The 144,179-nt window shown below is 36.7% G+C and overlaps 2 protein-coding genes across 2 annotated transcripts; one reads left to right on the top strand and one right to left on the bottom strand.

Moving 5' to 3' along the window:
- The first annotated feature begins 56,619 nt into the window (after positions 1 to 56,619).
- Positions 56,620 to 129,951, top strand: LOC149837459 (uncharacterized). Its single transcript, XM_090007386.1, has 6 exons — positions 56,620 to 56,824; positions 56,993 to 57,151; positions 57,234 to 57,314; positions 94,010 to 94,133; positions 94,244 to 94,287; positions 129,526 to 129,951. The coding sequence occupies exons 1-6, from the start codon at positions 56,697 to 56,699 to the stop codon at positions 129,533 to 129,535; spliced, it is 546 nt and encodes a 181-aa protein (XP_089863512.1). The 5' UTR covers positions 56,620 to 56,696; the 3' UTR covers positions 129,536 to 129,951.
- A 567-nt stretch (positions 129,952 to 130,518) lies between these two features.
- LOC149837458 (xyloglucan glycosyltransferase 4-like) lies at positions 130,519 to 134,955 on the bottom strand. Its single transcript, XM_090008042.1, has 6 exons — positions 134,882 to 134,955; positions 133,070 to 133,820; positions 132,184 to 132,492; positions 131,808 to 132,098; positions 131,595 to 131,708; positions 130,519 to 131,500 (listed from the first exon to the last, which is right to left on the bottom strand). Exons 1-6 carry the CDS (start codon positions 134,953 to 134,955, stop codon positions 130,865 to 130,867), a joined length of 2,175 nt encoding a protein of 724 aa, XP_089864168.1. The 3' UTR covers positions 130,519 to 130,864.
- Positions 134,956 to 144,179: the final 9,224 nt, after the last annotated feature.

The raw sequence follows: 144,179 nt of genomic DNA, 5'->3' as shown, positions 1-144,179 counted from the left end.
ACAGAATAGTGCATTGGTTCTACTGTTCTAAGTCCAATGTTTGTTTGAATCGTACTCAAATGTTGTGTTTCAATTGTTCGTTGTTTGATGACGATATATGAACAACTTGGACGTATGACCCGATCCATCTACCATTTTACATGTTCTAACAAATTTATTATGTTTTTTTGTTCGAATATGGATCCAATTATGAAGTTATATCTAAAATCATGATTTTTTTGCTATGAATATAGATTTTTGCCCCAAATATAATTTTTTGCATTGAATATAGACTTTGAATGATATTTTTGCCCTAAATATGGATTTTGCTCCAAATAAGGATCAAATTGTATTTCTGTAAATTAAATTATGTGAATTAGGCACCATATAGAGACAAATCCAAGAGCTTCCATACACTTTGATCCTCAATAACCATGGGATGCATAATTCAGCACCAGAAAAGAAAAAAAAAGAGCAAAAAGCAACAATACAATGGCCTTCCAAAAATATCAGATTGTTTAGGAGAAGAGAATAACAAATCCCGGAGATATCATGAACCGAGCAAGTTTAAAATGAAGGATTATGAAAATGAATAATTTTCCATTAATCAAATGAAGGATAAAATCTATACAATTGGCCATGATCAACTTCTCAATAACTTGAGAGCAGATAGTTGGTCTGTATAACTTCTCAATAAGGATAAACAGCATGCAAGACGGGCACCTCAGAATCTGAAATCCCCCCAGTAGCACCAATGGCTAAATCAAAGATCTTGAATCTCCTCTCACGGCAACCTGCCCTTGGCCACTTGAGTGCATTAGGAACGCCTTCACATGGGGAAAAACTACCACCAGACACCATAATATAGGCCTTCTTTCCAACTGTTGATCTAAATTTCTCCAGAAGAGGTGCCAATGCTCTCACTTCATTGACAGAATGAGCATAGAACAGGGCATCTATTTTCTGAGGATACATAGCAGCCCACTGGGTTATGTAACCAGTTGAGAGAGCACGCCACCATTGATCATCACGGACTTGGACTATATCCTTAAAAATTACAGTGGTCTCAGAAATATAAGCAAGTCTGTGTTCACTGTCTCCCCATGTCTCCTTGTCTTTAGAATCAACTGGTAAGACAAATGAGCCTGCATTCTTGTACTTTTGGAGTTGGTAGCTGCAAGATTGAAACACAAACAATACGTGAGCTGAGTAGCTATTGGACAGACATCATGGCCAAATTGAAAAACAAATACAAAGGGTGAAAATATACTTGTTTTTACAGATAAAGCTATAGGTTTTTAACTTCAGATGAATTTAAAGCACAAGGACAGGCTCTGGGTTGAGAAGAATCCCTGGCAAGGGCAAGAATGTAATGGAGTCATGTAGTTTATGAATCTGAATTGGTAGAACATAAAATGCATAATATGTGTTAAGAGGTATAATTGCTACTTTACAGAGTATGTGCAATTGAATATAAGTTGAAATCAATATTTACATCTAGTAATTCAACCACAGTTTGGAAATCAAATTTTATACATTGACATACAAGTTAAAGATTGATTACAGTCAGCCTCATACCTGAGATAAAGATCTTCACCAGTCATGAAAGTGAAGGGTGTTTCAATAAACAGAGTCTTCACAAGATCGAAAGACAGAAACCATGAGCTAGACAAAAAATTCACCTGAACATTCCGGTCCACAGTGATTCCGTAAGCTGGATCTGACAAATAAAGTCCAGCTTCATTTGAACGGAGCTTTCTATAACTGGGAAAGGTGTAATCCTTCTGACTGAATAGCAATATCCTCCCAATACTGCCCAGAACAAAAATTTTATACTTATATGTTCCTACAACGTGTGACAAAATCTCGAGCATCTTCTTGCCCGGAATCATGTCATCATCAAGAATAATTTTGGTCTGTAGTTTGGGATGGTTTGGTTTTTTTTTTTTTTTTTTTTTTTGGGGGGGGGGGGGGGGGGAGGGGGGGGGGTTAGAGAGAGAAGGGTTGATGGTGGTGGTCGGCGATGGATGGTGATGGACAGAGATAGAGGGCACAGAGAGAGCTCGACTGAGAGAGAGGGGGGAGATCAGGAGCATGCGATTGAGGTGATCGGCGATGGTGGTTGTGCGAGATAGAGGGCACAGAGAGGGGGGAGGTCAAACGAAAATTACATAGAATGGTGGCTGCAGAATGCGTCTTCCGAGCATTTTCAAAGAGCGCCGGCAGCGACATCTCCTCTATCTTTGGTTCCCTTGTTGTGTTGTCGAAGGGACGCCCCCTCTTGGGGCCAGAGGCAATGGTGCCACCACCCGCCGCTCCAGTGGAGCCCTTGCACAGAGAGAGCACACAGAGAGAGGCAGATCGACGAGCGCGGCGTGCCCGTCAATGCATTTTTTTTCGTTCCTTGCTTTCCTGTTCGTTTTGTAATAGAGGGGAGGGAAACGAAAATTACATCAGCAGACGTGTGGAACGTCGTCCGCCGCGTCCAACGTTTGTTGAAAATCACAGTTCCCAGCCAGATTTCTATCTGAATCTCGCTGAGAATAGCATATCAAATGTACCCTTATGGGCAACCCTGTATTAGGCATCCGGCAGATGACCGTGCGTACATCCATGCATGTGGGAGGTTTGAGGCAGGTTCGGGTCGGATTTAGTTAGACCCATCTTTAAAATGAGTCAAAAAGTGATGCTTAAACCCGATCTTCATCTAGGATGGGTATGGGTCTGAATATAACTAAAACTGTAGATTTTAAGTACTTTTTTACTATTTTTATCTTTTTATATTCTATATGTTTTCTTTTTTCCAATAATTTCATGATTTTTTGAAAGAAAAAAAAGTTTCAATATATCGTAATTTTTTCCTCACCAAGAAAACTCGGATATCGAGAGTTCTGCGTACTTTGGTCTCTCTCTCTCTCTCTCTCTCTCTCTCTCTCTCTGGCAGCTCGAGCACATGGAGGACACTTATGGGCAACCCTGTATTAGGCACCCGGCGGATGACTATGCGAGCGTCCATGCATGTGGGCGGTTCGAGGCAGGTTCGGGTCGGATTTAGTTAGACCCATCTTTAAAATGAGTCGAAAAGTGATGCATAAACCCGATCTTACTTCATTTAGGTTTGGGTATGAGTCTGAATATAACTAAAATTGTAGATTTATATGGGCAAATGGATTCGGGTATAAATCAGATTAAATATAAGAATTTTAAAATACTCATTTTTTTGAACGGGTCGAAAAAATGAACACATTTCACAATCCAATTTGATTTGGTTTGATTTTGGCTCTAGGTATGAGTGAGGCATAACAAAATTCTAAAATGAAACGAACGTTACTTGAAACGGATTTGGGCCGAATACAAACCGGTCCAGGTTTATATTTTCTTATCCAATGCCCGATCCGTTTTCTGAGATGAATCTAAATTTTAGCGACCAAAACCCACAGGTCTATCAAGATTGAATAGGATCAGGTTTAATCAGGTTGAGACATTGGTTCAGGTGTGGTACACCTGACCCAGTTACATCTCTAGGTGCATGACATGTAGTTGTACATGGACTTCAAACATTGTGGTTCTTGATTGGACTGGACCCCGACATTTTGGTTGGATCAGGATTCAAACTTGAGTTATTCTTGCCAGGTAGGGATGCCGATGGTTCGGATTTGGATAGGATATTGGACTAGATTGGAACTTGTTTAGATGCAATGCATATAACATCTGATTACTAATTGGATTTGGTTTAGAGTTGTACATCTCATTACATGTTTGTCTGATTCTCATGGCTGCTAGATGGTCAGTCAAGGTTTGATTCTCATGTGCCCCTTTTGCACAAGCCAATTTATAGCATAGGCCCTGGAGAAAGGGTCCAAGCCTCGGAGTTTTACACAGCCTGCACGACGACCATAGGTATGGTAGGCAAAGCTAGCATGACCTGGTCTTCATGCTGGGTGTTGTTTCTTTGGGTTATAAATTCAAAAAAAAAAACTAATCAAGTTCTGATTTGAAAATAATTTTTTCATCTAAGTCTGACTCCAAATCCAATTAAGTTGTATTCCATTATAATCTAATTTAGTAATGTTGCACTGCACCTACTCCGAACTCACAAAAAATTGAGTTAATTTTTTTTAACAAAGCATAGAGCCGAAAATCAAACATTTATTTTTTTCAAATGTTTTATATAATCTTTTGCAAATATTTTCTAGCATTATCAAAAGAAAAAACTTTTTAACAAAATTTCATTCTATTAATGTATAAATGAACTGATTACGAAATTCAGGGGTGAACTATCATTGAATCTCTATAAAATTACATTCAAGTACAAGTCTGATGAAAACTCAAAATACAAAGTACTCTTAGGAAAAGAAGGGTCCATGATTCAGCTCCAAAATACTCCAGTTATGCACATATATCACCGCCAAGCCCGCCTACTCATGGGTGCCTTAAAAAAAATAAGCAGAGGTGAGACAAATCCCAGTAGGTAACACAACCACCCGGCTTTGCAATAGCGAACATGGGATAGGTCACCAAGCCAAACTGGACTCCAACTAAGTCCATAGCTAACAACGAGTCTCAAACCCTGACTTTCTATGGGATTTGACTTGACAATATCTTTAACTCGAGAGGTCACTCAAATAACTGTGCAAAACTTAAATGCATGCATGTATATACTATTTATTTATTTATTTTTTCATTTAGGTTCATCTTTTGCTCTTTACCAATGCACATCACAATTTTCTTAGGTTCTCACTTTCATTATTATCTTTATGAGGGCACCACTACCTTGAGTTGCTATAGGCTAATCAGTCTATATAAGGGTATACATTCATCATGAGAGATTTAAATATTTTATTTTAAACCCCATAAGAACTCGGCTCGCCAACACCAAGGTATAAAATCCTTCGTCAAGGATTTTCTTTTCTTGAAAAAGTCATAGTGTACTACCGCTAGCATACGTAGTTGGACATCAAACAACAAAATGAAGTATGTGTCTCCTAAGACACAGTGGTCGGAGACTGGTCCATGCTAGTGACCAAAGCAGAGCCCACAATAGTAACATGTCATCGCCAGCTGAGAAGGAGTCCATCGGTAACTCGGCACAATCCCACGGGGTTGGTGCAAGCTCGCTCTCAAAGCGAGTAAAGAGTCACTCAAGGTGACAAGTTATCTCATCTTTCAGGGCGTAACCAAATATGCATATCTTGTTTATACTAATTTTAATTCATTATCAATTCTTTTAATTTCTCAATGTACCCTTGAGGTACTCATGATCTTGCCTAGCAAAACACACTAAATTTCTAATTTCAAGAGAAAAAACATTTATCAACACTAATGCAAATACCTTTTTGCACTCCCAATGAGCTTTTATTGTGTCTACCAGTACGCTCTCACTTGAGAAAATCATTTCCTAATGTCTACACTATGAAAAATCAAATTTGGAAACATTCGTAAATCCCAAGTTTATGAAACTCAATCCTCAAACATGACCACTAGGGCTCATCTATATGTTAAACCACTAGTTTCCTAGATTAACTAGCAAGGTTCAACTTTTCTTCTTTATTTTCTGTAATATTTTTTTAAAGTTTAATCCATTTTTCATGTTTTTAGAACAACTAAATATATAGTTTTTAGTTTTCTCTCTTTTTCCTCTTTTTTTTTTAAACTAACCACATGAGTTGTATACATTCTCAATTCAATATTTACATAATATGCATATGAAATGAATTATTTCAAGTATGCATATTTCTTTTTCTTTTTAAAAATATCATATTATCCAACACACACACACACACACACACACACACACACACACACACACATATATATATATATATATATATATATATATATATATATATATATATATATATATATATATATATATATATATATATATATATATATATCAGGGTTTCAAAACAGATCAATTGAATGTCAAATAAGAAACTTTTCTTGAGAGATTTCAGAACCTACTAGTGAGAAGGTAAAACATATTTTTTTTCTTTTTGACATTACTAACATCCCAATTGAATAAGCTAATAAGAATTTTTATTTTCTTATAATGCACATGAGAAAAGTGACAAACTAATTATAGCAAAAAATTATTTCAAATGTACATGAGTATGGACTATTCATACATGACAAAAATTTTTTTTATACATGTATCTACATAAACATGAGTATATGTTGAATAAGAATGCATATAGCTGGTTGTTCAAGCAAATTTGATATGCATATGAACAAGGTTATTCGCATTTGACAATGTAAGACTTGCAATTTTTCAGTAAAAAATCTGAATAAAACTAAGCGGTATTTTATGTAAATTTATCGTATTAACCCAGAATACGAAATAAACGAATTTCGCAGAGCCAATTATACTTAGGACGTATTGTAAACACCCTAAATTTTTCAGGTCTATTATGGACATCCCTCTTTTCACAGACACCAACCTTGTAGTACAGTATAGGAGTTTAATTCCAAGGTTTATTCTAGTTTCGGTGTCATTTCACCTATTTTTGTCAGTAAAATTACTATTTTACCCCTAGGTCACTTTAGATCCTTATCGATTAGGTTCAACCAAGCTTATTTTAAGTTTAGAAGAGTTAGAATGTCAGTCATTTCTAGCTCACCTGAGCTCACGATGAGTAGATCCTATTCATTTCTGATCATTTCAGCTAAAATTGATTCATTTTCCATGAAATGAGCTCAATTCTAGCTCGAATTCTACCCAATTGTCTTTGAGTCAGTCAATTTCAGTCGATACTATTTCCATGTATCTAACTTGAGTTTATCAGGAGTTCAAGTGGTCCAGTTCCAATTCAAAGTCGCTTCCCACATTCTTGGAATCCACTTAAGCTCATTTCAACTAAAATTGAGCTAACCCCAGTCAGCCTAGCTAGTGTCTAAGTTTTGAATTTAGTTCACCTTAGTATAAATGACCTTCATTTTAGCTTAAATTCAGAACATTCTTGTCACTTACTTTATTCTACAGTGAAATTCTCATCATTTCATTGAGAATTGTGTTTATTCTCAATCATTTGGTCGAGGAATCTAGTTGAGTCAGTGTCTTTTTAGTTCATCTGAGTTTAAAAACCCTAGAACCCAGTTCAATCCAGTTTAGTCTAGTGTCACTCTTCACCCTACAAGGAGAAAATCATTTCTCGGTCATTTTTATTCAGAACATCAATTCTGTCAATTTCCAATCTAAACTCGGACCAATTCCTTCAACTAATATTTTATCTATATCCAAGGTCCAATTCATATTTCAATTCAAACATTGGATCCAATACCGGATCTAATATTCAATTTCTATTCTGAACCTGGATCCTTTTACTCAATTCATTTTATTATCTATATCCAATATCCAATATCGAATTTACTTTCTGAACCTGGATTATCTCATCAGATATCCAGGATCCAATCATTTGTCATTTTGAATCCATTCTTTAATTTTATATCTAGGATCCACATCTTGATCTAGATTCGATTTCTAATTATATCTTTGATCCAAGATCAAGCTTATTCTTTTCATCATCCGGGATCCATTTAAAATGTTTTTATCCTCGATCCCAGATATTTTCATCATTTTCAAACATGGATCAAGCTCATGGTTCGAGATCCAGATCCATTTATTACTTTAAAACTTTAGATCCAGATCCAAATTCAAACTTTCTTCTAATTTCAAACCTGGGTTCAAAACTTATCTTTTAAATCAAAACCCAATGCTTTACATTTGATGCTTTAAAATGTACTTTTCAAAAAAATAATCGTTCAATGTGTAAGACCTAGATCCGGATCCGATTTTTTATTTCAACTTTTATCAAACTTGAATTTCAAAACGAATCTTAGATCCAATTCACTCCAGAAGCGACCCACATAGGTGGCATCATTTTTTAATCATCCCTTTCATTTTGTTTTTCTAATTTTGTTTCAGAATTCCAGTTGATTTAGGACTCTATTCTTGTTTTTAACTTTTATCTTTATTTTCATTTGTTTTTAACCCTTTTAAAAAACCTTTATTTATTATTTTAAAAAATCAAATATGGGGCCCACCAAGATGGTGCCACATTTGGAGTTTTCAAAATCCATTTAGGCTTCTTTAGAGTCTTAATTAGTTTGAAAAGTCAAAATAAAACTTAATTAGAATTCAATTAGGAAAATCCCCCCCCCCCTTTTAGTTTCCTAATTAGGTGCCAATTAGGTTATTTAGTTCTTCTAGATCCCTATCTTCTTCTCCCAAATTTTATTATAAAAGAAGCATAGGGGTGGGGGGGGGGCGTCCAGTCCATTTCATGCTCTCTTCCTCCTCTCATGAACAATTTCAACCTCTCCTCAAGCCTTCTTCCTTCAAGCCCCCAAGGTATAGCTTCTTCCCCTTCGTTTATTTTAATTTTTTATGGCTTTCTTTTATTGTCGCCCTCTCTTTTTCTTTCTTTATTCCTCTTTTTAATGTGATTCTCGTGTGATAGCATCCATAACCAATTTAGTTACAGGTGGCTTTCTTTTGTATTTTTGATGCTTGGATATCAATTTTATTTCAGCCACATGAAAGAAGGTGATTCAATCTTTCATAGATTGAATCCCTCTTTTGATTGGCTATATCAAAGTAAATCTCATGTTATTTTTGTTTTCTGTATTTTTTTTATTTTATATGCATATTAGATGTAGATTTATATTATTTCACCCATGAAAATAAAAAAAATATTGCATTTATGCTCTCTTTTACATTTTATGCATGTTAGACCAAGTTCTTGAATTTTCTTTAACCGTCCTACATGTTAACAGTTCTTGAATCTTGATTTTGGTTGCGCGTTAACAACGTTATTTTATGTGTGTGTTTTCATCATTTTGATCTAAAATTTTTATAAGGGTTATATCCATATATTTGCATGAATCTGACAAAATTTCATGATTTTTGGGCATCTGATGACCCATTTATAAAACCAAGAATCGAAACCTATTTTCTGCACCATCAAAACGTTATACAAAATCAAGAGCAACTTGCTAGAGTATATATCTCTAACCAGAGATTATATTTCAGATACATAAAAAGTGGCATCTTTTTCTGCATATCTAGTTTATTCTATATGATTTTTGTGATTTTTGACGATCTTTTACTATTTTATTTTCACCCGACAACAGAACCTATTTTTCTTGAATCGTCAAACATGGTTCAGATCTTGGATCATCTTGCCAGAGCGATATCTCTCTGACCGGAGATTGCATTTTTGATCCATAAAAAGTGACCAATTTGTCTGTATGTCTAGTTTCTATGGTGTAATTTTTGGGATTTTTGAATGTTGATTACTATTTTCTTGAAACCCGAAATCAGAATCTACTTTTCTTGAATTGTCAAGCACGATTCAGATCTTGGACCATTTTGCCAGAGTGATATCTCCCTAACCAGAGATAATCTCTTTGATCCGTAAAAAGTGATCTATTTGTTTACATATCTAGTTTCTTCTGTGTGATTTTGGTAATTTTTGAAAGTCATTTGCTATTCTATTTTAACCCAAAACAAGGGTCTATCTTTCTTGAATTATTAGGCATTGGCCAAAATCAAGTGTATCTTGCCGGAAATGTATCTCCCTAATCGGAGATCATTTTTTGAATCTGTAAAAAGGAGTCTCTATGTCATTATGTCTAGTTTATCTCTATAAAATTTCATAAATTTTTATATTTTTTTATATTTCGTTCTGATCTGAAATCGTGATAGATACAGAATAGCTTATTCAATAGCCTATTTTCTTTTTTTATTTAATATTTATTTCTTGAATAATCATAAAAATTCATTTTTTGATTGTATACTATTTTTAGGGTTGTTAACAATGTCCATGTCAGTTTTCATGATTTTTAAAATTCATTTGATATCTCGTTTATTTGTTTCTCAAAAAGTGGATTCCCGAAGAGTCCTGTTTTGCTGAAATACAAGCAAATTTAATCTTTTTTATTTATTTCATTATTTTCATAAATTGTTTTCATGATTTCAGACTTTGATCATTTCAAGGTGCTCTACTTGATTTGGCATCATTTCGATTCTGTTTGGTCTTTGGATTTAGCATATTTCAAAGATCTTTTCTGAAAAACCCTAATTTTAACACTGTTTTACAAATAATATCAATTTTTAAGGGTTTTTTGGTCTTTTTGCCCTCAATTCTGAATTTCTAATTTGATGATCAGTTTATTTTCATAATTTACTAAATCATGCATGTTTATTTAGTATATTTGAAATTTTTATTTTATGAATACATAAGAAAAGGCTTATTACGGACAAATATCCCTCAATTTCCAAATATTGTTAGATAAATCCCGAAAAGCCTATATTTTTTTACTAACATGTTTGTTGATTTTATAGAAAGCTCAAGATTATATTTTCTTTATTTTTCTTTTTTCTTTCTTTATTTTATTTAATTATTCAATATAAATTGTAATCAAAAGCCAAAAATAGTAGAAATTTTCTTTTCTGCATAGATTAGGGTTTGCATATAGTTTATTTTCAATATTTACTGTTATGGTTGATGATTCATATATATATTTCAAATTCTATAATGGTCAACACGAATGGCACATGCACCTTCTTCTAAGAAGTCAATAAACTCAGTAGAGTTTGTATTTGTGGTCATAGTCAGAATATGAACGAAACTTAGATTTATTAATTTTTTTTAAGTTACAAACAACTTATACTCTTAGGATATCTTAAAAAATTATTGCATATTTTCAACACTTTTATTTCAAAAGCCTCATTTTAGGATTTAATGGGATATATTCAATACATATTCGTGGCCACAATAAGTAATATGTAACAAATTTTTTTTGTTCAAATTCTATAAGGCACAAAACCCCCTTTTATACAAAATAAATTTCTGAAATAGAGGAGGATTTCTCAATGATTTTTCTCAAATCTTTTTCCGAAAAGAGTTTTTATAAAATAACATTTATGCACCTCTTAGAATAAGGTTGCATCATTTAGACTAAGGTCACACACCCCGTCCTTCTTTCGAAAAATCAATTTTCTCAAAATATATCCTTTTCAAAAGTATTTTTCAACAATTCCAAGCATACATCATGTTTTTAATTAATATTTTTCAAAAAACATAACAGATGTATGATTCTTTGTGTATTCTAGGACTTAGAATGTTTTTTCAGATAGTTAAGCAAGCAAGGCACAATATTTAATCCTTGGTTTGATTACCCCTGGTTATGGTGCCAGGAACGGTTAAACCTCGTACTGACAGGTGAGTCACATTCTCTCTCAATTTTCCCATATTTTCAAAATGGAGGTGAGTTTTTCTTAAATTTTTTTAAAATGTCAGTTGACTTGCAAAAGTAAAATTTTGCATGATAACAGGTTTGGCAATCGTGATGGGACTTGTCATCGTCTGATTGACCCTATGCTTTGCCTTATTTGATTGTCTGAGTTATTATTCTCTAATGTCAACTTTTTTTACTTGTAAACCTAGGAGCCTAGAATCTAACACAGCTAACATGATGCATGTTGACTTAGGCATGGTTTGGTAGGACCGATTGAGGAGGTCTATTCATGCTCACTTAGACCTAGGTTAAATACAACCCTCATCAATTTAGGCATTGAATGAAAAACCTTGTACGCAAGTGTATGCTTCTTATGTTTTTCAAAATTCTATCTCTTTAGGTCTTAGAGCTCTCTGATTTCTTGCATGTTGAATCATATTTACAAAATATCCCCTACCTATATTGTCCCAGTCACCACATTGCTAGGCTTTCTTCCTGAACCATAGTTTGGGACAAAGCCTCACAACTGAGCCACTTATTTGGGATAATAACCTTCTTGCCATGTACCGAGGGTCATAGTCCAAAGTATATCGGTAGACGCTCAAGGATGTTGAAAAACCATAACCTTAGAACCAAAGATATATTTTATGCCACGTACATTGAGCCTTGGCTCAAGTATATAGACATAGCATGATTGGACACAAATGATCTGAACCTTAGAGTCAGATTAGGGTCCTATGAGCCTTTTTAAAAATGTTTGCATGATAGAGTCAACTTTTAGGGAGTATTGTATGTGCATCCTTGTTTGTGCATCTCTGTTATAATGTGAATGTGATTTCACAAATCTTGTTTTTTATATTTTCTCACATTCTTTCAGAATAATTTTCTAGAACCCTGGAAGTCTTTTAAAAAATTCTTTTATTTTCCAAAAATCTAGGTGTCCTTTTTTCCTTCCTCCAAATCTCAAATTCTTCAATCCAATTTGGTCTTGCCTGCTATTTTCTTTAAAAATCGTGTGTCTTTCTCAAATTTTGTCAATATTCTAATCTTCTCTATTTTCCAGTTTATTTCAATGGCATCCAACAACATCGATATTGTCTTTCCTGAGGGTTATATCACATACGCGATGAGGCAAGGTCTCCTTGAACATCGGATCCTGAGCACCGGTCTTTTCCTTCTCCGGTGGTACTATTCTTGGCTCACCAAATTTTTTCGTATGTTCTCGAACCATCTGAGCAACTGCGGATCGGAATTGGCATCAGCAGTGGGCAAGCCGATCATCAACGACAATTTTATTCAAGCTCTGGCAGAGCGGTGGAATCCGTGCACCTGCACCTTCTGGTTTTCATGGGGAGAGATGACACTGCTTCTGAACGAATTTTCAGATATCATGGGTCTACCCGAGCCACCTGGTCAACTAGATGATCCTCTAGAGCAACAATTTTTTATCATTGTCAAAGGACTTGATCTCCGAGATGCTTTGGCTTGGATGACAGGACGCAGATCTTGGCCACTGATTGAAGCATATGAAAACCAACACGTTGATTTGTTTGATCTCTACCGTCAGTATGGGGCATATGAAGATGTCGTCACTTTGTCTAGAGAAGCTCAAGAGAGAATACAACATGCTATGATCATGTGCACCGTAGGATTGGCCTTCTTCCAGGACGGCCAGAAACTATGTGGACATAAGAACTGTTCAACTTTTACGAAGGTGGGGAAGTCAGCAGACCAACCACCTCTTTATCGCCATGGCCACCTTAGCCTTCTTGTATTGTGGTTTGACCCGCTTTACACTCATAGATGCAGTCTTAGTAGAAGGGTGCATGTATGCTTTGTCATCATGGTTTCTCCAGCATGTGCCGACAAGAGCCAGCTCCTTAAGATATAATGGCAAAGAGCCAGAGCCTACTCCTCAGTATTGAGCCTTGATCGAGAGTCTTCATGAAGAGAAAATCATTTGGGACTACTTCAACTAACATGAGTCACATCCTTGCTACACCTACTCGCATGGCAAGCACTATAAGCTACTCGGACCTTTCTTCTATGTTTACTTTTAGCCTGAGGGATGCGTCAGGCAGTTCTCACAGAGGCAGAAGCATGTCGACGCTCGATTATTGTCAGACATCATGTCAAAGTTTGATCTGAAGTCTTCTTAGTGGTCCAGAGCATACCATTCTGCCAAATATAATTGGGCTCATTTCTCTCTCTTTCTATTTTTCTCAATCTTAAAGTATCAAACGATTATCTGGAGTGGTGAAAAATTGTCTGACCACCCTCTTTTTGTCCATTATCTTATCAATCATTTTCCTTCAACAATTTCTATTTCATAGTTGACAACCCCGCCTAGGTAACAAGACTCATTTTAGTTGTTTATTTCTTTTACAAGAGTAACAACACAATTGTCACAATTTCAGTGATGACTGGTAATAGGATACCTTTTTCAAATTATCGACCTAACTCTAAATTCTCATCCATCATTTTCCTCCTTTTTTCTTAAAAATTTTCCATCATTCTAAACTGTCCAATTTATTCTATAGAAAGCATTGGCGTTCTCGAGTGGTTCAGACGAGATCAGGAAAGAAAACTACACCACCTCAATATCTCAACTAGAGTAGCAGTGAGCAAGAAATGAATTCTCCAAGATCTGCTAGAGAACGGGGTCAGACAAGCAAGGATGACATCGATCCTGCCATATATCAGTTATTCCAAAAAAATGATGGCTAAAATAATGTTTGAGCAAGCTAAAGAAAGTTTTAGAAAGGTTCTCGACAAGAAAAAGGCATTTGTCACCTTCTCCATAAACACCATTGGCAACAACAACAACAGTATCATGGGAGGTTCTAAGCCCGACAGAAGCAACAATGAAGGCAAAAGAGAAAACACATTCAAGCAAGATTATAAGCCTTTCTAGTCGAGCTTTCACCAGAAATCGAAGACTCAATAAAAGCTGAAGTGCGACAACTAGAGTTTTGACCATGAATTTACTTTCCTGGATCAGCCGCGTGAAGAAACTCTTGAGTACATGGTAGCCCAAGAGATGATTAAGCTCCCAAAAGTTGTTGATCCTTCTGTCATTAGGGAAAGATTTAAGGATCAATTTTGTAAGTTCCATTGGGAAACGGGACATGACACCGAGCAATGCTTCGTCTTCAAGAATATCGTTTAATACAACATCGACAAGAATTTCCTTGTTGAAGACGAAAAAGAGGACCAACCGACCGTCTTGACCAAGCCTTTTCAATCCAACTCCCAGTAGAAAGCAAGCACTCGACAGAAGCTAAAGTGCGACGGTTGGGGTTATGATCACCAATTTACTTCTTTAAACCAGTCTCTCGAGAAAATTCTTGAATACATGTTGTCTAAAGAAATGATGAAACTTCCAAAGTTGGCTAATCCTCCTGTCACCCTGGGAAAATGGAAGGATCAATTCTACAAGTTTCACCGAGCAATGAGGCACGATACTGAATGTTGCTTCGGCTTTAAGAATATTGTACAAGATTGCATCAACAAAAAGCTTCTTATAGAAGAAGATGAGGAGAATCAACTAGCTATCTTGTCGACACCTTTCTCGGCCACTCAAAAGAATGATGATGCCAATGCTCCCTCATTTCTTTAGTTTTGCTTTTATCATTTTGAAGGGACGATATAGTCCCAGTTCTTTTCTTGATTTGTCATCCTTTCTCCAATATATCAATAAATCATTAATTTTCCTCATAGTTCAGTGCCATCTTCTTTATTCATTATTACTCTTTGTCCTGTTGCAATATGTCTTTTATGGGGAGCGGTCTTTTTTTTAATTTTTTTTCAGAATGCCTCCCAAATCAATCAAGAAGCTCGTTGTCAAATCTCAATCTTTCCCCTGTTATCTTCATAGAGCGTTCTTCAATGTCAATTATCCTCCTTTTATCCAACATCTTCTTCCCTTGTTATAATAGGGCATTTTTTGTCATGAAAATTTGTTTTCATTTCAAACGTCATGCATGCAGGCAGGATCAAACAAAATCTTTTATCATCAATTCCCATCAATTTTCATTCATTTCTTACCCATTTAAAATAAGGGATAATTCTGAGACCCCGGTAGTTATCTATGACAATCGTGAAGGTAAAATCGAAAATTCTCATCACGATCATCAAACATTTTCAAAGCACCGATCTTTTTCAAATTTGACCTTTTGGTCGAGTCTTTCTATCAAAAACCATTTTCACCGGTTCCTTTCAAATCAACTCTCGGGTTGAGCCTCTTTTTAAAACTATTTTCACCGGCTCTTTTCAAATTTAACCTTCGGACCGATCCTTTTTACCAAAAGCAATCCCATTTCAAAATTTAATCCTCAGGACCATCCATTTTTCATCAAGACTATTTCAAATTCATTCTTCAGACCGAGTCTTTTCTAAAACCAATTTTCAAACTAGACTCTTTTCAAAATCATGTTTTCAAACCAGTCTTTTCAAACTCAACTTTAGGGTTGAACCTCTTATCAAAATTTAGCTTTCGATGAAGGTCTTTCAAATTAAACTTTTGGGTTGATCTCTTACAAACTTTTGAGTCAATTCAACCTTCAGGTTGACCTTTATCAAAATCATTTTATTATCAAAACTCGATCTTTGGGCCCATCTTTCCAAGATTCAACCTACGAGTTGACCTTTTTTATCAATGTCCATTCAACCTGCGAGTTGATCTTTTTATCTATGCCCATCTTCTAGAATTCAATCATCGAGTTGAAAATTTACCAACCTTCGGGTTACAATCTTGTCAATGCCCGATCATTTTACAATCCAACCCTCAGATTGCAATTTTTGCCAATGACGGTCTTTCAATATTTGACCCTCGGGTTGAACTCATTTTCAAATTGGCCAAATATTTCAAATATCAATCAATTTTTTTCTTGCGAAGGACCCTTTTTTTAGGGAGAGTTCGAGGTAGCTCATTCCTTTCACATACAATCAATTTCCGTTCACAAGAACCCTTTTTCAAAGCGAGTTTGAAGGGACTCATTTCTTTGTGAACTGTTTGCAAAACAACAACCATTTTTTCACAAAGAACCCTTTTTCTAGAGAGAGTTTCAATGAAAGTTTATTTTTTTTGTGGCCCCCAATTTCTCATTTTGGCCTCCCTATCATAGAGGACCCTTTTTTCAGGAAGAGTGTAATGGACTCGCTCCTCTATGATTATCTATCGACCTTACTCATCGGCTGCCTTTCTATAAGAGAAGCCTAAGACTAGGAAGTTTTGACAAAAACTTAATTTCTCTTAGAAAGTTTCATTTTGCAAACACCTCCCCTTTAGGGAGGAGAAGAGTATTTTTCACTCATTTAGGTCAAGGATCAAGCCCGAGTCTCTCTTTTGGAGAAAAGAGAGTAGAATTTAGTCATGGATTTATCAATCTGATATCAAGCAATTCTTTCATAAAAGGACTACAGGTTTTTTGCCAATTTGCTACAAAAAATATTCATTGATTTCAAAAAGTTTATTCAATGCACAAGGATTCACTTCAAACTACCTCTAGTATTATTTCCAAAAGAGTGAAGCTTATGTGAGATAAGAAGAAAAATTCAAACTTTTTCTATTGGTCAACCAAAAGGATGAAGGAAAGATCCTCGATATGGCCAGTAGAGAAAAATCCAATGATGGTGAAAAACCAGAAGTGAATTGATATTGATCATAGCTATGCCACATTCTTAAAGATAATTCTTCTAGTAATAAGGCAGTGGAAATATCTCACGCGATAAAAGAATCCACTCAATTCCCTCAATCATGCAAGCATAATTAATTACTTGCAAAAGGAAACTCTCGATTATCACCAAGTTGAAGGTTGATAGATGAGTTTAGACCTCTGGAGAGAAAGAAAACCCAGATCAACTCCAAGTTGAAGGAGGATGCGACATGTGCTTCTTGAGAAAGTTTAGATCATCGCCAAGTTGAAGGTTGATGCGATGATACTCCTGACAAACCCTAAAAAGTATTTCCTTTATACTATCAAGAAAAAGATTTTCAATCAAAGAGGCAATTTTATGACAAGAATCTAATCCCTGGGGACAAGGACGACTCTGATCATCTCTGAGTTGAAAGATAATGTGACACACTCTTTTGAAAATTAGAACATCACCAAGTTGAAGGCTGATGTGATGAACTTCTCGCCAAACCCCAAGAGAGCTAAATTTTATGTCTAAAAGAGTGTAAAAAGATCATCATGGGTAAACCCCATATATCAAGCTGCCAAGAATCATCTTTATTTATGTGAAATTCTTTTATCAATATCTTTTCATCCAATTGCTTTTATGAAACTAAAAACATTTCATCTCTTTTCATATCAAGGAAATGATAGCTTCCTTGAAGAAACTAAACAACAACAAATTTGAACTTGATTATTGATTATACGGAGTTAGCCAATTAAAGGTAATACTCTAGGTAGAAAAAGGGAATATTTTTTGCACATATGTGCACATTTTAATCATTTTGAATCAAGTACAATCTTATTAACAATATTTTCTGGCTATCCTGATATGAAGCGAGAACTTGATGTCCATTTTAATATATCCTGGCGTTGTTTTATCTCTCGTTAGGACTTGATAACTTGGGTTTTCAAGATCCTTTTCTTCTTTTTTATTTGAGCGCTTGGGCTCTCAAATTTGCACATTTCCTTATTATCCCCACTGTCTCACTAGAGACAGTTATTTTCAGATCCAAAGTTGAGCTTGTTTTTCTCGCAAAAGGCCATTTTCAAAAGTTATTTAGTCTCAGTCATGAGACACCTCATTTCAATCCCTTTTCTAAAGCTTTAGGGATCCCCATTTTCCTTACCTTTTGCACCCCCTCCCGGATTCTTTGTGCAAAATTTGATAGTTCCATCGTGGTTTCTTCATTTGAAGATTCTATTCCCGTTTAGGTTAAGGGCTAAACCTGAGCCTCATTTCATGAGGTATATCCATACCCATTCAGCTTAAGGGTTACACCTGAGTCTCATTTCATGAGGTGCATTTATCCATACCCGTTCAGGTAAGGGTTAAGTTTGAGCCTCATTCCATGAGGTGCATTTATCCATACCCGTTCAGGTAAGGGTTAAGCCTGAGCTTCATTCCATGAGGTGCATTTTTTCATACCCGTTCAGGTAAGGGTTAAGCATGAGCCTCATTCCATGAGGTGAATCTTCTTCCCATTCAAGATAAGGTACTAAACATCAACCTCATTTTATGAGGGCTCAAAAATCAATTCTTCAACACTCAGTTTAGATCTTCTAACTGAGGCATTTTGTTATTCTAAATTTGGCGTGTTTTTCATTGTCACTAAGCTCAGTTTTCAACCGGTTTAGTAGGAAGAAGGGGCATTTGTAAACACCCCAAATTTTCTAGGTCCATTCCAAATACCCTCCTTTTTACAGATGCCAACCCTGTAATACAGTATAGGAGTTTAACCCCTAGGTTTATTCCAGTTTAGGTGTCATTTCACCTATTTTTGTCAATAAAATTATCAATTTACCCCTAGGTCACCTTAGATTCTTATCGGTTAGGTTCAACCAAAATCATTTTAAGTTCAGAAGAGTTAGAATGTCAGTCATTTCTAGCTCACTTGAGCTCACGATGAGTAGATCCTAAATTTTTTTGATCATTTTAGCTAAAAATGATTTATTTCCCATGAAATGAGCTCAATTCTAGCTCAAATTCTACCCAATTATCTCTGAGTCAGTCAATTCCACTCGATCCTATTTCTATGTGTCTAACTTGAGCTTATTAGGAAATTAAGTGGTTCAGTTCTAGTTTAAAGTTGGTTCCCATATTCTTGGAATCCACTTTAGCTCACTTCAGCTTATTTTAGCTAAAATTGAGCTAACTCCAGTCAGCCTAGCTAGTGTCTAAGCTTCGATTTTAGTTCACCTCAGTATAAATGACCTTCATTTCAGCTCAAATTCATCACATTCTCGTCACTCATTTCATTCTATAGTTAAATTCTTATCATTTTACTCATAATTATGTTCATTCTCAATCATTTCATCTATGAATCTAGTTGAGTCAGTGTCTTTATAGTTCATCTGAGTTTAGAAACCCTAGAACTCAGTTCAATCCCGTTTAAACCAGTTCAGTCTAGTGTCACTCTTCACCCTGCAGGGTGAAAATCATTTCTCGGTCATTTTTATTCAGAACATCAATTCTGTCAATTTCCAATCTAGACTTGGACCAATTCCTTCAACCAATATTTTATCTATATCTGAGGTCCAATTCACATTTCAATTTGAATATTAGATCCAATACCGAATTTGATATCCAATTTCTATTCCAGACCTGGATCTTTTTACTTAATTCATTCTATTATCTATATTCAATATCCAATTTGCTTTCTGAACCTGGATTATCTCATCAGATATCCAGTATCCAATCATTTGTCATTTTGGATCCATTCTTCAATTTTATATCTAGGATCCATATCTTGATCCAGATCCAATTTCTAATTCTATCTTTGATCCAAGAACCAGGTTATTCTTTTTATCATCCAGGATCTATTTTAAATGTTTTTATCCTCGGTCCAAGATTCTTTCATCATTTTTAAACATGGATCAAGCTCATGGTTCGAGATCCAGATCCATTTATTACTTCAAAACTTTAGATCTAGATTTGAATTCAAACTTTCTTTTGATGTCAAACCTGGGTTCAAAACTGATATTTTAAATCAAAACCCAGTGCTTTACATTTGATGCTTTGAAATGTTCTTTTCAGAAAAATATCTTCAATGTGTTAGACCTGGATTCGGATCAGATTTTTGATTTGGACTTTTATCAAACTTGAATTTAAAACAGATCTTAGATCCAATTCACTCCAGAATGGACCCACCTAGGTGGCATCATTTTTTAATCAGCACTTTCATTTTGTTTTTCTAATTTTGTTTCAGAATTCCAGTTGATTTAGGACTCTATTATTGTTTTTAACTTTTAGCTTTATTTTCATTTATTTTTAACTCTTCTAAAAAGCCTTTATTTATTGTTTTAAAAAACCAAATGTGGGGCCCACCTAGGTGGCACCACATTTGGAGTTTTTCAAATTCGTTTAGGCTTCTTTAGAGTCTTAATTAGTTTAAAAAGTCAAAAAGTCAAAATAAAACTTAATTAAGATTCAATTTGGAAAATCCACCCCCCCCACCCCCCTCCTTTAGTTTCCTAATTAGGTGCCAATTAGGTTAATTAGTTCTTCTAGATCCCTATCTTCTCTTTCCAAATTTTTTTATAAAATGAGCATAGGGGAGGGACGTCCAGCCCATCTCATGCTCTCTTCCTCCTCTCTTGAACAGATCCAACCTCTCCTCAAGCCTTCTTCCTTCAATCCCCCAAGGTATAGCTTCTTCCCCTTTCTTTGTTTATTTTAATTTTTTATAACTTTCTTTTATTGTTGCCCCCTCTTTTTCTTTCTTTATTCCTCTTTTTAATGTGATTCTCGTGTGATAGCATCCATGACCAATTCAGTTACAGGTAAACCCTTGCTTTTCATGGCTTTCTTTCATATTTTTGATGCTTGGATATCGATTTTATTTCAGCCACACAAAAGAAGGTGATTCGATCTTCCATAGATCGAATCCCTCTTTTGATCAACTATATCAAAGTAAATCCCAACTATTTTTGTTTTCTATATTTTTCTTTATTTTATATGCATATTAGATGTATATTTATATTATTTCATCCATGAAAATAAAAAAATTATTACATCTATGCTCTCTTTTATGTTTTATGCATGTTAGATCAAGTTCTTGAATTTTCTTTAACAGTCCAGCACGAATCTTGATTCTGGCCGCGTCTTAATAGTGTTATTTTATGTATATTTTTTTATCATTTTGATCTAAAATTTTTATCAAGGTTATATCCATATATTTGCTTAAATCTGGCAAAATTTTATGATTTTTGGGCATATGATGACCCATTTATAAAACCAAGAACTGAAACTTGTTTTCTGCACTGTCAAAACGCTATGCAGAATCAGGAGCCACTAGCTGGAGTCATATCTCTCTAACCGAAGATCGTATTTTAGATCTGTAAAGAGTGACATATTTATCTGTGTCTCTAGTTTATTCTGTGTGATTTTTGTGATTTTTTATAGTCATTTACTATTTTATTTTCACCCGAAAATAAAACCTATTTTTCTTGAATTGTCAGACACGGTTAAGATCTTAGATCATCTTGCCGGAGCAATATCTCTCTAACCGAAGATTGTAATTTCGATCTGTAAAATATGACAGATCTGTCTATATGTATAGTTTTGGTGGTATGATTTTTGACATATTTGACCATCATTTATTATTTTGTTGAAACCCGAAATCAAAATATTCTTTTCTTGAATCGTCAGGCACAGTTCAAATCTTGAACCATCTTGTCAGAGTGATATCTCCTTAACCGAAGATGATATCTCCAATCTCTAAAAAGCGGTCTCTTTGCTTACATGTATAGTTTCTTATGTGTGATTGTGGTGATTTTTTTAAGTCATTTACTATTTTATTTTAACCCAAAACTGGGCTTTGTCTTTCTTAAATCATTAGGCATTGGCCAGAATCAAGTGCATCTTGTCAGAATTGTATCTCCCTAACTAGAGATCATTTTTTGAATCTGTAAAAAGGAGTCTCTTTGTCATCATGTCTAGTTTATCTTTGTAAAATTTCATAAATTTTTATTTCTATTTCATATTTCATTCTGATCTGAGACCATGATAGGTACAAAATAGCATGTTCAATAGCCTATTTTCTTTTTTTTATTTAATATTTATTTCTTGAATAATTATAAAAATTTATTTTTTGATTGTATACTATTTTTAGGATAGTTAACAGTGTTCATGTCAATTTTTATGATTTTTAGAAGACATTTGATATCTCATTTAATTATTTCTCAAAAACTGGATTCCCGTAGAGTTCTGTTTTACTGAAGTATAAGCAAATTTAATCTTTTTCGTTTATTGCATTATTTTCATGAATTGTTTTCATGATTTCATACTTTCATCATATTTTTTATCATGTCAGGGTGCTCCACCCGATTTGACATCATTTTGAATCTGTTTGGTCTTTAGATTAAGCATATTTTAAAGTTCTTTTCTCAAAAACCTTGATTTTAACACTATTTTACAATTAATATCAATTTTCAAGGGTATTTTGGTCTTTTGACCTTTTTTCTAAATTTCTAATTTTATGATCAGTTTATTTTCATAGCTTATTAAATCATGCATGTTTATTTAGTTTATTTGAAAATTTTATTTTATGAATGCTTGAGAAAAAGCTTATTAGAGACAAATATCTCTCAATTTCCAAATATTATTGGATAAATCCCAAAAAGCCTATATTTTTCTACTAACATATTTGTTGATTTTGTAGGAAAGCTCAAGATTGTATTTTCCTTATTTTTCTTTTTTCTTTCTTTATTTTATTTAATTATTCAATATAAATTATAATCAAAAGCCAAAAATAGTAAAAAATTTCTTTTCTGCGTAGATTAGGGTTGCATTTGTATATAGTTTATTTTTAATATTAACTGTTATGGTTGATGATTCATATGCATATTTCAAATTATACAATGGTCAACACGAATGACACGTGCATCTTCTTCTAAGAAGTCAATAAACTCAGCGGAGTTCATATTTATGGTCATAATCAGAATATGAACGAAACTCAGATTTATTAATTTTTTTTAAGTTACAAATTGTCTACACTCTTAGGCTATCTTCAAAAATCATTACATATTTCAAAGACTTTTATTTCAAAACCCACCTTTTAGGATTTAATGGGATATATTCAATACATATTCGTGGCCATAGTTAGGAATATGTAGTGAATTTATTTCATTCAAATTCTATAAGACACAAAAACCCCTTTTATACAAAATAAATTTCTGAAATAGAGGAAGATTTCTCAATAATTTTTCTCAAATCTTTTTCCAAAAAGAGTTTTGATAAAATAACTTTCATGCACCACTTAGACTAAGGTTGCATCATTTAGACTAAGGCCACCTGCCGAGTCGTTCTTCAGAAAAATTATTTTTCTTAAAATATATCATTTTCAAAAGTATTTTTCAACAATTTCAAGCATGCATTTTACTTTTGCGAGTCAAACTGACCTTTTGAAAAAGTTTAGAAAATAACTCGCCTTGGTTTTAAAATGCAGGATAATTCCGAAGAATGGGATTCGCCTGTCGATACGAGATTCAACCATTTTTGGCACTATAACCAGGGGTAATTAAACCAAGGATCAACCATGTGCTTTGCTTTGCTCAACTTGTCTAAATTGATGTTCTATTTCCTAAATGCACAAAGAATCAGGCATGTGCTATGACTTTCAAAAAAATGCAGATTTGAAAACATGATGTTTGCTTAGAATAATTGAAATGCTTGGAATAAAGAACTCTTTGAGAATTGCATTTGGAAAAAAATTTTGAAGAAAAGGAAAATTGATTTCTGAAAAAATCTTTATGTTTTGAGAAAATTGATTCTGAAGAAAACTTTGAAGATTTTGAGAAAATCAATTTCTGAGATAGAATTGGAAAATATATCAAAAGGGATGGGCATGTGGCCCTGTGAAATCTTTTTATGATGTAATCTAACTTAGATGAATGAATAAATGCAATTTGAGAAAATATTTTTTGAAGAAATTTTGAGAAATCATTGATAAAAGAATTTTTGTGCCTTATAGAATTTAGATGAAATAAACTCAATACATATCCCTGACTATGGCCATGAATATATATTGAATAATATCTCATTTAGTTCTAAAAGGAGAAAATACTTAGATTTTTTTTGAAAATATGTTATGATTTCTGAAAATGCCTAAGAGTGTAGGCCATTTGTGGCTTAGAAAAAGATAATAAATATGTGTTTTGTTCGTATTCTGACTATGACCATAAATACGAAACCCACCAAGTTTATCAACTTCTTAGAAGCTAGTGCATGTGTCATTCGTGTAGACCATGGTGGATTTGAATATGCATGAATCATCATCCATCACACATTAACATCATTGGAAAAAAATAAATGATATGCAATGCAACCCTATTCTAAGCGGGAAATTAAATTCTTATTCCAAAGTTTATAATTTACATCAATAATAAATTGAAATAAAGAAAATGCAGGCTTGAGTATCTTTGCAAAACTAGCAAACTTGTTAGTGAAGATATGTCGGCTTTTCAGGATTTATCTAGCAATATCTGGAAATTGCTGGATTTATCCGGATATAAGTCTTTTTCCATATTTTTCTGAGATAAACATAATAAAAGATGATATAAAATTAAATAAATAATAAAAATAAGTAACTTTGAAATTCATTTTTTTGAGAAAAATAACCAAAATGCCCCTGAAAACAAGACTATGGTCTTGAAATCAGGGTTTTTAGAAAAAAAATTTGTAAAACTTTTGATTTAAGGATCAAACTTATTCAAATAAACACCAAATCGGGTATGAAGCACCATAGCATGATTATAAACATGATCAAATCATAAAAATATGAAACTTTTCCAAAAAAATCGAAATATCATGAAAATTTTATTTTTTGCCCGTGTTTCAGTTGAATCGAGACTCTACGGGCATCCTGTTTTGTGATTTAATCAAATAGAGCCTCAAATGAATTTCAAAATTCAAAAAAATTGACATGGACACTTCTAATAACCCTAAAATTAAAATAAAATTGAAAAATAGAATTTTTTATATTATTTTGATATGAAAATTAAAATAAAACATGAAATACACAATTTTGCCTGCAGGCACGTACCTATCACAGTGTTAGACCTGACTAAGGTATCAAACCACCGTAGAAATTCTTACAATTTTACAGAAAGACAATAGACAAATAAACAAAAAATTCTCTTTTACAGATCAGAAAAATCATCTTCGGTTAGGGAGATATCATTCCGGCAATATATGCTTGACTCTGTCTTATACGTAATGAGAAATAAATAGGTCTGGTTTTGGGTGCAGAAAAATATAACAAACTATGTTAAAAAATTTATAAAATTTTAGCAAATGACAGTAAACAACATATTAAGATACTCTTTTTTATGGATCATCGACCGGATCTCTGGTGAGGGAGATACGATCTACACAAGCTGATCTAGAGTTTAGACAATGCATAACGGGCTCTGTAAAACTGATTCTGATTTCTGACAAAGTAAAAATAGCCAACAGATATATAAAAATCTAAAAATTTTAAAAGAACTATTATAAAAGATAACAAACATGCTGCAACTTACGGATCATTGATCAAATCTTTGATGAGGGAGATATCGCCTTGGCAAGTCATTCCCAAATCCACATAGCGATTTTACGGTTCGAAAAGCATAGTTCGGTTTTAGATTTTTTTGATAGGGTTACAGAACCCAAAATAATCTAATTTTTTTATAAAAAATCACTGACATATGCATGGTTCTTTCCTAAAAAAGTCATATTTTTTTGACAAAAAATCAAACATGAAATAATGTTGTTCTTGTGTGCTCGAGATCGAGATCCACAAATTATCGATAAAGCATTAATAAATCTAATCTAAACATGAAAAATAAAAATAAAATATGTAAATAACACAACAAAATTGGATTCGATGCTTTAATGGGTAAAACAAACATAAGCATGATAAAATAATAAAAAAAATTAGGAAAATTATGGTTGGAATTCGATTTAGCCTCTAAAAGAGGGATTTGACCATCGAACAGTCGAATCTCGATCTTTTTTTAGCGTTTAGCATAACGTACCCATCAACAACGATTTCATTGGAGCAAAAACATGTAGATCACCCTCACGCAACATTAAATAACTTTATTGAATCATCCTCATGGGTTTTGAATGAAAATGAGGCTCAAATCCAATATCAAAGGGGCGGCAAGGGCAAAAATACTCTAAAACAAACAATAAAATTAATAAAAAAAAAGCATGAAATAAAATAAATAAAACTTACCTTGGTGTAGCTGCAGCAATGGAGGAAGGAAGGTTGCTGAAGGAGAGAGCGAGGCATAGAACAAGAAAACAATGAGAGAGAGAGAGAGCATGCATGGGTCGACCCCCCGTATGCCCCTTTTAATAGTTTTTTTTTGGATTTGGTTTAAGAAGAGTTTTAATTTTTTTTGGACTCTTCTTAATGGTTTTGGATAAACCATATGAGGGGCGATTTTTCTAAAGTCTCCTAACCTAATTAAAATCCTAATTGCTATCCTAATTGAGTCTTAATTGTGTAAAATAAGCCTCAAATGTGGTGCCACCCTCCGTGGGCCCACATTTGGTTTTTAAAACCTTACGTTTTTAAAGCTTTAAAAACCTAAGTTAAAATCCAAAGTAAAAATGAAATCTTAAAATCAATTTTGACTCTTCTAGTTTCCTAACCTAATTAGAACGCTGACTAACCCTAAGCTAACCCCAACTCTTTCAAATATGGCATCACCTAGAGTGGGCCCCACTTGATTTTTCAGAAATGATTTTAAAACTTTAAAATGCAAGTTTTCAAAAAGAGGTTTAAAATAAAATTGAAAGTTTTGAGTCTATCAGAGTTTTGAATAGATAGAGACTCCTCCAGATGTGGCGCCAACTGAGTGGGCCCCATATCAGGGTTTTGAAAAAAAAGTTGAAATAAAGACTAGAGAGGGTTTTAAAACAGAGTTAAAATCATCAGATGACAATCAGAGGTTTTGAAAATAGAGTCATAAATGAACTGAAACTCTAGACTAGAGTTCTAAACCAACTAAAAGTCTGACATTTAGGTTTTTGAAAGTCGAACAAAGAAGTTTTTGAAGGATTTTCTCAAAACTAGTAAAAATAAATCAGAAAATACAGTCAGGGTTAGAGTCTTAAATCAACCAAAACTCTGAAATAGAATCCTGAATCAATTGAGACTCTGCAAATGAACTAAATTTTGAAGGATGAATGAAAAGGTTTTCAAAACAAGTAGAATTGAAAGTATAAATAAGATTCAGAATAGAGTCCTAACCTGATTAAGACTCTGAGATAGAGTCCTTAAATTTTAAAATCTTTATTTTTGGTTTTTTTGAAAGACAAACAAAGAGATTTTGAAAGATCTTCTAAGAAATTAGTGAAAATAAACAAAATACGAAACCATGGTCAGAGTCCAAATCAATTGAGACTCTATGATAGAGTCCCAAAATTTTAAAACTCTGTGATGAAATCATAACAATTTTGAAATTTGGTTTTCGAAAAGATATATGAAGAGATTTTTAAAAGATTTTCTCAAAATTGAAGTTAAGGTTAGAGTCCTAATCTAACTAAAATTCTTGAACAGAGTCCTGATCCGACTAAAACTCTAAAATTTTGACTTCTTTCAAAAGATTTTAAAAGATTTTCATGAAAATAGGTGAAAATACAGGTGAAAGATAGAGTCCTGATCTAACTGAAACTTTGTGATAGAGTCCTAGTCTGACTGAAACTCTAAATATTTGAGCTAAACCGAAAGATTTTCTCGAAAATAGATAAAAATAGAAGTGAAAAGTAGAGTTCTGATCTGACAGAAACTCTGAAAAAGAGTCCTAATCCGACTAGGACTCTGAGATTTTGGCCAAAATGAAAGAACTGAACAAGGGGTCGGATTACTTCTGGTTTAAAACAGAAATGAAATTTTGAAAAGGTTTAAAAAGGTGAAAAGACAGAGTCCTCGTTCAACTAAAACTCTGAAATTTGAGAAATTTTAGAAATAAAGAGATCCAGAATCGACACCACCTAGATGGGTCTCATCTGAGAATTGAAATCAGTTAAAATTGAGTTTAAAATGAATTCAGATCATTTTTTAAAAAAAAATATTTTGAAATATAAGATTCCGGTGGTTGAAAAATGGCACAATATTGATCTAAAACCCAGGTTTTGAAATTGATCTTGAAAGAAAAGTTTTAAAACATAAATCTGTTTTGAATATTTTGAAAAACAGGAGTGTTGGATCTCGATAATGAGATGCAATGCCATACAATGTAATGAAATGACATGGAATGGCATGAAATGATGTGAGATGATTACAAAATGATATGAAATGAGATGCAAAAGGTAAACCCTAGATAAGGGATTTGAAATCCTGAACCTCTGGCAGAAACAAAGAATTAAACATTTATGTTCAAAGGCAAAGATTGATGATTGAAATTGGGCCACAATATAGAGTAAATCTTGATTGTAGGATGAAATATTCAGATTTTGATGTAAAACTTGGGCTTTAAATAGCCCTGGCTCGGGTGTCAACCAGCTGGTTCTCTGAAGGCTTCAGAGGGCAGGCCTCAGTAGCAAGAGAAAAGGGTTGGTGAATGAAGGTGAAAAATTTGAGGTGTTTACAGACGCCCCTCTTTGCTACTAAGTCAGTTGAAAGTCGAGCTTAGTGGCAAAGAAACACACCAAACTTGGGCTATAAAAAGGCCCCAGTTAGAAGAATCTGACTGGGTGTGAAAGAATTTGCTCGGGTGATAGTGGTAGATATGGGATGGAGAATGAAGAAGAAAATTCACCTCATCGGAATGAGGCTTAGGCTTAGCCCTTAACCTGGATGGGACAAAAAATACCGTGTAGAAGAACAAGGTTTAGACTTGACCCTTGACCTGAATGAGGAAAATAGAATGGAGAAGAAAATTCACCTCATCGAAATGAGGCTCAGGCTTAGCCCTTAACCTGAGTAGGAAAAATAGAATGGAGAGGAAAATTCACCTCATCAGAATGAGGCTCAGACTTAGCTCTTAACCTTGATTGGATGAAAAATACTTCGTGGAAGAATGAGGTTCAGGCTTGACCCTTAATCTGAACAGAGAAAATAGAATAGAGAGAAAAATTCACCTTATTGGAATGAGGCTGAGGCTTGACCCTTGACCTGAATGGGGAAAAATACCCCATGGAAGAACAAAGAGTTGTAAAGAAGGCAATGAAGATGGGGTTTCCTAAAAGGTTTGGAAAAGGGAGTTGATCTTGGGTGCCTCACGACTGAGGCTAAATAGCTTTTGAAAAATGGTTTTTTTGCAGAAGATGGTTCAGATTTAACCCTTATCCTGAGAGGGAAAAAAATACCTCGTGGAAGAACGAGGTTCAGGTTTTGACCCTTGACCTAAACGGAAAAATGAAATTCTCGAAAGGAAAAACCATGACGGAACCTTCGAATTTTACACAATAAATCTGAGAGGGGTTTGCAAAAGGATGAAAATGGGGGACCCTAAAGCTTAAAAAGGGGTTGATCTTGGGCATCTCATTGTTGAGACTGAATGACTTTTAAAACTGACAACCTTTTGCAAAAATAATTCAGGTTTAACCCTTACCCTGAACGGGAACTGACTATGGTGGGATAGTGGGAAACACAGGAAAGTGTGTGAATCTGAGAGCCCAGGCGCTCAGATCAAAACAAGAAGGGAAGGATCTTGAAAACTCGTGTTATCAAGTCCTAAAGAGGGATAATAACAACGCCAGTATATATCAATGTGGACGTCAAGCTCTCACTTCATGTCGGGATAACTTAAAAATATTGTCAATAAGAAAAAATTTGTAGTTGATTGAAAATAATTAAAATGTAAGCATATTTGTTTGAAAGAAATTCCCTCTTCTACCTAGAGTATTACTTTCAACTGGGCTAACTTCGTAGAATCTAGAATCAAAATCAAATTTATTGTTGTTGAGTTTCTTCAAGGAAGCTATCCATTTTCTTGATATGAAAAGAAAGGAATTTGTTCTCAGTATCATGAAAGTAATTAATGAAAAGATATTCATAAAAGAATTTCACATAAATAAAGATAATTCTTAGTAGTTTTGGCAGTTTGATATCTAGGGTGATTGTGATGAAATGATCTTTTTTGCACTCTTTTGAGACATAGAAAATGAGCTTTTTTGAGATTTGGCGAGAATTTCATCGCAACAGCCTTCAACTCGGCTATGTTCTAATTTTTCCTGGAAGGATACGTCACATACTCCTTCAACTTGGAGATGATTTGAGTCTTCTTTAGTCTCAAAAATTATATTGATAATATTGTATCTTTTAATTAAAATCTATTGATGATCTTTTACTCTTTTGAGACATGAAAAGTAAGCTCTCTTGGGATTTGGCAAGAATTTCATCCCATCAACCTTCAACTTGGTGATGTTCTGATTTTCCCAGGAAGGGCATGTCACACACTCCTTCAACTTGGAGATGATCTGAGTCTTCTTTAGTCCCAAGAACTATATTGATAAAATTGTCTCATTGGATCAAAAAACTCTTTATGATAACAGTGATCAAGTATCTTTTAGGGATTGGCGGGAGGTTCATCGCATCAACCTTCAACTTGACGATGATTTAAACTTTTCTTGGAAGGACACGTCACATACTCCTTTAACTTGGAGATTATCTGAGTCTTCTTTGGCCCCAGGGGTCTGCCTCATCCACCAGTCTTCAACTTGACGATGATTGAGAGATCCCTTTTGCGGATAGTTGATTGTAGCTTGATTGATTGAAGAGATATTGATATTGAGTGAACTTTTTTATATCGCCCAAGATATTTTCACTGCCTTATTACTAGAAGAATGATCTTTAAAAATGTGCCATAGCTATGATCAATATCAATTCATTTATGACTTTTCAACATCATTGAATTTTTTCTTTCTAGTCATATCGAGGATTTTTCTTCATCCTTTTAGTTGACCAACAGAAAAAGCTTAAAGTTTTTTCTTTCTTCTCAAAAGCTTTGTCCTTTTGGAAGGAATACTAAAGGTAATATGAGGTAGAATTTTGTGTAATAAAGATTTTGAGATCAACAACTATTTTAGATAGCAAATTGGCAAATTATTCTTGAAATCCTTGGTGAAAGAAATCGCTTGAGGTCTAAATGATACATCCGTGGCTAAATTCTCCTCTCCTTTCCCTAAAGAAGAGACTTAGGCTTGACCCTTACCTGAATGGGTAATAAAAAATACTCCTCTTTTTCCAGAAGAGAAGGTGTTTGCAAAATAAACTTTCGAAGAGAAATTAAGTTTTCGTCAAAACTCTCTAACTTTAGGCTTCTCTTATAGAAATGTGGCTGATAATAAAGATCGAGAAAAATATCATAGATGAGTGAGTCCATCGCACTCTACCTGGAAAAGGGTCCTTGATGACGGGATGACCTAACAAAAAATATTGGGGGGTCACAAGGAGAACGAGCTTCCGTCGAAGCTCCCCCTGAAAAAAGGGTTCCTAGTGGGATGAAAAAGATTGCCTTGCAAACTGTTTGCGAAACACGAGTCCCTTCAAACTCTCCCTAGAAAAGGGGTTCAGCGAACAAACAATAATTGCATGTGAAAGAAACGAGCTCCCTTGAACTCTCCTTGGAAAAAGGGTCCCTCACAAGAAAAAAGATTGATAATTGATTTTGCGCTAATTGAGAACAAGTTCGACACGAAGGGTTGAATCTTGAACGACCATGATTGGCGGTCGCAACCCGAAGGTTGAAAAATAATAACTTTGATATAATTGATAACCCGAAGGTTTGCTTGATAAAAACTGGTGACCCGAAGGTCGATCTGACAAAATTGATAAAATGGGCGACCCCGAGGTCTGATTGATAAAAATTTGATCGATAGAAATTTATTGATAAAATTGATTGATAAAAATTGATCGATAAAAATTGATTGAAAAAAATTGATCAATCTGAAGGTCAGAAAATGATTGGTTTTGATAAAATTGGTAACTTGAAGGCTTGCTTGATAAAATTGGTAACCCGAAGGTCAGTTTGATAGATTTGAGTGACCCAAAGGTCTTATAAAGATTGATTGGCTCGCAGGTTTGAAGATTGGCATTGAGCCTGAACCCTAATATGAGACTAGTGTTCATACTGAATTTTGGAATAATGACTAATATGAAAACCAGATTTTGAAAAAGTACCAGTACAAACATTGGATTTTGAAAAAGTACCAGTACAAACACTGGATTTTGAAAAAGTATCATCACGAATGCTAGATTTTGAAAAAGTACCAGCACAAACACTAGATTTTGAAAAAGTATCAGCACGAATACTGGATTTTGAAAAAGTACCAGCACGAACATTGAATTTTGAAAAAGCACCAGCACGAACACTAGATTTTGAAAAAGTACCAGCACGAACATTGGATTTTGAAAAAGTACTAGTACGAATACTGAATTTTAAAAAAGTATGAGCACAAACACTGGATTTTAAAAAAGTATCAGCATGAACACTGGATTTTGAAAAAAGTACCAGCACAAACATTGGATTTTGAAAAAGTACCAGCACAAACACTGAATTTTGAAAAAATACCAACGGAGAGCTGGATTTGGAAGGAAAGTTCGAGTTGAAACTCGAGTCTTCAAAAAAAGACTAGACAAATTGGATTTAAAAGAAGATTCTAGTCGGAACTCGGATCTTCTAGACCAAATCTTGAATTTAAAAGAAGGTTCGAGTAGAGACTCGAATTTTTAAAGGAAAACTAGACGAATTTGATTTGGAAGAAGGTTTGAGTCGAAACTCGGATTTTCTAGACTAATTTTTAAATTTGAAGGAAAGAAAATTAGATGAATTGGATTTGAAAGAATGTTTGAGTTGGAACTCAAATTTTCTAGACCAATTTAAATTTGAAGATTGACTTGAAAGTTGAATTTTGAAAGCTCGATCAGTGTGAAGATTGAATCTTGAGATAGTTCGACCAGTGAAAACCGGATTTAGGAAGTTCGACCAATGAAAACTGGATTTAGGAGTTTGACCAGTAAGAACTCGATTTAGAAAAAGGCTCAACCTGAATGTTGATTTTGACAAGATTGGCAAAAAATGGTTTTGATAAAAGACTCGACCCGAAGGTCAAATTTAGAAAAGATTGGTGTTTTGAAAGTGCTTGGTGATTGTGATGGGAGATTTTTAGTCTTCACCCTCACGATGACTTGGACAACTGTCGGGAGTCTCAAGATTATCCCTTATCCTGAATGGGTAGTATGAATTTGATGCAAATGGATGCAAAATGCTGATGAATATAAATAGATGAAAATGAATGATGGAAGATTTTGTTTGATCTTGCCTGCATACAGGGTATTCCAAATAAAAGACAAGTTCTCATAACGAAAGATGCCCTAGTGTAGTCTGCGAGAAAGATGTTCAGATGAAAGAATAATTGATCATTATTGAAGGAAATTCATTGAAGAATATAAAAGATAGAATAGAAGTTCTTAAGTATAAAATTTCTTCAGATGTGATAAGATCAGGTAATTCTACCCCATCTGCATTAATCAGACGATATGAATTACGTGGTAATGCTTCTTTTACCACGTAGGGACCTTCTCAGTTTGGTGACCATTTGCCAAGTGGGCGGTGCTTGAGATGAGGCGTCGACCTAAGGACCATATCATTAACTCAAAATCTTTTTTCAATGACTGATTTGGCATATTGTCTGGCTATCCTCTGGTAATAAGATTGAGTATGCTCTGCCACCTTGAGTCTTCTCTCATCGAGTAGATCAAGTTGTATCAACCTCTATTGCTGATACTGATCGAGTGGTAGCTCTAGCAGTGATGTGAATTTGAGAGCAGGTTTCTGAACATGAAGAGGTAGTACCACCTCGGTTCTATAAACAAGCTTTGAAAGAGTGGCATTGGTTGGGGTTCGAATGGTGGTTCGATATGCCTAAAGTGCATCATGAATTTTCTCGTGCCAATCACGACCCATCTCAATGGTCCTTTCCAAGACATGAATCAGGATTTTATTAGTGGCTTTCGCTAGGCCATTCCCTTGAGGATAGTAGGGAGCTGGAAAATGATGATGAATTCTGAATTTTGAACAAAAGATCTTCGTTCTCTTGTTCTTGAAATGAGTGTCATTATCTGAAACGATATCATGTGGTATGCCAAAACGGCAAAGGATATTCTTATGGATGAATGAGACCACATGCCGACCTTTCACTATACGCAAAGTAATACTCAACCCATTTGGTGAAATATTCTGTTACAGCAAGAAAATACTTATGACCATTGGAAGCAGAAAGAGTAATTGGGCCTACAATGTCAAAATCTCACATAGAGAATGACCATGGAGATACAACATATTATAAATATGTGGCTGGCACATGAATAAAATGTGCATGCATCTGACATTGGACACACTTCTTTACAAAATGATAGCAGTCTTGTTGCATGGTTTTTCAATAATACCCTGCTCGAATGATCTGCTTAACAAGAGTTTGGTAACCAATGTGGCCACCACAAATGCCTTCATGTGCTTCTCGAATGATTTCTTTGGCTTCTTCTTCATCCAAGCATCTGAATTACTCAGCACTGAACCCACGATGATAAAGGACATCAGTAAGAATAAAATATCGGGCAGACATATGTTGAATCGCTCGTTGCTCCTTCCTTGACAATTCTGGTGGAAGCTCACCAGTTTCGATAAAATTCTTGATATCTTGGTACCAAGGTTTCTTCTTTTGCTCTGTCTGGTTTATTTGCATAACTAGAATGAAAGCAGGTTGATCAAGTCTATCAATTTTGAAAGAATGACAAGATTCAACATCCTTGAAGGTCATAATAGAACCTAGGCTAGCCAAGTCGTCAACTATTTGGTTGAATTTTCTTTTGATATGATAAAGTTGGAATTCATTGAAGCTGTTGATGAGGGCTAGAACAATCTTCTGGTAAGGAAGTAGCTTCTGATCTTTCACCTGCCATTCAACTTTGACATGGCTGATGACGAGCAATGAATCGCCAAAGGTATGCACTCTCTTGACATTGAAGTCTTGCAGAATTCTCAGACCTTGTATTAAAGCTTTATATTCGGCCATGTTATGAGTGCATTGAAAATCAAGTTTGAGTGAAAAAGGAATCATCTTCTTCTCAGGCATGATCAATAAGACTTCAATCCTTATGCCAGCCATATTCTTGGAGCCATCGAAGAATAAACTCCAAACTAGAGATGTCTGAATATTATGGATATGCTCATCATGAAAATCATCCTCGACTTTTACATCTTCTGCCAAAGAAAAATCGGCTAGCTGGTCGACGATGACCTGGCCTTTAATTGACTTTTGGGAGATATACTCTAAGTCATATTCATTAACAGAACTTATCACTTGGTGATCCATCCACTGAGAAATGGTTGTTGAAGAATATACTTGAGTAGATTAAGCCTTGATAGAATCTTGACTTCTGATGCCAATAAGTAGTGACGCAATTTCTGACACATCCAGACCAGTGCTAGGCATGTTTTCTCTATTTGAGAATATTTCTTCTCAAAGTCATTGAAGGTCTTGCTCACATAGTAGATGGCATGCTCGATACAACTACCTTCTTCATACTGCGCCAAAAATTCACCACAAGCGGTTTGATTAACTGAGACATATAACAAAAGAGACTTTTCCAATTCTGGCGGCTTCAGAACAAGTAGATTGAGGAGATATCTTTTTGATGCGCTCGAACGACTGCTGACACTCTGGTCTCCATTCGAACTTCACTCCTTTTCTGAGTAAATGGTTGAAAGGTTCACACCTCATGGCCAAATTAGATATAAATCTTTTGATTGATTGTATATGTCCCTGAAGACTATGCAACTCTTTGAGGTTGGTCGGAGGTGGCATATCGATGATAGCCTTTGTCTTAGCGGAATCTACTTCTATCCCTCTTTTGCTGACCATGAAACCAAGCAGCTTGTTTGACTCTACACCGAAAACACATTTATGAGGATTGAGTCTTAACTTGAATAAAATGAATCATTTGAAGACTTGATCAAGAGCTTGAATATGTTTTCTTTTTCCTTGGACTTAACCAGAATATCATCGACATATGCATTTGGTCATGGAAAATGACAGTCATATCATGCTAATAGGTTGTTTCTGCATTCTTAAGCCCAAATAGCATGACTGTGTAACAAAAGGTGCTCCAAGGCATGGTAAAGGATGTCTTAGACAGGTCCTGAGTAGCCAGCTTGATTTGACTATATCCAGAATATCCATCCATAAAGGAGAACATGGCATGACCTTCCGTGCTATCGATTAGAAGGTAGATATTGGGAAGTGGATAATCATCCTTTAGAGTAACTTTATTGAGATCTCAGAAGTCGATACAAATTCGAACTTTACCATTTTTCTTAGGAACTGCTATGATATTTGCTAGCCAATCTGGATAGTCTATTGCTTCAATGAATCCAGTTTTAAGTAAATCCTCAAGTCCTTCCTTGACTTGTTGCTCAATTTGTGGATCCATTTTCCTCAACTTCTGCTTAATCGGTTTGACATCTGGCTTCAGAATGAGGTGATGCTCAACCAATTTGGGATGTAAACCCGACATATCCTCGTAAGTCCATGCGAACACTTCTTGATATTGATTAAAAAAATCAATGAGCCTTTTTTCTCATCAGCGCTCAGACTCGTGCCGATTTTGAGAATCTTTGGGCAATTTTTTGAACCAATATTAAAATCTTCGGTCGGATCCTGAACTAGGGATGATGGCTCGTCTTCCTTCTGAATCGCTACGAATTCTGTCAATTCTTGAAGAGATGAATCAAACTCTGCAGATTCTTCTAATTGCTTTGTTGTCTTATTGTCCTCTACTCTTGCCTTGACCCGATGGATCTTTGCAGGCTTTGAAACGATTGAAGGATTGATGATGCATTTCTTTATTGATTTGAAAGACATTCTAAAATTCTAAAAAAAGAATAGTATTTAGCAAAATTTGCCTATTATAAGACTGATCACACAAAATAGAGGGAACAATAATAATGAATTTCAAAGATAAATCAAGAGAGAAGAGAAGGATGACATCTAGACAAATGAGGAAAATCGATAGCTTTATTAAAGACTTGAATGAAATGATAATAATAAAGGAAATAAAATGAAATGGGACATCGTCCCTATAGAATGCATAAATCAAAGGAATAAAGTGAAAAAGAATGATGGTAGATGCTTTCAATGAGTCCCCTTGACGAAGATAGTATTCTTATGAGATATCTTGCCCGCAAATCTTAGTCCTTCTCTGCACGAATGATGGTCAGAGATTACTGGTTCTAACCGACCGTCTCCATTCTTGCTTAAGTCCTTGAAAGGTTGATAGTCGTACTTCAGTAAAAGATCAAATCCCTTTTTGGCTTTTACAAACTGCAAGAACAAAGGATGGTCTCTGAAAGTGCTATAATCAAGATGACCTCCGATCTTAAAAAATGTGATCCTTGCCATCGGACCATCGTTGTGGTATGCTCTATCGATTGTGCTTCCTCTAGCTTCAATATTTTGAGACTTTCGCTGAGGATGACCTCATCACTTTCCCTAATGCTAGGGATATCTGTTGTGTAGGTTGGTCTGAAAATCATTGGTTGTGTCAGCCTCTCTTTTAAATCTTCCCCCAAGATTGTGGTGATCATGTTGCCTTTAGACCATTTAATGCATTGATGAAGGGTAGACGATACTGTATTTGCATTATGAATCCATGTTCATTCCAATAAAAGATTATATGTCGGAGGCACATTAACGACATGGAATAGGACCATATGGACAAAATAGTTGATAAAGATCTCAAGGAAAATCTTTCCTTTGCTATTTGTCCATGATTATCAAATCCATAAATAGTGATGGGATCAGGGAGGTATTCTTCTTCCTTCAATCTCAAAGTCTTAGCAGTCATCTCTGAATAAATATTGAATTTACTGCCTTCATCAACGAGCATATAGAGTACGGTCATTCCTCTGGTTTTGACTATGATGTACAAGGCGTTGTTGTGGAATGCATGAGGCTTTGGCAGGTGCTCGTCTGAAAAAGTGATTGGAGCGTTGGTCATGACCTGGTTAATGATCTGTGCCATGTCTTTCGAAGTTGTGCTTGGTTTCACTTTGATCTTCTGTAACAAATCATCTAAGACCTGCTGATGCTTGGAAGAGGCATGCGCTAATTCAATAATTGATACATTCGAGAGGGTTGTGATCGATTTTTGGACCAGTTTAGTGCTTTCACCAGCTGCTTTGCTCTTATCTTGAGCAACCTTTATGAAACACTTAGAAAACCCTGGAATTCTTCTTGCAACTTCAGGGGATGCTCTAGCGGCTCTCTTGAGACATTCATCTTACTGAAAGTTGAGATGAGGTCCATCTTCTGGGCATTGGATTGTGCCTGATGTAACACCTATACTTGATGTTGGACACAGATATCCTCACCTGAGCACGGCTGAATATGATCTTGGGGCTGAAATGACTGATCAGATATCATTGTTGCAAAATGTTGAAGAAATGATTGATTTAAAATAGCCATTTTTTCATTGTCACCACCTTCTACCAAAAGGTTCTTGTCAATGTAGTCGTGAATTATATTTTTTAGAACAAAATAATTCTCAGTATCATGTCCCACTGTCCGGTGAAACTTGCAAAATCTGTCTTTCATTTTTCCCATGACAACAGACGGGTCAACTACCTTTGGGAGCTTGATCATTTCACTTGTAAGCATATACTCAAGCACAGTCTCGAGTGATTGGTCCAAAAGAGTGAATTTGCAATTATAGCTCTACCCTTCATGCTTCACCTTTTGTTGCGACTTCGGCTCTTATTCAATAGCTGGCAGAGGCAGTTTGCTATTCTATGGGAATGACTTACCCTTCTGCTCATTCTTGTTAGGATTTGAGTCTGCATAACTGAATGATTTTCCCTCACTCTTACGTTGATTCTTGTAACGGCCCGCATCAGTGGAGTAAGTGAAATGATCCTTCTTCTTTGACTCTTGCTAACTGCTCTTCTAGGCGAGGGTGATGCCCTCATTGTAACGCCCCAGAATCCCAACTTGGAAAAAAACCTTTGGATTTTTAGGGTAAATTTGTTTTTTTTTAATGCATTGCGCAAGCGGAGAAACCACAAGGGAAAAAAAGTGAAAACTCTGGGCGGGTTACAGAGGAAACAATAGGGAGAAACATTTAGCCAAGGTAAGGCATCTCTAGAAACAAATCACGAGATATGTAGAAGTAGATAAAACTATGTATCTCTAAAATAAGTGAGTTCGACTCACGAGGTGGGGCCATCACCCACACAAAATGCACCAAGGAGTTGCAACATTCACGAAGTCTCATAAGACCATTATAACCATACAAAGTGCCTCAAGTCCCCTTTATACTTACGGGACGAAACAAATGTTCAGGTGAATTGCGTGTCATAAATGAACATATTCAAAATCATTCTATCATTTATTATATGCAAGGGAAAAACTCAGTAAATGCTAAGACACTTGAATACTTTGTTTTATTCTTCTATGTTGGAGGTTTAGTGTACAAGTGAAGAGCATTCATTCGTACACTTGCTTTCGTGCTAGAATGTACAACAATGCACGTGTTATGAGTTAATTCATCATAATACTACAACACTTACACATATGATGATATGCTTCAATGGATAATTTATGACATGCCAAGGTGCAAACGAAGTGCAATAAGGATAATGCCACATTTGCATAAATTCGAGCAAGATGTTATGATTTAACAAGGCGATAAGTTTCTCATTTGTGCAATAATCTTTTATCATGAAGATGGCATTTGCAATGACCATGTATAGTGCATATATTCTATCTCGCAAAAATGTGTACGAGAGTGTGAAACCACGCTACTCGAATATACATGTTACCCTCCATTTACGTAGATATATTGCTTGATATTCGCGCACCTCATTCCACAAAGCTACAAGTCAATATTAATAGGGATTGACAGAGCAGCGAAGATTTTCTGCCCAAATCACATGCAAATCGGTTCCCATGAGTGGGGAAAAAACCCTAGCGAGATAAGTGCGGGTCTGGTCCAGATCAGACCCGCCTGCTCTCGACCCACGGTGCCATGGGGCACAACTCATAGCAGGACCCAGTTGGGCGGCACTGCTGAACCGAAAGGGTGCAGCATCCCTAGCTGCAAGGAGTCAGCAACTAGCTTATTGCAGGGGCCGAACCACCTGGACCAAGTGGGTTTGGTCTGAGGGAAAGACCACATGTGTGGGTCGCTGCCACCAAGGATAGCCTAGGTCTGAACCGATTGGTCCAGACCCATGCTAGGCATGCTCAGACCTGAGCAAGGTCTGGACCGAGTGTCTAGACCCAAATGTGGCCCAACCACCACTGAAAGGAGAGGTGCAGGCCCACTTGCCTGCACTCGGTTGCAGCCTACCTGCTGCAACCTGGTTGCAGCAGGCCCAAAGAACGCCAACCTTAGCTTTGCAAAAGGGGTGAAATGCCCTTAACCGAACCCAGTTCGGCCAAGGGCCTTTGACAGGTCTAGACGAGATTCAGTCTAGACCGTGTCAGGTCCAAAGAGAAGAGGCCCACAACCATCTGAGTTGGGAGCTCGGCTGTGGGATTGCGCAAGTCCAAAGAAAAAAAGAAAAAGGGAGGCACCCCAGAATGACTTGCTTGTGGTCGGCCTGGAGTCTCCCATGTTGGACACATCCAGCTGCCTGGACTGGCCCCAACCAAACAGAAAGGGGGCCAGGACGTCCACGGCCAGACAAAACAGAAGAAGATGGTGCTAGACCATCTTGGCTCGGCTTCGGCTAACCCAGGCCAGCAACACCTGGACCCAAGAAGGACTGGTCGACTGGGTAAGGTTGCTGGGCATAGGTCTAGTCCATGGTCTCCTTGCCAACCGAACAACCCCATGGTAGCCCAGATTCGCTGCCATAGTCGGGTAGGACCGTAGGCTACCATGAGACAAGCCATAAAAGAAGGAAAATAAAACAAAAACAAGGGAAAACGCAAGGAAATAAAAACGGTTCCATGCTACCCCACACTTGAAAATACTTAAAGGGGGAAAATGATAAGTAAGACGTACAAAAACAAGGAAAGACATGGGAGCTTGCTGCATGAAAATCACAAACATGTAAATATGAAAGCGGTAGCTCACCTCTGAAGGCTTCAAAACGTCAAAGAGAGCCTCCTCTTGCTTGGGCGTGTAGGGTGGAGTCCACATAGTACCCAATCCTACACACTAGCAAGGAGGAGTAGGGGAGCTCGACAATGGGGATGGAGGAAGAGCAAGAGAGGAGAGAGGGGAGAGCAAGAGAGGAGAGAGGGGAGAGCAAGAGAGGAGTCAAAATCTCTCAGCCTTCTCTCTCCTCCTTTCTTTAAAAACATAAATACTTTAGGGTTTTGGGATGTAGGGATAGGATGCATTGAGGAAAGATGAAGGGCTGGGGTGGCTCACGCCCCCCCATAGTCGCCCAACAAGCCAACCAAATTCCTCTTTTCAAAAATTTTAAAAAGCATTTCAAAATGCCATTCAAAAGGGTTTCTAAATGCCATTAAAGCTTGGGAAATTTGCAAGGGGAGCCCCAAGTTGCCGCCTTTTTTTAGCCTCTAGAAGTGCACCATTTAGGCTGCACTTAAGTTCTTACAAAAATGTCATGGACTGCCGCCCACTTGGCCAACCCATGGCCGACATTTCAAAAGAAAGCTGGAATATTACCTCCCTGTCACCGCCCAGACTGGTCAACCCCTTGACCAGCTGGTCCTCATGGCCACCACCGTCCATATTGGAAGTCGCCTAATGGGTCTGGGTCGCCCTAGGTCAGACCCAACCCAACACAATATTTAAAAGAAAAATACAATGCTATTTAATTCCTTAAATAAAAAGATAAATTTACCATGACATAGTATCATTTTAAAATTCCCAATCACTATATAATTTTTAAAGCTTCTTTGAAGAATTTTCCATCGTTTACGAGAATTGCTCTCGTTATGACTCATATACTATCAATATGCAATTTCCAGTAATTCACATGCACTGACGAGGTTTTTTCGTCATTTGGGTCTCAAATTCAGGAATAAACTAAATACATATATTATGAATTTACCCTTAAATTTTCAGAAGTTAATTCATCCAGAATTGTACTCATATCACTTCGTATATTTCACTTATGCGATTTCAGACCTCGCTCATTATGAATCAAAATTCAAAGCATAATTCAAATTATATCTAATTATGTGTGCGAAAACCTCGTAAATATACAGAAGTATACACCTCATAATCACATAAACATTGAATTCTTCAGAAAAAATCGTGGGTCTTACACTCATACACTCCAATTTTTCATGCCTAGTTTGAGCCATTCGGCTTGCTCTGTCAATTCAATAAAGGTTCTTGATGGAGAGGTAGAAATTAGGCATGGTTCTTACCTAAAAAAATCATATTTTTTGACAGAAAATCGAACATGAAATAACATTGTTCCCACGTGCCTAGGATCGTGATCCACAGATTATCGATAAAGCATTAATAAATCTAATCTAAACATGAAAAATAATGAAGAAATATGTAAATAACACAACGAAATTGGATTTGATGCTTGAATGAGTAAAACAAACATAAGCATGATAAAATAATGAAAAAAAATCAGAGAAAAAATGGTTGAAATTTGATTTAGCCTCTAAAAGAGGGATTCGACCATCGAACGAACGAATCTCGATCTTTTCTGGGCGTTTAGCATAACGCACCCATCAACAATGATTTCAGTGGAGCAAAAACGTGTAGATCACCATCATGCAACATTAGATCACTTTCTTGAATCATCCTCATGAGTTTTGAATGAAAACGAGGCTCAAATCTAATACCAAAGAGGCGGCAAGGGTTAAAATACTCTAAAACAAATAATAAAATTAATAAAAAAAGCATGAAATAAAATAAATAAAACTTACCTTGGTGTTGCTGCAACAATGGAGGAAGGAAGGCAGAGAGAGAGAGAGATCAAGAAAGCAATGAGAGAGAGAGCATGCATGGGTCCCCCCTATGCCCCTTTTTATAGATTTTTTTTGGATTTGATTTAAGAAGAGTTTTAATTTTTCTGGACTCTTCTTAATGGTTTTGGATAAACCACATGGGGGGAGAATTTTCTAAAGTCTTCTAACCTAATTAAAACCCTAATTGCTATCCTAATTGTATAAAATAAGCCTCAAATGTGTTGCCACCCCCTGTGGGCTCACATTTGGTTTTTAAAATCCTACGTTTTGAAAGCTTTAAAAACCTAAGTTAAAATCCAAAGTAAAAAAAAAAATTTAAATCAATTTTGACTCTTCTAGTTTCCTAACATAATTAGAACACTGACTAACCCTAAGCTAACTTTAACTCTTTTAAATGTGCCACCACCCAGAGTGGGCCACACTTGATTTTTCAAAAAACGATTTTAAAACTTGAAAATACAGGTTTTGAAAAAGAGGTTTAAAATGAAATTGGTTTTGAAATTGAAAGTTTTAAGTCCATCAGAGTTCTGAATGGATTGAGACTCCTCTAGATGTGGCGCCAACTGAGTGGGCCCCATATCAGGGTTTTGAAAAAAAAGTTGAAATAAAGACTAGAGAGGGTTTTAAAACAGAGTTAAAATCATCAGATGACAATCAGAGGTTTTGAAAATAGAGTCATAAATGAACTGAAACTCTAGACTAGAGTTCTAAACCAACTAAAAGTCTGACATTTAGGTTTTTGAAAGTCGAACAAAGAAGTTTTTGAAGGATTTTCTCAAAACTAGTAAAAATAAATCAGAAAATACAGTCAGGGTTAGAGTCTTAAATCAACCAAAACTCTGAAATAGAATCCTGAATCAATTGAGACTCTGCAAATGAACTAAATTTTGAAGGACGAATGAAAAGGTTTTCAAAACAAGTGAAATTGAAAGTGGAAATAGGATTCAAAATAGAGTCCTAACCTAATTAAGACTCTATGACAGAGTCCTGAAATTTTAAAACTCTTTATTTATGGTTTTTTTGAAAGACAAACAAAGAGATTTTGAAAGATCTCAGAAATTGGTGAAAATGAATAAAATACAAAACCAGGGTCAGAGTCCTAATCAACTGAGAGTCTATGATAGAGTCCCAGAATTTTGAAACTCTATGATGAAATCATAACAATTTTAAAATTTGGTTTTCAAAAAAATAAATGAAGAGATTTTTGAAAGATTCTCTCAAAATTGAAGTCAGGGTTAGAATCCTAATCCAACTGAAATTCTGGAATAAAGTCTTGATCTAACTAAAACTCTAAAATTTTGACTTCTTTCGAAAGATTTTAAAAGATTTTCATGAAAATAGGTAAAAATAGAGGTGAAAGATAGAGTCCTGATATGACTGAAACTCTATGATAGAGTCCTAGTCCGACAGAAACTGTGAAAGTTTGGGCCAAAACAAAAGATTTTGAAAGGTTTTGTAAAAAATAGATAAAAATAGAAGTGAAAGGTAGAGTTCTGATCTGACAAAAACTCTAAAAAACAGTCCTAATCTGACTGGGACTTCGAGATTTTGGCCAAAATGAGAGGACTGAACAAGGGGTAGGACTACTTCTGGTTTAAAACAGAAATGAAATTTTGAAAAGGTTTAAAAAGCTGAAAAGACAGAGTCCTAGTTCAAATAAAACTCTGAAATTTGAGAAATTTTAGAAATGAAGAGATTCAGAATCGACACCACCTAGATGGGTCTAATCTGAGAATTGAAATCAGTTAAAATTGAGTTTAAAATGAATCCAAATCATTTTCTAATGAAAATATTTTGAAATATAAGATCTTAGTGGTTGACAAATGGCACAATATTGATCTAAAACCCAGGTTTTGAAATTGATCTCGAAAGAAAAGTTTTAAAACAAGAATCTAGATTAAATATTTTGAAAAAAGGAGTGATGGATCTCGATAATGAGATGCAATGTAATGAAATGACATGGAATGACATGGAATGACATGGAATGGCATGAAATGATGTGAGATGATTACAAAATGATATGAAATGAGATGCAAAAGGTAAACCCTGGATAAGGGATTTGAAATCCTAGACCCCTGGCATAAACAAAGAATTGAACATTTTTGTTCGAAGGCAAAGATTGATGATTGAAATTGGGCCAAAATAGAGAGAAAATCTTGATTGTAGGATGAAATATTTGGATTTTGATGTAAAACTTGGGATTTGAATAGCCCTGGCTCGGATGTCGACCAGCTGATTCTCTGAAGGCTTCAGAGGGCAGTTCCCAGTAGCAAGAAGAAAGGGTTGGTGAATGAAGGTGAAAAAATTGGGGTGTTTACACATGTTTTCAATCAATATTTTCCAAAAAACATAGCACATGTATGATTTTTTGTGCATTCTAGGACTTAGATTAATTTTTTAGATAGTTATGCAAGCAAGGCATAATATTCGATCCTTGGTTTGATTACCCCTAGTTATGGTACCAAGAACAGTTGAACCTTGTACTGACAGGTGAGTCTCATTCTCTCTTAATTTCCCCATATTTTTAAAACGGAGCCAAGTTTTTCTTAATTTTTTGTAAAAGGTCAGTTGACAGAAGTAAAATTTTGCATGATAACACATATATGAAAGGGCTATTCACATTTGACAATGTAAGACCTACAAATTTCAGTAAAAAATATAAATAAAACTAAGAGGTATTTTATGTAAATTTATCGTATTAACCCAGAATGTGAAATGAACGAATTTCGCAGAGCCAATTATACTTAGGACATACATATCCTCAGGGATATATACTCAAACAGTCAAAGAGTTGCAACTCACTTCATTGACAAAATTAGAGAATTTTGCAGAGCCAATCCACTTCGTCTCGTCGAGATGAAGAAAATAATGTACTCACTTTTTTTGGAGAAAAATATTGATGAAACCCCAAAAATACCCAAGCCTCACAAAAATATCTAGTAGGCCCCACATAAATATCTTACAAAAATATTGTGTAGGCCCCACTTAAATATCTCATGAAAATACCAAGTGGGCCTCACATTGATATAGATGTTATTATGTTACTTTGCCCTTAAGTTTGAATCGTGAATCAGGCAGACTAATTGGATTATAACCAAACCACATAGATCCAAGATCCTTAAAATTTTCTATAAAATAGAAGAAGACCCCTCCTCTCTCTCTCCACTTTCTCTCTTTAGACTCTCTCTCCTCTCTCTTGGTTCTAGCCTAGACCAAGCCCACTTGTAGTGAGCTTGGAACTACCCAGCTTAGCCTAAGTCGAGTTGGGTCAAGTCAACTTGACCTATAAAGTTAGCATTTTTCACTCTTCCTTTATTTTGGTCTTGGCCTCGGTCAAGCCCACTTGATCTAGATTAAGCCTACTTGAGATGAGCTTAGATCCACCTGACCTAGACTGAACCTAGTTGAGTCAAGACCGCTTGACCTTGACTGCTTAAGCTCATCTACCTTTTCCTTGACTAGGTCCAACCCATCTGACCTAACTTAGCCCACTTGAGATAGGTTCAAACTCTGTTGGACCTAAACTAGGTCCAATTTATTTTTTACCTAAACCTCATCTTTTCGCCATGCCGACAAGTTCTACAAGAGATGCTCTTTGGTTGTAATCATACCAAACATAAGGACATGCTGGCCATGACCTAGGAGCACCTTAAATGTTATGCCACCGCCACCAAATCTTAGTAGGTTTGCACGTTGTCCTCTCTCTTTCAAGTTATTTGGTGAAATAACTGTCGTGCACGGTAGTATTTTCTTTTCCATATACCTTTCTAAAATAATATTTTTTTATAGTCATTGGTTTATGCTCTCTAGGGCATCGCAAGCTTGCTTCGGTGTTCACGCACTTACCCTTGGGACTATTGCTTGATATTTACGGTAAACTAAGTGTCATAGGGTCTTAGTCCTTAGATTATGCCCTTTAGGGCACCACAAGCTTGCTTCGGTGTCCACGCGCATATCCTTACGACTAATTCTCTATTTACTATATATATGTAAAAATATACATATACTTTATTTTATACAATTTACTTAGCCCAATACGTAGTTTCATTCACCGGGCCTTGCTTACGCACTTTACCTTATCGTCGTACTATTATGTGCATAGGCTTCTACTTTACGTCTTTTACTTAGCCTGATACGTGGTTTCATTCATCAGGCCTTGCTTATGCACTTTACTTTTTTGTCAGTGCACAGGTTTTTGCTTTATGCAATTTACTTAGCCCGGTATGTAGTTTCATTCATCGGACCTTGCTTACGCACTTTAATTTACTATCGTGTTGTTATATGCACAAACTCCTGCTTTTACTAAATATAATTATGCTATAATAAGTATACAAATAGTGACTGATCTCTATCGCCAAAGTGATTCTAAATGCCTTGCCTCGCTCAAAATATTGTGTGGTGAAAAAACCCTATTAAAAAGGTTTCAGATTTGCGTAAAACCGCTTTTACATGAACATCAAAGTCACCAGCATATAACCTAACTAAGGGATAGGTTTTCAATAAACCATGGAAGATACAAAGTATGTACATATCCAAAAATGAATGTAGCAATTTTTTCGTTAAACAGGAAAGATGCTGCCAAAATTTCTGACAAGATGCTCTCTGAGCTTAAAAGAGTGTAATTTTTTTGTTAAAAAGGGGAGATGCTGCCAAATTTTCTAACTAGATGCCCTTCAGATAAAAAGGAACGTTGCACTTTTTCGTCCAATAGAGGAGGTGCTACTAAAATTTTTGACAAATTATCCACCTAAGCTAGTATGAATGGCACAATGATGCCTCTGTTGTTGGAACCTAGCCTGAATGGCTCGTTCCATTTTGCCTTCAAGGGCACTGTACTTGTAAGGGCTGATGCACCAAAGTAGTCGTTATGCCTTGTTAGGCTAGTGCTCAATGCGGCTAAATACGCCAAGCAGTTGATCCAAAGTGATCCTTGTCTATGCATGCCCCTGTGAAACATTATACTACAATAACACTTGTAAGCGATGTTGTGTCAGAGTTGATTGTCCACCCACAATGGGTGTAGCGCTTCAGGTGTAAACACCCCTCAGGCTCTACTTGCTCAAACAAAATAGGCCACAGATATTAACTTAGACAAAGAAGTGACTTCCTTCGTTATCCTTTTTGACATGGAACTCGAACACTTTAACTTGTGTCTGAGCCTAGCTACTAGGGAATACGAAGAGATCAAACAACTAAACGTATGCTATTTTTCACTTTTTGAGCTCTTATTTTCAATGTTTATTCATTTGCTTAGTTTTTAAAAATAAAACCATGCACATTAATACTTATGATTAAAAATAAACTTTAACATGCATCTATCACCGTTTCTTCGAAATCCACATAAATAACCATGTTTTTCTAGATTAGTGTAAAAAAAATTTTTTGTGGGGCTTAAAAATTCTCTAAAACATTAAAATATATAAAACATTCATATAAGGTCAAACTCATTACTTAAAAGCCCAATTTTTATGAGTTTTCATCAATGTGCAAGTACAAAGACAGAAAAAGATTTGAGTGTGCAAACTATATCCTCTCCCATGCTTGAATGACATTGTCCTCAGTAGCACTCCCCCATGCTTGCATGAAACTATATGAATGCACATGAGAAACATAAGAAGTAGGAGGAAAGTAATAGAAGTCACCTGATCCACACTATAGAATCTTAGTTGATACTGCTCTATACTGGCTCTACAATGATTCCACCCCTCTTAATGCTCACAACTCATAAAAATGCACAAAATGCAATGCATGCATGATCTAACATTCATGCTCATGAACAAAGAAAATGACAGAAAAATAGTATAACTATTAATATCACAACACTAATATGGGTTGCCTCCCATAGAGCGCTAAATTTTACATCTTCAGCCAAACGAATCTTTGGTGACCCTTCATCATCCATGAAATCAATGAATGCGAAGTCATGCTCAATCGGAAGGTCTGAGGAAACTGGTTTCATCTATGACCCTACCCACAACATTTCCTCTAACTCTACCCCTCTATGCTCTGCAATGGCTCTCTAGCATGCTAAGAACGAGAATAGTCTCCACGTGAAGACTATTCTCGCAAGATGGCAAGCTATAAACCAATTTTTTATTTGTACAATCATCCAACAACGGATCAGATTGCTTTCATTTAACGTCCATCACATGAAAGCATTTGTCATTTCCTATTACTCTCATGGCAACATAAAAAATGTTTATTCATAGGCACTTATTGCCAAAAGAAGCATTCATCTCACCCAGTACAATAATTAATACGAGCATTGGTAGTGGCCAAAAATGGTCTGCTAAGAATGATGAGGGTCATAACAGAGTTGGCCTGCTTTTGATGAGACTCTTTGAGGTGCAGGCCATGGTGCATGGGTTCTTTACCCCTCGGGTTGACAACAAACTGACTTAGAAGGCTTCTTCTGCTCACGGCCTCAGCCAACTATCCCATCTGGGATTCTAGCTTCGCTATCAACTGCGTGTGAGAATTGAGGTTTGCCTTGATGTCAGAGAAGGCCTCGAGAAGCTTCTCCTGAAAAGATTTAATCGATGTTGGCTCCTGAGGAGGGGCCTATGGGAATGTGGACCGCGGGTAACCGTATGGGGGGTTACCCGGTCTGTGCTTTGTTTGGGAAGGCAGATGAAGTGTGGCTTGTGGATTGCTCAATGCAAAGTTGGGGTGATTTTTCCATCTTGGGTTATAGGTGGGTGCATATGGTTCGTGCATCGGTCTGACAAAACCTTGGGCATCACTCACTTTTGAACGAATTCAGGATAGAGTGGAGCTACCGAAAAGTCTGAAACATAGTGTGCAGGGCTAGCGCATAGCTCACACACTTTTTCTATGTAATTCAATAAAGTTGGGTTGGCCAATAATTGATCAACTGGTCCACTTTGATTTGCAATTCATGTTCGGACTCAACTTCATAAATTCCTCTCTTTTTAGGACCACTAAGAACAAATATGGTCCTATCAATTCTTGAGAACAGGGCATGGTGTATAACATTTTCACTCAATGTTTTGAACAAGGCCCATGCCTCATCTTCGTTCTTAGCATGAATGTTCTCCCACACGAATAATCAACCATCTGCCTGTCCTTCTCGGTCAGGTCATCATAAAAGTATTGTACTAGTTACCAATAGGGCACCTGGTGGTGGGGGCACTTTTGAAGATCTTTCATCCTCTCTTAAGTCTCATGGAATTATTCTCACTCAATCTGAGAAAAGTTGGTGATGACTTTTTGAAACTAGTTCATCTTACCAACTAGGAAGTATTTCTTGTTGCATGCATTCTCAAGTGGTAATTTGAACTGTGTCTAAGGCCTTCAGTCCGTGCTTGGCTTTGTCCTTGAGGGAGAACGGGAACAATGTTCATCTCAACGCATCATCCCCAAAGGTGTTGATCCATACCATAGAGTAGGACTCGAGGAATTTATCGAGATGACGATAGGGGTCTTTGTTGCTAGGGCCATAAAAGGATGGTAACGTTTGGATTATACTGGATTTGATCTCAAATTGATTGGCTCCTATAATGGGTCTAATGATGTAGGAGGTAGGAGTATACTCAGTGTGAATAAAATACTCTTAGAGGGGATGGGTCAACTATTGATTCTCAGCTATGGGGTCGGATCGACAGACTCTTCTAATGATAGACTCGGGGTCCTCTACTAATTCAGCAAGCTCGAGGTTAAGTGAGTGTCACCCTTGTATATACCTGAGGGTAGACCAGTGTAGCAACCGTTCTAAAGAAATGTTGGGTAGAGTGGCGCTGCCAAGCAGTCTGAAACATAGTGTGTAGGGCTAGCGCATAACTCACACTTTTCCTATATGACTCAATGAAGATGAGTTGACCAATAATTGATCAACTGGTCCACTTTGATTTGTAATTCATGTTCGGACCCAACTTTATAAATTCCTCCCTTTTTAGGACCACTAAGAACAAATGTGGTCTTATCAATTCTCGAGAACAGGGCATGGTGTATAGTATTTTTACTTAACATTTCGAACAGGACTTGTGCCTTGTCCTCATTCTTGAGCATGAATGTGCCCCCACATGAAGAATCAACCATCTGCCTGTCCTTCTCGGTCAGACCATCGTAAAAGTACTGCACTAGTTACCAACAAGGCACCTGGTGGTGGGGGCACTTTTGAAGAAGATCTTTCATCCTCTCCCAAGTCTCATGGAATTTTTCTCCCTCAATATGAGAAAAATTGGTGATGGCTTTTTGAAACTACTTCGTCTTACCAATTAGAAAGTATTTCTTAAAAAATTCTCACTACATGTGTTCCCAAGTGGTAATTTAAACCATGTCTAAGGACTTCAGCCAGTGCTTGGCTTTATCCTTGAGGGAGAACAGGAGCGACGTTAATCTCAATGCGTCATCCCCAAAGTTGTTGATCCACACCATATAGTAGATCTTGAGGAATTTATAGAGATAACGGTAAGGGTCTTTGTTGTTAAGGTCATAAAAAGATGGTAACATTTGGATTATACTAGATTTGATCTCAAACTGATTGGCTCCTACAATGGGTCTAGCGATGCAGAAGGTGGGAGTATACTCAGTGGGAATGAAATATTCCCGGAGAAGATGGGTCAACTGCTGATCCTCAACCATGGGGTCAGATCGACGGGCTCTCCTAATGATAGACTCAAGGTCCTCTACTAACCCAGCAAGCTTAGGGTCAAGTGAGCGTCACCCTTGTATACACCTGAGGGTAGACCAGTGTAGCAACCGTCTTAAAGAAATATGTTCTACCTAAACCTAGCATGCACACGTGATCAACCATATAAACCACGAAGCAGTCAAAATAATCGAAATAAATAAAGCAGGAAACATGCACCACTCACTTGCGCCCAAACAAATATTTTGCAGAAAAGTAAACTATAAGCATAATACCAATCGTGCACAATCACCTCCTAAGGGGAAACCTAATAGGTGGGTCGTGCAGGAAAAATAAACTGATCTCTAGGGCTGACAAGCAACGTGGTTCTAAAAATCCTAAATACAAAAGCAAACTAGCAATTCTAGTTAATGAACAGGGAAAGTAAGTTAGCAATCCTAAATATTATGCAGAAAAGAAACTAACAATCCTAAGTAAAATGAGAACACACAAGAGGCAATAAAGTGAATACTCGTATTTCAATCATTGTTTCCCGGCAATGGTGCCAAAAATGTAGTGTAAATTTTAAGAAATAGATTTTTAAAACAATATTTTTAATAGAAACAATGTGAAAGCCATACACCAAATACTAAAAACCGGCTCGCACAAGTGGTGGAGTCTAGGTCGATCTCAGAGAACGGGAGAAACACTTTGTATTCCACAAAAGCTAAACTACTCTTTATTGTCAAAACAAAATGAATTAATTAAATAACTAAACTAAGAGTATGTCCCTTTGTGGAGGGCTTACAAAAATAAATAAATGGTTTTATTACAAACCCAATAAATTAAATAATAAAATAAAATAAAGCATAATCTAAAAATAAAAGAAAAGGTCTTTAGTGCTTGAGTTTCTAGTCTTTTCTTATCATCTCCTGCTTCCCTCTTGTTATTGCTATAATCTTTCCTTTCATTGGAGTGTTGCTTGGTTTCTTGAAGGGCCTTTTGAGATGACCTTTTCGGGACTTCAGAGGGCTCTTCGAAAGTACTTTTGATGGTTCACCACACAATCAACCACTTTCCTGCAAAATACAAACGCTAAACATGAACAAAACAATGAAAAACTAGACAAAAATTGAAGGTTAGTTTAAAGAAAAACCACAAAAACAAGAATATGACTATTACTAACAAACTAACTTAACATGTAACAAACATGAACTAACATGAACAAACTAAACACTAAATAACAAAATAGTAAAACTAACTAACTAATAATCAAGAACTAATTTATACCAAATTACAACTAACTAATTCTTGAAACACACTAAAATCGTGGATCTAAACTAGCTAAATGAATACTTAATGAAATCTAATTGAATATGCAATAAAATAAACAAAGCACTAATTCTAATTCAAGAAAACATGGACTTAAAAAGAACAAACTAACTTTAATAACCTAATGAAATTTGACTAAGTATCAAATGACTAAACTAATTTTAATTGACAGCAAACACGAATATGAATGGACTATGTAAACTATAAGACAAAACCAAACAAATTAATTCTGAATTAAACAAAGGCTAACAATTATATTGCTAACTTAACAACTAGGAATAATGAACTAACTACGTTATCTAATGTAACCCTTGGACAATGAATTAAAATGAACAAGACTCAACAACTATGAATTAATTAATTACGCAAGGCAAAAGAAATCGAATCTGACTTAAAACTAAAACTAAAACTAAAACTAAAACTAAATACATGAATCAATTGAAAACTAACTAACTAAATGAACATGGAAACTAACTTTTAAGCTGCAGCACTACGTTTGGGGTTAGTTTTAACCTTCCCTTAATTTGTTATATACATGTTTAATTTGATTTTTGAAGTAAGCTATTTTGTTGGCTAATATTTACTCAATGCTTTGAGGTTTGAATCATGTTGTTACTTATTAACAAATGAACAGAATTTGACTACCCACCATGGGCAGCTCAGTAAACCAAGCTGACTCTGCCACCATGAGTTAGGTCTGGGTTAGGGTTTTAGGCTCTCGCCCATTAGCTATTGTCACAAATACGGGCCCATTATATAATAGGCGGGGCTTGAGTTGGCTTAAAGGCTATTGGGTCTATTTGGTAGGTCTAAGTTTTCTAATTAGTTTTTCTTTTTTCAAGTTACATTTCATAGTGGTTGAAACCATACGGAGGATTGAACAAACTGTACTATGTTGCATAATTACAAAGGGTTAGAATTCTATATCATATTTAAAATAGTTTGAATCATAATTATCTAATGGGTTAGGAGGATGGAAAAGTGTAGTGAGGAACTTGCTTCCCATTTATAGGAAGCACACTTCATATATTATTATAGGAAGTATGCTTCCAACTCACTTCTTAAATCACTTCCCGCAACTACTACGTTTTTTCTTTGGATTCCTATCACTTTGCACTAACTTCCCTCTTATTGTTCCCTCGCTTTCCCCTTGTTTGCTGTGTTTTTTCACGTTAACATTTATTCTTTTTTATTTCCCTTTGTTTCACACTCGCTTCTCCCTTGATTCCCATTCATTTCTCTCGTGTTTCCTTTCTCACTTCTATAATTACTCCCAAAACAAATCCAACTTCATACTACTTTTTAAAAAAGGGCAGCTGCTTCAAGCATCACTTCCATTATCTATTTCGCTTTTTGCTAACCTATGGTTTGAATGGTTGATATTAACTTAAGCACTCTTTTGATTTAATTATTGTTTACAAACATAAATAGAAAAAAAATTGTAAGAAAAAGAAAAAGCTGTTTTTTGGGCTTTCCTTATCCGATAGGGGCAACTCCTACCTTGCCACAAGGTACAAGCTAGTTGTACCTCTCAGGGGGGAGGCAGACCTCAAGGGATTTATCAATTGGAGGCCTGCCAATGTCAGTTCATTAAGGGTTTTTTTCCCGAAGCATGTCATATGTTTCCCCCCGAAGATGCACTATAGCAAACGTTCCATGTTCGGGGGTCTGAATGAATGTCACGTATATAAGCATATGAAACTCGTATCCTTATATGTGTCAACAACAGAGTCCGACGCGATTGCAAAGACTTAAGTACCCTTTCTCACCATGAAACGATGATTCTAGAAAAGGATAAAAATATCCTCCATCCAGAAAAGGGAGGATGATCTTAACTCTTTAAAGTCCAAACGTTCTATTTTTGCCCTAAGCAATAAATTTCTCTTTCGTAGCAGAAGCTCCTCATAATGTTTCGCCCTAAACATTCTGGATCACCATTTGACAACACATCATCTGCTGTAACAGGAACTCCCTTTAACGACACAGCCTTTTGCCACCAGAGCACCCTTTATTGTCGTCTACTATCGTCGGAGCACCCTTTGTTGTCGGAGCACTCTGTGCCGTCGAAGCACTCTTTGTCGTCGTCTGCTCGTGAGAAATAGTTGAACTACCAAAGAAATCAATATTTTGTCTATTATTTATCTTGATACGAGGGTGTAAGCGTCGAACTGAGTAGATAGAGAATAGTGATTTACAACAGAGATAATGGTGGCAACGTCGAACTGAGTAGACAAAGAGTAGTGATTTACAACAGAGATCAGATCAGAGAGTAGTGATTTATAGTAGAAATTAGATCAAAGAGAAGCAATTTACAGCAGAGATCAGATCAGAGAGTAACGATTTACAATAGAAATTAGATCAGAGAATAGCGATTTATAGTAGAAATCATATTAGAGAGTATCAATTTATAATAGAGATCAAATCAGAGAGTAGCGATTTACAATATAAATCAGATTAGAGAGTAGCGATTTATAGTAGAAATCAGACTAGAGAGTAATGATTTATAACAAAGATCATATTTGATTTCTACTATAAATCGCTACCCTCTGATCTATACTGTAAATCGCTACTTTCTGATCTGATCTCTACTGTAAATTTTTACTCTCTAATATGATTTCTACTGTAAATCGCTACTCTCTGATCTGATCTCTACTGTAAATCGCTACTTTCTGATCTGATGTTTATTGTAAATCACTACTCTCTGATTTGATTTCTACTGTAAATAGTTACTCTCTGATCTGATTTCTACTGTAAATTGTTACTCTCTGATATGATTTCTACTGTAAATTGTTACTCTCTGATATGATATCTGTTACAAATCGTTGCTCTCCGTTTACTCAGCTTGACGCTGCCACCATTATCTCTATTGTAAATCGCTATTCACTATCTACTCAGTTCGATGCTTGCACCTTGGTATCATGATGAACAATAAATAGAATGTTGATTCCTCTAGTAATTCAACTATTTCTCATGAGCAGACGACGATAAAAGGTGCTCTGGCGATAAAGGGTGCTCCGACGACAGTAGACAATGACAAATGATGCATCATCAAAGAGAACTCCTGTTACAGCAGATGGTGCACTGTCAAAGGGTGATCCGCTGACAACATAGGAGTTTACTGCTTAGGGCGAAAATGAAACGTTTGAACTTTTTGAAGAGTTAAAGATCATCCTTCTTTTTTTAGATGAACATTTTTGTCTTTTTCTCGAACCATCATTTCATGACAAGAATGGCAGGAAGTGGTATTTAAGTCTTTGCATCCACACTGGATTCCAACACTAAGTGATGCCGATACACATGGGGATACGAGCCCCACATGCTTATATACGTGACGCTCATTCAGACCCCCGAACACACATTGTAGCAAACCCTGCGTCTTCGAGGGAGAACACACAACACCTCCTATTTTTTCCCTTAACCTAGCAAAAAAAAGTAAGTGATTGGTGACCTACTTGATACCCAACCTGTGTGATCTGTTGGCCTATTGGGCCAATGGGTTGCCTTTTAGACTCAACCTCATTAGAATCAGGTCAAAACCTAATTCATTAATAGAGAGTCCGGATAAGGTGCAATCACATGGCATAAAATTTGTGCATTAAGCACCTGGTTGCCCTGCATCAGCTTTAGCCCCACAACTGAGAGGCCCTGCCCAAGATGGAGGGTGGTCAGGTGCTTAATGCACAGTTTTTTGTGCAATCAATTGCAACTGAACTTTTCACATTATTAGATGGATGGGACCACTTCCAGGATGAGTCGCGCTCAAAACCCACCCAATGTCTTGTACACATACACGTCCGTGTCTTTGTGACCTACACCGGGCGTTCTAACAAAAATAAATTTAACCTACAAACTTTTCTTTATATTACAAAAAAAAACTAGCATGTATTACCATGAAACGCTGGCTAGGAAGCGACCGTAGCGTGAAACGTATTCTCGTTCCCTCTTTGCATCGGCCAAAGATCGACGAACGAGCATGGAACCAAGCACCATCAACGACGATTTAGCAGTGGGATGCGTCCTCTCCATTAGAACGACTCTCGGAGACGAAATCCAGGGGCAAATTATCACCTTCGATCGATCATCCAACATTCTGGCCATTCATATCCTTCAATTTCTAGCAATTTCTTGTTCTGAATCGCCCTCCTTTCCGTGTTTCCCTTTGCGGGTATCTCGAAAACGTCGGTTTTTGCATTGTTAGGAGCAACCATGCTGCGAAAAACACGCTTTTCCTCTCTCCTCTGTTGGTTTCCTTAACGGTTTTGCAGCACAGGAGGGCTCCAAGAGCGGCCCTCGTCAGAACATTCGGTTGTTGAAGGCGAACTTCATCAAGGACTTCACTCTTTTGGGCCAATCCGAAGACCCACTGGATGTGAAGAAATGCTTCCTTGATCTTAACGTTCTTCGAGCTAGAGAAGAAACTGCTATCAGGTGGGCTTTTTTCTTCTCTTTTCGATTGGGGGAGAGTGTTTCTGCATCGGGTTTGTTTGATTGTTTGTTTGGTTTGTGGCAGACAAGCACAGATTGAAGCGGAGAGGATCGGCGTCGGGGTCACGGCTGAGGCTCAAGGCATTTTTGATGCTTTGTCTAAAACGTATGCTCATGACCAAAAATTGTGTTTTGCTTAGTAATGCATAGACTCGGCCGTTTAATAGCTTACATGCAGTCTTTTCCTCTCTCTGTTTGTTTTTTTTTTTGTTTCGAAAAGGAATAGACAAGTAATTTGAATGGTCCAAAAAAGATGCATAATATGATTTGTGCACCTTGTTTGACCTTTTGGATGCCTTATTTCTTCATGGTATGTATCAACTCATTTATGTTTAAGGAAACATGAATTTTGCAGAACATGGTGCGAATTGTTTCACCGTTTTATTGCTTTGCTACATGTATTCTTATTGCTAATTATTTGGTTTGAGTTCCTGAACTCATGTTCAGTATGTTGGAGCCACCAACATTTTTATTCCTCGTAAGTGTTTGCTTTCATTTTATTTGTTCAAATTTCTTTTGCAAATGCTTTAACTGTATGGAAGGAGTGGCTGAAACTATTGGCCTATATTAACCTATGTTGGGAAAGACATATTGTGTGCATCAAGGAACTAAAACCATCGCTTGGTAGAGAGAGAGAGAGAGTAAAAGGAGAGGGAGTGAGTGTACCTGTAAATCCCATATTACTTTTGTATTTTGTGGAGTTCTTTCTAAATGCATTTGAATCTTCTCCAAATTAAATTATCTGCCAGTGAAGGGTAAATGGTTGAATGTTCCATCAAGTTGCCATCTTAACCATCTTTTGGCTTCTACTCGCAATTACTGTTTTATTATAATGCAATCTTTGACATAGAAACTCTATATCTCTCATCACGGGATTGGTACTTTGTTGTTGTTCTTGTTGTTGTTGTTCTCTTTTTTGTTCTTGTTTAGGTCTAAACTTCCATTAATCCTGTATGAACTTTGAACTGCTCAATATTTTTTCTCTTGCCTTTACTTGCTTTTATGGACTTGAGAGTAAGTTATGAATTTTGTAACCAAAAGAAAATGTACACGGACATCAGATCAAAACTTATTCACAATCTCTTCCATTGGTTATGAATTGATAGAATGAGTCTTGAGAAATTGTTCTGATAAACAAAATATTCAATTACTCCACACTCCAAGAGGCAAAAATCCATAGGTGTTTCACTGTTTCCTTTGTGGAAGCTAAATATAGACTAGATGGTGCACAACTATAATAATCTTATGAAACAAGTTTTTATGAAGATTATGTTTGTATAAGAGATGGATAAAAGCAACCCTTCTTTGAAGGAAAACATGAGAATTTTGGTGGAGGAAATAAATAAAGTGGGTTCTAGTAAGTGATGAAGGTTGGAAATTGGATTAGTCAATTGCTCTTTTCAGTTACAATCTATTCATTGCATCTACTGATTATGAGGCCATGGTGGATGAATATCTCGATGAAATGCACTAGTTGCTTTGAGTTTGAAGATGTTCTAATGATTTCAGGATCTAGGTTGCACTTGGTTAAAATTACCGTAAATCTTATTTAGGAGCTTGTGTTGCCCAGTTCTCAAAGTCAAGGTTTGTTAACATATCTAGGCTCTTTTCTGAGCCACTTGCCATTGTGGACCAAATGAGGGTAAAACCAATATAGTTGATGACTAGAGTTTTGGACCTTCTAATGACACATGTCGATGGGCTCCTTCTATTGTCAAATGAATTAGCTTAAAAAAGGTTCAATGTCTTTGCACAAGCTATAGATCTTCTCTAGAAATACAACCATGCATTTTTTTGGGGGGAACTTTTCGCTGCAAAAAGGTTCAATGTCTTTGCACATCAGCTGGAGATCTTGTTGAGGTCCTCCAACTATGCATATACTTTTTACCTTTTACGTTGCTTGATCTCTAACACCATGTCTCTAAGCTTCATATACATTTTTTATGCCCTTGTCCTTAGTTTTGTAGTACTTCACCTGATTACCGACACCGTGTTTCTAACTTCATATACGTTTTTATGCCCTTGATACTTAGTTTTTTAGTTTGTCTTTTTGCTTTCTAAATTTTGCCATCAATTATGAACATTTCGATTTTCAACTCGGATTGTTTGTGTCATGGGCATAGAATTTTTTGTAAACCCGCGATGCGGCAGACTACCTAGTTTGGCTAGCCTAACGGCCAAAGGCTGCGCACCAACACTTTTTCATGTACCGAATCACTTCATTGGCCCTGCGCACCACCTCGTGCGCAGCTGCCTAGCGGAAGCTGATCAAGCGCATCTCTAAATGTGTATTTTATCTGGTTCATGCACTTCGTGCATAGCCGTTCCATACCAGCTATCACTTTCGAAAAGGGCACATACTTGCCTTAGCCTTGCGTGCTATGAAGCGTATTGCGACTCCATGCACACGCTACAACAAAACCTCCCCACTGAAGGACCAAGACCTTGCGGCCCTCAGTCCGAAGACCAGTTGATGATTGAACACCATAGCGAAGAGCACCACCCAGACTCATTCGTCGGCACCTAGTCATTCACGCGTCTAGCCCCGAGTCACCATACTCGGTTGGAATCACCTAAGTGATTCCTGAGAGAATTAGCCCTAACCCACACACACCCCATACATCCAAACGCTATGCGTGGAAAACTCCTTCAAGTCAAGAGGTCCTTAACCAAATCTCCAAAGGCAACATCTTCTGATCCGCTAGCACTGTTTAACCAAACTGTGCCGCCACACACCGACACATAACGACGATATTGTTGCATATCATGTGTCATGCTATCACCGCACGTCATTGATCAAGCCAATATATACCACACGTTCCTACACTCGATACTTTTTCCATTCAGTAGAGCTCTGCATTGCACATGCCCCATTTCGAAGGCTCGGTCCAGGACATTCTCCTCCACCCAAACCATCGTCGTCCTCAACAATGCCTGTGTAAGTAAGAGCACAACCTTAACTGATATGCCAGTTTTCTTTTGCCCTTATTTTTGGTCTACTTCTTTTCTTCACCCTACTTAACTTGTTCTCGCTTCCATCCGCCATTGCCTTAACCTTTAACACACCAAGTCCCATTCTTTAACGTGTCTCTAATCACTTAGACAACAGTCTTCCGCTCTATCAACATCGAGCATTCTTCGCTCATGGGACCTCAATATAGTCTTATACACAAGCGTGTCATCTTTGCCTGCACGACAAACTTGGGTGCCTTTCGACCCCAACAAGGGCAATTTCAAGCCATTCATGGTCCTCGCAGAGAAGGACGACCACCAACGCATGTCGTAAGGATATCAACTTCCTTAAGGCACCAACTTGCGGTTTTCTAACGGTCTAAACTAGTCCTCAAATAGGGAACACCTACTTGCGTATCACCCCAAAGCTGTCATTCAAAGTGTCTTCTTGGGCACTCGTCCATACAAGGGGCAACATGGCCCAACGCTACAACTCTCATCCGGAGCTAGCACACTGCAACTCTCATCCGGAGGCAACAAAACATTTCCGTAGGAACCAAATCGACGAGCCACGAACAATAACTTTTTCCGTACACACAATCCATAGAGGAGTTGCCAACTCAAGGGATCAAAACAATGAGCATTCTGCTCAAGATGGACACTCTTCTAACCCACAATCTTGGGAGAGAATATAGAAGTTTAATTGAGTCTCCCATACCCAAATGTGCAAATCCATCTAGCTGAATCTAACGTGCATTCTCTGCATGCACAAGGCAAACGCCACGCTCCACCTTTGAGCCTAACGCACAATTGGTAGGAATCTTTGGCTTATCTGCATTCCCTTAACCAACTTAACAACAACTTTACAATTCTGCTTACTATCGACAAGATGACCCATACCACCCTGGCAACATCTTGCTTTTGTGCTCGGTCAACAACACTTCAGCTGCGCAAATTTGCGTAACCAGGATAAACCATCACTGTCCTCTTCAGTGTTGCACTCAACGAACAACAAAGTCTCCGTGAATCTTTCTGCTCTGATGCCAATTTGTCACGGACATAGAATTTTTCGCAAATCTGCGACACACCAGACTGCCCAGGGTATAAACTTGAATATCTTGAGAAGGGTTTTCAATTAAATTATCATTATTAGGAAGCAATTCTAAAACATTGCTATCTTGATCATTTTCCAAAGAAATGTTATTATCATGATTTAAGTTACAATCATTTGGTTCATGAGAACCAATATCTTTCCTTGGCAAGAGATCAAACAAGAATCATAGTCTACTTCTTTGTTTCTTTCTTTATCAAAGCCACTTTCTTTTTCTAAGAAAGTCACATCCTTAAACACATAAAGTTTGTTGTTTTTAACATCAAAACAACGATAACCCTTTTGTTTATCACCATATCCCATAAAGACACACTCAATTGCTTTTGAAGGTAGCTTATCATTTTTATGAGAGAGAACAAAGCACTTACCAAAAAATACACAATCTTTTGAAAACAGACATCATTTTGAACAATTTCAAATGGAGAAATATTTTGTAGTGAGGAAGAAGTCATTCTATTTATTAAATATGTTGAAGTCAAAATGGCTTCGGCCCAAAATTTCTTAGGAATATTCTTGCAAATAAGGTTTTAGCAGTTTCCGTGATATGTCGATGTTTTCTTTCCACCAACCCATTTTGTTGAGGAGTTTTAGGGCAAGATCTTTGATGATAAATTTCATTTTTCTTTAAATAACTTTGAAATTCTTTTGACATATATTCTCCCCCCGAGTCGGACTTAAAAGAATAGAGATATCATTTTGAAATTGATTTTTAACTATTATATGAAATTCTTCAAAGAAAGAGAAAACATCCGATTTTAAATTAAAGAAGTAGATCCATTTATATCTTGTGGAGTCATCAATGAAAAAATATAATAAGAATATCCACCCTTTGATATGACCGGAGAGGGTTCCCATACATCCGAATGCACCAACTCAAAATGTCGTTTGAAAATAAAAGTTCTAGGAGGAAAAGGTATAGATTTCATTTTTTTCAAATATCTGTTTCATTCTAAGTCTCTATAAATGGGAAAAAATTCATCTTGGAGAAATTATGATGTCCAAGTCTCTTATGCCATGCCATATTTCAATATCCTTTTCTTGGACATAGTTACAAAATGACTTAGAAGGAATAGACAAAAATTCATGTAGTGAATATCTTCTCTCCTATGGCCTTGCCCAATCCGCTTCTTGAACCAAAAATCCTGCATAGAGTATTATAATTTTCAAGAATTTTACAAAACCTCCTATTATAAAAAGTAATTTCTGAAAACCTATTAAAGAAAACAAAATTTTTCTAAAAAACACACGTGGGTCCAAACTTGTTTATTTTTTTTCTTTAATTGAGATCAAATGCAACCCTGCAGGACAATGCACAAACATCAGTTAAACACAGGTAGTTAATGCTAATTTCGCACAATATCATGCATACAAACTGTATAAATCATTAATAAATTATGCATGCTCAAATTCCTCCATGCTTATCGTTTGTTAGTCCTCGATCCAACTTACCCTTAACAAAAGCAAAGCAAAACATGCAAATTAATAACCTAAATGCGAACTTATTATGAAACATCTAACTCACTTTTGTAGGAATCACAGTTGCATTTAACATATGCAACAAGCCCTTTAAACCCCTGGGTTACTCCAGCGAACTAGTAAGGTCTCGTGAGGGTTTGCAGTGATGTTACTCACAAACATCTCTATCATGTATACATAAGAATTCTTTTTAAAAAGCATTAGGCAATTAAGAAATTTGTCTAAACAAATATTTCATGCAATTACATTTTCACAACATATTTAGAGTTCTAACATGCCGCCCCAAAAGAAAAACTTTTTCTTTCACTTTTCTAAAATTTACAATTATCTATGATTTTTCCTCAGAAAATCAAGTACAATCATGCTATTGCCCATTCATCATCACTTGTATGTTTTCTGTATAGTTTTTTATAACTATTTCTAAGTAATAATTTTTCATTAAGCTCTTGTTCTTTTTTCTTTTTCGATTTTTCACACTTTCTCTCTCTCTTTTTAGTTGAGCACTATATCAATTTTCAGGTTTTTATGACTCGTGTAATGAGTTTTGGGTCAGTGACTCCCAGGCCAGACGACCTTAGCGCACCGATACAGAGTATCGCTCAGACTTAATTGCTCGAGTCACTAGACCTTAGACTTTATAGTTACGTATAGTACTCTTCATGTCACGTGCAATGTCTACATCTCTTAGGCTCTCTACTAAATCCATATAACGGGCTTTCGGGTCGGTGGCTCTCAAACCAAATGGCTTTAGGGCACCATGTGTAAACATCCCTTAAGCTCTACTTGCTCGAACCAAATAGGCTATAGATATCAACTAGACAAAAAAATGATTTTCTTTATTGTCCTTTTCAACATGGGAAGCAAACACTTCAGCCAAGAATAAGATGGCCTAGCTACTAGGGAACAATCAAGACATCAAATAACTAAACGTATGCTCTTTTTCTTTTGAAGTTGTTATTTCTTTATATTTTTCATTTGCTTAGTTTTTCAAAAATAAAGCTGTGCATATTCATATTTGTGATTCAAAACAAACTCTAACATTCATATACAATCTTTTATTTGAAATCCACATAAATAACCACTCTTTTTAGTTTAGTTTCAAAAAAAAAATTTAGACGGGGTTTAAAAATTCTTTAAAATGTCAGAACATTCATATATATTTAAAAACTTATTTCTCAATGCCTAATCTTATGAGTTTTTATCAGAACAGATACATAGACAGAAAAAAAAATTGGGTGTGCATACTATACCCTCTGATAAAATGTGTGTTTTGATGCCATCGGATCTGGATCAGATCCGGATCCATGCATCTATCTTTCTTAGACTGTTTTATTTATGTAATGACATTTCTATTAATTGTATCTATTTTAAACCCATTGATTTATTTGTTCATAATAAGAGGATTAGGGCATGCCATCTTATTCTTGGCTGCCATTTTTTAGCATCTCTCTCTCGTTCTTTGACAGTTAAATGCAATCTGTGAAATTTTTTTACATGGTATCAGAGCAGGACTTCGAATATAGGTTGTTTTGCTTCGAATATTCTAATATGAAAACTGGTTCTAATATTCCCTAATCCGATAAATTTCTGTTTTCGTTATCTCCAATTTTTATTTCCTGAAATCTTAATTAATTATTGTTAATCTTGGTTTCGATATTTACTTCGATTGTTTCATACATTTTTAGTCGGTATTTATGTATTAGCAGCATTATATAGTGTTTTGCTCGTCTGTTGCAGGAATCAGACTAAGTCTAGAATAGTGCCACTATTTAAAAAAAAAGTGGCACGTTTTATATTATATCCTGCATCTTACCTAATCTGTTTTGTTGTGCTGCCACATATTTATTCCTGACTAAAATTTATTCCCTTTCTTTTCTTGTTCTCTTCTTTATCCTTTCATATATTTTAAATGGATTCCTCTACCTATACTGGCCTCTCTTCGAACTTTTTGAGTTAGCTTGTTTCCGAGAAACTTAATCATTCTAATTTTCTGACCTGAAAGAGACAAATTGTTCCTTTTATAAGGTGTCAAGATATGTTTGGGCATCTGGATGGATCAATTTCAGTCCCACCACAGTTCATTCCACAGGAATCAAAGGATGATAAAGGAGATGCTCTGATTATTTATGTTTCAAATCCTGAATTCACAACATGGATGAAGCGCGATCTGGCATTGGTTGCATATATTACTTGCACCCTATCTCAGGAAGTGTTGATATCAATTCCAGATGATTGTACTGCTAGTCAATTATGGAATAGGCTTGCGTAAATCTATTCTTAGATTTCAGAGGCAAGGGTTTTATTTTTAAAAAAGGAGTTTCAGATTCTTAAAAAGTGCTCACAGTCATGAAATATTTAAACAAGGTGAAATATGTTACAGATCAACTTACTATTGTTGGATGTGCTGTTTCTGACAAGGAAAAAGTGCAACAAACTCTCAATGGACTGGGTCCAGAATATCATGTTCTCTCCACTTCCTTATCGGTTCTACCTGTGTTACCCAACTTTGAGGATCTACAAGTTAAACTTCTTCAATATGAAAGGAGCATAAAACATCTGACGAAAGGTAGTGAACATGCAGATACACATAATGTTTTGGCATCAGATATATCTTATGGTTTTGGATGTGGAAGTAGCAATCTTCAAAGTGGTAGAGGTCGAGGTCGCTTTGGTCGAGGAGGTCGTGGTATTCTTCCTACTCTTAAGTATGCTAAGATTTTTCAATGTAGGAAATAAGAAAAGAGTGCCTACATATTTTCAGTGTAATAAGAAAGGATATGTGAAAGCTGAGTGTTGGTTTAATCCTCAAAACAAAGAAAAAATAATAAATGAGGGAACAAAAGCGAATCTGATGAACAAAGATGTTCTGGAGATATGCAACAACTTTTGCTTGCAGCTTTATCACAGATGAGTATTAAGCAAAATGATCAAGGAGAATGATATGTAGATTTTGGAGCAGCCACCCATGTCACAGGAAATGCTGGTAAGCTCTCAAATTTATCTCCTTATTTCGGAAAGGTAGTAGTCACTGGAGATGGAGCACATCATCATATTTTTCATGTTGGAAATGCCCAAATTTCTTTGTCTAGTACTTCTCTTAACCTCTTAAATGTTCTTTTTGCTCCCAACATTAAAAATAATATTGTTTTTGTATCTAAACTTGTTGATGATATAAATTCTTCTATCGAATTTACTCTCTTCTGTGTATGTTAATGATATTCAAACGAAAGAGACATTCGCTAAAGGGGAGTGACAGGAAAACATATATATCTTCAAGGAGGATCCATCTTCTCATTCTTCTTCTGCCTTGAAGTCACATTTTTTGGCGCCGATATCTCGGAGTCTCAAGTCTTGTCATACAGATGTGTTTAGTCTTTTCCATTATAATAAGACAAATTTGTGGCACAGTCGGTTGGGTCATTGTAGTCATGGTTTTATTAAGAAACTTGTATTAGAAAATTTGATTCCAAAGTCCTGTTTAAATTCTATCCTAGATGTTAAAAAATGTTCAAGCTGTCAGTTATGTAAGAGTCATGTTCTTCCTTTTAATACTGTTAATGAAAGAGCTTCAAAAGCCTTTGAAGTAGTGTATTCTGATGTATGGGGGCCAACTCCTGTATGTTTGTATGTTATTCATCTGAAAGTCAATATTATGTTTTATTCATAGACAATTATTCTCGTTTCACCTGAATATACTTCATGAAACCCAAGTCCGAAGTTTTTAGATTATTTCAAGATTTTTGTACTCTTGTTAAGAATCGTTTCTCCTTCAATGTTGTGCATTTTCAATGTGATGGTGGTGGTGAATATTCTTCAAATGACTTTCTTGATTTTCTTCGAAATAATGGGATAAGTAGGTGTGTGTCCTGTCCACATACTACTCAATAAAATGGAGTGACTGAACAAAAGCATAGACATATCGTTGAAAGTGCCATGAGTATGCTTCATGATAGTAACATTTCTATTAATCTTTGGACAAAAGCCTTTCATACCGTAATACATGTGATTAATCGTTTACCCATGAGAATTTTAGAAAACAAGTCTCCTTTGAAAATCATCATGATTATAATAATTTGCGTGCCTTTGGCTGTGTTTGTTATGTTCATATTGACAAATCTCTGATAAATAAATTTTAGGATAAAGCTGTGAAGTGCAAATTTGTTGTATACGCTGATGATTATAAGAGATATAGATGTTATGATCTGATAACCAAGTGTATCAAGATTTTTAGAAATGTTGTTTTTGATGAACAAAATTTTGATATCATGTCATCACTCCAAGAGCATAACCCATCTCGAAATGTTGAAGTTTATGACCCTTGGTTGAGTGCTGAATTGTTTGAGTGAAAAGAGATCTTGTCAGCCATCCTGTGAGGATTTGAATTCAAATGAACATTATCTCGAACCTCCTCACTCTTTAGAAAACGGAATGCCTAGAGAATTTCAGAGATTCTCTGGTCAAATTTATGTAAGAAGGGCAAGAGATCATGTCACAGACAATGTTGAGTAGGATATGAGTCAGTCTCCTTTGAGAAGATCGGAAAGGATACATCATCCTATTCAAAGATGGGTCAACTATGATAATTTTTCCATGGATTTTCAATTGTTCATGTCTCAAGTGAAAAAGCATGATGAACCTGTTAATTTTCATCAATCCATTAAATCACATAAATGGATAGAGGCTATAAATGAGGAAATGAAAGCTCTTCATGAATGTCATGACCTGAGAATTTGTTCTTAGACCTGAAAAGAAAAATGTTGTTGTTGGTGCAAATGGGTTTATAAGATTAAGTATAAACAGATGTATTGAAAGATATAAAGCAAGACTTGTGGCACGAGGTTTCACACAAGAATATGGACTAGACTATGATAAAACTTTCAGTCCTGTTATTAAGATGCGAATAATACTGGTTGTTAATACCGGTTGTTATATCTTTGACTGTTGATTATGGTTGACAGTTAAGTCAGCTTGATGTTAAAAATGCCTTTTTGCATGGAGATTTGAAGGAGAAAGTCTTCATGGAGCAACCTCCTGGATATGCTGAAGGAGAACCCAAGGATTATGTCTTTAAACCAAAAAGTGCTCTTTATGGATTAAAGCAGGCCTCTCGTTCTTGGTTTGAGAGTTTTTCTCTCAAAATTCAAAACTATGGTTTTCGCAGATGCTCTTGATCATTCTCTTTTCATTTTCAAGGATAAGAATATTACTACATTATTACTTATATATGTTGATGACATAATTTTCACAGGCAATTCTAAAAGTCATATTCAGATTGTGAAGGAATTATTGATGCAAAATTTCAAGATGAAAGATCTTGGTGACTTAAGGTATTTTCTCGGGGTTGAGGTAGATAGAAGAGATGATGTTTTAACTCTTACCTAACATAAATATACTCTTGATCTTTTGAGCAGGGCAGAGATGTTAGATTGTAAGCCCCTAAGGACTCCTTGTATTCTACATAAAAAACTGAGCTCAAATGATGGAGACTTATATAGTGATATGACCAAATATCTAAGTATCGTTGGAATGCTTCAGTATCTCACTTTTACTAGGCCAGACATCGTATATTCTGTTAATCAAGTTTCTCAATTCATGAATGAGCCAAGAAGGGGTCATGCTAAGCCATGATTTTTTTTTAAAGATTTTTGAAAGGAACTATTGGTGATGGCCTTGTTTATCAAAAAAATTGGATTGATAATAAGGGACATGGGATTATTACTTATACAGATGCAAATTGGGCTGTGGATCCGGATGAAAGGCGATCTGTTTCTGGGTATTGTATATTCATTGGAAAAAATTCGGTGTCATGGAGTAGCAGAAAAAAAGAGCTATTGCTAGATCCAGTACTGAAGCTGAATATAGGTCTATGGCAGCTGAGACCGCTGAAGCTACATGGGTTAGACATCTTTTTGCTGATCTTGGAGAAGAATCTCACATTCATTTCTGTTGTGTGATAATCAGAGTACTATTAACATTGCGCATAATCCTATACAACATGGTCGTACAAAGCATATTGAGATAGATCAACATTTCATCAAACAGAAAGTTGAAGACAAAGAGATTGAGCCTCGTCACATTCGTACAGAAAGCCAAGTTGCAAATTTGTTCACTTAAGGCCTAACAAAGCATCAATTTTGATTCTTGAAGCACAAGTTGTCCATGATCCATCACCATGCACAACTTGAGGGAGGGTGATAAAATGCGTGTTTTGACGTCATCAGTCCAGATCCATGCATCTATCTTTCTTAGACTGTTTTATTTATGTAATGGCATTTCTGTTAATTGTATATATTTTAAACCCAATGATTTATTTGTTTATAATAAGAGGATTAGGGCATGCCATCTTATTCTTGGCTATCATTTTTGAGCATCTCTCTCTCATTCTTTGATGACCCCAATTGTTTTGGGATGAAGGCGTAGTTGTTGTTGTTGTTGTTGTTGTCTCTCTCATTCTTTGACAACTGAATGCAATTTGTGGAAAATTCAGTGGCACTCCCTCATGCTTAAATGACACTGTCCTCAGTGGCACTCCCTCATGCTTATATGCAATTGAATGAATGCACACTAGGGAATAAAAGAAAACACGAGAGAAAGGATAAATACCACCTGATGTATGCGATAGAAGCCTGCATGCGCATTTATGCCTTAACCGTACACCACCACCACGCACACGCATATGCATGATTTTATGTCGAATTGGCTCTGTAGGTGCTCCATGAGATGCTCCAAGCTGTCCTATCACCTGTAATTCATAAACACTATCCAAGAAGTGAAATGTATACATGATCTGTCATTCATGCTTAGAACAAAAAGAAAGAAATATGCAACAAAAACTACTCGGTTACTAAAAAAAATGCATTATAATCCTAACATAATATACAACTGTGCGCTTTGCTATATATCAACGAAGTCAATGACATCAATATCCTGATTTATTGCGACATCAGAAATATAGGGCTTCAACCTCTGCCCCTTGACCTTGAATTTTTCGCTCGATCTTGGGTCTATGATATCAACTGCACTGTGCAGAAATACTTCCTGCACTACAAACGGACTATCCCATCTTGACTTCAGCTTTCCTAGGAAAAGTTGGAGTCGCGAGTTAAAGAGCCAAACTTTTTGACCAGGTTCGAACTGTTCCTCAAGATATGCTTGTCATGAAAGTCCTTCGTTCGAGCTTTATAGATTTTGACACTTTCGTATGCATCATTTCGCAACTCCTCGAGCTTGCTCAACTGAAACTTGCATTCTATGCCGGCCTAGGCCATGTCAAAATTGAAATCCATGGAAAACGTGTTAGTGATGAGTTTTTTTAAAAAAAAAAGGGATACATGGATCTCTTTCTCTGTGGCCAAATTTTGTGTTTTTCGTTTACCTTTCATAAAAAAAAATTCTGTACATGGTATGACAAAATTTTATTTGACGACGGAGAGGTTCTTCTAGAAACCACTTTGATGGGTTTTGATCTCCATGGATGGATCTTGATATGGGTGGTTTGTATCAGGGTTACCGGAAGCGCCTAGCTAAAAGGGGAAGCGCGAAACGTCGCGCTTCCGAAGCGTGGGGGGAAGCGTCCCCCTTTTTTGGGAAGCGCGTTTCCCTTTAATGGGGGACACACTTCCCTTTAATGGGAATCACGCTTCCCCCTTGCTTCCCCCACGCTTCCTCCTCGCTTCTCCCTCGCTTCCCCCACGCTTCCCCCTCGATTCCCCTGTTTTTTTCATTTTTTTTTGTATTTTTATTTTGTATTTTTATTTTTTCCGCTTTCCCCTCGCTTCCGAGACGCTTCCTAGGTCGCTTCCGAGACACTTCCCGAATCGGTCCTAAGTGGTCCCACGCTTCCCCGCTTCCTAAAATTTTGAAAGTGCCTCGCTTCCCGCTTCCCGTATCGCTTCCCGCTCCCGCTTCCTCAACTGGCAACCATGGTTTGTATGTATGAACAATAGGTTGAAATCATGTTGTAGGTAGGTATTTCAGAACATGTGTGTGTGCAGTGGTGTGCCTAGTGAAAATATTTAATATACGTGCAATCTTGAATAAGTGTTTTCAAGAAAGCTTATTGCTCATGTGATAGTTCCTGAGCATCTATAGATTTTAATTTGTTTTTCAAGCGTATGTCAATGAGACCACGTTCATAACCTATTTTTCTTTTATTATGTATTCAAGTAACCATGCACAGTTCACGCCTAATTCAAAGGAAATAAAAATGGGCATTTGTTTTTCATCAGGGAGCTATTACTTTGGTCTGGTCAGCCGAACCGTCGGACTCTCTTCGGCTGGCCGACCGACCAGGTCAACATCTAGGGCTGGCCGGCCTGGCTGAACTAAGTTCAGCTGCCCCGGCTTGCCAGGCCAGCCGACTATGCTGAACCTAGCCGAGTAGGGTTTTGCTGGGCAGTTTTCCAAGAAAAAAACACTTTGTCTTCATTTAAACCCCCAACCAATTGACAGTTGGCTGGGTATAGGTCGAGTTTTAGACCCAGCCGACTGTCAGTCGGCTGGGCATGATTTGAGATGTATGTTATAAAAAAAAAAAACAAGAGATAATATTTTTTTTATAAATTTTTTTCTGTCCAGCTGGGAGGTCTGCCCAGCCCTGACAGCACGCACACAGGCCCGGACTGGGCCTGTGCACGAGCTGTGAGGCCCAGCCGATGGGCTTGGCTGGGCTGGCTCGGCTAGTCTGGGGCTGACAGGGTCTTGCCAGGCCCAGTCCAGCCTTGGGGCAGGACTGGGACAGGCCTGGCAGCCCACTGCCCAGCTCGGCCTGGGTTCAGTTCAGACTAAACCCAGCCGACCAGGGTCGGCTGGGTATGTTTGGAACCCCAACCGATTAGGTTGGCTGGGTGTAAACCCCTTTAATATATATATATATATATATATATATATATATATAGTGTACATGTGGTTGTTTATTGTTTTACAAAAGCAAAATTTTAGCATCTGCTGTGTATGTATTGATGTGTATGTCCCCTTCAAAAAGGGGATGCAAAGGGATGCGTTATGTACATATTCATGTTTAAGTATTCAATGGGTTTGTATATGATGATTTGTTTAGCAGAATATTGGGCGAATGTTTATGTACCTGTCATGCCTAGTTGCAATGAAAGCAAGATACCTACGTTATGGAAAGTGGTTAGGCATGCATCTCTGTTACCAATATGACAGAAACGGATTATGGGTGCTACCATGATCTGGTTAAATATGTATACAAATTCTCTGTTTTCTTAACCATGTTTCAAAAATATATATTTTTGAATGTGATTCACATGATGAGCTTAATGGTGCAAGTGACTTGGTGTAATGTTACATGCCTAGGCATTATGCTAAGTGCAAAGTGTGCGCATAATTCATGAATATATATATATATATATATATATATATATATATATATATATATATATATATATGAGACTCATAGAAACTTACCTGTATACAATTGATTGGGCTCCTCGTGTGAAATGAATTTAATGAGAACATGTACTGCAAAACTTAATGAAAACATGCATTGATTTATTGAGATCATGCAATTGGCATGAATATGCATACATGATGAGAATATGCACTTACATGAGCTCATACATCCAAAGGAAATATGCATTGGCATGGATACATGTATGTAAATGAAAGAATGCACTTGACATGATGGCATATGAATTAAGTAAATACATGCTTATGAATATTTTTGTTTCATATGCATGATAAAGGTTTGCATATATGAATATGCATTTAGAAAGCATATGGTTTATTTCCTATATAGCATGTTATGGTTTTTGCATATGGTGCATCGATGATCGAAATGAATCATTGTGGGCCGGGTGGGCCTCGAGCTGTGGTTTGCACCTTTATTTATTTTAATGCATTGCAAAAATCTCATTAATATTTTGCACTGCATTGCAATGTTCTTTGTGTTTCCACGGGCGGGAGTTCTGTGATAGCTCTTGCAGGGGTAGATGTGAGTGTATGCCTTTGTTTGCATGCTGAATTGCAAATTAAAGTAATGAGATAATAATAATCTAATAAAAATAAAAGAACAATGTAATTACTTTTTAAGATGTCTCGTCGGGAATATGGGACTCTTGGAGTTGCGATTTTGGGAAAACTACGAGGATACAAAAACTCTGTGTGCATTGTTGTTGCCCCTGAACCCGATATTGAGGTTCTTCTCCTGGCCACGACTTTAGGGAGAGTCCGTCGCTTTGCCTGGGGGTAGTGTATAGATACAACTGTTGTTTTGGTATACCAAGAAAAGTAATACTTGTGGACGCTGATGTCCCTGGTGTACCTGACATTAGATGTTGATTTCTAATGTTCCGACGGATGATGCTGTTTCCTCATATCAGTCGAGGGCTAAGTTTAAAACTTAGTAATAAAATACAAATTGTGTGCTAAGTTACCCTAGGAACCTGACTTGACTTCGGGGATTTTACCCGTTTTGAGTAGCCGCGGGAATGATAATAAAAAGTGAAACTTAAATGTGTGTGTATCCTAATAGGGACATGCATATAAAAGAAAACTTGATTGAAGACTATGTTACATGGGTGCGGGTGCAGGTGCGACACGGGTGCGGCGCAATTTCAAAATTTTTGGACATGGGGACTCAGCTATATATATATATAACAATAATTCTAGTAAACAATTAAAATTAAGGTAAACACATCTATGGGCCATGGTTAAAGGAAAAAAACTTTAAACTATGACCTCGTGAAATGGTCCATAATCTGTACTGGTCCAATTTTTGAAATGACCCTTTACTATAGCATTTACATCTTTGTGATCTGTTCAGTTTTGACATTCAAATGTTTAAACTTTATACGTTAACAGTTGCACAGTCTGTGCAATGCAGTCTGTGACTGTGCACAGCCACAGACTATGTGCAGTGGCTGTGAAGTTGCAGTTGCACAGTCTGTGACTGTGCAACTGCATTGCACAATCTGGTTATATATTTAAAAAAAAAGATATATAAAAAATGTTTTTTTTTTGTTTTTTGTCCTAAAAATGAACATTTTTGGACTCAGTCAAAGTTGACCGAGTCCAAAATGTGGACGGACTCGGCGTCGACTCGTTGATCGAGTTCGACTCGGCATTGACCGAGTTCGGGTCGAGTCCGAAGCCGCACCCGTGTCCGCACTCGTGTCGGGGCGTGTCGACTCGGGTGGGGCACCTCCCTAGCTGAGTCTGTGTGACATAGATTGAAGATAATAAATTATGCATGCATTGAAATCATGGATCTGCTTTAAGCCCTTTCCTATTTGCGATAGTGATGGATGAGCTTACGAGATCAATTCAAGAAAATGTACCGTGGTGTATGTTGTTTGCTGATGATATTGTTTTGATTGATGAGTCTAGAGCTGGGGTTAATGCTAAGTTACAATTATGGAGACAGACATTGGAAGCTAGAGGTTTTAAGTTGAGTAAGAGTAAGACTGAATATATGGAATGTCGGTTTAGTAAGCAACGAAGTAGTGATGGGAGTGTAGTGAAGCTTGGTGAGCAAGAAATACCGGTGAATGATTATTTCAAATATTTGGGATCCATCATTCAAAAGTATGGAGAAATTGATGGAGATGTAAATCATAGGATAAAGGTTGGGTGGATGAAATGGAAAAGTGCAACTGGAGTGTTGTGCGATCGTAGAATGCCATTGCGGTTGAAGGGAAAGTTTTATTGGACGACTATTAGACCCGCTTTACTACATGGTACGGAATGTTGGGCTGCCAAGAGACATCATATTCAAAAAATGAGTGTAGCTGAGATGCGGATGCTTAGATGGATGTGTGGAAATACAATAAAAGATAAGATTTGGAACGAGGAGATACGTAAGAAAGTAGGTGTTGCACCCATTGAAAATAAGATGCGAGAGAATCGTTTACGGTGGTTTGGACATATTCGGCGAAGGCCTAATGATGCTCCAGTTAGAAGGTTGGAGAAATGGGAAAATATATTAGTTAAAAGAGGTCGGGGTAGGCCTAGGAAGACTTGGATGGAGATGATAGGAAAGGATATGAATGCTTTGAACCTCACCGAGGACATGGCATTGGATAGAAATGATTGGAGGAAAAGGATTCATGTGGAAGACCCAAAATGAATTTCTTTTTTGGTTCATACCGCTGACCCCAATTGTTTTGGGATGAAGGCGTAGTTGTTGTTGTTGTTGTTGTTGTATTGCATTGAAATCATGCATATTCCTGCTATGCATTAGATCATGTATATTTACTTATTCCCTTAATTGTGATATATTGATGAATGCATGATGTTTCTTAATGCATGTTAAATGTCTTTAATGCTTAGATTGTAATCTCTATTGTTATTAAATGTTTTCTCATGCTTAATAAATGTTCCCTATTGCATGAATGGTTATTTGAATTATGAATGTGATATATTTATGTCTCTCTAAATTATTACATGAAATCTTATTTGTATTCTTTATTCTTATTTGGTTCATTAGAGGGATTCGTACACAAAATTTCTCAGATTTTTGACACCCTATTTCTGTGGTTTTTTCGCAGCCGCAGGGGATCAGTGAAGTGACTCGCTTCTGAAAGAGCTGCGAGTGCTACACGTTTACTAGACAACTTTATAAATGGACAACGTGACTGTTTTTCTTTAGATTTAATTGTTCATACATTCTAATTCTTTTTATGCAATTGTCTCGAGACTACTATTTTTTACTTAATTAATAAAATTTTGGTTTGCTATGGTATGAATGATAAATGTAAGATCCCTTGTGCTTGGTTGGTTATCCGATGGAGAGTGGAACTGTAAAGGCCCCGGTTAGAATGTTTCCGTAATGGTTTAAAAAAAAAATTCTGCATTTTCAAGGGGTATGAGTTGGGGTCGTTACAGGTTTGGTATCAGAGTCACCACAATATCTTACACTTTTATCATCCTTTTAACATTAAAGTTTTAAATTTTAGTGAGAGAGCCGTGTTCTAAAGCGTCAGCAAGTCGTGTCTCGTGCTCCAAAACAGTCTTATTCACTGATAAGGCTATTTGATACCTTTATTAAAGCATATGATTTTCTTATACTAGATTGCATGCATAGTTTAATTTAATTCTTTTTTACTGTAAATTAGGAACTTTGATGTGATTATATTGATTCTTGTGGGGATCAATCCTAAGGGGATAGGATTGATCAGGGTATAAAATTCTAATAACTTTTCATGTTTCAGATGTATACTCACACTTATTTGGTACATTCTAATTTCGATGACGAAATTCTTTTAAGGAGGTAGGGACGCAATACCACCTATTTTTGGCTAAGTCTGAAAGAAAAATCGTTTGAGGCTCAATTTTTATACTGATGTCTTTGAGTCTGGGCTTGAGCCAGGTCCCATCGACAAGGTCATAACGAGCCAATCAAAGCGAGATAAAGAGTTTTAATTTTGACCTTTAAATTCAAGCAAAATTTGAGCAAAATTCAGGTTATTTTCGAGTAAAGTTCAAAATTTGATAATAGTGTAATATGTTGTTGGATTCGTCTCGAAATGTCGAGCACAACGATATGTTACATTGCTGAATTCGAGTTTCGGTTGGCCCAAAAATCGCAATTTTTCAAAAATTGAGCAGTTTGTCGAAACATATTTGGATCGGATCGGACCCGATGGGTTTGACCCAAATTAATATGGATCTGAACTCTATCTGAGACCCATATTAATCTGGATTTAATCCAATCCGAAATCCACTTGGATTTGGATCCAGATCCAAATCCATGCCCAACATATTTACAACTTTAAATTCAGTTAGGAGCTTTAAATTAGAGTTAATTAAGTACAAAAAGTCTTCCTAGTCGATTTGACTATTTTTGGAAGCTTTTAAACAATTAATAATTAATAAAGACTTAATAATAAATTATTTAATTTATTAATTTTTATTAAATCCGAATTTTATTCTAGGGCTGACTAGGGCTTCCTAAAATAAGCCGTCTTGCTTACCTAAGAGGTCTTGAGAGTTTTTAATAAAGGAGGTTTGAAAAAAAATTCATATAGAAATTTTCAAAGAAGTCAAGTTTTAGAAAATGGAAGCTTTTGAAAAAAAGGGCAAGAAAGGAGAGGGTCCAAGAGGGAAACCCACCCTCTCCAGCCCATCTAAAGAGGGCTGAAGAAGGGGGGGCCTCACCCCCTCTTGACCTTCTTAAACAATAGAAAAAAAAAGAAAGAGAAGAAAAGAAAGAGAAAGGAAGAGGGAAAGAGAGAGGGAAAGAAAAAGGGAGAGAAGAAGAGGAAGGAAAGGAGGATCCAACCATCCATTAAGTCTTTTCCTCGATTTTTACCAAGGTACGAGTCTCCTCCTTTGGATTCAAGTGAGAAATCAATTTTCGGTTCGATTTCATGCAATATATTGGGTAAACATCCATGAAAAATGTGTTAGTGATGAGTTTTTTTTAAAAAGGGATACATGGATCTCTTTCTCCGTGGCTAAATTTTGTGTTTTTCGTTTACCTTTCATGAAAAAAAATTCTGTACATGGTATGACGAAATTTTATTTGACGGCGGAGCGGTTCTTCTAGAAACTACTTTGATGAGTTTTGATCTCCATGGATGGATCTTGATATGGGTGGTTTGTATGTATGAACAATAGGTTGAAATCATGTTGTAGGTAGGTATTTCAGAACATGTGTGTGTGCAGTGGTGTGCCTAGTGTAAATATTTAATATACGTGCAATCTTGAATAAGTGTTTTCAAGAAAGCTTATTGCTCATGTGATAGTTCCTGAGCATGTATAGATTTTAATTTGTTTTTCAAGCATATGTCAATGAGACCACATTTATAACTTGTTTTTCTTTTATTATGTATTCAAGTAACCATGCACAATTCACGCCTAATTCAAAGGAAATAAAAATGGGCATTTGTTTTTCATCAGGGAGCTATTATTTTGGTCTGGTCGGCAGAACCGTCAGACTCTCTTCAGCTGGCCGACCGACCAGGCCAACATCTAGGGCTGGCCGGCCTGGTTGAACCAAGTTCAGCTGGCCCAGAGTTACCAGTCGAGGAAGCGGGAGCGGAAAGCGATACAGGAAGCGGGAGTGGGAAGCGAGGCACTTTAAAAAATTTAGGAAGCGGGGAAGTGTGGGACCACTTAGAAGAAAATTATGAACACAACCAACATGATCCAAATTCCCTAAGCTATATTATTCCCTAGTTAGACATTTCTCCCGGTTAATTGATTAAAACAAGACTGCAAGTGACACTGCAGACCCAACAAGATAATGAAGAGTGGAAAAAATACTGCACCTAAGCAAGCCCAATCTTAGCTCAACTGAGTACACACAATAGTGTGGGGTCACCCAATTAACTAGTAACCCCCCAAATCCCCAATGCACTTCATATCTATTAACCATACTCACAAAAATATCTCGGGATTTTTTAAGCCACGCTATTTTAGAGCAAGATCTCCAGAAACAAATACAATCCCCCCATAAAAAACGAGACATTTTGAACATATCATGGTTTTTGTTGCAATATCATTAACATGATAACTACATTTTTATATTTTAATGTTTTTATTGTGTTTTCTCATACATTTTCAAGTTTTAAATGTACATAGATCCCCCCCTCCTATAATGAGATATTGCGGAAATATAAAGAGTGCTTAGAAGCACTAAGGGACAATACAAGCACAAGCCTTTAAGAAGGCAACAATATAAAAAGCCTCTTATTGAAAAGAGAGAGAGCTCTCTAGAATGAAAAATATACAAGGGGTTCACCCCTATTTATACAAGAGGGAGAGGAGAGAAAGGAAGGCCAAAGGCCTCAAAAGGAGAGCCCAAAAGGGGGCTCCCATGGAGTCGTTGGGAGCCCCAACGGTCACATTTGTGACCGTTGGGGGCTCCAACGACTCTATGGTTAGAGCCCCTTTTGGTCCTTAAAAAAACAAAAAAAGAATTGTAAAAAATAAAAAAGAAAATTACATTTTAACAAAACTCGAAAACAATTGTTTTCTAAAACAACTATGTGAAATTACAAAAATACCCCTATCGAGTATTGATGTAATATATATATACATATGTATAATATATATATATATATATATATATATATATATATATATATATATATATATATATATATATATATATGAGGTACATTTTAACACCCCCCCTCAAACTTTACGGAGAAATAACGAAAAGTTTGCCAAGAAGAAACATGAAGCGAGGGGCCGGAAGAGCTTTGGTAAAGAAGTCCGCCAACTGATATTCTGAAGTGATATACGGTAGAGCAATTGTTCCTCGTAAGTATTCGTCACGAACATAGTGGCAATCCATTTCGATATGTTTTGTACGCTCATGGAAGGTATGATTGCTTGCAATATAGATGACACTCTTGTTGTCGCAACATAATTTTGAGGCTTCGGTAATATCAACCCCCATGTCTTTAAGCAGACTGCGAAGCCATACAAGTTCCATTGTCGTGGTTGCCATAGCCCGATACTCAGCTTCAGTGGATGATAGTGAAACTTTCTGCTGCTTCTTGCATCGCCAGACAATCAAAGAGTCCCCTAAAAAGACAAAAAAACCAGTAGTTGACACTCGATCATTAGGATTACCTCCTCAATCTGCATCAGTATAAGCAAGAAGATTCAAGGAAGAAGAGGAGGATAGAAATAGCCTTTTATTGATGGTATTCCGAATGTAACGGATGATCCGGAGAACAACACTCATATGCACAGTTGTAGGAGCATGCTGAAATTGGCTAACTGAATGAACCGCATGAGTGATATTTGGTCTGGTGATGGTTAAATAGGTAAGAGACCCAATGAGTTGTCTGTAGGGTGTGGGGTCTTCCAAAAGAACCCCATCCTCCAACCGTAATTTGGCATTAATAACCTCGGGAGTCTCTACTTTTTTGTCATCAGAAATCCCAGACTTAGAACAGATATCTGCAACAAGCTTCATATGTGACAAAATATATTCTCGAGAAGAGTATGCAACTTCAATTCCAAGAAAATATCTAAGAAAACCTAAATCAAACATATCAAAATTATTTTTTAACATATTTTTAACATCAATAATACTATTTTGATCATTCCCAGTGATAATCATATCATCAACATAAAGTAACAATATTACGATACTAGTACCTGCATTTTTAACAAAAAGAGCAGTGTCAGTATAACAAGAGTGAAATCCTAACTTTATCATGATATCACTGAAACGATCATACCAAGCCTTAGGAGCTTGTTTAAGACCATACAAGGCCTTTAGAAGCCGAAGTGTTTGACCTTGCTTAATATTAATTCCGGGTGGCAGATCCATGTAAACTTCTTCACTTAAACTTTCATTTAAAAAGACATTTTTATGTCAAGTTGATAAATAGGCCATTTTTTGGTTGATGCGACAACTATTAAGGTCCTGACACTGGTCATTCGAGCTACGGGAGCGAATGTTTCTTCATAATCAATGCCATATTCTTGGGAGTATCCCTTAGCGACTAATCTAGCTTTATATCGTTCCAAAGAGCTATCGCTTTTAGTTTTAACTTTGAAGACCCAACGACACCCAATAGGTTTTTTGTATGGGGTAGATTAACTATTTCCCAAGTATTAGCCTTTTTTAATGCATTTAGTTCAACTTGCATTGCTTCAACCCAATGTGGTATAGATTTAGCTTGATTATAGTGAACGGGTTCAAAATAAGAATGTAGGGTTATTAAACATGCCCGATAGTTGGGTGTTAAGGAATCATAGGATACAAACCTATTTGGGGGTATTGATATTCTAGAAGAATGTCTAACTTGTGGTTCCTTAGTAGATTCAGAAATTTGAGAGTATTTTTCGAGGGCACTAATAGGGTTTTCTTGATTTCTTCTTGAGTAAACATTCATATTTGTATCACTATCATTTGAGGGTATTATATCAAGATGGGACGCCTCATATGTATCTTCTATGTTTTCAAGGAAATCTTCTTGTATGTCATCAATAAGATCATATAGAAATATGTAATCAATTTCATTTGTTTCTTCTATTTTATCAAAACTATTCTCTTCTTCTAGAAAAGTTACATCTTTTGAAACATATAGTTTATCATTCTTAAAATCATAACATCTATACCCTTTTTTATTTTCACCATATCCTAAAAAAACACATTCAATTGCTTTTGGAGACAACTTATCCCTTTTATCTAATAGGACAAAGCATTTGCAACAAAAAATACGAAGACGATTGAAATCGGGTGAAAGTTTAAAGAGCTTTACATAAGGAGAAACATTTTTTAATTTAGAAGAGGGCATTCTATTGATTAGGTAAGTTGCGGTTAGAACGGCTTCGGCCCAAAACTTCTTTGGAATATTTCTAGAAACAAGTAATGTTCTAGCAGTTTCTATAATGTGCCTATGTTTCCTTTCCGCTAGGCAATTTTGTTGAGGGGTCCTAGGACATAACTTTTGATGGCAAATTCCATTTTGGGTTAAATAGTTTTGAAATTCATGAGATAAATATTCACCACCGGAATTAGATCTCAAAATAGATATGTTATTTTGGAATTGATTTTGAATTTTTCTATGAAAATCTTTAAAGAAGGTAAATACTTCCGATTTATGACTAAGAAAATAAATCCAAACATACCGAGTAAAGTGATCAATAAAAGTAACATAATACGAATAGTCCCCTTTTGACATAACCGGAGAAGGCCCCCAAACATCCGAATGCACCAATTCAAAAGGTCTTGATGAAAGAAAAGTTCTAGTTGAAAATGGAATAGACTTTCATTTTTCCGAAAATGCAATCTTTGCAATTAATTTCTTTTTCCTTACAAAATTTGTTTCCAAAAGGAAAGAGATACATTTTGGAATAACTTGGATGACCAACTCTTTTATGCCAAGTTTCCATGTTTTTTTCTTGGACATAAGAACAAAAATAATTTGTAGGGAGATCGAGATGGTCCATATAATAGGGGTCTCCCTTTCTATGGCCTTGCCCAATCCGCTTTCCGGACCGGAGATCCTGCACAAATCAACCATTAGATGAGAAAGATATTTCACATCCATGGTCGGCAATTTGGGAGACCGAAAAAAGGTTTAAATTTAGTTTGGGAACAACTCTTACTTTTGGAATACAAAATTTTTGAGAATCTTTAAAAGAGCTTATACTTGAAATTTTTAAAAAGGTTCCATCGGCCGTAGAGACACAAGAGTCCTTTGAATTGGTGCAAACATCAATAAGTGCATTTTCATGGGGGGTCATATGAAAAGAGGCTCCAGAGTCAAGGATCCAAGAATACGTACCGGGTGATGATGTAGAAGCAATAGCCGCACCTGATGTGGAGGAAGAAACTTTTAGAATTTGTTGGAGAGTCATAGATATTTGCCCAAGAGTTTCCTTGAGGTCATTGTTCTTGCCATCATCTTCTTTGGTGGTAGTTTCTTCAAGAGAGGCCACCTTAGGCTTGAAAGTTCCATTAAGCTTTGGGCAAGCGGGTTTAATGTGACCTGGCTCATAGCAATGATGACAAACAATCATTTTTCTTCCTCCATTGTAGTTTTCTTGTTTCCCAAAATGAGGAGGTTTATAGGTTCTTACATTGGTACCCGGTTTTGATACAACAAGTACTTCATCAACATGTTTACTCATGCCAAGCCTTGTCTCCTATTGAGTAATTTCGGCAATAGCATCCTCAACAGGAAGAAAAATAGATCTATGGAGAAGTGAGGATCTCACTTGCTCAAATTCGGGACGTAGCCCAAAAAGAAATTAAAACAATCGTTCTTGTTCCATTTGTTTTTGTCTTAAATCAATATCTTCCATAAAACCCATTTTGGCTCTAGAAGAGCCAATTCATCCCATAGTGGGTTTAGGGCACTATAATAGTCTTGAATGCTAGAATCACCTTGTTTGGTGGTTCTAATCTTTTCTTGCAAGAAATATGCTTTTGCAAGATCCTTTTGGGTATACATACCCTTCATAAAGGACCAAGCCTCATTGGCTCTACGAAATTTAGCTATATTAGCACATACCTTAAGCTCAACATTGTTCATAAACCACGCAAGGATTTTAGAGTGATTGCTTTCCCAATCTTCCACTTCTTTTTGATGATTTTCAATGGCCTTGAGGCGAGCATCTCCTTCAAGAGCCTTTTCTTGACCTCCTTCGTTCTTCGTGAGCATAAGCTTAGGTTCCAGAATGGTACCCATGATAAAACCCCAAAGTTTCTTTCCTTTGAGATTATTTTCCATTGCCGATGCCCACATCATGTAATTCTTTCCATTGAGCTTGAAGGATAGGTCAATCTTTGCCTCCATGATGTTTCCAAGAAGTGAGAAGAGATCCACAAAATATGAAATACACGAACCGCACCTTTCCTTCAAGAATCGAGTGGCTCTGATACCATGTAATGAGATATTGCGGAAATATAAAGAGTGCTTATAAGCACTTACAACAATGAATAAAGGAGACAATATCACAAGTCCACTAAGGGACAATACAAGCACAAGCCTTTAAGAAGGCAACAATATAAAAAGCCTCTTATTGAAAAGAGAGAGAACTCTACATTTTAACAAAACTCGAAAACAGTTTTCTAAAACAACTATGTCGGGTATTGATGTAATATATATATTGATGTAATATATATATATATATACATATGTATAATATATATATATATATATATATATTTATATATTATATATATATATATATATATATATGAGGTACATTTTAACACCCCCCCCCCCACAAAAAAAAAACAAAAAACAAAAACAAAAACAAATTTCTTCAATTTATTGCAATGTTTTCGTTCACCATCGAGAAAATACCAATAACGAGATTTGTGACTTTGCTATTAACCAAGCGTCGCAGCGAGCAAAGTGACTCTTTGTGAATGATCGACGCAGAAATCCTGCTTCGCAGATAAGAATCGATCGATGTCACCAAGACATCTTAAAAATTCACGTATCTAACGCACAATGACAGCATCGCCAACGTGCCGGCTGAAACCCAATCAAACCCATCGGTTTCTTTCCATTCATTTCCAACCAAACACGCATTGAGCTCGATCGAGACTCAGTAGCAAATCAAACAACAACAACGGAGGGACGAGAAATGACAGAGGAGAGAGAATCGAGAAAAGAGAGCGTACCTGAATAGAGACATCGTCGATGGCGGAGGTCGTCGGACGTCGGTGGAGGAGGTCGTCGGTCGTCGAACGTGAATAGCGGAGGAGGTTTCCGGTCGTCGAACGTCAATGGAGGAGGAGGTCGTCGATCGTCGGATGTCAATGGAGGAGGAGGTCGCCGGTGGCCGAAAACGAGAGAGAGAGAGAGAGAGAGAGAGAGATGAAAAAAACAAAAACCCTAAGTTTCTTTTTTTTATCTTTACGATTTTTTGAAAATGTCCATTTTGCCCTTATTCAAAAACGATTTTCTTTAATTTTTTTGTTTTTCACGTGTTAATTTTTTTTTAAAAGGGACAAACTTGACATTTTAAAAAACACATCCTCCTTTAAAGGAGTACGCGTACCCCTTTAATGGGGGACGTGTACCCCTTTATAGGGGGACGCGTACCCCTTTAAAAAGGGACGCGCTTCTTATATTTTTCATGCGCTTCCCCACGCGTTTCGGAAGCGCCACGTTTCGCGCTTCCAAAGCGCGTGTCGGGGAAGCGCACTTCCCCTAGTACATGCACGTTTCCGGTAACTCTGAGCTGGCCTGGCTTGCCAGGCCAGCCGACTATGCTGAACCCAGCCGAGTAGGGTCCAAGAAAAAAAAAACACTTTGTCTTCGTTTAAACCCCGAACCAATTGACAGTTGGCTGGATACAGGTCGAGTTTTAGACCCAGCCGACTGTCAGTCGGCTGGGCATGATTTCAGAGGTATGTTATAAAAAAAACAAGAGATAATAACTTTTTTATAATTTTTTTTTTCTGTCCAGCTGGGAGGTCTGCCCAGCCCTGACAGCACGCACACAGGCCCGGGCTGGGCCTGTGCACGAGCTGTCAGGCCCAACCGATGGGCTTGGCTGGGCTGTCTCGGCTAGTCCGGGGCTGACAGGGTCTTGCCAGGCCTAGCAGCCCACTGCCAGGCCCGGCCTGGGTTCAGTTCAGACTAAACCCTGCCGACCAGGGTCGGCTGGGTGTAAACCCCTTTAAATATATATATATATATATATACTGGTGGTTGTTTATTGTTTTACAAAAGAAAATTTTAGCATGTGCTGTGTATGTATTGATGTGTATGTCTGTTACATTGATTCTTTGTTTTTATGTACATATTCATGTTTAAGTATTCAATGGGTTTGTATATGATGATTTGTACCCTGTCATGCCTAGTTGCTATGAAAGCAAGATACCTATGTTATGAAAAGTGGTTAGGCATGCATCTATGTTAGCAATATGGCAGAAGCTGATTATGGGTGCTATCATGATGTGGTTAAACATGTATACAAATTCTCTCTCTTTTCTTAACCATGTTTCAAAAGAATATATTTTTGAATGTGATTCACATGATGAGCTAAATGGTGCAAGTGACTTGGTGTAATGTTACATGCCTAGGCATTATCCTAAGTGCAAAGTGTGTGCATAATGCACGAATATATATATGAGACTCATAGGAACTTACCTGTGTACAACTGACTGGGCTCCTCATGTGAAATGAATTTAATGAGAACATGTACTGCAGAACTTAATGAAAACATGCATTGATTTATTGAGATCATGTACTGCAGAACTTAATGAAAACATGCATTGATTTATTGAGATCATGCATTTGGCATGAATATGCACACATGATGGGAATATGCACTTACATGAGCACATACATCCAAAGGAAATATGCATTGGCATGGATACATGTATGTAAATAAAAGAATGCACTTGACATAGTGGCATATGAATTAAGTAAATACATGCTTATGAATATTTTTGTTTCATACGCATGATAAAGGTTTGCATATATGAATGTGCATTTAGAAAGCATGTGGTTTATTTCCTATATGTCATGTTATGGTTTTTGCATATGGTGCATCGATGATCGAAATGAATCATCGTGGGTCGGGTGAGCCTCGAGTTGTGGTTTGCTTCTTTATTTATTTTAATGCATCGCAAAAATCACATTAATATTTTGCACTGCATTGCACTATTCTGTGTTTCCACGGGCGAGAGTCCCGTGATGGCTCTCGCAGGGGTAGTTGCGAGTTATTGCCTTTGTTTGTATGTTGAATTGCAAATTAAAAAAATGAGATAATAATAATCTGATAAAAATAAAAGAACAGTGTAATCTACTTTTTAAGATGTCTCGTCGGGAGTACGAGACTCTTGGAGTTGTGATTTTGGGAAAACCACGAGGATACAAAAACTTCACGTGTATTGTTGTTGCCCCTAACCTGTTATTGAGGTTCTTCTCTTAGCCACGGTTTTAGGGAGTCTGTCACTTTGCTTGGGGTGGTGTGTAGACACAACTATTGTTTTGGTATACTAAGAAAAATGACACTTATAGATGCTGATGTTCTTGGTGTCCCCGACATTAGATGATGATTTCTAATGTTCTGATGGATGATACTGTTTCCTAATATCGGTCGAGGGCTAAGTTTGGAACCCAGTAATAAAATACAAATTGTGTCTTAAGTTACCTTGGGAACCTGACTTGACCTCAAGAATTTTACTCGTTTTGAGTATCCGCGGGCAATGGTAATAAAAAGTGGAACTTAAATATGTGTGCATCCTAATAGGGATATATATATATATATATGTATATATATATATAAGAAAACTTGATTGAAGATAATAAATTATGCATACATTGCATTGAAATCATGCATATTCCTGCATATTTACTTGTTCCCTTAATTGTGATATATTGATGAATGCATGATGTTGTTTCTTAATGCATGTTAAATGTCTTTAATGCTTAGATTGTGATCTCTGTTGTTATTAAATGTTCCCTCATGCTTAATAAATGTTTCCTATTGCATGAATGATTATTTGAATTATGAATGTGATATATTTGTGTTCCTCTAAATTATTGCATTCATTCTTATCTATATTCTTTATGCTTATTTGGTTCATTAGAGGGATTCGTACGCATAATTTCTCGGATTTCTAACACCCTATTTCTATGATTTTTTCGCAGCCGTAGGGGATCAGTGAAGTGACTCGCTTCTGAGAGAGCTGCGAGTGCTACACGTTTGCTAGACAACTTCGTAGATGGACAACATGACTTTGTCTTTCTTTACTTTTTTTTAGATTTAATTGTTCATGCACTCTGATTCTTTTTATGTAATTATCTCGAGACTACTATTTGTTACTTAATTAATAAAATTTTGGTTTGCTATGGTATGATTGATAAATATAAGATCCCTTGTGGTTGGTTGATTATCCAACGAGGAGTGAAATTGTAAAGGCCTTGGGTTTCTGAAAATGTTTCTGCAATGGTTTAAAAAAAAATTCTGCATTTTCAAGGGGTATGAGTTGGGGTTGTTACAGCTCCGCCCCCCGCCTGACGAAAGGAAGCCAGAGGCAAGAGACAGAGCCCCCTGCCAACCGGAGAAAGCAAAGGCAGGGGGCTCTGCCCCCCTTGCCTGACGAAAAGAAAACAACGGCCCTGTCGGACGGAAAGAAGACATGAAGGAGAAGAAGAAAAAGAAGGGAAAAAAGACGAGGAAGACCACGACAAGGAGAAAAACAAAGGGGCGTTGAGGGTTTACCTGCGAGGGGAGTCGTCAACGAGGTCGCAGAGGGGAGGCTCGGGCAGGCTGCCGGCGTTGGGGGTCTTTCGATGAGCAGAGAGATCGTAGCAGGGAGAGGGAAGGAACAACAGGAAGGGGAGACTGTCGCCGGCGGTTGTGCTTGCCGACGACAGCTGGTCGGGGAAAGCGACGAGAAGGAGAGAGAGAGAGCACAAATGAGGGCTACTAGGGGGTTTCGAGGGTTTGCCAAGGGAGGCTGTCGGGCTGTTCGATGGCAGTGGGTCGCCGACGAGAATAAGAAGAGGGGAAGAGGGTGATGATCGCCAGGTGGAGGGAAGATTGCCGACGCGTGGGGGAGGGGCTCGCCGACTGTCCCTCCTTTGCGTGCTTTATTTAAAACACGCAGGCGGTGAGGCAGTGCTCGATCGCCTGCCCCTATTTGGATACGGGTCGGGTCCGAATCTGACCCGGGTCCACTTTTTTTTTGTGTGGATTTTACAGGTAATTTGGACTGTATCCAAAGACTTCAACCAGTGCGTGGCTTTATCTTTGAGGGAGAATGAGAATAGAGTTAACCTAAGCGCGCCATCTCCAAAATTGTTGATCCTAAGAGTAGAACAGATCTCAAGAAATTCATCGAGATGACGATTAAGGTCTTCATTACTAAGGCCATAGAAAGATTTTAACATTTGGATAACACTGACCTTAATCTCATATTAGGGTGCACCTACATTAGTTCTCACTATGCATGACACGAGATTGTACTTCGTAGGAACAAATTACTCCCTCAAAGAATGAACTAGGGCAATATCTTCCACCATGGGTAGGGTTATACGAGCTCTCCTGAGGATTAATTCAGGGTTCTCGAAATGATCTATAAGTTGAGGGCCTGAAGAACGTTGCCCTTGCATACACCGTTGAGTTGAGACCCGATGCACTACTCATCCTAGGGCTTTCTACCTAAACTAGCGTGCAATCGTAATCAAGCCACACCACGAAGCAAGCAAAACAGAAAAATACTAAAAATAAACAAAGATCACTTAAATGCGAATATAGAGCTTGAAAGCAAACTACATGCTCGGTCACCTAAGATGGTACCTTAGTAGGTAGGCCGTGCAGAAAAAGTAAGTTGGCTCTATGGTTTGCACTCAACATGGTTCTAACAATCCTAATTAAGTAACAAAAGCGAATTAAACAGTCCTAGATATCAACAAAAAAGTAAACTAGGCAATCCTAAAAATGCAAAAGCAAACTAGCAATAAAAAATATACGCAAAAGAAAAGCAATAAAATGAGTACTTAGTCTTAAATCGCCGTTCTCCGGCAACAACGCCAAAAATTTGATGCAACTTTTTTTAAAGGTATTTTTAAAAGTGTTTTTTCATATAAACTGTCAGTGCAAACCGTGCATCAAATCTTAAATTAATCGATTCACACTAGTGGTGAAGTTTGAGTCAAACTCAGGAAACAGGTTCATCTCCTCCTCTGATGCAGAGCATCCAGATCATCAATGCAGTAGAGATGAGTTGGATCCAAATCCAACTCACCATACCCGATCTGAGATACAATACCTCGCAGATCCAATGATATGCAGGACTATCCGAGTCCAATTGAATCTCTGAGAACCAAAATCCATTTTTATTATCATATTTCAATTTATGAGAATTTTTCTTTTACTTTCTCAGAAATTGCATTTTTATTTTTTATTCTATTTTGTCAAATTAAGGAATCATATTAGATATTTCTTTTTATTTTTAGGTGCTGGATTCTACGGATCCGGATAGTTCTAGTGCCATGTAGGATCTTTTTGTGGCACTAGAGGGTCTACGGGGTTACAAGGTAGTTTTCTTTTTTTTATCATATTAAATTTTGATGCATTTTTTTTGGGTCTAGTCTTAGAATTGTTTTGGATCTGGTCCAAGATCCAAACCCATTTTTTTTAAAACTCAGTTGGCGCCATTTGTGTGAGGACAAGTATAGTCCTCATTTTGATTCCAGCATTGACTTTGAAAGTCAATATGGCTGTTAGGAGGTATGTTAATGCTCTAGCCTGAAATAGCCAACTCTTGGTCTTGGGAGGGCACCAACTTGGGGAAGGGCTCTCTCTCTTTATGAGGCTCCTTCCCTAGGGTTTAAGAACCCTAAGGGGTCGACCAACAAGCGGAGACTTTTGTTTTGTTTGAAGAAAAATTTTTGGAGAATGAATGGAGTAGGAAGAGAGAAGAGACCGTGGTGGAGACTTTGGGCGTGAAGGGTTGTGGGTTGTGCTTGTGCCAGAGTGTGTGAGGTGCTGTGCGAGTTCAAGTGCCCGGAGATTCTGTGTTCGTGGTGTCATCAACCCAAGTTCGTCGAGAACAACCTGCGTTGCTGTTGAAGTACGGTTTTTTGTTGGCTGCAAAAACAAATATCCATTTTCTGATATCTAGTTTATCATTTCCTGTTTTGTATGAGTGTTATTATTTTCTGCTGGAAACGTTTGCTTAACACTGTGGATTTTTTTACAAGTTATTATTATTGGTGTTTATTCGACTCTATCTTTTCAAAGCTTGGATTGATTGAGTTTGCATCTGGTTTTGAAACTTGTTTGCTTTTAAAGAGAGGGTCGGATTTACTTATGCTTGCTGATTCTTGTGCGTTTCTGTATTCGGGATTGTCTAACCCTGTACCAGTATTTGGACTGTATCTCCCTAGATACAGGTTCGTTTGGGGCGTTCTTAGGCTCGTTGGAAAGCTAAGACCTGCCTCTACAACTTTGGTGTTTATCACTTTGCCTGAATTCGCTTCATAATGCGGCTAAAATTCCTGTCTAATTCGGTTGCCTGGATTTCACCAGAGCTCTGCTTTGTTATTCGTATCTCTCAGGCAGTGTTCAACATTTTGCTTGTTCCTCATGAACGGCTGAACAAAAAATTACGAGCCTTAACTTGTTGGAAAGCTAACGTCTGGCTCTATATTTTTCATGTTTAGCATTTTGCCTAAATCTGTTTCTCTAGGCATCTAAAATTCCTGTCTAGTTATCTTGATTTCTGGGATCTAAGTCGATTATGTTATTTACAAATTCATGACAGGGTTCTGTATTTGATTCATATCTTGCTCATTGCCTGTTTGTTTTGAAGATTTGATTGATGTTTTGGAAAGTTAATACTGAAAGGAACAACTTTCATGTTTTACACATTTAGTGATTTGGATGTTTGATGTATCCAAAATTTGGTTTGTTTCTGCTTATGTCACATGGATGCGAATGCGGATGCGAGTGCAGGTGCGGGTGCGGGGGTGTGGCACTTTCAAAAAACTTGGTTGCGGGGGTGCGACAAAAATATAATATATATATATATATATATATATAAAGTCCAAAAGTTGGACATAAATGATCCTGGGTGCGTTGATCTCACCCAGGGTTAGGTTGACCGCACCGGGTGCCGCACGCGCACCCGCGTCGATGCGGGTGCGGCACCCAGTTGGCCGAGTCCCTGTGACATAGGTTTCTGCATGCTAGAAATTCTTAAACTGAAACTCGTACAGTTAAACTAAGAAAACATATCAACATATTTTGCTCATATCTTCCTGAGTATAAATCCAAAATTTGCAAACATAGGCTTGTGAGGGTCTGAAAACCCTATCCAAGTCGACGGTCTCATCATTGGACGGGTACTGGGTGTCCTGTTTGTTCGTTCCACTAAAACCATCATATTTCAGTTGTCACAAATCCAAAATCTGTGATTTCAGATCCGCTGAAAAGTTGAGCTCGTTGCACATCTTTTCTGTTTTCACACCTTCTGTCAAAACAGAATGCTCCTATCTTTAATCGGAGATCGGTTGAGTCCTGTTCAGACTCTACTGTCAATACTTTAGGCTTCCGCACGTGAAGATCCATTTGGATCTTGGTTCATGGATCGACATCTTCGCCGGATCCGCATCCTCCTCCTTTTGTCATCTCAAGCCGAGTCTCCTCTTTGCAAACTTCGACAACCACATCTGCAAGAGGCAAGGTGGAGGATCTATGAAGAAGTGAAGACCTCACTTGTTCATATTCAGGGCCCAACCCTTGTAAAAATTAGAAAAAATGTTCTTTTTTCATTTGCTCTCTTCTTAGTTCAACATCTTCAATAACAACCCATTTGGGTTCAAGAAGTACCAACTCATCCCATAGGGGAGATAAGGCACTAAAGAGTTCACGAAAACTCATATCTCCTTGCTTGGTAGTTCTAATTTTCTCTTGCAAAAAATATTGTCTTGCTAAATTCTTTTGTTTATACATGCCTTTCATAAACAACCAAGCTTCATACTTTATTTTGAAGAAAGTTGAGAGAGAAAGAAAAAGAGAGGTAAAAAGAAGAGAGCTTCTACATGAGTCACTATAATCAACACAAGTTCTCAACGAATAAGCGCTTCCAATGAACACTTGATTGAAAAAGAAGCTCTTCCACTAGAATCACAGCAATCCACATAAACACTTGGTGATTCTTCACAAGTCCAAGAGCACTATGGATCTGATACCATGTAATGAAATATGAGAAAAGGTAAATACAAAGTTCACATGCACTATCACAAGTCCAATAATGGACAACACAAAAGCACTAAGGCACAAAAGTGCATATGTACAACTCACAAGAGTCGATAGAACACAACAATGAAAAATCTAATCTTTATTTAGTCACAAATGCTTAAGAGAAGCATTGAATACAAGAGAGGGGGTCATCCCCTATTTATACAAAAAGGAGAGCCATGGGCTCTATTGGGGAGCTCCCAATAGAGTTGTTGGGAGCTCCCAACGGTCATAAATATGACCGTTGGGTAGCCCCAATGACTCTATGGTCTTTGGACTATAAAGCCCATGCTCAAATACAAGAATGACTAAAAAAGGTAAAAATAAATAAACTATAAAATATTGTTCCTAATGAACAATATTTAATACATGAGGTGAAAAAAACAAAAATACCCTTGAGGGGCAATACAAACTGAAATATATATATATATATATATATATATATATACTATGTCACAGGGATTCGGCTAGCAGGGTGCCGCACCCGCGTCGACGCGACTCGACGCGGGTGCGGATGCAGCACCGGGTGCGGTCAACCCGATCCTGGGTGCATTGACCGCACCCAGGATCATTTAGGTCCATGGGCTGCGAATTTTTTTTAAAAAAAATTCTGCTGACAGCAGCTGTCTGTCAGCTGCTGACAGCAGCTGACAGACTCTGTCAGGGCTGAAATGGGCTGCGATTTTTTTTTTTTAAAAAATTCTGCTGACAGCAGCTCTGTCAGGGCTGCGATTTTTTTTTTAAAAAAAAAATCTGCTGACAGACAGCAGCTGTCTGTCAGCTGCTGACAGCAGCTGTCAGCAGAAAGGGAACCCCCGACCCCCTTTTTTTTATATATATATTTATATATTTTACATTTTTGCCCCTGCCACACCCCCCCGCACCCGGGTTTTTTGGAAGTGCCGCACCCGCACCCGCACCCGCACCCATGTGACATAGTATATATATATATATATATATATATATATATATATTTCAACATGATCCAGATCTGATTGACCTGGATCTGTTTAGACTTAAGTCTGATTCAGACTTGGGTCAAAGCAACCCAGATTTGAATCAGACCTGAACCTATTTTGACCGAAGTCAGACTCAGTCTTGTGTCAAAGCAGACCTAGGTCTGAATTGAACCTGGGCCTGTTGGGTTTGCTTTGACTCAGTCTGATTCAGACCTAGCTCGAAGTAATCCCAGGTTTGAATCAGTCCCAGGGTTACCATAAGCTTCTTAGATAAGTGGGAAGCTCGTTTCTTCAAAACTCATTTCGGAAACATGATACTCCTCGCTTTTGAAACTTGATGAGAATCTCGATTCTCCCACGCTTTTCTTATGCTTTCTACACGCTTCATCTATTCTTCTTATATGTTCTCTCACTCTACTTTTTATGTTTTTTTATGTGTTTCCTCTCACGCTTCTCACTCACTTCCATGTGCTTTCTCTAAATTGGATGTCATTATTTTTAGATTTTGTTAAAAATTTAATTATTACACTAAAAAATCATGAAATTTAACAATAATCACTTTTAATTTTGTTTTTATTTGCATTCCATTTCGATTTTCATTCAATTCTTATATTGCTTTTTTTTATTCCTCGCTTCTCGCTTTCTATACATTTTAAAATGCATCGCTTCTCGCTTCCACTTCCTGTATCATTTCTCGCTTCCGCTTCCTAGTCTGGCAACCTTGATACAGACCCAGGTCTGTCCAAGATTTTAATATGTATATCCGCACCTCTGCACCCAAGTGTTTTGAAAGTGCCACACCCCCACCTATGTGACATAGCATGAGACTTTTTGGATAGAGTTAAACTTGTGTTATTGGAAATTTCCCTTGTGAAAATGTCAGTGCTATCCAAGAGAGGGTCTGTCATGAAAACTTATAATTTGTTAGGGATAGTAGAAATCAGCGGATTTGTTAACTAGTAAGGTGTAATCCACATCATAGTATTTCAATGTTGGGAACTAACCCTCTTCATGGAACCACTGCATCTCCACTTCAGCCCTAGCAGGGCTGAATACAGGGAACTCTGTATAATGTAAATTCAAAGATACTTAGAGTATAAGGTTGAGCACAAGGGATTTGAAACATCTTTTTGATTTTCCAACCAGGCTTCCAGTCCGTTGGGACAAAACTGTCATAGTTGTGATGAATGAAGTGCGAGTAAGCAGCCCATACCATCCAGAAAATGTTAGTGGAGGAACTCCGGCTGCTAATGACCGAGTGAAGAAAGTGGTAAGAGACATCTCGATCATGCTAATAGGAGTAATATATCTTTTTATTTTTCTTTGATATGCTTATCTACAGCTTGTAATAATGTGGAATCCTTTTGATTGTGTTTCCAGCTTGAGCTTGAGAGGAAAAGGTTGCAAGCTCGTAACTCCACACAGTGAGTTCTTTTTTCCTTTTTCTTTATTACTTTTCATTTTAAATCTCAAACTCCGGATTGCAATACTATATTTCAGAGTTACTATTTATGAAGAATGAATCGTATACAGACCAAATCATCTTTGAAGAACATCTATGACTTTCTCACACTTCATGTCATTGTTCATGTGATTGGCGTGTCTGATAGAATTACATATTATCATGGAAAGATTATTGCTGTGATGATGTTACCATGGCATTCAGTCATTATGTTTCAAGTATCAGAGGTTCAATCTAAACTATAGACTCATCTTGATCTCAGATTTGTAGTTTGAATGTGTCCATGTTGTGGTTGTATGACGTCAGTAGTTGAGTTTAACTGTTACTATATACTGGCATATTCAGTGGCTGAGCTTTCTATTGCATACCTATCAATCGTTCACCTATTCTGGGTAAGTAGCGATCCTAGCAACTCTAGAACCACACTCAAGCAGATTTAAGCGGTGTCCTTGATTTTGCGAAAGAGTGAAAGTTTCAGTTGGTATACCGATTTTCTACTTTTTGGCTCTCCTTGCTGTTTTCCACTTAGAAGCTGTATGAGATCGAACTCTCCATCACCTGACTTGATTCAAAACTTGGTTAAGGTCCAACTTAAGCTTTCCTCTCTCTCTCTCTCTCTCTCTCTCTTTGTGTGTGTGTGTGGTTCAAGTTTGACACTCTGCTAACATGGTGCTGCATTACATTAGGAACCCAGTTATGCTATTCTATCACGAACTAGGGTAGAGGCTCGGTCATTGGGAAGTACATTATTTTGGATCTGTATCAGACCCATGTGGTGATCCGTAAGTTGACTGTGCCATATATGGTCGGGTCCTGGTCTGGCTCTAGAGATAATCATAAGCAACACGGACAATCAAATTAAAGTATTTTATCTCAACAATCGTATTTGTGAAATTCTATTTGGATCAAGGTTAGAAGTGTCTTAGAATGACTGATTTCTGATTCTTGCCAATAGGCATGACCTGGATCCAGGTGGGAAGAATGGTCATGCACTCACTTGATCCATTGCGTAATGATTGAGTTTGGATGTGGGTATAACATGGCGCATTGACAGCCTAACGGATGACATGAATATTGTTTTTGAAATGTAGACATGGCAATCTGGATGATGTTTCTAGGTCTCACAAATCTGATGATAATCGAAATGTCTTTTTTTTGATAGCCAAGTTAAATGATAACCCCTGCTGGATCTGAACCTGAGGTTCCTTGGTTATGATAGTGCTACCTAACCATCCACCCAACTCATTCGACCCAGGAATATCCTAATTTGATTACACATGATTGGAAATGTTTACATTTGGACATGCTAATCTGAATGATATTGAAGCCTGCAAATGAGCTATCTAGTCCAGCTTCAAGTTGGAGCGAAAATGGATATGGTTTGGTTGGATCTTTGATATGGATCCAACACCTTTTTCTTAGACGTGGTTCTTAAAATAAGATTGGGAAGAGTATTATGTTGTATTTGGATTTAATTAATTTGCCTTTGTTCCTGATCATAACACCATTTTCTGTCAGAATTGTTTTGGGATCTTAGATCACATCAGATCTCTTCACATGTAAAAGCCTTGTTCCCAATTTTTTTTTTAATACAACCAGTGTTATCATACAAAATTCAAGCTTGGATTCAAATATACAGCATCGGCTCTGAACTAGATGAAGATTCGGGTTTGGATCTAGACCTGGATCAACAATGTTCCAGCCTGTAATCAACTTGTTGTCATCCCTAGCTCAAGGCTAGATAATCCACTACAAGTTTGCCTGTTAATGCTTGGCATGACTCACTAGGCCTATTATCTAGAGCTAGGCTTAAATTAAGTTGAACCAAACAATGTGGAGCTATGGAAACAAATTCTTTTTTGTATAATAGGGGAGAATTACCTCACTCATTGGCAAGATCATTTGTGTAAAAACCCTAGGTCCTCCTTGCCTACCAAGGAGTATACCCAGCTTCGGCATCGTTGTAAAGAGACTTACACTTGTCGGTATCAAACTTTGACATTCCTTCAGCTTTGGTGACTTTCATGCCCTAACTACTGCCAGATGAGCAGAGCCACCCATGTGAGCAAATTTGTGATAGCTGAATCGAGTTCATTTCCCCTAATGGTATGGCTTTACACACCGGCTCAATGCATTCTGGGTTTGGGTACATGGTTTTGTCCCTGAATCAACTAATTTATCAACAATAAACAAGGTTATTTTAATGTAGTGGATGCTGCATACTGAAAGTATTGCTGACCAGCAAGTTGAATGAGCTGAACTTGACTTGTTTTGGGTCAGAATAAGCTTGAGCTTGAGCTAAGCTTGCGCCAAGTGAGCCTACTTATCACGAGTCCAAGCTGAGCTCAAGCTGGCTTGTTTCAATAAAAAAAATATTTTTAACTCCCTAGCTTGTTTTAATTGCAAAAATGGAAAAATAATGTTGAAAGAAAATAATTGAACTCCCTCTTTCACGCATTCACATACATGTGCGTGCACAAACGCTTGCACACGGATAAGCCTTCATGAGCCAAGTTAGATAATATATGTTGAACTTGTATAATCGGCTTGTTGAGCCAAAATGAGATCATTCCTGAGCCAAATTGTGAGCAGCTTGCTTCATTTAACAGTCCTATATAAAAGTGGTTCTTGATTGAAAAAAAAAAGAAAAAGAAAAAGAAAAAAAATGGTCACGTTAGAATTAATGTTTGGATAATGAAATTATTTTTTCCTCTCTTGTTTTTTGGTCCTCACCAACTGAGAACATGGCCCGAGGGTTATCACCCGCAACAGTTTTGGTTGCCGTGAACTTGCTTCTAAGATTATGTGGGAGGAGAAATAAGAGTTTCACTTCAATATTACCTTCAACACTGATCATGAGGAGCCTTTCTACTCTCATGGATAATTTTTAACACTATGATTTGCCTCATATCTAGTGTCGTAATGACCTATTTCGTGGGCCCCACAGAACCTGAATGCGAGGATTACTTCAAATCATGAGAGAGAGAGAGAGCTTAACATATTAGGCCCCATTTTTCGTTGTTTTATGATAGATCTGAACCGTTAGATGTATTTAGCATGCTCGATTTAGTGGGAATCGATTTTTGGATCATATTTTTTTGATGAAAAAACATGTTTTTCTGAGCCAGGAAAATTGGTACCTTCATAGCCATTGATTGTGGATCACCGGAAAAACCTGTATACAGGTCAGATTCCGGTGATCCAAAAGCCGATTTCCACTAAACAAAACCTATAGATCACATCTATGTCATATACGGTATTAGATGTGAGAAAAAAAATACTTAAAACTATAATTTTTTAAGGGGCCTAACGAAAAAGGAGACTTAAAACTATATATATATATATATATATATATATATATATATATATATATATATATATATATATATATATATATATATATATATATATATATATATATATATATATATAGTAATGCACTGGTGCTGCCCTGTTAGACCCCTTAAAAAATTGTAGTCTTTTGTGTTTTTTCTCACATTTAGTGGGAACCGCTTTTGGATCACCGGAATCTGAAACGTATGCAGGGTTTTCCAGTGATCCAAAATCAATAGCTATGAAGCCATCAATTTTTCCGGGCTCATAAAAAAATATTTTTTATTAAAAAAACATGATCCAAGAGTTGATTCCAACTAAATCAAGCATGATAAACAGATTTAACGGTTCAGATCTATCATAAAACACTTCAACTTATGGGGCAGAACGAGAAAAGTGGGTTTAATATGTTCAGTTCTTATATATATATATAAAGAGAGAGAGAGATGAACATATTAGGCCTCATTTTTCGTTCTCTCCCATTCTGCCCCATAGGTTTTAAAGGTTTCAACATGCTTGATTTAGTGAGAATCAACTTTTAGATCATGTTTTTTAGATGAAAAAATATATTTTTATCAGCCGAGAAAAATGTTCCCACTAAACAAAACCTATAGATCGCATCCACGGTGTTACACATGAGAAAAAATACTTAAAGGAACACATTACTCGTATATATATATATATATATATATATATATATATATATATATATATATATGAGAATGGGCCCCCCTTTTTAGTTAGGTCACAGTTAAGACCCTCCAAAAATTATAGTTTTAGAGGTTTTAAATCATTAAATGTATTTGTCAATGCTTATTCAATAGAAAAAACATGTTTTTAATTAAACATCTTTCTGCTCATATGTGTATTTCAAGGGTGCGTTTGTGTGTCACAGAAAACGGGTTGTTTTTTTGCAGAAACGGACGTGCATTTTCGCAGTGCCCACAGTGACAACACAGATGCTGGAATCATGCATTTCCGTGGAAAACCCTTGATGGGTGTGCTATTTTACATGTTGGAGGTGGGTTTTCTGTGGAAACGGTTCTCGTGAGGGGTGGGTCCGATTCCATTTCCACGGCAGTGAAATCCACGAAAGTGCAAACGCCGCCTAAAGAGGTAAAAAAAAAATCAATGGTTGATATTGTACTAAAATTTGATGATAAGATAATCACCCACTGAGGGACAAAAATTAACCCCTATGCTCTGTATGTGGGGGGTTTATCTTTCCTAAACAATCTTTACCCCGTCCCATAAAGAATGTAAAAAAAGGTAAAGGTACAATCTCACAAGGATTACAAAAAACAAACTTCACTCTCTATATAACAAGGACATTGTTTCACGTGTTAAGGAATCACCCCTCCTTTTTCTTTCTGCTGTGACCTCAAACTTCACTGTATACCTCTGTTTCTTGCTCTCTATATTCCCCACACTACAACGTGAGAAACTTGGTTCCAACATCCCTTGAGCCAGGCTGAATTAAAAGATTGGCTGAGCCACCTTATCAGGATTTCCGTGTTGAGGTGCTTTCTTGTTACCAAACTTGTTGGTTATGAACTTCCACACATTGGCCGCCATATTGCATGAGTATTTTCCTCTTCCGGTTGGCACAGACTGCATAGGCAAGGGAATACCGAATCTCTACAACCTATCCTGAGTTAAACAGTCTGTTGGCACAACTCAGGTAAACAGTCCATGAGGCTGTGGTAAGTGGTTCGGCAACCTTATAGCTTCGGGCCACTTCTCCACAGGGCCCTTGAATCTGATCTCATTCCGTTTTTTTTCTTCTCCTGTTCACCGCTGCAGGCTCATTGTTCCATAAGAGCTTGTGAGGCTCTAAAAGTTAGTTGAGGCAATATATATACCACCAAATTAACAAGGATATGATATCAGACCATGGTTGGGAGTCTTCTTCATAGCTGTGAATAACTTGGCTCACGGTAAAGCCCATCTGCCTCTGAACTTTCCCATAGCGCTCTCCCGGAATTCCATGCATTAGAATTGTTTGGTCCCATGGTTCAGACCAAAATCTAACTCTCTTCCCTTTACCCAATCTCCAGCGGATCTTCTCTTTGATAGCACCCGGCCCAACCCAAAAGCATGCCCTTCCATCCTCATGAACCCCACGATGGTTGTTTAATAGTCCACATCCTTTTGATAGTCAGATAGTTTTTACTCGTGACAGCCCATTCGACCTCACCATGTAGCAAAATCCAAGCATTGTAGGCCATATTGGCTTATTAACCTCCACCAATCGTCCAAGGCCTACCCCCTCCTTCATTCATCAGACGGCATAGATCTGACCATTTGATGAGATGGATATGGGTGCTATTTAGGGGTGTGAACGGGTTGGATTTATCTGGACCCGACTCATACCAAACCCTATAGGGTCGAGTATGGTGATAAATGACCCAGGTCTGGACCTGAAGGTCCGATTAATACATGGACCCGAGTATAGTTTGTGAAGTTTTATACCAGACCTGGGCCCAACCTGAGTTTTGATTAAGATCCATAATTTTTCAATATAAAAATGATAAAAAGTATTATTTTACATGGTATGGCCCGGGTCTTGTTCATGTATTATCATGTCCGGGTATGGTTTCTCTTATAGTCAGTTCGATTAAACCTGGTTTCAGACCCGATACCGTAGACACTTCAATTTTGATCAGATCATTTTAAAGTTTGCTTAAACTTTTGGACTCAAAAATAAACTTTTCAGACTTTTGTCCAAAATATCAATTAAACTAGATGATCTTAGTTTTTTAACAAAATAAAAATCATGTCAATACAATATCAGAATAGAAAATTATGATGAAAATAATGAAACTTGTTCAATAAAAATTTTATTTTTAGGTAGGTCCCACTTTGAGTGCATTTTTTATCACCAAAACAATTGAATTTATTTTTTTTTTACTTAAAATGTGAATTAAAGTTGAGGATGTTAGCTTTTCAACATTTTGAATGATGTCTCAATCTGATATTAGGATAGAATGTTATGGCCAAAATAAGTTAATCTGTCATAATGGATTTGAAGTATGACCCGATTTAAGCACAAAGATTCAAAATTCTATTATCCAATCCATAGAGAACCTCTAGAAACTCCATTTATATATGCCATTTGGATAGAAGCCACCCAAAAGGCTATCATTGTCTTCTTAGAGATTTTTTTTTAAATATTCTTAAATCCTATTTTACCCAAAACTCTTCTTGGATGAGTCTTATCTTACATGAGGATAAGAATAGTTCCATTTGAGTTGGATTCAAACAAAAAAATTCTTAGATTCATATCTCATGCAAAATTCCATAAATAGGGCCCTACCCCTAGAGCCTGGTCATATGAAATTTTCATATCCGAGCACTAGCCCAGAGAACAAGCCCCCACCTTACCATACCCCTCTCTCTCAAGCTGTCATACCTACGCAGAGGTGCTACAAAACTCATTTCAATAACCATCATACATGTGCGAAGGTGCTACCAGACTAAAAGGAGCCTAAAAAGCTAAACGGACCCTCGAATCCAAAAAAAGTACTTTCTAAATCCTTGGCTAATTTATCTTGATTTTATTGAATTTTCCAATCATTGCTTATACACGTTTAATCTTTATTTGCATACCTGAACCCACAACTGTGTGATTCGAGCTACGAAAACCGAGAACATGTTTGGGCTTTACCTTTTTTTTTGGGCAAAGAACGGTCAAGACTTGCAAACGACATCTTCACATATTTCTAAAAAAGACTTTAGCGAATCTAAGTAAGTCTCTTTCCTTATTCAATTTTTTTTTTTGTAAATAGTTTTTTATGATCATGATGGTACGCTATTTTTTCATCTTTCATAGTTTAGAAATTCATTATTTAAAAGATTTGGGGTTACGTGGGACCCAAAATCATAGATAAAATAGTTTTGTTTTGAAATTGAAGAGGTTTAAGACCAAAATGGCAAATTGTATTATCGTTCAGGACCAAAACAGTAAACCATGTGTATGTCGTCCAAGGATCAAAACAGAAAACTTCTTTGTCGTCTGGGTCCCTTAACTTATTTTTTGAATAGCCTGTCTTCCGGACGCTATATTTTAGTGCTCTAGCATCAGAATCAAGCAATTTTTGATGCGTTGGAAACCAAAGATTCCCAAATTTATTTTATCTTTTGGGTGTTTTCTCTAAAACTACATATTTCTATCCCAAAAGTTTCTGGAAAGTTTCTGTTCTTGTTTTGGGACAGAAATTTCTGAATAGTTTGTATTCTAGGAAGGAGATCTCCACGCCCCGATGTTAAAATCGTGTGATTTTTATTTCTTATGAAAGATATCTCATTTTTATAAATTTTATCTTCTGTGAGTTTTTCCTGAAAATGAAAATTTCTAGATCTAAATCGCTCAAAAAGTTTATGTTCTCTGTTCTGTAGCCAACGATATGGCAAAATAGTTTATATTCTAGGAGGCATTTTTCTCTGCTCGGTTTTCAGATCTCGAGAAAATCATTTTTTTTTTGAAATCTGACATCTCAAACTTTTTCTGATCTTTTGAGAGTAAAATCTATAAAAAAGATTTTCTTGGTAAAAAAATCCTTGGAAAATTCTATTCTATTATTTTGGGGCAGAAAAACCCATTGGTGTTTTGGCATTATAAATAGCATTTCATGCTCCAGAGTCTAAATCTCGTGATTTTTGTTTTTTTCAGAGATAATATCATCTTCTTTAAAGTTGGTTCTTAGTGTTTAACTTGTTGGTTATTTCTTGAATCTCGAATATGAGATTTGCGTTAGGTGCATGCATAAATATTAGGTCTAGGTTTTTTCACAATTTTAGAAACACTTGCTAGAGATGTCACTTAAAAATTAATAGAATATCACCTTCAACAAGTTAGGGTTTTAATTGAGACATTGTTTGATTTATTGTGTACTCTTCATTTTATCTCCTCTTCTCTTAGGTTAGAGCCTTTTTTTTATTTGGATTTTCAAAATACATGTCACTTAAAAATTAATAGAATATTACCTCCAACAAGTTAAGGTTTTGCTGGAGAAAATACATGACACTTAAAAATTAATAGAATATCACCTCTAACAAGTTAGGATTTTGATTGAGACATTGTTTGATTTATTGTGTACTCTTCATTTTATCTCCTCTTCTCTTAAGTTAGAGCCCTTCTTTTTATTTGGATTTTCAAAATCTCCTATCCTATCATTCAGATTTTTGGATCCCTTTACTAGTACGTAAGCGGTGAGCTTGGGTATATCTATGGTGGTACCTTGAAGCCGGATAATCCATTCATTAGTACCTTTAAGCGGTTAGCTTGGATATATCGGTAGTAGATCCAAAAGGAAGCCTTAATCTATAAAACCTGAAGAGACTTCACAGATCCATGGAGCAATATCCAAGGAGAACTAGGGTACCCATTTGTTTTTGAAAATCACTCTTTACTTGTTTAGGCCCATGTGAACTAATTGCTTGGGGTATAATAGATACACGATCAAAAACTCCAAATCCAACCCATTCAAGAGAAACCAATTTTGGAGAATCCCACATACGAGATGCCATCTCATATGATGTCAACCATCATATTTGATGTGAATTTTGAAGAAAGGACCCATACTGACATTCCTGATGATTCTATAGACGACCGAAAAAAGGGAAACACTCTGATGTTCCCTGAGTCCAGCTCACGTCAGTACCCTCATCGGTCTCGTAAAGGTCCCTATGCAAGTTACGAGATGGATAGTTCCAACATGAATGATTCTACCAAAAGACATATCCTCAAGACCTCGCATTTCAAAACCCAATCTAAAGAAAAATACTAGTATCCTCACCAATCTCATAAATGTCTCCATGCAGGTTATGAGACAGTTAGTTCTAACATAGATGAGTCTACCAAAAGATGAATTTCAAGGACTCCACATTATAAAGCTTGGTCTAAAGAAACACACCCTCACTAGTCTTGTAAAAGTCTCCATACGAGTTACAAGACAGATAGCTCTAGCACAAACGAATCCACCAGGAGACAAACCCTTATGACACCTCACATTTTAAAGCTTGGTCTAAAAAAGGAGGCCATACAAAACATGGAGATGATAGAGGAGAAAATATGAAAGATCCAAGAAAGGTTGAGGCAAGAACAAACACGAGCTAAAAGAAGAGTCAAAAGAGCTTAGAAATTAGAATAGAAAAAAGCAGGAGCCCACAGAAAAACCAAGAGAGCCCAAGAATCAGATTTTGAGAAAGGCTACAACAAATGGGATGAGTCTCAAGTATCTGACTAGGAGAGAAAAGCTCATAGACCACAATTGACTTCCCGATCCAGACCACATCTTCGAGATCAGATAGAAAAATCAAGTCTCTAAAAAACATGGTCCAAAACCTCAGTGCTAGAATGAAGTACATGGATCTGGATTCGAAAGAGTACTCCTTAGAGGATTTCTTGCTGAAAGAGTGTGATGAGGATGGTAAGGACACTCTTCTCATGTTTTTAAAGTTTAGTGGGAAAGGAGACCCAATAACACACATATCCTTATTCATAGCGAGTGTATCCAAATATTGATGCAATGATAGAAGGCTGATCAACTGGTTCTCCAGGAGTCTAAGGGGAGAAGCTCTGGAATAGTTCATCATCCTGAACCTCCAACATGTCAGGGAGTTCAAGCAAATCATTAACCTATTCATAGATCATTTTCGCTTCAACTTGGAGGCTCTCCTAATCATCAGTCAACTTGAACAATAGAATAAAGGAGCCAATTTTAGACTCCTATGCTCATGTCATCATAATGGGCAACTTTTTTCAACCTTTGAGGATCCTGATCAGCATGGCTCAGGTTGCGACATATGTCGAGCTCATAAAAAAGGCTATCGCCTTTGAGGTAGCCATCAAAAGAGGAGTATATGACGGGTTCATGAAAAACAACAAGGACAACAACATATATAGGAAGTCAGATTCGCTAAAGGTCAGGTAAATGTTGTTTGAGCCTCATGACAGACCCCGCAAAAACAAGGAAACCAAGAGCAAAAAACCACTCCAAAATAGGTAAACTCAAATGGAAATGGGTATGATAGAAACCCAAAACAGACCAAAGATCGGAGATTCACAAAGTTCAAGCAAGCTCGGTCACAAATCCTTGATCTTCTATTGAAAGATGGCCTAGTAAAGTTACCCGAAGTGTCAAATCCATCATAGATAAAGGGTAAAAACCCCTATAATACTATCGATATCATCGGGCCATGATGCTGAAGAATGCATCATCCTTGGGCATATCATACAAAACAACATTGAGAGTGGCGAGTTGATGGTTGATGAGGAACAACAGAGCTAGGAAAACAATGACATGGCCATCTTTAAAGAGCCATTCCCCAACCACAACATGGAAGAGGATGTCCAAGATTGTGAACAAACAGAGAATTGGCTTCCAGAAAAGGCTATAGAGCAATGACCGCCTACCAATTAGTGATATGCATTCATCGAGCCTTCACGTGCAACGCCAATTCTTATTAACTACCAGCGGCTCATCAAGTTTACTACCAAGGAGGGATGAGGGTACAAAGAAGGCATACTCAAGAGAAAAGTCAAGAAGTTTCAAGAGAGTCATCAGATAAGCGTGTTTCGTCTGAACCCTCTAGACAATAATCATATCAAGGTTCCTCCCCTAATGTCCATTAGATAAAAGGACATCATCCCCATACAATCATGTTGTCCCGACCTGAGGGGCAAACAGATGCACCAACTGTTGGGTCAAAGGACAAAACAACCCCGTTAGCAAGCTCAATCGCGAGTGTAGCATCATCCAATTTAGACCGAGTGTCAGTTATAAACCATTTCAAAGGCCCAAAGCTTTTAAGAACAAGGAAGAGATAGACGACTCTCACCTCAGGAGTCACCCCTTATAGCAGCATGTGCAAAAATGTAGAAATGGATGGAGAATTGCTTTGCATATGGGGTACCAACCTTTTCAGGGACTGAGAAAAAACCATCAGGGCATAAGGGAGCCACTCCCAACAACACCAAAAGCAGGGACCCAAGGTCTAGGCTGCCAAGGACCTGAATAAAAAAGAGGCAAAAGAAAAAAAACTCCCATGGGTCCTAAAGGTTCATTTTAGAAATGGGTCAACCATCATCAACTCAGTACAGAGTCCAGTTGGTTCTGAGAACACAGGGTTGACACTTTTTTTGTATTAACTCAGTATAGACTCAAAAAGGTCAAACAACAATTTAGGCCCTTCTCCCTCTCCTTCTGAAAAAGACCAATGTGCTCAGAATAAGACGATTACAAATAAGGGCAGAACCACAATGGTATGGAGGATAAAAGACATCCTGTAGGGGTCATCATCCTAAGGCCCCAAGTAAGCCTTTAAAAAAATCCATACTTTGTAAATAGCTTCTTGAAAAAACCAAGAAAATAAAAAAAAATCAAAAAATCAAAAAATTTAAAAAAATTCAAAAAAAATAAAAAAACCCAAAAAATAAAAAAGTTCTGAAAACTCCAAAAAATTAAAATGTTTCAAAAATTCAAAAAATTGAGAAAAGCCAAGAAAAAGGTCAAAAATATTTTCTTCTCTTGAGATTTAAGCTTGCAGGATCATATTATTCTTGTTGACAAGACTAAGAAAACCTTTATCAAACCCCTTTTTTTGTTTTCTCTGAACATTCTCAATGATGTCTTTCTATAAAAATCATATGGGGGCATGTTAAAGGAGTCAGAACTTATCTGAAACCCAGAGATAGGTCTTCGTAAAGCCATCTAAAGTCCAAATCTCTTAGACAAGAGGGGACTTCTAGCTGCGAAGCATACAAACAATCACTCTCAAACCAGCTCTACCTCGTTCGACGAGACCCAAATGATCTTAAAAGCCCTGTTTACCTTTGAATATTGGTTTGACCTCGTTCAATGGAACCCAAAACAGTCTCCACATCCCAATTGTCTTGAACACTGGCCTGTCCTCGTTCGGTGAGACCACAGAATGGTCTTCATGCCCTAGTTGTCCTTGAACTAGTCTATCCTTGTTCGGCAAGACATAAGCGTGCTTTCATATGCATTTTCTGTCCCTAGATAAGTTCCCTAGAATCTTTGTTTTTAACTCAATAAGGCGTATTTCTTACTTTTGCCATCCTTTAACCCGAGGCTTAGAAATCATGGGTCCCATTACTACTCAATCCAGGAGGGATGCCACTATCTATCCAATCTCTACCTCTTTAAAGTTGTATGATTTGAGCTTGCCACCTTGCTATAGGTCCAGAGGTAAGTATTGGTTTTCTCCTAGCATACACTTTTTTATTCTAACCTTTACCCCTAAGGCAGCCTCATGACTGGAGCCTGCTACCTCGCCATGAGCTCGGAGTAGGTGTCAGCCTAAATGCATTGCTCTTTTTTGTACTTTGCTTTCTTTTATACTTTTGTTCTTTTTTTTCACATTTTTCAATATTTTTCCCAATCGAGATAAAATAAAAGGCTCCTCAAGAGGCTAACTTATAAAGTTGATTATTATTGAAGGTATTCAATACCCAACCTTTTTTCTAAAGAGATGGTTGTCGAAGTGGGTTTCCACTAGATCTATATTCATATATTGATAATAATCTCATGCTTCTATAATTCATACTTATAGACGCATGAGCTTGAATTAATGCATTAAAGTCCCTTAACCTCATTATATCGCTATCTTATTTTTTCTTAAGAATTGGATGTCTTATGTGGTAGACTCTCGGGTGCAGGGACATACTTGGGAGAAGGACCACTTTGAAAAGAGTTGGATCTATTTTGAGACAAGATTCTTGATCTTTAATGATCTTTCAATGATATGCCTTACATTATGGTGAAGCTCTGTCCTCCTATGATTTTTGGAGTCAAGGTGAACATTATTATCAAGACCATTGCTCTAGCCTTTTAGAGTTCAAACCTTAGTAGAGACCATTAGGCCTAACAAGATTGCCTTGAGACTTAATCTTATATTCCTATAATTAGTCGCTTGAAAACAAATTGAAATTAGAAGAGGAAAATCTCAGTGAACCGAGTGTCGCCACATTATACCAACCCAAGAGGATGAAAGTCTAAAGTGTAGGAATCTCAAGTGAGAATAATTCACAAAAAATAATCTTTTATTTATTTCAAAATCATGAGAAATTTAAAGATTTTACACATACCTTCATACTTGATCTGATTAGCCAAGATTTGCATCTCATGGACTTGAGGTAGCAGTGACTTTTCATCAAAGAATTTGAAATTCATGTACTTATCAACCAAAAACTTACATTTTCCTATATCCTCTATTTTGTACTTGCTTTAAAGAGCTTGCCACAACTTCTTTGTCATGTTGACTTTCCAGTAGAGGTCAAACGATGTGTTTAAGAGAGCATTCAATATATGTCTGTGGCATACAAAATCATTCTGCTTTCACTTTTGTCTCTTTTGGTTTTCAACGATGGTCTCATTCTCTCGTTCATCTAGATATTCTTTCGTAAGCACGTGTACTACATTTGCAATAGTAAAAAAGATGAGTACCTTGTGTTGCCACCTTTTGAATTTGGTGTCATTGAATTGGGATAACTTGGGCAACTCCTGATTTCCTTCCTTCAGTCTCTATATATAGAACCATCACTTGAAAATGTTGGGGAAAATGCTTCACTTAACGGGTCAGACAACTTAGCTTGAACCATGTGCGCTCGGAGACCCACGTGTACATACACAATCTTTCAAACGATAGTTGCCCCACTTAGGATAAAGTCCTCAGTGCAATGGGTATTCATGCAACTATGCTCCCAGGATACAACTGAGCTCTTTTCTCGCAAATGACCGGACAACTCCTTACACTCGATAAGTTTGACAACCTCGACATAGACCACCTTGAAATAGCCTCTTGACTAGGTTAGATTTGTGTATGGATCCTGAGTTAGATATGGGTATGGATCCTACAAGCAAACAAATATGGATCCTATAGCTACTGGATATGTATCCTGCATCAACCAGATATAGATCCCACCATAACCGTTTATGGATCCTATAGTAAGTGGATACGTAACAAAAGAGAACAGAGGAGAGAGAAAGAGAGTCAAGCTTGTGGGAGAGGAGAGCTTAAGAGAAGAGAAGAATGGGAGAGGGCTGGAGTTTATAATGACTCTAGCCTCAAGACCACCCATAAAGGCCATAAAGGGGCCTTAAATAGGTCTAAACGGACTATAATAAAGGGTCATGGCTGGCCAAACGACCAACCATGAATGCCCAAATGGTTAGGAATAGATGGGCATGAATCCTAGACCAAAACGGTAAGGATAGGGTCCAAAATGACCCTGACAAGGACATGATCATCCAAGATAGGATCAAAAGGTCACCGGTCAAAGCAAAGGGCGGCTCTCAGACCATTTCAACATCAATGGCCCTAGACAAAGATGTTGGCCAGGTCAGGTTCAAGATCTAAACAAATCCTATATGGATTTAAGGCTGGTTAAAGTCCATTAATGGGTTGGTTAAAGGTCAGTTTTAGACATCGGGATTAAATCCATCCCAAGTATTAAAAAGATAGCTTAAAGACTAAACCAGACTGAAACCAAAATCCTAGCCTAAGTCCAAATCCAAGTCCAAGTTCCAAGGTCAAGGTTCAAGATCCAAAATTCAACGTCCAAGATTAAATGTCATGGGTCAAGGTTCAAAATTCAAGATCCAAGATCGAAGATTCAAAGTCCAAGGTTAAAGAATAAAGTGAGTGTTATCATTGCAAAATTTTACTTTTGTAAGTCAAGCTGACCTTTGAAAAAGATTTTAAAAATAACTCGCTTCCGTTTTAAAATGCAGAATAATTATGAAGAATGAGACTCACCTGTTAGTACGAGGTTCAACCGTTCCTGGCGCCATAACCAGGGGTAATCGAACCAAGGATCAATCTAGTACTTTGCTTTGCTCAACTTGTCTAAATCAAACTTCTATTTCCTAAATACACGAAGAATCAGGCATGTGCTATGAACTTTGAAATTTTTTGACTGAAAACATGATGTATGCTTGAAAGATTGGAAAATACTTAGAAAAAGGATACTTTGAAAATCGTGAATCACATTGGAAAAGTATTTTTGAAGAAAAGAAAATCGATTTCTGAAGAAATCCTGAGGTTTTAAGAAAATCGATTTCTGAAGGAAACTTGGGTAATTTTTTTGAGAAAATCAATTTTTCTGAAGTGGATTGGTGAAATAACTCAACAAAGATGGGTGTGTGGCCCTATAAAATCTTTTTCATGATGCAATCTAACCTAGATAATGCATGAATGCAATTTGCAAAAAATATTTTCTAAAGAATTTGAGGAAAATCTTTGAAAAAAGATTTTTTGTGCCTTATAGAACTACAATGAAATAAATTCTTTACATATCCCTGACTATGGCCATAAATATATATTAGATATAGTTCATTTGGTTCTAAAAGGGAAAAATACTTAGAAAAGTTTTAAAATATACTATAATTTCTGAAAATACCTAAGAGTGTAGGCTGCTTGTAGCTTAAAAGAAGATGATAAATCTGGATATTGTTTGTATTCTGACTATGGTCACAAATACGAACTCAATCGAGTTTATTAACTCCTTAGAAGCGAGTGCACGTGCCATTCATGTAGACCATTGTGAATTTAAATATGCATGAATCATCATTCATCACACAAATTATATTATTGAAATAATAAACTATATGCAATGCAACCCTAATCTAAGCAGAAAAAGTAAATTCTTATTCCAATGTTTATAATTTACATCAATAATAAATTAAAAAGAGAGAAAAAGAGAAATAAAAGAAAATACACTCTTGAGTATCCTTGCAAAATTAGCAAACTCATTAGTGGATAAATGTCAGCTTTTCAGGATTTATCCAACAATATCTGGAAATTGATGAATTTATCTAGATATAAGCCTTTTTTTATGTTTTCTTGAAATAAACATAATAAAATATAATAAAAAATTGAATAAATAATAAAATAAATAACTTTAAAAATTGAAATTTCAGGAAAAATAACCAAAATGTTCTTGAAAACAAGACTATGGCCTTGAAATCAGGGTTTTCAGAAAAGTTTTTTTGTAAAACTTTTAATTTAGGGATCAAATGGATTCAAATCAACACCAAATCGGGTGTGAACCACCCTAGAATGATTATGAAGATGATCAAACCCTAAAAATATAAATATTTTTATGAAAAAAATCAGAATATCATAAAAATATCAAATTTTGCCCATGTTTCAGTTGAATCAGGACTTCGCGGGTATCCTGTTTTTATGATTTAACTAAATAATGCATCAAATGAATTCCAAAATCTGTAAAAATAAAAATGGAAACTTATAATAACTTTAAAAATAATCTGAAATTAAAAAAATTATTTTTTGGTATTATTTTGATATGAAAATTAAATAAAAACAAGAAAAATAAGCTATTTTACATGTGGTCATGAACCTGTCACAGTGTCAGGCCCGAATCAGGTATCAAACCACCATAGAAATTTATAAAAATTTACAAATAAAAACTACACAGATTAACAAAAGTTTCTCTTTTTACAGATCTAGAATACGATCTTCGGTTAGGGAGATATCATTCCGGCAATATATGCTTAATTTCGGCGAATACGTAATGGTTCAAAAACAAGCAATTCTGATTTCGGCTCAAGTAAATATAACAAACATAGTTAAAAAATTACAAAAATCACATTAATAAAACTAGACATGCTTATAAATTTGTGACTTTTTACGGATCATCAGTCGGATCTCTGGTTAGGGCGGTACGATTCACGCAAGTTGGCCTAGGGTTTAAATATTGCATAACGGCTTGTAGAAATAGATTCTAATTTTTGTCAGAGGAAAAATAGCAAAGGCTATAGAAAAATCTGAAAATTTCACCAAACATAGTTGACATCCTAATAAACTTATTTCGTTTTACAGATCATCGATCGGATCTTCGATGAGGGAGATATCACCTTGACAATCTGTACCTGATTCTATATAGCATTTTCATGGTACAAGAATCAGAGTTTGGTTTCTGATTTTTTTAGCAGGGTTACAAAACCCAAAGTAATCCAATTTTTTTATGAAAAGTCACTGACACATGAACGGTTTAACCTTAAAAACATCAGAATTTATTGACAAAAATACACACATAAAATAACGTTGTTCCCGCATGCCCAGAATAAAAAATGCATATTATATAAAGCACATGACTAAACCTAATTTAAGCATGTAAAAACCATAAAAAAGTGCAAATAATGTAACAAATCATGTTTTTATGCTTGAACATATAAAATAAACATTAACATGATAAAATAAATAAATAAAATCAGGGAAGACACGATTGTAATTTGATTTAGTCGTTAAAAGAGGGATTCAACCATTGAATGGTCGAATCTCGATCTTTTTCGGGCGTTCAACAAAATAAATACATCACCAACAACTTCAATGGATCAAAAACATGTAAATAATCATAGATGATCTGTAGATCGCTTTATTAAATCATTTGCATGGTTATTTGAACAAAAAAAATGAAGAGAGCACACACATTGGGGGGCAGCTATGGTGAAAAAGCATAAAAAATAAAGAAAAAAAGTAAAAGGACTCACCTTGAGGCTGCATGCAATGGAGGAAGGCTTGAGGGAGAGACAGACACGAATTTTAGAGAGAGAGAGGAGTGAAAAACATGTGGAGGTTGACCCCTATGGCTTCTATTTATAGGCATTAATTAGGGTAGAGTTTTGAGAATTTGGTTTTCTCAAAACTCTTCCTAATTAGCTTAATTAAAGGGGGACAATTTTGGTGAAGTATTCTAACCTAATAAGACACTAATTAATAATCTAATTGACTCCTAATTAATTTAAAGAAATCTCAAATGTGGTGCCCCCCTTGTGGGCCCACATTTGGTTTTTAAAAGTTCTAATTACAAGTTTTAAAAATAAGGTTTTAAAAAGTGAAAATAAAGGTTAGGTTTTAAAATCGATTTTGATCTTTTTGAAATTCTAATTCAATTAGGGCACAAATCAAACTTGAACTATCCTAAAAACATTTTCAAATATGGCGCCACTTGCTATGGGCCCCACTTGTTTTTCAGAAAATGATTTTGAAAACCTGAAAATAAAGGGGTTAAAAACAAGATTTTCAAAAAGGGTTTAAAACAAAAGGTAAAAATCAAAATTCTAAATCCTCTAGAGTCCTAAATAAATTGAAAATCTTTCAAATGGGGTGTTAGGTATGTGGGCCCCACATTTGAGTTTTTGAACATGTTAAATAAGAGTTAAAAAAAGAGTTTTTTTAAAACAGATGAAAATAAAAGCAAAGAGTAAAATCGAAAAAATTGGAGTCCTAAACCAACTGAAACTCCTGACTAGAGTCCTAAAATTTTGAAACTCTTAAATTTTGGTTTTTGAAAGACAAACAAAGAGATTTTGAAAGATCTTCGCAGAGATTGATGAAAATGAACGAAAAGACGAAATCGGGGTTAGAGTCCTAATCAACTGGGACTCTGACTAGAGTCTTAAAATTTTGAAACTCTTAGAATTGGATCAGTTTTTGAAAAACAAGTGAAATAAAAGTAAAAACATGAAATCAGAGTAGAGTTCTGACCCGATTGAGACTCTGGGGCAGAGTCCTAAAATTTTGAAACTCTACAAGAAAGTTCTGAAATTTTGAAATTTGATTGTTTGAAAGATAAATGAAGTAGTTTTTGAAAGATTTTCTAAGAAAATAAAGTTAGGGTTAGAGTTCTAATCTGGTTGAAACTCTGGAACAGAGTCCTGATCCGACCGAAACTCTAGATTTTGACTTCTCTCAGAAGATTTTAAAAGTTTTTCTTGAAAACGGGTGAAAAGGGAGATAAAAAATAGAGTCCTAATCTGACTAGAACTCTAGGATAGAGTCCTAGAATTTTAAAACTCTATAATTTTGGCATTTTTGAAAGTCAGATGAGAAGGTTTTTGAAAGCAAGTGAAAAACAAGAATAAATGATGAAATTAGGATAGAGTCCTAATCCGACTGAAACTCTGGGATAGAGTCCTAGTCTGACTGAAACTCTGAGATTTTAGCCAAAATGAAGGAAATGGATGAGGGATAAGACTACCTCTGATTTAAAATCAAAATAAAATTTTGAAAAGGGTTTAAAAGGTAAAAAGACAGTCCTAATCTAACTAAAACTCTGAAATAACCAAAATTTTTGAGAAATTTGAATGAAAGAAGTGATCCAGAAGTGACACCACCTAGATCGATCCCGTCTGAGATTTGAAGTCAGTTAAAAAAAATGAGTTTAAAACAAATCTAGATTATTTTTCTGAAGAAAATGTTTTTGAAATAAGAAGTGCAAAGCCTTGGGGGTTGGCCAAATGGCGGATGTTGATTTAGAACCCAAGTTTTTTAGATTGATTTTGAAAGAAAGGTTTAAAAACTTGAATCTGGATTAGAGATTTTGAAAAATCAAAGTATTGGATCTCAAACATGGCATGAAATGCGATGAAATGATATGATGCAAAATGATATGAAAATGTAAAGCATGAGCAAGTGATTTGAAGTCCCGGACCCCTGACAGAGATGAGGAATTGAGAATTCCTGTCTAAGGACAAAAATTGATAACTAAAATGGAGATTGAATTTTGAAATATTTGGATTTGGGGCAAAATTCGGGCTCTGGATGTCTCTGGATTAGATGTCGACCACCTGGTTCTCTGAAGGCTTCAGAGAGTGGGTCCTAGTGGCAGGAGGCAGATGTTTGTGAATGAAGGTGAAAATTTGGGGTGTTTACAGTGAGGTACAAGCCGAAGATCTAATTCTCCTTGAGGGTCTTGCCCTCTATGGAACCAACCATAATATAAGGACAAGATAATTCTCTACAACTTTCAATATGAGACTAAACTTGTAGAAAAGATAAAAAACCCATAGACTTAGGAAAATGTAGGAAGTGGTGTAGGATACTTAGGTAGTTTTGAGCCGAAACCCCAATAATCTCCCACGTACCTTTTGGGTTTTTACTATAGAAAATGACTCTAGAGGTTGTTTGTGAAGATCCAATACATAAATGAAGGTACCTTTTGGTTTTTTACTTCCACATTAGTATTACTTAGTCTTAGTCAGTCTGAGACCCCAATAGCGTTAGCCTTGAATTGAGAATTCTAATTGACTTTCTAGACACCGTAATACACACTTTCACTTCAGTTGGTCATATTGTGTTTACCAATATATAGAAGGCACATGTTAATAATTACATGTTGCATTTCAGTTTCACGAGTGTTATAAAGACAAAGTACAAGTCCTATAGGGGATCCCCACCTTCACACTCATATAGGTAAGTCTATCAAGTGCGTAAACCTATTTGAAGCACCCCAACCATAAGGCCTATGAATCTTATTAAGAGTTTAATTTAAACACAACTTTCGTACACAAGTTTCAAGTACTTGACATCAGAAATGAGAAAAATGTTAAGTGTCCAATCCAATCTCTCAATGACTTAATCTTCTCATTGAACCACCAGACATGGTTCAACCCTTATCATGTGGTTAGGTTTCCATCAATAATGATTGCTTTTACCGGCTTTAACCCCATTCCCCTAGATGTCTTAAAGACAATTTCTTGAGAAAGTCTATTTGTCAATGGATCCGTTAAGTTTTGACAAGATTTCATATATTCAATAGGGATTACTCCTTGCTTAAGTAAATTGTTTACATGATTGTGCTTTAGATTGATATTTCTAGATTTTTTACCAAAAATATTACTTCATGCATTATATATAGTTGTCTGACTATTGCAACACATAACTATCAGGGCTTTTGGCTTATCTTCATTAAGAGATTCTTTAACCACTCATCTTTCATACTAACTGATGCTAGTGCTATCAACTCTGCTTCTATTGCAGAATGTGTTATTATAGTTTACTTCTTGGATCCCCAAACAACTACTTCAAATCTAAGGGTGAATATTCAATCATGTGTGGATAATAACTCTTTGAAATCATAATTTCAGTTTATAGCACTATACCCTTCAAATATAAGAGGTTCTTTGTCATAGAATATCTCATAATCTAGAGTTTCTCTCAAGTACTTCAGGACTTGATAGATAGCATCTCAATGCTCTTGTCCTAGATTACTAGTATATCGGTTCAACTTGCTAATGCTAAAAGCTATGTCAGTTATAGCTTCATTCATAGCATACATGAGACTGCTAATAATACTTGCATACTCTAATTGGGATATAGTTATTCCTATGTTAATCGATAGCTTAACATTAGGATCAAACATAGTAGCATCAAGATTACAATCATAATGATTATATTTTTTTAAATTTTTTTCAATGTAATGGATTGAGTTAATGCATAATCATTCTCATGTCTAATCAACTTAATACTAAGTATAACATCAGCTAAGTTCATATCTTTCATGTCAAATTTAGATGAAAGAAAACTTTTTGTATTATTTATATATTCTACTTTATTTTTCATGATTAGCATGTCATCCACATATATATTATTACCTTCTACTTTGATATATATGCATTTATCAAAGTCAGGAATTCTAAATCCGTATAAAGTGATTACTTCATCAAATTTCTCATGCCAATGTTTAGGTGAATGTTTGAAATCATATAAAGACCTTAGTAGTTTACAAACTTTATTTTCTTGACCGAGTTCAACGTAGCCTTCAAGTTATTCCATATAAATCTCTTCTTCCAAGATACTATTCAAAAAAATATTTAATATTCATTTGGTGAATTTCAAGATTGTAAATTGATGCCAAAGCAACCATAGTTCTAATAGATGCAATCCTACTAACATGAGCATATGTATCAAAATAATCACATTCAGGTTTATGTTTGAAACCTTTAGCTATAAGTTAACTTTAAATTTTTTAATAGATCCATAAATTCAAAATTTTCTCTTGAAAATCCATTTATATACCACATGCTTAAAACCAGAGGGTAAATCAACTAAAATCAAACTTTTATTTTTTATAATAGAATCTAATTTATTTTCTATAGCCTCTTTCCAAGAAGGGGCATCTTGAAAGTTCATAGCTTCTGAAAAAGAAACAAGGTCTCTATCTATCATGTAGAGATGAAAATTAGGACCAAAATCTTTTGGTTTTCTAGATCTTTTACTTTTTCAATTCAGAAATTTCAAGCTCATAAATTCTTTTCTTTTGATTGTTTTTAATGTCTTTTGGGGCTTTAAGTGATTTTAAAGTTAAATATTCTCTAAATTCATCTTGGATGGATTTTGAAATTACTTTGCTTTTAATATCTATGAATTTATATGTCTTACTATTTTGAGAATATCCAATGAAGACACATGTTTTAGTTTTTTTTATCAAGTTTGGTTAATTTTGGTTCATAAGCAATGCAACCTCAAACTTTTAAATAATTTAAATTTAATTTTTTATATTTTTAAAGTTCATAAGTTATAGTGTTAGACTTAGAATATGAAACTCTATTTAAGATATAATATAAACAAAGCAATGCATCACACTATATATTATAATCTATATCAGAACCTATAAGTATTGAATTAACCATATCTATTAGAGTCCTAATCTTACGTTCAACTACACCATTATATTGAGGAGTATATGTACTAGTATTTTGTCTATGTACCCCATGAATTTCACAAAATTTAATGAACTCATTTGAAAGATATTCATCACCTCTTTCAGATCTAAAAGATTTTATTTTGTAATTACAAAAATTTTCAACCTCTGCTTTGAAAATCTTAAATTCTGAAATTATCCATTTTTTATTTTCATAAGATAGACATAAGAATATTTTAAGAAATTATCAATAAAAGTTATAAAATAATTGTTATCCCCATGAGTTAGAGTATTTTTCAAATCACATAATCACTATGTATTAAATCTAGTAGTTTGGAAGTTCTTTCAATACTTGAAAATTACTTTTTCGTAAACTTTGCTTGAATACAAATATCATATTTTTTAACATGCTCAACTTTACATTTAGGAATAAGTCCTAAGTTACCCATGCTTATCAAAGACTTATAATTAACATATCATAATCTACTATGCCATAAATAATACAAGTCAATCATATAAACAGAAGTAAAATCAACTTTATTAATCAAATTAAGCTTACATAATTCATTGGTGGAGTAACCTTTGCCTAAAAACTTATGGTTCTTCGATAATATAATACTGTCAGATTCCATTACAACTTTGAAACTATGAGTTATATGTAGATAGACATATACAAATTTCTTCATGACGATAGGTACGTGATATACATTTTGGAGGGTTAAGCATTTTCAGAGGTGAAGTGAAGCTTCTCACTCTTTTCCATGAATCTTTGGTTCATGTTTATCTTCCATATATATCTTATAGTCTTCCCTCACAGTTTCGAATCTATTGAACATACTTCTATCTTTGTATGAATGAATCGTTGATCTAGAATCTATGTACCACTCTTTATTTGAATTGATCATAAATATCTCACTAAATATAACCACCAGGTTGTCATCGAGTTTACTAGCTTTATTGCCTTGAACTTTCTTCATGTGCCAACATTCACTCGCATAGTGACTCAGTTTACCACAAGTATAGCAAAAACAAAATCTCTTTTCTTAGCAATGAGCTTGGATTTCTTATTCTTGTTTCTAAGTTCGGGTTTGAACCTTGGTTTAAGTTCAATGATGATTAGCTTAGCATATACTTCTTTTATTTCATCTTTCTTATCTCAAGATCAAGCTCCCTCATCGATCCTAAGTTGTTGAAGAAGTTGTTCTAAGGTAAACTCTTCATTCTTATGTTTTAACTCATTTCTATAATCTTTCTAAGATGGATTCAATCTACCAATGATTACAACCACCTGAAATGATTCATCAAGGTTCATACCTTCAGACTTGATCTGATTAGCAAATATCTCATAGACTTGAGTCACAATGACTTATCATCGAAGAATTTAAAATCTACATACTTATTAACAAAAAACTTACAGTTTTTTGCATCCTCCATTTTGTACTTGCTTTAAATGGCTTGCCACAACTTCTTTGTCATGCTGACTTTTAAGTAGAGGTTGAACAGGGTGTTTGAGAGAGCATTCAATATATGTTCATGACATACAAAATCATCTTGCTTTCACTTTCTTCTCTTTCAGTTTTCAGCGATGGTCTCATCCTCTCCTTTTTCTGGACATTCCTATATGAGCACGTAGACCATATTTGCAATAGTAAAGAAAACAAACTCCTTGTGTTACCACCTTTTGAAATTGGTACCATCGAACTGGGACAACTTGGGTAGCTCCTTGTTTCCAACCTCCACAGTCGCCATATGCAAATTATCACTTCAAAATTGTTGAAAAAAAATGCTTCATATGAATCCTACAACATAAGAGAGTAGAGGAGAGACAAAGAGAGCCAAGCTTATGGGAGAGAGCTCATGAGAGAGAGGAGAGGAGAGCTTGCAAGATGAGAAGAATGGGAGAGGGTTCAGATTTATATTGGCCCCTGTCCCTAGGCCACCCATGAAGGCCATAAAGGGGTCCTAACAGACCACAATAAGGGGCCTTCTTGGACCAAAGGGTAAGGACAGGGTAAAAAATGACCCTAACAAGGACAAGATCATCCAAGACCAGATCAAAAGGTACTAAAAAGATGTGCCAAAGACCATACTAGTCCGAAACCCAAATTGAAACCCCAAGTCTAAAGACCATCGATAAAGTGATGTATAAGCTCAAGATCTAATGCCCTTTAATTGAGGGCCTTGTCCTCTAAGGCACCCCCAGAATATAAGGACAAGAGGATTTCGTACAACTTGAAATATGGTACTAAACTTGTAGGAAAGACAAGAAACCCACAAACTTATAAAAATATAGGAAATAGTGTAAGATACTTGGGTAGTTATGAGCTAAAACTCCAATATTTCATGTGTTTATCGATCTAGATTCACTTTCCACTTCTTTAAGACCCCTCCCTGGTTGGGCCTCATTAATAGCTCTTGATGGGCTCTTAGTTTCCATTATACTTGCCTTAGCATGCATGTATCTCGTTTGGATGGTGATCTTATGCTTCCATGGGGCACTCATCCTTGTCCTTTTCTTCCGAAGATATGTTTTGTCCATAATTTGCAGTCAACTGTTTTGATAGGTTAGATTATTTTATACCTGATGCATTTCTCTTGGAAAGTTTCACCTGTGTTCACTTGTTTCCCTGATAGAATTAGCCGGTTAGAAGGGCATACGTAGAACCACACTACTCACAATATTTCACTCGTGTCTCATATACTCTCACTAGAAGGATGAGGGTCAATAGCAGTGGCGGAGCCAGGGGTGGGCGGTCGCCCACCCCAAAAATTCGTATTGGATCCGGGTCGGGTCCGGGTCCGGACCCGACCCGGATCCGAGAACCCAATAGAGTTAAGGGAGTAGGGTCGCGGGGAAGGGACAATGTCTTTCCCTGCACCGCCCTCCCCCTTCCTCCTCACCTCCTGTAGGCTGTAACAACCATCGTCGACCGTGCTCCTCACCTGAGTCACCTCCCGTAACGGACATCGCCGATCCCGGTCATGCTCCTCACCTCGCGTAACGCCGACCGTGCTTCTCACCTCCCGTAACGCCGATCGTGCTCCTCACCTCCTGTAACGGCCATCGCCGGCAGTGCTCCTCTCCTCACCTCCCATAACGGCCATTGTCAGCCGTGCTCCTCACCTCCCATAACGGCCATCGCCGACCGTGCGCCTGCTCCCTCCCCTCTCGGTTTCCCCCTATGTGATTTCCGGCGAACCGATGGCCCGATCCCTCGCGCCAACCCTGTCGCGATGAGCACCAGCGCCTCCTGCAGCCGCAGGTAAACCCCAACTGATTTATGTGTTTCCAATCTGATTGCATTTAGTTCTATTATCATTAATGCTGAATCTGTTTTGGGTTTAATTTCTATTGTTCCCAAACTGTTAATCTAGATCAGAATGTTTGTTTAAGCTGGGCGTCAAGTCTGTTGAGTCATTTTTACTAAAATCGTCGCCAAACTGTTCTAGTTGAATCCGGTTTTGGCATCCATTCTTGTCTCGTTTATGACTGAATGTGTTTTCATGTTATTTTATACATGAAATCTGTTTTTTTATGCATTATATTACCTTGCAAATTCCTGTTATTGTTGAACAGGGGTTTGAGCTCGTCAAGACTGATTTATGAAATAGTTTGGACGACAAATTCTGATTACACTTATATATTCAGACTGTTATGCCTCTTGAATGTGGAAATGGAAATTGGATTTGTTAAACTAAATATGTGTTTTATATATTGATTATCATAAATCTGTTTTGAGAATTCTATATAAATCGTTGTTTATCATACCAAAGTTCTGTTTAAGAGGCGCTCACTAAGTGTTCGGTGAAATGCCTCAAAGATCAATGAGCCTGAACGTGTTAAAATAAATTGAATTTTTTGCTCTATGTTTGGTATATTATTAAAATATATTTGCACATGTTGTAGTCTCGTTTTGGGTTATGTGGGTGTTCGTAACCCATGTCCCTCGGGCTCGTAGGCATCTGCATCAGCGAGTTTGGTGGAGGTTTAGTTGTATCCCAAAAGCACATCGTACCCTACTACACCAGATTTTATACCAGTGGGAGGGAGTGATTGTCGCTTTTCAAAGAGTGCTTCATAGTGTGCCTCCAAGCTTTCAGTCTGCATCCATCCTTTTACAGGTCACCTTCTCGAAACTATTTTTTCAACAAAACATGCACATGAATTTTCAAAAATCATGAGAACTATTTATTTTGTGTTTGCATCCTTAACTACCATCCATTGGCAGTCCAAACAAGGTCATACTGCTTTTGAAATTCCAAGTTTTTCTAGAATAATGGTTCCTAGTGCAAATTTTTTTTTTTAAAGAAAATATTCAGATTTGTATTTAGAGGAATCCAAAATTTTATAATATAAATGATGAGATGCCAATCCATAATCTTGTTACACATTGATAACAAATCTTAGGTAGACAAATGAAGTGCATTTTCCTCATCTGTTTTGCAAAGGATGCATTGGCTAGGTAGCCAAAAAACCCTTTCTTTTAATCACACAATTTGTGAGTAGTCTATCATGAACAAATCAACCAGCTCAGTAAGTACAATTTCTAGAGTAAACATAATTAGACTTGAAAATCAATTGAATATATATATATATATATATATATATATATATATATATATATATATATATATATATTGCAGAAATGTGAAATAGTGATCAATTTTCAAGTTTAAAATCTTTAGCAGAGCTAGCAGAGATGATGATAGCAACTCAAAAGCACATTGTATTTTCTCATGTGTATCTATTGATTAAGTTGGCATTAACTTTGTCAGTTGCAACAACAAGTGTTGAAAGAACATTTTCAGCTATGAACAATAACAAAAGTCATCTACGTACAGAATGGGAGATGAATGGATCAATGATGCTTTGGTTACTTACATAGAGAATGAGACATTTGATACCATCAGTGAAGATGCAATTATGAATTGTTTTCAAAATATAAAAAATAGAAGATGCCCGTTGTAAAATTTTCATGAATTTAGTTGTTTTTATTTCTTAAGTGAACAATCTTTATTTTAGTTTAAAAGTACAATTTAAGGTTTTATCTTTAGTTGTTTGTATTTGTAACGATTATTATTTTAATTCAAAGGCTTATTTAAGTTTTATCTCTCCACGAATGACTCTTCCTCCATCAAATTTTTTTTGGCTCCGCCATTGGTCCGAATAAATGGATTGTCCTTCAAGACCATAACATTGTCCCCAAGACCCGAAGTCTGCCCACCCAAAGAAAAACTTCTGGCTCCGCCACTGGTCAATAACGGCGATTTTTCTCACCGCTATTAGCCTATAATGGCGAGAAATCTCCTGATGAAAGGCACGACCATCCTCAATTTTGATTTCTAGACATAGGCGTGCATACACCATCCGTTCTTGTATTTTCGTGCATGCATCAAGATCTATTAGCTCACCCAGATATTCAGCCACACCTAAAGAAGTCCATGACCCATAGTTTGGCTGAAAGGTTTGAAAATTGGATCCAGATTGGTACTATTGTCTTCTCATCCAGCTTCATTGGCATTCCCAGAAACCAGTTGGTGGTGAGGAGGGTTTGGCCTGCCACTCGCCAAGCCCGTTTCCTAGTGATCTCCTGGAACTCCTGCTGGCTGGTCGCCTTCACTATGAAGAGTCCCATGGATACGGCAAAAAAGCTGGACAAAAGGCATTGATGACCATATCGCCTTGAGGTTCTCGAAGATGAACTTATATTCAATTCTTCTGGCTTCCCTACCCCTGAGAACTCTGCCAATACAGTCCATTGCTTCTTGTCTATCAAACCCCTTATATCGATATGATGGGATTAGGATTCTTATGGATGTCTCGTTCCTCTTCACCCTACAAGGGGTTCAGAGACTCCTCTACGTACTTCCAGAAGTGAAGACCTACTTTTCGGTTCCCCTCGCTCCCTAGCAACGGATCCTTTCCTTCCACAACCAGTTTGAGAGAAGGCGGGATGGGTGTGCATTTAGGGTTTCCCATTGTGTTTTTCCTCTCTGATAGAAATCAGTTTTACAAGCCTTAACCCACAAAGTTTGTTTCTTAATAAATAAGCAATGATAAACACATCTAATGGTTCAGATCTAACACAAAACATAAAACTATGATTTTTTAAAGGTCGTAACAGTGACCTAATGAAAAAAGGGGCAGCACACACTCTCTCTCTCTCTCTTTTTCTATATATATATATATATATATATATATATATATATATATATATATATATATATATATATATATATATATATATATATATATATATAGCCAGAGTAGGGGTATTCGATGCAACAATTTTGATTCATTATTATCTTTTTTAAATCTCTCATGTCATGTTCTTTTGGTATGTAATTATAAAATTTCTCAAAACATTTGTATTTTTTACAAAAAAAAAAAAAACTAAATGATACTTATATGGCACTTGTGTGATTTTTTTTAAATAATAGAAGTGCCATTTAAGTAGGTAAAAATAAAGTTATCTTCTCTCTCTCGCAGGTAACTTAATTTTTTTCCTATCCTCTCTCTCTCTCATCCCTGTTCTAATAGGTAGCTTAAGTAAATCTTTTTCAAAAACTGAATAATTACCAGTTTTACCAATTTAACTACTTAAGCTGATAGGATCACTCCTTTGTTCTACCTTATATGGAAAAATTGATCAATTAACAATATTGGCTATATCACTACTTAGCTCTTGTGGATCCCCAAAGTTTGAAAGAAAAAATAAGGGCAGTTCAAAAATGAATTTAAATTTGAGACACAAGATAGAGATGTGGGGTCCACTTTTCAAGTAGTGTACCTTTCATCTTCGATGAGTAAAGATCAACTGCTTCAAGAATGTCAGAATCTTCAAAAGATAGGTTTTAGCTTGCAAGTGACTCATATTTGATATGTGAATTTAAAAACAAATGTCAGGTTGATGGTGTGGAGCACCACTAATGCTCAAAAACACGAAATATACAAGAATATAAGAATTAGTGACAAACACACTCTAATAAATAAAATAAAATTAAAGAATCTTACCACGAGCTTAGATAGCCCTATTATGACTTTCGACGAGTGCAAGTTGAATCTGACATAGCTTTCACTGGGTGTATATTTCTCGGGTTCAAATCCAACATATTGGATCCAAAGGACTAGGATCTAAACCTAAAAAATAGGGCATGGTTTTAATAGAGCGTAGATGACTAGGTTGGATTTAGGCTATCACAACATCATCAATTTCACACTTTGGGTTTAGATGTTATGAGAGGAAGCGCAAGTCTCAATTTTATAGATTTTTTATTGGGTATGAATCCTAATCTTATGGATTTAGGGTCCAAAGATCTGGATTTACCTTTAGATGACATGGTAAAATCCTATGATCTTGAGGTTTTGAGGTCTCTTTCTGATTGGTTCTATCTATTAGGATTAATCACATTGATTAGAGTTACCTAGCTCAGTAGCTAAGCAACCTCAAACTAGTCAAGTTTAATGAATCGAAGATGAGAGTAATCCCTAAGGTTCATTTAATGTAGACTTGGATATTGAGTTTTGGATCAATTCAAATTATTTGGATGACAAATGGATATGGGTTGGGTCTTATGATTCAAATGAAAACTAGATCTAGTTTAGATCTAAAGATCCTAATGACAATTAGATCTTGATCAAATCTAAAGATCTGGATGACAATTGGATCTGAAACAAGTCTAAAGATTCAAATAATAATTGGACTTGGATTATGTTCATAGATCCAAACAATAATTTATCTGGATTAAATCCAAAGATTTGAACAATACTTGGATCCAGATCGAGTCTAGAGAATCATTCTGGATCCATGTCAAACCCATTTTGACATAAAAAATTATTTTTGGTCATAACTTTTGATCCGATGTACTTTTGACATGTTTTTGGCTCGTTGGAAAGCTTATGAACTATACTTTAATTTTGCTTTTGAATGCAGCTTGAAAATGTTATTTTTAGGCCCAAAATGCACTTGAAATGGATCTAGTCATTTTGGACTTAAAACATGGACACTTCAAGAAAACAATCATTTGAATAAAATCCATAGATTGGTCAAAATTGAGGTGTCTACAGCTCTAAATTTAGAAATTTCCCAAAAACTAGACAAAAAATAGGTATCTTGATATGGTTTCATGATAAACCATGATATTTGCCTTTTTTTTCTTATTTTCAATTTTAGCCTTTCAAATGATGTTAATTAAGGAACCTGTTATTTTAGGAGATTCAGTTGAAAATGTTTAGGATCACGATCCTTAATTTCTGGGTATTTTTTCACCAAATTTGGCATAAAGTAATTAGTCTTTAAATTTTCTCTTTGATTTTTTCTTTTTCCTGTTCTTTATTTTTTGCTTTCATTCCATGTCACCTTTATTTTATTTTTTTTGAAAGAAAGGACCCCTCCTAGATTCAAATGATGCCAGTTCTAATGATAGGTTATTAGTTATGGCCCTTCTGCTTCTTGGCTACTCATCACCTTCCCTCTTGTATTAAGAGTGTGCTTTTAACTAAGCTGAGTTATGGTATATGCAGTGTTTGCTTTCATCTTGTCTCTTATTTTATTAGTAGTTATATTTATGACTATGTTGCGACTATTGTAGGGTTGTTCAGTGAATTTTGTTTAGTATATTAGATTGAGTTGCTTTGTTTAAAATCCTATTTTTTTTCTTTTATCATGAAGTCAAGCTCTTGAAAAACTTACTGTATGGCAAAAATAACACATTTTTGAAAATACCTCACAATTTACTAAAATTCGCCGAATAGACAATTTCGCTGGTTCCCAATTTTTTTTTTACTCTTTAACCATTCATAGGTGCGAATTTTCGATTTTTGCAAGTCATAACCCTAAAATAATATACCCATGTAATTCGTCAACAAAATAGCATATGAGGTTGTGAAATTTCAAAAAATATTATGAAATTTCAAACGATTTGTGAAACTCATGACGAGTTTCGCATGATCACCAGCAAGAATCTTACAATTTGTGAAAGTCCAGTAATTGCAAATTTGCAGACAAGTATCAAATGAAGTATTCTGAAATTATGAAAAATTATAAAAGTTTGATATTGCAATTTTTTTTATTCCAATCATACCTGTATTGCGAAATTTCAATCTTATGAATTTTTTCAAGAAAAAGTAATTGTGCAATATATACATGTGTGATTGGAATAATTTTTTTTACAATATTGGACTTTTGTAATTTTTTATAATTTTGTTGGTGATGGCTCGAAACTCATCACGAGTTTCATAAATCGTTTGAAATTTCATAATATTTTTCGGAATTTCACAACCTCATATGTGATTTTGTTGACGAATTACGTGGGTGTATTATTTTAGCTTCATGGCCTGCAAAAATAAAAAAATCATACCTGTGAGGGGTAAAAGCGCCAAGAAAAAATAGGGAACTTGCGGTATTGTACATTCAACATATTTGGTAAATTGTGGGGTATTTTTCGAAAACATGATATTTTTTCTGTATAACACGGTTGTTTTTCGATAAACTTATTTACATATTGCAATCATATGATCCAAAGTGTAATTCTTAGTAAACTAATTGTGTAGGTGCAGGCTTGATCTTGGGAGTTGTATAATGAGCTAGCTATGCATGACTGACTGAAAGGTAGCTGATTAGGGTCTGACAGGTCTACTAGGGTTTTGTCAAGCTTATTTTTGAATCAGATTAAAATCTAGGCCTGAACCTTAACCAATTTAGTTTGGGTTTGACACTTATTAAACATGTAGACCCATATAGGTAAAGGAGGGGTTTGAGCATAATTTTTTTGAAAAATGATCGTACTGTACAACAAAAATGATATATTTTTTGAAAAACTCTAAATTTTTTTTAAAATCTACCTGTGTTCAAAATTGCAGTTTTTATTATAAAATGACTATTTTACCCTTCACACATGTGAATTTTCTCAAAATATTCAAACTCCCTTCTCAAATATTCAAATACCTGAATTTCCTCTTTTATTTGTGAATATTCTCTTAAATATGCAAATTTTTTTCATGTATTTTTTCTCTCAAAATATGTGAATGTCCTCTCAAATATGTGAATTTCCTCTCAAAATATATGAATGCCGTATTGTATTTTGTGATTTCCCCCCAAATATGTGCTTTTGAAGTGTTGCTAAATTGCCCACAATGCTTTTATGGCATTTTTGAAGTGTCACTAAATGCCTATCGCACTTTTTGAGTGTCAGTTTTTTTCAACAAACTCTTTTTACTAAAAAGCTCATAAGAGACACCTGCAGGAGGACATTCACAAATGTGTGAGAACTTTCCCTTAAAGCAAGTAGGAGGACATTCGCAAATGTGTGAGAACTTTCCCTTAAAGCAAGTAGGAGGACATTCACAAATGTGGGAGAAAATTTGCATATTTTGGAGAAAATTCATAAATGCGATAGGAAATTCATATATTTGGATATTTGAGAAGGAAGTTCACGTATCAGAGTATATTCGCATGTGTGAAGGTTGAAAAGGTCCTTTAAAGCTGAAAGGTTGCAGTTTTGGACACGGGGGGATCTTAAAAAATTGTAGGGGTTTTTGAAAAATACATCATTTTTCCTGTACAATACAATTATTTTTCATAAATTTTTTGGGTTTAAATAGTTCTTTTTTATTGGGTATAAAAATTAGATTCTAACCAGTTCCAATTTGATTTCAGAAATGGTCCACGTAGTAAACATACCCACTTCCAAATTCTTGTAAAAATAGATCTGTGTGGGTTAAGAGGTTTAAGCATGTCTTCTCAAGACCAACCATATTGAAGTCTATCATAATCTTAGTCACAACATTTTAAAGGCAAATTATCAGCCAAGAAAATATTATAACATTTATTAGTTTTCACATTTTTATCAAGAAAATCTGGACAACATAAAAATTAAACTATAAAATTATGAAAAGAACATGCTTTCCTAATATTTTGTATTTAAAAATCTAGTTAGAATGACAAATTTTATTTAAATAATAACATCATGATATTTTCAAAATATTATGACATGTGGAGCCTTTTAAATAGTGACTAAAATATCAGTATGGTCGTTAGGGTTGCTTTGGGTCTCAAGCTGGTTCAGGTTCAAGTTCAATTGGCTTTGTGTGGGTTTGGGTATAAAAACGTGTTTGGCTACTACACTCGATTCAGGTTTAGGTATGAATGGTATAGAATCATTTGGATCAGGTATATAGCACGTCAAACTCATATGGACTGGTTCAAGTCAATATCTTTTACACCCAAAATCTGCACTATTTTTAAAATGAATCTAGGTTTTAAACCAGACCCAAGCCCATGGGTCCGTCAAGATCAGGTTGGATTGTGTCTAATCAGTTTGGGATATTGGTTTGGTTTTAGTATGTCTGGGCTCCAGATGAATAACATTTATATTTAAAATATTTATTAAAAAAATGTGATTATATTTTTTATTTATGTATTTTTTATGCATTAGCTTTCATGCTTGTGTGTTTTCAATTTTAAATATATATGAGAATTTATTGAAGGCGACATTGGTCAATTGCATGGGTTATATATTGCACCGATGTAACATAAAAATTGATATATATATATATATATATATATATATATATATATATATATATATATATATATATATATATATAAACCGGTATGCACTGAGTTTTTTATATATTTTTTATTTTTTTCTAAAATTTTACCATACGGATGTGATCTAGATGCTTGGTTTTAAAGAAATAGAACCTTAGATCATCCGATTATGATGTATACGAAGAATCTCTTAAGGCTTGAGAATCAATGGCTCAAGATTTTTATAAATATTCAAGCATACAAAATCACATTTCTTGATCTGATTACGATGATCAAATAGTCGATTCCAAGCAAATGAAGGGTTAGATTTGCAAAAAACTCTATAAAGATCTCGGTTCATACTAGTTTACATATTTTGCTGATTTATATATTTCAGTTTTCTTTATATATATATATATATATATATATATATATATATATATATATATAGAGAGAGAGAGAGAGAGAGAGAGAGATGTCAATGAATTGGATTTTATTCGATGTCCAACTAAATCCAACTCTGTTTAGTCAGATTGAGTAATTGCGTAAGCCAAAACCATATTCATTTATAATCAGATGCAGTTATGGTTTTGATAGCTACCGAACCTGACAATTATCTGGATTTGATGGATAGCCAAATCCATTTACATGTAAAAAACTGGATTTGGTATGAGCTTTTCACTGTCCGAATCTGAATTCAAACTTGAATCTATTTAGCTGGCATCCGTCGGATATGGTATTTGGATATATTTGAACCAAATCTGAACTATTTACATTCCTATAACTGGATTAAGCTTTACTCATCATATTTGATCTGTATGTGTTGTGTTTGCTCATCATATTTGATTTATGTGTGGGTGTGCAGGTGTACGTGATCTGTTCATAAGGACAGGTGTTTTTCTAGTTTAATTTAAAAGCACAAGTGAGAGGGAAGTAACAAAGAAGCGAGAGGGAAGATGGTAATCAATTTGGGAAATATGGGGAAAGCGGGCTTCCCACTAAAAAGAAACTAGTTTCTTTTGGAAGTAGGTTTCCCAAATCTTTCATTCTTTCGGAGAAGTGAGGAGTTTCCCTCTTTTGAAGCCGGCTTCTGAGGAAACTAGCTATGTGTGTGCACGTGTGTTTGTGTGTAATAAAAATGTCTGGTTGAGATGTAGACCCCCATGCCTTTTGGAACTCAGGGCCCAACTCTGCCCTTCAATTTCATTACTACACATAATGCCAAAGACAGCAACACATGGACTTGAATTATTTGTCATGTAAACAAAAGAATTGGTTGGTGGTCCTCTCTCTCTCTGACTCTCTCTCTCTCTCTGTGTGTGTGTGTGTGTGTGGACTGTGACAATCTATGAGCATCTCCAGACTGGTTATGGAAGATCCTGCACTAAAAGGAAAATGACAGTATTGACTTGGAGCAATAAAAACAACAATTTGCTTCCAGACGTGGCCATCCACTTCTCTCCCTAAATCATGATCATATTCAGATTCAGCAGAAGACAGAAATATTTAATAACTATTTTCATTTCCATTAAAACTTCAAACTCATATTCTGTTAGTTGTGAGATCTCATTTAGGCAACAGATAATAATCAAACTACTCAAACACTCTCAGAAGATAGTATTTATTTCTTATTTTTGATAATCAAGCTGGTGGATCACTTGTAAATTAAATATACCCTAACTAATTTTCTTTAAGAACTTTTGAAGCGTAGGCTAAGATGGCACGTAAATTGAAACGCTCATCAGAAATATTGACCATGCTTCTGGTAAATATTTCCACTACCAAAGAAAAAAAATGAAAATAAGGTGAGTACACGGTATAAACAAAATCTTTGAGACTTGCCATGAAGGGAAAGCCCTTCTGATATATCAAATGAATTAATATATATATATATCATTATCATACAGTAATAAGCATGATAAACATTCATTTGTGTGATGTGTAGAGACAAGAGAGGCTTAGTCCTCAAATGACTCCTGGTGTTGAAATGAGGCTCAAACAGTTTCTGTGATGTTCTTTTGCAAAGAACAACATATCCCACTAAACCAATTCTCCATAAAGAAAGATACTTGGCTGTAATGTGAACCCAAGTGTCCAATGGAGAAGATCCACTCTTATGTTCTTCTGAGGGGGGTTCAAAGATTCTCCTGGGTTCTCAGCTTCTTGAATGAAATCCCGCCATCGCCATTATTCTTTTGAATATATCAACTCACTTGCTCACCAATCAAGTCTAAACCAACAACTAGAAATGCAATTCCTTGGAATAAAAGGAAATAGAAATGGATGCCTTGAGCAGATAATAGACTTCTCCCTGATGCCATGAGGAGGAGGAGAGCTAGCGCCAGCTCCTTAAGATACACACGATTGGCCTTCTTTTTTAGAGAAGCTCCTTCCTTTTCTCTCAATTTGGTCAGTATGGCTAGGCCAGATTCGGAAGCTTGCCTGTGTATCTTCAGTTCCAAATTTGCTGATTCCCTCTCGGCAACTGCTAATAAATCTGTTTCTGATGACCTCCCAGTCTTCTTGGTAACGACCCATTCATAAGCACCCCCCAGTTGGAACAGTCCAGAGATCATTGCGTTGAATTTTGTTACAGACATGGTGTTCTCAAACAGCAGGTAAGGTACTACAAAAGGAAATGACCTTGGAGCAGGTAGAATGTTCAAGAGTGACATGAAAACAGGAACATAACAGATGACCCATAGTGGCAATTCAGCCTCTGGCATGAACATTGTCAAGGGAAGAATAATGCAGAAAAGTGTAAAAGAATAGAATGGGAGGATCAATTTCCTCAGTAGGAAGAACAGGAATATCAGATTGGTCTTCTTCCAAAAAGATATCTGCGCAAAGCATTTAACAGGTTAAAATGTCATTGATTATGTAGAACACAATAAACTAGCAATTATCAGTAACTTCAGTCAGATGAAAAAAAACCTTGGAAACTATTATATCAGGAAGGCACAGCCGAAAAAGTTGCATCGGACCCGAATGCCAACGGTGCTGCTGCTTGAGGTATGCTTCAAAAGATTCTGGAAGTTCACAGAGGACCTAACCCATTCAAAGAGCAAGAATTAATTGTTAAAATTATATACAACCAATGCATAGAAACAAAAGAATCAATAGCAACATGTACGATTGGCCAAGCACCTTAACATCATTAAGGAAGATAAACTTCCATCCCTTGAGATGAGCACGGACCGCTATGTCCATGTCCTCCACAGTTGTACGCTCAAGCCAACCACCTGAATCCTCAAGAGCCTTGATTCGCCACACACCAGCAGTTCCATTGAACCCAAAGAAGTTGAGGAAAACACCATTAACTTGCTGCTCCACCTCAAAATGAAAGCAGAGGTTGATGTTTTGAAGCCTAGTGAGCAGGTTTTCATCTTTATTCACAAATGACCACCTAGCCTGAACAAGACCCAGATCAGGATTGCCCTGCAAACAACTATAGAGTTCAATCTTACTTTATAAATAGCTTAGTTTTTCAATTTTAATATTTGAAAAGGTTAAGTGGGAATACCTTGAAATGTGGTATGGTCTGTTTCAAAAAATCAGGGTAAGGCTGGAAGTCTGCATCAAAAATTGTAACGAATTCATAGTCTTTGACATAGTCACAGGCCATAGCAGACTTGAGGTTACCCGCTTTATAACCAGTCCTGATGAACCGATGGCGATACAGTATGTTTGCTCCTTTCTGACTCCACTTTGAAACTTCATTTTTTATGAGCAGCTGCACACTTTCATCATCTGAATCGTCTAAAATCTGTATTAACAGCCTATCTTTTGGCCAATCCAAATGACAAACAGCTGAAATCGATTGCTCGTATACCTAAGCACCACAACCAATCTCCATTGAAGAAAGCAAGCAACCCAGACACTAGAATGCCAATACAAGAAGCAGATTTAAAACTAAAGTAATTTCAATGCACTTTGTACTTCCAACACTATGTCTTCAATCCTCATCCAAATAACTAAATAATGGTAACCAGTATATGAACTAATCAGAGTGAAATAAATTTTTATAATTTTTTTTTAAATCACGAGTCTCACTAAGCTTGGTTAACAGGGTTTTCTAATTTCACCAAGGTGGTGGTAATCAACATGGAATGGAAACAATTTCCAAATTTCCATCTATCAAAAATGACCTTTCAAGGCATATACATAAACTTTTTAATCTAGCTAGTCCACATAGATCATTCTAAATATGATGAGTAACAACCAACTGAAACGTCAGAAATTGTTAAAGTGATCCAATCAACAGCACCACCATGCTCTACCAACTTAAGCAACCCAATTGAAACGTTTGTTCCTTTTTTGAAAAGAAAAAAACAATTGAAAGTTTGGACCCCAAATCCAGCAAGTATGAAGTATGAAACAGGAACAGAAAGGTATACTTGGAAATTTACCTCTCTTTCATTACACATTGGGATTTGAACAAGAACCATTGGAAAACTTGATTCTTGAGCCTCAGCATCTCCAGATCCAAGCACCTGCCCATCTTCCACCCTTGGCTTGATCTTCTTGAACTTGATCCAGAAGCACCCAATACACAGAACCAACCTATCTACCGACTGAATCATAAACAAAGCAACACAGAAATCTGAGAGGAACTTGATGGGTCTTGCAATATAATCCACCCTGAAGGACAACCACTGAAGATACGCCCAATGCAAGAAACCTTCAATCTCAGAGGGCCTAATTACCCTCAGATTGTGGGCATACCACCCTTTAAAACGGGCGACCAATTCAAATGCAAGAACCACCATGGCAGTCAACAAGAACCCTCTAATGAACCTCAACAGCCTCCCTCTGTACCCTGGCCTATCATACCTACTGGAAAGCAGGCGCCTTTTTGCAGATGAGAGCCTGCTGAAGGAAGCAGAAAAAACCCAAGAGAGAAAAGACCATGCCTTGTGGATCTTTAAGAGGAAAACCCAACTGAATTGCCTCATGTTCTTCACTCTCTGCTTCTCCTTCAGAGAAGAGGATGGTGGTTGGGTGATATCCACCAGAGAGAAGTTGTTGGGGTTTTCCATTGTTACAACCAATGGGGTCCCTCCTCCCCTGCTGCTATGCTTTCCCAACCCTGTAAAATCAAAGCTTGATGGCATCTTGCTCTTCCAGTTCCTCCCCTTCTGAGGTAATGGAACTGAAATGCTGAAAAGACCAACCACAGAGGGAGGGAAGAACAAAAAGAGGAAGTACCAACTGTTAATCTAATCTCCTCGTATCATATCCTTTATATACTTATATAGATCAAGCATCATATCCATGGTAACTCCCTGTTTTTTTTTTTACACCAGATGAGGATGGTGGTAGCAATTAGATTGGGGTAATAATTGATGCAGCTAATGAATTTAAACATTTCATATATATGGTAACTCCCTTTTTTTGTCACACCAAATAAGGATGGTGGTGGTAATTAGGTTGGTGTAATAATTGGTGCAGCTAATGAATCCAAGCCATTTTTATTTATTTTTTATTTTTTAGGAAGGTGAGTTATGGTTTAACGTAACACAAGGCATGATGTCAATGCCAGTTGACCGAGAGATTCGAACACAGGACCAATAAACATTCACAGCTCAGCGCCTTTGTTGCAACACGTTGTAAAGATTGCCTTGCCTCAACACTTTCCCCTTCTACCAACTGGGGCTCCGCTTCGTTGGTAGGAGCTGTCAGTGCACGTCGCCTTGTGCTGGGACTTTGTAGGTTTAAAACCTCAGTGGTACGTTGAATAATAACTGTTGGGGTCTGCCTAACTCCAGCCTTTCAAAATAAATAAATAATATAAAGTGCCCTCCATGTGGAGTGTTTAACACTGTGGTACTTAGGGAAAAGAGTGGGATAAGTTGAGATACTGCAATTTCTTCTGTGCCAAATACACCATTGGAGTAAAAAACACATTGTTAATTAGAGTTACAAAACACAGCAGGCTCTATGATGGCAAGAGGTGCCGCCCATGGGGTTTAACTACTTGGTGGTGGGTCATACGGCATAGCATCAATCTTTCTTGGGCCCCAACCAGCTAAACTAAGGTTTCTTGATTAAAAAAAAAATCAAAGTAACACCAATGACATCTTATAATTTGCAGTTCCTTTGGAGGGATTACGGAGGGGTTAAAACAAAAAAGTGTCATGCTTGGTCTCACCAATTGACCTTTAGATGCGGACCGTTTCCGAGTCGATAATCACTTTGGGTGAATGGTCCACAGTACTGACCCTGATTGGTCGCCGATGTCTACCCATGAGATGGACGGTATTAGCAGGATATTAGCAGGACCAGATGCTGCCATGTTAGCTACTCTAGATCTTCTTGCATGGCAAATTCTTTTATTTAAAGGTTAACCTGTGCTCATAATCATTTTAGGGTTCTTGTGATATCAGGACATTGGAGATTGTTTTAGGAGATCATCTAAGCAATGAAGCAACTAGGCATCAAGTTTCACTTTGTTTTCCTTGATTTCATGTCCAAATATTTTGTACTTGAGGTTCTTGCTCGGATTGAACCGGTCATTAGCCTAATCGTATTTTCTCTCATCATGAACTGCTTAGGGAGTACCATGATACACTATGAGTTGGTCATCCAGGTCAGGAGCGGACCTTAGCACTCCTTGAGCGCAGCTACGATTGATCGTAGATGAAAGACGATGTAGAGAGGTATCTGTGAACGTGTCTCATTTGTCAACAAGATAAGGAGACCAACCAGAAGATTGTCGGCTTTCTTGAGCCTCTACCTATTTCATAATGTCCTTGAAAAAGCATTTTTATTGACTTTATTGTTAGTCTGTTAAAGGTAGATGACTTCAATTCCATTCCGATGGTAGTGGATCATTTTTCTAAATACATCACCTTAATCACAACTTCGAAGGAGTGCCTCACAAAGAAGACTGCAGAGTTGTTCATCAAGCATGTTGTGAAGCACTGTGGTGTACCAAGAAACATTGTGAGCGATAGTGATGCTCATTTCACAGGCAAATTTTAGCATTAAGTGTTTCGGCTACTCGACCCTGATCTACTATTTTCAACAAGTTTTTACCCACAGATGGATGGGCAGACATAGCACATCAATGAACTGTTGGAGCAGTAAGTCAGACACTTTGTTAGTGTCAATCAGAAAGATTGAATGAAGCTCATGGACGTAACTCAATTCGGCTATAATCTTTAGAAGAGTAAGTCGTCAGACTACAGCCCATTTGAGATAGCTATGAAACAATAACTGATGACTCTGTATACTCTAGTGGCACAAGAGAAGGAAAGGTCATCCATTGGCTCTGATCAAATTTGCTATTTTCAACAAGTTTCTACCTACAGACGGCTGAACAGATAAAGCGCATCAACAGACTGTTGGAGCAGTACCTCAGGCACTTTGTTAGTGCCAATTAGAAAGACTAGGTGAATGTGACATAATTCTGCTACAATCTTCAAAAAAGTGAGTCTTCAGGCCATAGCCTGTTCGAGATATCTACGGGACAACAACCACTGACTCTGCATACTCTAGCCATATAGAAGAAGGAAATATCATCATTTGCCTATTAGTTTGTTCGAAACTGACACAAGCAGACCGAGCTGACAAAGGCATTTCTGCACAAGGTGTTTAAGATGTTAAAAAAGTGAGCAAACAAGTATCACGAACCTACTCAGTTTCATGTTGGGGACCAAGTATTGGTGAAGCTTTATCCTGATCGCACATGCATTATCCGTGGATGACACCGCAAACTGATAAGGAAGTACGAGGGATCATTCACCATCACCAAAAGAGTGGGCAAGTTGGACTTGCCTTCAGACTTCAAGGTGCACTCGGTGTTTCACGTGTACAACTTAAAACTGTTCTATGCGGATGAGGAGGATCTGAAATGTAGTGTACCACAATGCGCTCTTATCATACAGAGGGCCCCAGTAGCACAACAGGCTGAGAAACGTCTGAGCAAGATCCTTCGCCACAAGGTCAACTACTTGAATGAAGCAAAGAAGTATTTTGTGCAGTGAGAAGAGACAACAAAACCAACGTGAGAGCCAACATTTTGAATGAAGAGCCACTATCCCGATGAAGTCAGCGCTTACAATGAAACAGATGGCGTCAAGGGCGACACATGATTTGAAGGGAGAAGCATGTTCCCTTGTGACCTACTTTATACAATTGTATCTAGAGTATATTTTGCTTTGGCTGAGTCATGATGTAAGTGTTGAGTCACTTGTAACTTTCTTTGAGTCATTCTTGCATTTTGGTTCAAGTTGATCAATATCTTAAAGGGTTAGCCTTTAGATTTAAACCGTAATAAGCCTGCGGGAAAAATAGTGAATGAATGCAAATGCATCGAGCTTTCTTTGTTCACCCTTAGTATGATTACTTTCAAGTGATTGCAATTTTTCTTCCTCTCTTCTCTTTCGCTTTCTTGCATTCTCTATACTCAAAGCTTTCGCAACGGCAAGCGAGTGATCGAAAAGGCTTGCGGCAGTAAGAAAGGATCGTGATGTTGCACTGTCCTATTAAATAAATAAGCCCATGACACTCTATGTGGAGTATTTAACACTTTGGTACTTAGGAAAAAGAGTGGGATAAGTTAAGATACAACAATTTTTTCTATGCCAAATACACCATTGGAGTAAAAAACACATTTGTTAATTAGAGTAACAAAACAAAGCATGCTCTGTGATGGCAAGAGGGGCGGCCCAAGGGGTTTAACTACTTGGTGGTGGGTCATACAGCAGAGCATCAATCTTTCTTGGGCCCCAACCAGCTAAACTAAGGTTTCTCCTCGATTAAAAAAAAAATTGAAGTAACAACAATGACATCTTACTTATAATTTGCAGTTCCTTTGGAGGGATTACTGAGGGGTTAAAACACAAAAGTGTCATGCTTGGTCTCACCAATTGACCTTTAGATGCGGACCGCTTCCGAGTCGGCAATCACTTTGGATGAATGGTCCACAGTACCGACCCCGATTGGCTGCTGGTGTCTAGGGATGGCAGTGGACGGGATCGCCCCACCTTGCCAATTTGGACCCAGGACAGAGGACATGAAACGGGGATAGATGTTAAAATCAAAACTCGTGTGGGGATGGACTCATGCTTTCCCCCGCCCCATCCTGTCCCGATCCCCGCCTTGCCCTGCCACACCCATCCCCAATCCTTCTTTAGGGATGTCAATTGCCACTGGTTTTGACGTGGGATGGAGGACATGAACCGAGAATGAAGGTTAAAATCAAAACCCATGCGAGAATTGAGAGCAGATAGGGATGGCAGTGGGGTGGGGCGGGGCGGGGGACAAGGTCTCCACCCCCACCCCGCCTCAAGATTTTATCTTTCACCCCCGCCTCCATCCCCGTTTCATGTCCTCCATCCCCCGTTCAAATGGGGATGAGGCAGGCAGGGATATTGCGGGGAAAAGTGGTCGGGCGGGGTTGAGGCGGGGATCGTGGCGGGGCGGGGAAAAGTGCACGTCCATCCCCTCCTCCACCCCCGGACGGGGATGGATTTTAACCTTTGTCCCCGCCTCCATCCCCGTTTCATACCCTTCATCCCCGGTCCAAACGGGGCGAGGCGAGGCGGGGCCCTGCTTTCCCCGGGTCCACTGCCATCCCTACTGGTGTCTACCCATGAGATGGACGGTATTAGCAGGACCCGATGCTGCCATGTTAGCTACTCTAGATCTTCTTGCATGGCAAATTCCTTTATTTAAAGGTTAACCTGTGCTCATAAACATTTTAGGGTTCTTGTGATATCAGGACATTGGAGACTGTTTTTTTCAGATAATCTAAGCAATGAAGCAACTAGGCATCAAATTTCACTTTGTTTTCCTTGATTTCATGTCCAAATATTTTGCTACTTGATCAAGTCATATGGTTCTTGCTCGGATTGAACCGGCCGTCGACGACCCAATCGTATCGCCTCTCACTTTAAAACCTGTCACATGAGCACGAATAAAAGAACATGGGACACGTTATTCTCGTATGTAGTATATAAAAAGTTACAATACATAAAGAAATTACTAAAGCAACTTTGGTATCCTTTACACTATGCAACTGACTAAAAGTTTGGCCCTTTGGCCAAGGTTAGCAACCCAGGGATTTTAATTCTGATCACCGAGCAAAAGGGACCTTTATCTGGTGGCAAAAATGTGATACTCACGTACCAAAATAAAGGTTTGAAGACTCAGACCGGGTCAGAAGTCCGGTTGGATCTCAGGTCCAGTTTGATCAAGTTGCACTCTCTTTCATTGCCTCCGGGGACCCACTAGCCATGATTGGACTTGGGCAAACTCAATCAAGCCATTTGATCATAAGTGGGCTAGCCTGAGATCTTGTTGAAATGCTTCACACTTTTTTTTTTAAAGACAAACTGGGGTTAGGCAGACTCCCACCAGTTATTATTCAACGTACCATTTAACCTGCAACGTCCCACCACAGGGAGATGTGCACTGACAGATCCTACCAACCACGCGGAGCGCCACCCCCCCTAGAGATTGGTCACTTCATGCGAAAGACAAAAGGTTATGACTGTCTCTAGTCTACTTCATGCGAAAGGCAAAAGGATTCATGTGGAATAAGACCCAGAATGATTTTCTTTTTTGGTTCATGTCGCTGACCCCAATTGTTTTTGGATGAAGGCGTAGTTGTTGTTGTTAAACATGGTTTAATGTTTGATTTTGATTGAACGACGGTTCTCCTGCCCAATTAGTAAAAACAAAAAAAAGTGGTGAGTTCATTAATAAGCTACTATTTAAAATAATTATAAATGCAGTTGTAAAAAAAAAGAATTATAATTGCATTTTTTTTCGCTAGGCCAAGAGAACCCCTCCTCCCCAAAATTATTGACCGCACATTGGCTGACCTCCTGTTGGCAAAACACTTGAGGTCCCCTCTGCCCACCCGGGAGTTCACCTAGCTTCCAACTTGCTAAATTGTGTGTTAATAGGCAAAATGAAAGACATGGTGGACAATGTGGGTCAACCCTTTAGAGTGAAATGATGCCAAGCTGTTGTTACTTATCCAGTCATGTATTAAGATGAAAGTACCTCTATCTCCATAATTCAAAATCAGAGTGATCCAACTGACTGATGTCAAGCTGTTGTGCTTATCCAAGACTATTAAGCACAATGTTTTGCCTAATTACATTCCCAGATATGGTGAATTTGGCTCGATAGCGCGCGGCGCAAACTTAATATGGACCCCTGTGATTAGGAATCCAAGATCAAAGCAAAGACAGACCATGTGCTTGACAGTAAGCGTCGCGAACAAGGTCGTCGTCCTTGAAAGTGGCAGTCCATATTTACTTTTAGATTAGCGATGTGCCCAGTGATTAAGATTTGCATGCTCATCCAACAAAGACTGGCCTTGTGCTCATGGTACCATTACTCTTTTCAAAACTGCAGAATTTAGTATTTTTTGGTTATTTGTAAAAACGATGGTCAAAGATGTCATTTTTTTTGTTGACCAATAATTAGGGTTTAGTGCCGGACAAAGGTGACTCACGCTTTTCCTTTGCGTTGTTTATTCATACATATTTGGCATGAAACAGAAATCCCCTTGATTTATGCTAGCTAATCTTGTTGGTTAATGCCGACAAGAGGCAGTTTTGTCATTTTTGGGTTGCATTTGGTTCTTGCTTAGGGATGGCAGTGGGGCGGGGGACAAGGTCTCCACCCCCGCCCCGCCTCAAGATTTTTTTATCCTCCACCCCCGCCTCCATCCCCGGCGGGGAATGGATTTTATCCTTCATCCCCGCCTTCATCCCCGTTTCATGTCCTCCATCCCCGGTTCAAACGGGGATGAGGCGGGGCGGGGATATTGCGGGAAAAAGTGGTGGGGCGGGAAAAAGTGCACGTCCATCCCCGCCTCCACCCCCATACGGGGATGGATTTTAACCTTCGTCCCCGCCTCCATCCTCGTTTCATACCCTTCATCCCCGGTCCAAATGGGGCGAGGCGGGGCGGGGCCCGCTTTCCCCCGGTCCACTGCCATCCCTATTCTTGCTGTCTAAATAATATCCGAAATATAGTAAAATTTATCCTTATAGGACAATTATGTCCATGTGACAATTTGAGAATGACAAATTTGGTTTTGACCTGGGTCTGGATCTAGATTCGGCTGATCTAACTTCTCGAGTCAATATAAGTTGGACCCATAGTCACAAATATCGGACATTTTTGTGAAAATCTTTTAATTTTATCACGAGATTTTCAAAAACTATTATAATAAAAAAAAAGAGGGCATTTTTTATGCAGCACCGCTGACAACCACCCATCTCAACATTTCTCGAGATGGAGACCGAGAAATGCTAAGATGGGTAGCTGTGTGGACGATGCATGATGCAGCTGCGCTGCATTTTATGTGAACACAAAAAATTGATATTTTCAACATATCACCTATTTTGAAAATACCATGTTCTCGTCGCAATATTATTGAGTTATCATCGTGATATTTATATTTTTTTAATGTGTTTTACATATTTTTAAATATTAAATATACTGATGTTTTCCCAAGACTTTTGAAAAAAAAAAGTTAGTTATCGCAAGATTTTTCTTTGCTGAGAAAGTCCCGATAACGAAATTTTTTAATTATAGTTGGACCCCATGGGCAGATGTTAGACTTAAAGAACTCGGATTTTGGTTCAGATCTAAAATCCTGATTTTTTTGGGGGCCTTGTGTTTGGGAATGCAAATGGGTTGGATGGGTTATGCTTGACCTGACACTGTATCTAACTTCCAAACAGTGAGTCCTGTTCCAGATTTGGATCTAACTAGGATATTATAGTAACCTCAAATCCAGTTACCATCTGAGTCTGTGATATTGGACCTCTTACAATGGATAAAATCTATTGCTTTTCACGTGGAAAATTAAAAATGGTTCTGGTTAGATCTGATTCTGATCCAGATCTGCCTGCCTGTTTCCAACCTAAAATCTGACTAGACCTAGTCATGTTGGTTTCGAAACCTAGTAGAATTTAGATATATTCTGATGCAGAACGGACCCATGAGGTCCCTAGTCCTAATGTTATGGGTCTGAACCCAATGCAGGATGGTGGAAAGTCTACATCTTGTCCCAACACAGATTCAGAACCCAGTCGGGGCGATCCACCTTTGCGTAGATCAGGTCGGTCGACAAAAGGGCAAAGGAGGTAGAGATCCGCCCTTCACCTCTCTAATTGGATCTGGGAGCCAGCTTGGTTCAATGGGTCCGAGCATTGATCTATTAGCAGATATAGATCCAAGTTCATTTACCTAATTAGTTCATAGTTAAACTAACTATATATTTGTTTTGAGAGAAGAAAGAAGTTAGTTCAGAGATTGAAAAACCCTTTATTGTTTGTTTGTTTGCTTGATTTCCTTCAATACAATATAGGATTTTGTAGTTTTGGTATCGATTTGCAGGGTTCAAGAGTGATCCTCCTGTTCACTGCATCAAGAGCTTTGGTTGTTTCCTGGATCGTCGCCCTTTTGAGAGTTTCAAAGAAGGATCCATGGAAGAATAGAAAGCACATATACAACATTTGGAGGATAATGTGCACGAGATCAATAAAAGTTTGGATCATACAAATGAAAACATCAAAAGATTGAGCGAAGATACCTGATTGAAAGACTTCTCCTCCTAGAATCGAAAAAATAACAAGAAAATATCCATATCAAAAGAAAAAGAAGTGGTAGACGAATCTGAAGGAGGAGAAATCCCACATGGTATGTCGTCTTTGTGTGCTAAGGATTATCTACCGAATCAAAGGTTACGCTCGGGGGCTGAAAAACCCTTGCTACTTGGTGACATCCCGAGCATGGTAAGAGATCTTTCCAACCAGAGGAGTATCCCTAGAATCATAAAGATCTCGAGAAACATGAGCTAGACTGGGTTACAAGCGTTTCAAAAAACCCTAAGAAGGACCATTGAAGCAGTTGTTGCTTGTTGCCTCCACTACACATGATCTTTGCCTCGAGAACCTGAGTTCTGATCCTGCTCCCTCGATCGTCAGCACAGTTTTGTGGGATGTACTAGGTCAAAATATGATCGATGGTGCTCCCAAGATCACCGCCGACCCTTCTTGGGGATGTACTCAGGATGCCACCTTCGGCAATGTTGCTTAGGGTCATTTACTTTTAAGTTGGTTTGTAATAAGGCATGTTTATTATTTTTGAACCCTCTGCGGAGGGTAACTCATTTTAATTAGTTAGTTATTTTTATTTTAAGGCAATAAAGATTGCATTTTTGTGGAATACAAAGTGGTTCATTTCGTTTCCTAAGTTTGACTCAGATTTCACCTAAGTGTGGTCCTATTTTTATTATTTGGTGTCTTTCACAAAATATTTTATCAAAAATATATCTTTAAAAAAACTATTTCATAAAATTTACACCAATCAATTAAATAAATTGTTTGAAAACATTGGACAATTAGCCCCGCAATATTGTCAAGATAAATTAACAAGTCTTATTAACAATAGATTATTTTCCAAAACAAATCTTGAATCTAAATAGTTGGTTTTTAGCACCACCTGTAGCATTCCACCATCGCTCTAGCTCGTTTACTTATTACTTGAATGTTTATGATATAGGGGTCAAACTCATCAAGTCTCAATAAGAACACAATAACATTGCATGTCTATACAGAGACAAGCATACATGAAATCGTACATATTTTAAGAACATATACAATGCAACATAACAATTATGATGCATTCAAATGGACAATTATAGCAATTAAATCTATGCAGTCATACAACAAAATATGAACATATCCATTATTAAGCATTTGAATTATTAGGGTATGCAAATCAAATTTATCACCAAAATAAATTTGCTCAAGTGTAAGGCCTTGTTTCTCTTGTTAAGTCTCCCTGAGGGTACTCATAGGACCATGCGTCAAAATAGAGGAGCCCACTCGGGTGTTTATTATGCCATGCATTTTATTTTTCTGAGTGTCTCTATTAAATCAATCTCATTGTGGGTGGTTCACGACTGAGAGAAATCCCACCAGTGAGAACATAAAATAAGATGCATCCTAAATTTCTGCAGAAGACATGAAATAGTGATAGTTCACCCCACCTAAGATAAAAACTAGAGACCAAATGAGCTTTCTCGAAAAGAATTTAACGTGGTCCATAAGAGTGTGTATCACTTACCCTATCTAAGGTAAGTCGCAAACTAAATGATTTATTGGGTCCTCTTTATTGAAGGCAATGTGTTAATGCATTTTATCACATATGCCATACAACATTCGACCCTTCCTGGCCAATTACCTCGCATCCGCTATGAGATAATTTTCAAACATTGCCTTTCTCGACAAAAACATCATACCGCCCATTCATAGCAATTACACAATTTATTAGCACATTTATGTTCATAACCCATTTAGTATTCCCCATGATACCTTTAAACTAATTGAACATTTATACTCCCGTCTATCACTCTAGGGTGTTTATGTTATGTGTGCATGTATATGTTTTATAACTTCATATATTTTTAGCACCACATTGATTCTTTACAACCATTTCCTCATTCATGAGCATTTATATGTGCATGCATACTTTTCATAT

This window comes from Nuphar pumila, chromosome 5, assembly GCF_984573655.1.
Source record: "Nuphar pumila chromosome 5, dmNupPumi1.hap1.1, whole genome shotgun sequence".
NCBI lineage: Eukaryota > Viridiplantae > Streptophyta > Magnoliopsida > Nymphaeales > Nymphaeaceae > Nuphar > Nuphar pumila.
The sequence above is the reverse complement of the archived record's forward strand: the minus strand, read 5'-3'. Positions and strand labels throughout refer to the sequence as shown.

Bases quoted from the DNA above. Each gene is read 5' to 3' on its own strand.
- LOC149837459 (XM_090007386.1), top strand. From the start codon at position 56,697: ATGGAACCAAGCACCATCAACGACGATTTAGCAGTGGGATGCGTCCTC. The intron at 57,152-57,233 runs GTGGGCTTTTTT...GGTTTGTGGCAG, and splicing joins AGAGAAGAAACTGCTATCAG to ACAAGCACAGATTGAAGCGG. The intron at 57,315-94,009 runs GTATGCTCATGA...TTTTCCAACCAG, and splicing joins TTTGATGCTTTGTCTAAAAC to GCTTCCAGTCCGTTGGGACA.
- LOC149837458 (XM_090008042.1), bottom strand. From the start codon at position 134,955: ATGGCAGCATCTGGTCCTGCTAATATCCTGCTAATACCGTCCATCTCA. The intron at 132,099-132,183 runs GTATTCCCACTT...AGTTGTTTGCAG, and splicing joins AGACCATACCACATTTCAAG to GGCAATCCTGATCTGGGTCT. The intron at 131,709-131,807 runs GTGCTTGGCCAA...TGAATGGGTTAG, and splicing joins TCTTCCTTAATGATGTTAAG to GTCCTCTGTGAACTTCCAGA.